This window comes from Panthera pardus, unplaced genomic scaffold, assembly GCF_024362965.1.
Source record: "Panthera pardus isolate Hobbes unplaced genomic scaffold, ASM2436296v1 HiC_scaffold_6, whole genome shotgun sequence".
NCBI lineage: Eukaryota > Metazoa > Chordata > Mammalia > Carnivora > Felidae > Panthera > Panthera pardus.
Genome location: NW_026526991.1, coordinates 19,212,342 through 19,356,520, shown reverse-complemented (window position 1 = coordinate 19,356,520; position 144,179 = coordinate 19,212,342). Strand labels below are relative to the sequence as shown.

The 144,179-nt window shown below is 39.0% G+C and overlaps 1 protein-coding gene across 5 annotated transcripts; it reads right to left on the bottom strand.

Moving 5' to 3' along the window:
- Window positions 1–43,384: 43,384 nt before the first annotated feature.
- On the bottom strand, window positions 43,385–122,101 carry IGF1 (insulin like growth factor 1). Of its 5 annotated transcripts, XM_019446611.2 has the most exons (5): window positions 121,759–122,096; window positions 116,986–117,142; window positions 65,850–66,031; window positions 64,292–64,343; window positions 43,385–50,172 (listed from the first exon to the last, which is right to left on the bottom strand). In XM_019446611.2, exons 1-5 carry the CDS (start codon window positions 121,819–121,821, stop codon window positions 50,147–50,149), a joined length of 480 nt encoding a protein of 159 aa, XP_019302156.1. In that variant the 5' UTR covers window positions 121,822–122,096; the 3' UTR covers window positions 43,385–50,146. The 5 variants fall into 5 exon arrangements, with proteins under 5 accessions (XP_019302156.1, XP_019302157.1, XP_019302158.1 ...); XM_019446612.2 differs by lacking the exon at window positions 64,292–64,343 and having other exon boundaries at window positions 43,574–50,172; window positions 121,759–122,082; XM_019446613.2 differs by lacking the exons at window positions 64,292–64,343; window positions 121,759–122,096 and adding an exon at window positions 119,837–119,953 and having other exon boundaries at window positions 43,574–50,172.
- Window positions 122,102–144,179: the final 22,078 nt, after the last annotated feature.

Genomic DNA, 144,179 nt, shown 5'->3' with positions numbered 1-144,179 from the left:
TTACCTTGTATCATCTCCTGTGCTCACTTCCATCATAACAACTATCAGCTCTTTTGTGCTTAATTATTCACATATGTTGCTGTCTACAACGCTGTGTCCTCCCAGGTGTAGGGTGATGTCATATCTGATTTTGTTCCTCTAGTTTCTAGCCCAGTGTCTGACATGTGACAGATGTATAGTTAACATTTGTTGAATGAACAGAAGTATGAATAAATTAAGTTCATGCCTTTCCAGTAAGGTCTGACTTTGAAGTCAGGGAGTCTGGTAAATTGCCATTTCTTTCTGTTTTCAAGATGATATGCTTGGCTAGGTGAGGCAGTGTTTTGGAAGACAGTGGAAAAAAAAACCAGAACTGAGAACAACTGCCTCCCATAGGTAGGATAACTGAAGTCTATTAAAAATATTACTTCATCAATTTGAACAAATATGTATAGATTGCCAACATAGCTAAAGCACTTGTGCCAGCTACTGAAGAAAATTCAAGGTAACTAGAAATCAAAGAGTTTATAATATATTAATCTTTTGTTCTAATATCCAGTGTATAATGTTATCATAAATTACTTTTTTCCAATAGCATAACTCTCTCCAGAAAAAAGACATGAAATTCTAGCTCTCCTTCTCTGATTTGGTTTTATAGGTGGGTCTGCCGACATTCCTCTCCTCAGTTGTAGGGGGAAGTTTAACTGGCAGTTTATTTGTGTTGCTATTCATCCATCTAGCATATGAGAAGGTCAGGATTAGAGCAGGAAGGGAGGCCTAGAACACCCATGGGATGGCATGTCTGGATTCTTACAGTTCTCTAGGAAAAATCATGGAGAGATATCATTTGTACACCTTCCATTTGTATGGTGTCAATTTACATATGTCAATTATATCACAGTGAAACTGGGAAAAAAGAGTTCAACAATAAGAACTAAAAGACAGTGGCTCTCAGGCTTGGGCAAGCATCAGAATCACCAGGAGGCCTTATTAAGACACAGATTGCTGGGTGCCACCTCCAGGATTCCTCATTCAGTGGTTCTGGGTTAGGATTCCAGCAGTTGTATTTCTGAAAAGGTCCCAGGCAGTGCAGGTGACACTGACACAGTGCAGGCAGGCAGACCAGCTGATCTGAGGTAAGCTCAATACTTACCTTCTACCAAGTCTTGTTCTGCCATTCTCTTTATAACCCATAGGGTGATTCTATTTTTATGGTTTTGTCAGGGTAGTCTTGGCCTGGGGTAAAAGAAAATCAGTTTGAATTATTTTGTAGCCATTTCTTAGTGATCTAGGGCAAGTTTTTTTTTTTTTTTTTTTTTAATGTCAGATGTTTTCCTTTTGCCATTTAGCCTATGTACTTATGAGCTGCCTCTCCTGCCATTTAGTTGGAGATAAAAACAATGATAATATCAATGAAAACAACACATAAGCCTACTGTTAACAAAGACATGTATACATGTTAAGTGTTTTACTTACGCCATTGGCCTTGTGTGAATAACTACCTGAAACGATGAATTTAACATTAGCTCTTGGATTTCGTACTTCTTTCCCTCATCTGCTCTGACTAGGAAAATAATTGTAGCTTCAGTCTAAATGGGGAAATATCAGCCAGGTCTTTCTGTCTTCTAGATAGTTCCTGTAGTCCAGCCAAACTATCTGGCTTTCTGATTAAGCATTTTTTATAAAGAGGAAAAAATGTTTCCCCAAGAATCATTTTTAGTTATTTTCCCCTTTCATGATGAAAGGCTTATCTAAAAGCCCAAACTTCATTCAGGATTCTTCCCCATTCATTGTCATCACCCATCCTTCCCTGACCCCACTCATCCCTCAGACAGCCAGGGATTTAAAAATATGTTGGAAGATTTTAATAGTGTCTGCAGAGGAGAATTATATTCTTCTGTAATGTAGCATTCGGACACTAAGCAGAGAGATAGCACAGTCTGTCTAGCTCATGTAATTAGTTTCATGATACTGTTTTAATTGTGGCACAGCTTAATCATTGGCTGTGCACAGATTATGCCACATAGTTAAAATAATTATGGGGATTTGATAAGATAATACTTTGAATTCATCTGATGCTTCTTTTCCAATGGGCTCCACACTCTAAAATAAGAGAGAACGAAGAAAAATAGTTGATGCCAGCATTTGTCTGCACCTTGTCAGGGCTGGCCAGGGGACGATTATTCATTTCTTCCAGGTTATCTTCCACCTGCCCAAGGTAGCATTTTATCTAGTACTTGAAGATTCTGAAGATAGTGTGAAATGATGCATAACCTGTTTGCCAGCTAATATTTAATACAGTCTATATATCTAGCAACTTACATAAGCTCATGTAGATGCGTTAGTTCTAAATCCAATGTTTTGTTTACATAACTGATGGTTGCTGTCTTCATAAGCAGTTCTTTATTTTCAGAAGCGTGCATCTGATCATAGATCTTTCTTAGAACTACTATACAATTTATATGGCTTATTGAATATTTATTTATTCATTCATTCATTTACAGTAGTATGCCTACTATGTGTCAAATGCTATTCTAAACTCTAACAGTAAACATGTTAAGCAAAATTCCTACCCTCATGACACTGATGTAGGGGACATTCCAGATGTAGGGGAGCTGACAGTAAACAAACAACAAAATAATGACTTCAGATATTATTAGTCTTATAAGTAAAATAAATCAGGATTAGAGAATAGAAAGTTCCTAGAATGGGGCAATTTTACATAAATTAGAAATATCTTTTAAAGAAGATAACATCTGAACAGAGTCCTGAGGATGAGAAGGAATTGAACATGTGAAATTTAGGGAAAAGGGAATTCTCGGCAGAAGGAAGAGAAAGTGTAAGGGGCTGAATCTATTTTGAGCTTAGTGGCTCTGGGAACAGCAGGCAGAGTAGACGGGCTGGAGCAGAATGAGTAAAGGGGAGAAATATTGGGCTGGCACAGAAACAGGGACCAGGTCAGAGGGCTGTGCCCCACAGCTATAAGATTGGACTTTAAGGTGATGGTAGGTCTTAGAGGGTTTATATTACCTGATTTACATTTTTGAAAGATCACTCTGGCTGAGGAGATTAGACTTATGAGCAAGAATTGAGATGGGAAAGACTAAAGAATATAAGACTTTTTTTTAGACATTTGAGTTTGAGATAGGTGTTACACATCCAAGTGAGGAATCTAATATCAATCTGGAGCTCAAGAGGTAGGTCCAAGTGGGAGACATATATGTGGATGTTCTTAGTCTTTATATATGGTATTTATTACTTAAGCTGGATCTAGGGTGAGTGGGGAAATGAGGTGAATCAGCAAAGGAAATATATACATCATTGCCCTATCCTAAATGAGGGTTTTTTTTTTTTTTTTATTTTATCTTTTCTCTTCTTTTTTTTTCCTTTAGTATAGTTGACACACAATGTTATATTAGCTTCAGGTGTGCGACATAGAGATTCAACAAGTGTATACGTTATGTTATGCCTTTTTATGATGCAGGTAATGAATAATAGGAAGTAACAGAATATGACTTTAATGCAATTTATCTGTTTATTTGTGTGTTTAATGGCAAACAGAGCAAAATTTAGATATTCAAATAAATCTTATCCTTCAAAGGAGCCACTTTGTAGGGCAGTCAATTGGCCTAACAATGCTTCCCTTGCTTAGAACTTTCTTGGAATGATTGGGACTCACTTTTTAGATTTGCTTATGCGACATGAGAAAGTCAGCCTAACTTTCTCATAAAACTTTATCTCATTTTTATTTAAAAAGTAGAACTGGATTGAAAATTTTGTAACAAAATTTTGTTGTTGTTGTTGTTTCATAAAACCAAATATTTCACCATAGAGAGATGAGTTGCGTCATGGATGATTTTAAAATGAATTTGTCACTTGCTTTGGAGAGTCTCAGAAGAGCATCTGGATATGTTTTGAGCAATAAAAGAGTGATTGGGATAAGTATCACCTTCCATGTGCTAATTTGAAGAAAATTCCGTTTATTTGTGTTTGAAGCTTCAATTTTAGTCATTCATTCACTTATTCATTCATAAAAAAAATGTGTTATCTGCCACATGCCAGGTGGTTTTCTAAGCAGTGAAAAGGCAGTTATAAGCAATAAAAAGAATAAGACAATGCTAATTTTCAGGACTTCATTTTTGGCCTAAAAGATTAGTATATCTTAGCCTTCAAAAACCTCATTTCTGCAAATCGCTCCATTAATCAATTTCCTGAAACAAAAACACTTACATGAAGGAATAAAATTTAACTTTATCTTTGCCTTCCCCATCTGTTTTCCTCTTCCTGTTATATTTCCAGAAACCTAACTCTCAACCTCTGATTTTTAACTTTAAAATAATCTGTTCCTATAAGATCTCCCTCAGACATGGAACACCCTATTATCTTTCTTTCTCCCCATTTTGTTACTACAGGATGTTGAGAAATTTCTGGGATTCTAATTTATTAATTAGTTCATAGTAAGGTGTAAATTATTTGATGTTGAGTTACTATGGCCGGAATTTTTATTTTAACAGAAAAAGACTTAGATCAAAGTAATACATCTATAATGATGGAAGGTAAAGCATTTGCAAGGAGTAAAATGATGTATTTCTTGGCTGAGAGCCTTCTCCATGTCTCTGAAATCACAGCCTATACAGCTCACTTAAATTGGCAATCATAATCTCTAGGAACAAGAAACTTTCAGTTTCCCCTTGATGCCACTATTTCTTTTTCTTTTTAAGAGATATTCGGTAGCCTCCAGGACTATATAATAATGTCAGCAAGCAATCCTCATAGTTTTGTTAGAGCAATGGACCAAATTTTGCCTTGGCCTTTGTTTAGCTGGAAGGTGCCTACCCACTGAACTGGGGCTCTCCACTACCATTGCTCCTTCAGCCTTGTGCAGCATATTATTACAATCAGCTTCACTTGTTCCTAGTTCTTTCAGCATCTGTAGTGGCAGCTGGCGCATCTCCCACTTCATCAGGAAGTGCATTCAAGGGTATCCGGCTAGAAAGCTCCCCCAGCAAGCATTTCTTCATATTACAAAATGAAGAAGCAAGGTTTCAGTTGGAGGTATTCATATTTGGGGTCAAGTAAGGTAGAGTAAAATCGGGGAGATCTTCTATCATCAAAATGTCTTCAATCATGGGTGAAACCAGTAAAAAAAAAAAACAACATTATTTTTTCTAGCAGACTGGCATTCCTTTGACCCCGGTTTAATCAGAAAAGGGATGAGCAGAATTATGCAATTGGCACGGCCTTTGTTTGTTTTCTAAATTCTCAAAGAGAATTGCTCTCATACCATGGGTTTCCCTCAAGATCTGCAGTTCTGATTACTATGGTTCACTTTTGTGTGGAGTTTTCTGCATTTTGCCTTTGGACACCCATATCTATCTTTATTCCAGCAGTTAGTAGGAAAATTCCATTGTGCCAATTGTGGTTTTGCTTTTTTTTTTCTTTTTCCCCTGAGAAAACAACTTCTGTTGTCCTCCACCTGCCTTTACCTCCTGTATCCTGTACTAATGTGTAATTGCTTGTCAGGGAGGCGGTGATGGTGATCGGCACACGTCACCAAACTGTTGTGGTTCATTAAGGAGAAGAGATGTGGTGGTGGAGGTTTAGTTCACGTGAAAGTAACTGTGGCCCAGACAACTAACTTGTGTATTTTCTCCCGGGGGAAGAGCTTTGGGACAACATCTCTCAAGGTCATTCGTTGTTGTCTTTTAATTTTTTAGTATGCCATGTGTCCAGTACTGAGTATAGAGCCAGAGGTGTTGCTAGCCTTCAACAGTCTTTGGCAGATATTGAGATAGATGTGTCTCTTGGAGAAAGACTAACTGGAGTGTGATATGTTTAAGGAAGCTAACAATTGTCGGGTACTTACTTTGTGCCAGGCGATATGCTAGGAATTTCTGCATGTGTTATGTCCTAAAGTTTCAATTATTTTTGTGCATATTAGTTAGAATATCGATTTTATTTAGTTTTATTTAAGTCTTGTTTTTATTAATTTTGTCTGAAATGTTACCTATGTCATTTTGTACTTGAGGGAAAGTGAATTTGATACTCTAAAAGAGCAGTGGTGGTAGTAAATAATTCAGAATTAGACCTGTTCATGAAGTATATAAATTCAAAATGCACACATACATTTAAATTACAGACTTAGGATCAGTCAACACAACAACCAGGGTAACTCCCAGAATTTGGTACTCTGGTACTTATTGAGACCATTCATCAATATTTCCAGACATCCCCCCTCAGCAATACCCTGTGCCTTATAACATGTTAGTAAGTAATACTCAGAGTCAGACTCTATTTTCCCACATCCTTAAAATTAGATGTGGCCATGTAACTTACTTTGGCCAATGAAATATGAGCGGATTGATGAGTATCACCTTTAAGTAGAAGCATTTAAAGCCAGTGTACAAATTGTCTTTTTATCCTTTAGCCATCATGACCAACAGCATTCCAGAGGGAGAGGCTCTGCCGGCCAAATCCAGAGAGAGGATAACACGAAGCCAAGTTCACTACTGACCCAGTATTACATGAGTGAGAAATAAACTCATTCTAAGACATTGAGATTTGGGTATTGTTTGTTATTGAACCGCAACCTAGATCATTCTACCTAATAATGTAGGCTCCATCCATCCAGAAAGTAGAAACCCCCAAAAGCCCTTCCTAAATGTATCTGCTTTCCTTATATGAGTGGTTTAAGCAGAGGTTTGAACAGACCAGCCCCTTGTGATGACTGGATAATCTAGAAGTTAAGAGGTCTGCGCACTCAGGCTGCCTCCGTTTGAGTAGTAGCCCTGCTATTTTCTACCTGTAAAGACTTGAATGAGTCACTTAATCTCTGAATCTCAATTTCCATATTTGGAAAATTAGGACAATTAAAGTTCCTACCATACAAGGCTATTGTGAAGTGAGGTAAAGTAATATATTAGAAACACTTAGCTTGGAGGATAACCCTTTTAAAGTCTTGGGGAAAAAGGGAAATGGGGAGTTACTAAAAATGGACATGAAGTTTCTGTCAAGCAAGGTAAGTTAGCTCTAGGATCTGCTGTACAGCATTGTATCTAAAGTTAATAATCACATATCACACACTCAAGCATTTGTTGAGAGTGAATCTCACTTTAAGTGTTCCTTCTACAATAATTAAAAATAAACGTTAGCTATCATTCTGTTATCTGGTACCATTTGAGACTGGCTTTATGGATCCTGTCTTCTTACAGGATTTTTTGGGTAACTGATCCTTAAAGTTGCTTCCAGCTCTAAAACTCTATGCTTCCATGAAATACCTTGCTTTCTGGTCTCTAACTTTCCTTAGAGTGGCTTTCGCTATGGTTTGAGTTTTGTGGTACATGAAGGAACAGATGCCAGCAGAGTTTCTTTGGCTTAGCAAGAAATCATCTACCAAAAAATCAATTTATTCTGCTTCAAATTTCTCCTGGTTGTCCACTGCATCATTTCTTAAAGTTGTTCCAGAATTCTACTTGACTTTGTAGTGCTTGATTGTTTCTCATTCTGAAATATATTTTTATTTTTGGCCTTTGACACTGGACAACATAAATTTTCCTTTTAATAGACTTGCTCATGCCTGTAGTAAATAAGACCAGGACTATGTCAAGGAAATTTCCCCAAGAGATTATGGAGGTTTTTGATGGTAAGTGTACTAAGATCTAGAGACTGAAGAGGGGAGAGGAGAAACTCTTCTTGTTAGACACATAGTAACTTTAATATTATACCGAAACATTTCATATGCACATACTTGTAGAATTATTTCTGATTTGCTGTGTGTATTTGCCAGTGCTCTCTTTGGGAAAGAATGCATTGTCCCCTGAAAACGTAGTCATCATTGGCTAAAAATGTTTTGTTAAAATTAAAAAGTTCAGTCTTAAGTATCTCATTAGTGTGGTTGGTATCAGTGACTGTTGCTTTGAAATGCCGATGTGGATTGTGAAGCTGTGAACAGGACTGCACAAGGAAGATGGCATTGTCCAGGATGAAGGAAAAGGGCAGGACCTGTGTCAGATGTGAGCGGGTAATGCCAACGTTATTTGCAGAAAAGATGATGAGGGAGGAGAATGGTTGAGTTCCTGGGACAATAGCCTGAGAGCTCAGGGAAGTGGAAAGAGTAGAGGGCAGGAAAAGTGACCCTGGGGATGGGGGTGGTGAGAAATACTGGGCAGGAAGAGGGAGATCAGAGAGGATGCAGAATAAAGGCAGGGCAGCAGACAAAGCGCCCAGGACCAAAAGCCAGAGAGAATCCCAGTTTGTTTAGTCCAGAGACAGGAAAAAGGACATCCTCTAAAGGGACCTAGGTTAAGGGCTGGAGGGAGAAGATAGATAACAGGAAAGAACCCGGCTTCTCTAGGGACCCAAAGAGCAAAGCCTGTCCCACCATCCCATCCTCCCTTTATTCCTGCCCTAACCTTTCTCATAAGACAATAGCTTGAGTCTAGAAGGTAGAAATGGAACAAACAGTCTGACAGGAGAGAGAACCTGATCCCTGAAGCCAGGAGACTGTCAGGGAAAGCCTGGCAGAAAGGCCACCATACTAATGGAGACTGCAGTCTCAGGCCAGGAAGGGCTCGTCTCATACTTTGAAAGCATTCCTTTATTGAATAAGTGGGTATGTGGAGTGGGAAGCATTGAACTTGAGCAGAGCTTACTAGAAACGTGGCGTTCTATTTCAACTGTAGAAGCTGAGACTGTAAAATTTCCTCACAGGTGGGAAAGTTTTTTGTCTGGAGTTGTTGCCCAACAGATACTGTGTGAGGGAGAGGACCCCAGAAGCTGAGTCAGATGTGAAGTGGGGGTGGAAAGAAAGAGAAGAAGCACCCCGTGTTGGAAAGCAAGTGCATTATGACAATTCCCTCTTTTCTCTCCCCCAGCTCTCAGATTGGGTGAGTAATGGGGAACTCAGATTGGGAAATCATCACAGTCGGGTTACTTTCACATGATGGCATTTTGTAATTTGATGTAACATTTCCACCATCTAGGCTGTATTGGGGGGAGGGAGTCGCTGAAAATCCAAAGCAAATACAGGAGCAGTTTGGAAAACAACCAGTACTAGATGAATTTCCAGAATCCTCTGTCAATTCAATGTCACGAATCCTTAGCTATTCTTCCTTTGCATTGTTTATGGATCCAGGTTGAATCAGATCTAATTTAATCTTAAGGGACTTCAATCGTCCCAGTTTGGGTAACTAGATCCTTGACTTGCATCTTTCCCTCTGAGGGGCCTTCTCAAACATTTTCTGGGGGGATAGCTTTGGGTGCTGTTCCTCGAACTCTGGTTTTCTACATATTAGTTATATCCTTAGGAGAGTACCTTACTTCTCTGAACTTCAGTTTTCTTGTCTATAAAATAGTTCACCACTACTACCATATAAGGAAATTCTGTGAACTGATTACATGATGTATTTGAAAAGTGCCAAGGCATGTGGCATACAGAAGTCCTTCTTCAGTAACTATGCCCCTTCTTCTCTCAGAAGGCCAGACATGTAGCATGTCATCTTTGCCCCAGTAGCCTGGGGGATTTTGCCCCAGAAAAAAGCAAGCCAGCATTGTGTGATGTTCTCAAAGATTGCTCCAAAGACACAAGCTTTGTCCTAATAGCTGAACAGGCATAAGTAATGGACAGTCTCATTGTTGCTTTCAACCCCAGTAGTAGACTTCTTCTTAGAGCTCTGGCTGCCTGAAGCGGTCAGCCACTAACCCCTTCCTCCTCACCAGGAGTACAATGGAGAACTGGGGATAGAATTGGTGAAAATGGGCACCCATACATGTATGTTTTATGTGAGTTATACTTTCCTAGGGTAAACTTAAAGGAAATAGGTTTTAGCAAGACTGGGGATGATATCAAATAGGGGCATTTGCTGAGTGTGGCTTTTCAGGAACCCGCAGATCCTAACAGGGGATCCATTTAGGTACTTCCTCAACCTTTATCCAGGACACCCCAGAGCCCAGTGTGGTGACCTCATGGTTACACTGGCATTGCATTCCTGTCTTAGCCATAGGTTATAAAATAATTTATTGGATGTCACACAAATGTGACCTTAATGATGACTTATCTTTTAGGCCGAGGCCTGGAAGAGACTGAGTACTTCCAGCCTTGCTGTGACCTCCCCATGCCTCCAGTATTTGTGCAGGGTGATGTGATTCAAGTCAGCAGTGTGCATAGTGTGGAACCCCATACCTTTTGGTGTACCTCAAAGCGTTCATACCATCTTCATGCAGGGAGCGACATATACCAGGGTCCCTTGCCAATTGGTTTTCAGGTAAGTTTGGCCAGTGCGAGGTACTGGTGGAAGACTGGAAGGCAGGATGTACCAGAGTATTTCTCCTCCATTTTGCTTCAGATGAGGCCTCCAGCACTAGCTGCTTTTGTTTGCTTGCTTATTTATGCAGTTTCAGCTCTTACTGGTCAATCCCATCCTCTGTGTTCCCAGCTACTGTGGAGTGTTCCCTATCACAGTTCTAAATCTCACCCACTGGCTTCAGTTCCTGGCTGTGGTAATGCCACATCTTCCCTGTGTCCCTTCGACCCTAGATGTAGTGGTGGCTTTCTGTTCTTGCTAATATATTAGTTGCCTAACCATCCTTCCTTGGCTTCTCAGCCACACTCTTCCATCACCTATGTAACCAGTTCCTTGTTTGAACCAGTTCCATTGTTCCTGTTTGAAATGCTTCTGGCAGGTCTGTGTTCCTCACTAGACACTGAACTGCTATACCTCCTTGAGTCAGTGCTATTTTATCATCATGTTGGACCTAAGGCTCTCAGGCGAGGTTTGTAGTCTCCCGGGCCATGCACTGGAATATAGGCAATGTTTCCTTTCAACAGTTAGGTTTCCCTGAACATACTGTGGGTTTCATGTACCCTTTCATGACCCTGTGAGGGAGACAGGGTGTTTGTCGTTTCTTAGTGACCTACTTTCTATAAACACTAGTTAAGCTTTTTGAGATTGTCCTTGTGCTCCTTCCTATTGGTTACATTAATTTCTTTTGAGGTAAATAAACTGCTCTTAATTCAACACCCATTTTCCCTTTTTCTTTGGTTTATGATATACACTCTTTGTTATTTCTCTGGACTTTGCAGCTAGAGATAAACCTTTAAATAAAACAAATAAGCACAAAGGCAAAAGCAAGCCAGGGATGCAGAGCATTGAAGACCACACAGATCCATTAAAATGATCAGCAGCTGCATCTGATTTCCAGGGAGAGCAATGGCCACAGGGCTATCAGCAATGTACCGTGACAGGGGTGTGGGACATCCAGTGGTAGCGGTAGTGGTAGCGGTAGTGGTAGTGGCAATGGTGTCTTCACCAGCCAGGTTCTGTAGCATGATTTTGAATTTGATCCTTGAATGTGTAGCATCTGAGTCTGGTTTTCCGACTTTCCTAGAGATCTGGTGAGCTACTCTATATCGTTTTTTTGGTAAATCATACAAAATTTGTTTCTGATATTTATAAATTAATAATAGATACAGAAATTGGAAACATGCACAGTATTTTCTGATCCATAAAAGCCATACGTTCAGGTGTGCCCAGGTGCCCTCTAATCTTATGTGCTTTCAGATTAGATCCATAATATCTGAGTTCCATATAAATATTTCACTAAAAGTGCCTGTGATAATTAGATGATTAACATGATCTGTCCTTTGAATGCCAGTAGGTCTTTGACCTCAGCTATGCCAATGGTGCCCGTTGGGCTCATTAGCTAAGTGGCCATGGCAGCAGGAACTAACCTACTAGTTTATTTATGTGGAATTCCCTTCACTAAAGATTTCCCAGAATCACCAACTTGCCAGCTCTAGTGACCAACCTTAACCTGAATGACTGATACCATTCCTGTCATTCAAATGGTGGAAGGGTCATCGTATTTGACTTATTTTGTGGAGGGAGAAGTAGTATGTCCTTGCTAAAATACACACTATTTGGATTTACTTCCCTTCTTTCCATGCTTCTGCCAAAGCCATCATCTGCAGATACTCTGAACACCTTGTTCACTATCACAGTATCTCACCCAGTGTTGTTTCTCACAAAGAAACTCATAGTTTAGGAAAGGAAGCCAATGGGCTGGTGCCCATGGAAATTCATAGTCTTATCATAAATTCTGTCTTAGAAGCACCTGGCTTTTTACAGTAGAATGACTGAAAGAAGACTCAGTTGTTATGCCAACATAAAGTCAACATCTTGAAATGTTGGGGTGCCATCTTAGAGGTGAGATCAACTTGTGTTTGATATATACTGTAGGCCCTTGCAGAAAACATGGATCCAAGGACCAAGGTGAAGAAATGTGAGTGCCGCTTCTCACAATTATATTTAATATTATGGTCATTATACTGTGACTCTATGCAACAATTGTATAAAAGCTTTAGTACTTGGAGAAGACATGCGTCCACCAGAAGAAACAACAGAGACTGCCATTCTGCCTTTCCAGGCTCCTTTTACCACTGGACCAGGAAAATATAGGCCATAGTATTGGCTGGGGTGCCTGATGTGAGTGATCCTGGTTATCAAAGTTTTCTGATATACATTCTGCTATACAGTGGGATCAGAGAGGAATATGAATGAAATCCAGGTGAAACTCCCAGGACTTCCCTGTTCAGTCATAAATTAAGGGAAGCTATTTCAATTCTGTCTAAGCAGGAACCACTGAGAGCTCAGATCCTTCAGGAACAAAGTTTTGAGTCACTTCACAGTAGGAACACTGGCCATCTGAAAAGAAAGTAAAGGGATGAATAGTGGAGGGTTGAAATAATAAATATTTGCTATGGTCTCCTTACCAGGGAAATCATAGTTTGAGAGTACACATGAAAAGAATAGGAGACAATCTGCATTTTCAGGAACATAAAGGAAACCCTCCAAAGGTTTTCTTTTGCAACAAGAATAAAAGCCAAAGAAAGCCCATGTGAGATGGGCATCCCTCTTACTTCATTTCATTTCACCCATTGTCTGCCATGTTAAAGCTTACCAGGGAGGTTCATTCTAACCTCAAGGATCTGTACTACCTGTTCCTCCAACCTGGAATGCCCTCCTTCTAGATATCCAAATGGTCTCATTTCTCACTTTATTTGGATCTCTGCTCAAATGCCCCTCATCAGTGAAGCCTTCCTTGGCCACACTATATGAATTGTACTGTCCCATTTTCTCTCTCTACCTCCTTAACCATGCTTTAGTTCCCATTACAGAACTAATGACTATATTGCATATTAGATAATAGGCATATATATGTTTATTATCTGTTCCTCTCCAGTGGAATATAATCTCCATGGGGACAGAGTCATTTTGTTTATTGTTATATCCATAGGGCCTAGAATAGTGGAGGTGTTCAAATATTCATTGAATAAATGATTTAATTAATTAGTTGATTAATTAATGCCATAAATAAAATGTATTACCAGACCATGGAAAGACTTGGGAATCAGATGAGATGTTTGTATCTCTCAAAGTTCAGATAGTTTAATAAGCATAACATAAAAGATGTTTTAGGGAGTTTTTGAAATTTCTCAGAGTCCTTTGCTATCTTCCAAGCTCTTTAGCCATTCAGAATTCTACTAAGGCTTATTCTACTCTGAAAATGCTTTTAAGTTGATCTCTATTCTTCCCAAACCACCTCCAAATTTCCCTTCTGAGCATCCTCAATTCCTTTTTCCAGAAAACTACTGACTTCTGTGTGTGTGTGTGTGTGCATTTTTTTTAACATTTTCTTCTCTAGGTGATATATCTTGATTATTGAGCAGCTGTTTCATAAAGATGGTGGGAAAGGGCCTTATATCTTTGTTATCACCCAGCATCCTGATTAATGTCCCTGTTTGCTTCTGCATATCAGCTTTTGAAGCTATCTGAAGCTTTTGCTTTCATTATCAGAACGTCCACACTGCTACTCAGAGGGTTGGCTTTAGTGAAATATAGTATGGAGTTAACTCTTTACTGGCCCATCAGGGCAGTCAAGGTGGCCTTATTTTTCCATTTGTTCTGTCTACACTATCCTGCTTCTTCAAGATTGGTCCAGAAATGTCTGCCGCTTTTCCATGCCTCATTTCTTTTTCCTTTGAGCTCATTTTACATATATAGTTTCTACCTCACATTGAAGCCCTTGCTTACATACTATTAGGCATTCTATTTCATTGGGGGATTCAAACTCTTTTCTTTCTCTAGGTAGTTACCATTTCCCACTTTCTCATCAGCAACATCTCTCTCAGTAATCATCAATAGTGGAGAATTTGACATGCCCCAATTGCATTCTATTTGAAAGCCTCTGCTGATTTAATTTGTCTCAATTATCTTTCTCAACTTGTAACTTCTGGGATCCTTGACTGTATCTCATGTTTCTATAGTATTTCTCCAAATAGTGGCTTAACATATGGGATAGTGCTGGGCATATTGCAAGTACTCTTTCAACAAAAAGCAATTGATTGATAGATTTCTTGATTGATTACTAATTAAGGGTTTTACTGAAATTTAGGTGAATCATGATACACACACACACACACACACACACACACACACACACACACATTTGAATACCTTTACTTCTATTCCAGACTTTCAGCAAAGCTGTTCTTGGATTGATGACCTGACTATGTATTGTAGATGGGGGTCACACAGCTCCACAGAAAGTCCAGTTTTAATTCTTCAAGCATTAACTCCCATTTCAAGTTTGGCAAAGACCAAGCATCCTGTCACCCTCAGGCCTCTTCTAGCCCAGCCTCTGGGGAAGTGGAAGTGCTACTGGAGACCAAGTTCAACAATGTGGGTAATCCATCCATCTGTCCACCCACCCACCCGCCCACCCACCCATCCTTCCATCCATTATACCTATGCAATAAAACTCCAGTAAAAACTCTGGACACTGAAGCTGGGTTTCCCAAGTTGGCAATAACGTGTCTGTATCGTTGCACATTGATGCTGGGAGGGTAATGTGTCCTGAGGATGACACAAGCTTTGCACTTGGAACCCTCCTAAACTCTACCCTATATAGTTTGTTTTAATCTCTGTAACAAATTATGACTGTGTATATAATAACTCCAGTGAGTTCTGTGAATCTTTCTAGTGAGTGATCAAAACTGAGGTGGTGGGAATCCCTGAACTTGCATTTAGTGTCAGACATGAGTGAAGTCTGAGAGACTGTGCCCTGAGACTTTGCAGTTTGACTAACTCTGGTAATGACACCCTCATATTCCCTTCATTTCTCAGTTTGAAACATGATCAGAATCACAACTTTACATTGTTGTAGTTTGGGAGAGACAGGACTGACCTTTTCTTTTGTTCTGATTTATTTTTCCACCCACTCAGTCTGTGCCAGCTTTATTTCTTCAGCCCTTTCTCAACTTCTGGTTTCCCTCTTCACAATGTCCACTACCTTGTACTCAACCTTGCTCAGCTCCACACTTCCTTTTTCCAGCAAACTACTGACTTCTTTATGTGTGTGCATTTTTTTTTGTTGTTGTTGTTAACATTTTCTTCTCCAAGTGATATATCTTGTGATAGGAACAGCTGCCTCTCAGCTGGTGCAATTCACTATTTGTGTTCTCTAAAAGTTAGACATGACCTTCAGGGACCCAGGGATGACCAATACCCAAACTTCAAATCTCCCTCACTTCCTATCAGATATGGATTTGGTGCCACCAGGATGGGTCGTTAGGTGCTTGGCTTTCCTTTGCATTAAACACTTTTTCTACCCATTCTCAGCCACTTCCTAAAGTTGCTTAGCCAGGTGTTTCATAAACTTGATTATAAGGATCCCCTGGTGGCTCTTGTTAAACTTTTGGATTCTTAGTACATTTCATGGAGATTTTTATTATAGGTCTGAGCCTTGGCTTGAGAGCCTGCATTATCTGAATTTAAATAATAAGTGTACCAGTTATTGTTATGAATACTAACCATATCAATGAGCCTGGACTTCAGCTTCATACCTACTTCTAACTTTCAATTACTATCCTGGGTATTTTCCTTGTCCCTGCTGGTGTTAAGACATAAACCTGAATTTGTTTTGTATGCCCTCTGTGTTGAAGGAGTCATGCCCTAGCCTTGGTCCTGGGGCTGGCAGTCCTCCTACCCCACCTTATTATGGCCAACACTCCTCTCTGGCCCTAAGATCTTTCCTGTGCCTTATCCCAGCGTCTGTAGTCTTGCCACACATGCATGGATGGATATCAAATATGATGACCAACTCCACAAACAACATCACTTAATTCAATAAACATTTACTGACTTGAGTTATGTCCCAGGCACTGTGCTAGGTGCTGGCGAGATGAAAAAGGGAAAATACTCATAGTTTAAAGGGTGTGACAGACACATAAAGAAACAGCCATAATACCTCATGATAAATGCTTTAGCAGAAGCATGTACAAAGTGCTATGGAAACTCAGACGGGGAAGTGATTAATTCCTCCTGGGAAGGGTCAGGAAAAGTCACCGAGAAGAGTTTACATTTGGAAGGTGACTGAAAGTTCTCTCAGAGGTCAGGGTGACGGGAAGGCATTCCAGGGAGAGAGCAAAGCCGAATCAAAGCCAAGGAGAGTGAGAGTGCTCTCTGTGCTCAGGCAACTTGGATTGAGCAGCCTAGTGGACAAAGAGCAGTGTTTTTTCCAAGTGTGGTCCTCACACCATCTGCACCACAACTCCTTGGGGAGCCTGTTGAAAATGCACATTTCAAGATCTCCACCTCACAGTCATTGATTTAGAATCTCAGGGGTTGGGGCTAAGCCATCTTTATTCTTAACAAGGCTCCTAGATGATTCTTAAACCAATTAATGCAGTGATTCTCTACTTCCATATGCTATAATCACTAGGGGAGCTTTAGAAAATTTTAATGCCTGAGTCTCACCTTCAAAGATTCTCATTTGTTGGTCCTTGGGTGTGGCCTGCGTATCAGGGCAAGCTTCCCTTGTGATTCTAATTTGGAGAACCACTCCACCCAAATTGAGAACCATAGGACCACAGCATCAGATTCAAGAAGGTGAAATAGGCACATGGAGAGCTGCTACAAATTATGATGGAGATGTAAGAAGTTCATGAAGGGTCTTCCATGCCAGATTGGGCAGTTTGGTTTTGATTTTATGGGTGATAGAGGTGGCTCCTACAAGCTCACATTTTTCTTTAGGTCTCACTAAACGGTGGTGGTAGAAAACAAGACCAAATCTGGTTTGGATACACTTTGTGTTGGGGGAAGGGATGTTCTCCTGGAAGCTTGTCTACATGAAGTGGCTCAGCTATGCCTTCAGGATGGCTGCACTTTCCCAGTACATGGGCACTGAGTATTCCTGTTAGCTTATTCAGAGATGCATCAGGCACCTATCTTGTGGCCATTGTTGAAAAATCCCTGTTTGTACCCCAGGTGGATTCTGAGCCTCAAGGAGACAAGACAGCAAGGAGATTGGTAGTGGGGGTTACACATTTTAGCCTCCATTAAGCTCAGAGGTTAGAGGTATAAGCTTTACCCAAGTCCCTGAGGTTCATGAGTAGAAAGAAATGTGTGGATTATGGTACATTTAGAACACAGAGGAGTAGTTTTGGGGTGGATCAAATAGTATAGAAGCGGGAGAAAGTATAGGACAACAGCCAGTCACCATCCCAGTCTGAGGTCCTGGGACCTTAGTGGTCACCTTGATCAAGATAGAATGAGATATTTTATGGATACAGATGTTAAGGGAAAGGAAAGGAGATCAGAAGTCCAGTACAGGAACCACCTGAAGGCCCTACCTAGTCATGCAGACCTCGGTGAAATCTCCTCCTCTTCTAGTCTCCTCAAATTTCCCCTTTCTCTCTTCTGTCTTCTCCATCTTTTCTCCTCTTCATTAACCCTCTGCATCCCCATTACCCACAGGGCTCCCAGGAACAACCAGCAAAGCCCACCAGACTCAAGTTTTAAATGAGCCCAGGAGCCACAGCCTTTGTTGAATCTTAGAGCTGAGAAAAATGTGGACAATTTTTGGTCCAACTCATTTAATTTGTAAAAGAAGAAAAGTGACTACCCAGAGAGGAGAAGATCACACAGCTAGTCAGTGGTAGAAGTAAGGCAGATCACTGGGGTTTTATGTAAATTCTACACTTGAAACTAGTATTATACTGTATATTACCCAATTGAAATTGAGATAAAAACCTGAAAAAGAAACAAAACAAAACAAACAAACAAACAAAAGACAGACCCACGTCTTTTGACTTTCTGAGCCTGTGTCTACTATACTAAGCTGTTATCACAATGGTGAATTCTTAGATTTTGCAAGCTTTTAGTGGGAAATTTTATATTCATCATGTGTGGTTCCTACAGCCATTTTATAAGGAGGCTACAACAAGTAGTTTCTCATGTTTGTCAAGTCAACTGAAGAAGAAAACTACTTTGTTTAAAAACACAAGTTTTACCAGAAAGGAAGTACAAATTTACAAAATAGGGAATTTCAGGTTCATATAATTTTAGGTCAAATGATCAGATTTTTTCATATAGTAGATTCTAGAATTGTATCTTGACATCAATATTTAGAGTCCCAGAACCACTACCCTGGGACAGGGAAAGACTTTCATGGTTCTGTGGCTGAGCGCAGGAAAGGACATTATGTGGTTGATTACATTACTTTGGTCCTTTGACTTTTGTCTTGCTTCTTTTTCAAGTCTACTGAGCTTGTCTGCTGCTGCTGTCACAGTAGGATGTGGGAAATGAAATAATTGCTTCTCTACAAAGCAACACAGTGGTGCCTTTAGCTGTGGCCTTTTGGGACCTGGGAAGCCAATGTGGTGTCTGACTCAGTGCCTCATACATAGCAGGCACTCAGGTTATTTGCTGCACTGAGCTGAGATGATATCTGAAGCTTCACTGGATTACTATCAGGGCAACCTTGGACAAGTCATTTCCATTCTCCACACTCACTCTTTGCTCCTACAAAACAGTAGATAAGAACCAGACACTTTCTGATGTTCCTTCTCACTCAGAGATTATATATACATATTGGCATCTCTTTCAAAAATCCCAGAAATTTGGACTAGGAATGACTTTGAAGGTCAATTAGCCCAACCATACCATGTTCAAGGCAGAGCCAGACTATTCAAAGAAGTGAAGATTTGGCAACTTTGTGGTTTGTGTAATAGTGAAAGTCAGCCAAAAAGAACAATTCAGATTAAAAATTATTTGAGGGCCAGAATTACTCTAGTTTGCTCAATATCCACCAAGTCAATGAGAAATAGTTGAGTCACTGCTTTGGTTTTCTTCCTTGTTTTACACTAATGTATAACTTATATATGGTAAAATGCACAAATATTAAATGGACAGCTTGGTGAATTTTTACGTACGTATCCATCCATGCAACTACTTCCCACATCAAAATATAGAACATTTCAACACCATGGGAAAGCTCTTTCATGCCTTTTTCCAGTTGTTATCCTCTCTTAAGGAATTAGAGATCTAATTTCTACCACCACAGTCTGGTTTGGCCTGGTTTTGAACTTTATCTGAATTGAATCACACAGTATATAACCTATTATGTCTGACTTTCACTCAACATTACATCTGAGATTTATCTGTGTTGTTTCACGTGTCAGGAGGTTGTTTTATTTTCACTTGCGTGTATGAACTATATGACTATATCACATTGTATGACAATCATACAACTTAAGGATTTACTAGTGCAGAACATTAGCTACAGCCCAGGAGAAAAAGTCAGAAGATTCTAATCTTAATTTTACCACTAAGCAGCTTTATAAACTTCTCTCTGCTCCCATTTTCCTCATTTGTTAATGAAGAGGTTGGGTTAAAGAATCACTAATAATTTTTCTAATTCTGAGGTTCCACAAATAGTATATGAATCACAGACTCATAAGGAATTTGAAGATAGTTATAATCATATATCTGACTCATATTGAGAACTCGTATCAAAGAACCCATATCAAGAATGTGTAAGGGATGCCTATAAATCAATAAGCAAAAAAGAGACAACCCAACTAAAAACAGGAAATATGCTTACATACTTTGTGTGTGTGTGTGTGTGTGTGTGTGTGTGTGTGTGTGTTACTGTTGTTATGATGGAGGAGAAATTTGTTGAGTGGGAAATTTTGGGGTTCTATGACCATGTAATGAATGTATTCAGACACTCAAAACCATTTGGTCATTTACATGCTATTGAAGCTCATTTTTTAAAAAAAGTATCCTTTTGTACTGTTTTCTGTAAGGGAGGTACCATATTTAAATGAATGCATGAAATGTACATAAAAGGGCTTCATAAACTGTAAAGCTCTCTGAAAATGAAAAGCATTATTATTATTCCAGACATAATATGAATGCAGTTGACATCAACCTCCATTCATCCCAGTTGCAGGTGTAACAACCAACAAGGCTATTTTCCTTTGTTCCTTTGCCATGGCCATGGGAAAGTTTCTGAACCCAATACACAAATAACAGCTGTGATTTTAATTGAGACTTTTGAGTGGATAAGCAAGGTGTACACTGAACACATAGCAACAGATAGACTTTCACTTATGCAGCCACATTATTATTTCCTCAGACTTTGAAAAGGGAAAGTTTTAACAGACCTCTTGGAAGTGACCCTTGTTTTTCCCCCCACCTGTTCGCAGTTACTGTCACAGAATGCGTCATCTCTCTCCCACGCACACAGTGGGAAAACAACTTTGCCATCCAGAGCAAAGAGAGTATTTTGCTGCGTCAGGGATATGAGAGTCTGCATATGGTTCACTATCCATTTCCCAATTAGGCTCCCTCCCTAGGCGCTGGAGTTTCCTGCCTGGAGAGCCTGCCTGGGATCCTTATCATTTCAGCAGAAATAAGTCATCATGAGAGGCCACTGCAAACCAGAATTTTGCCAGAATGCTTGTGGTCTCTGCCTTGCCCTTTTAAAAGATTTTGCAACTCTGGTCTCGCCTTAGAAGGGTGAGAAATTGTCCCAACGATGTAATCAACCCAGATTGGTCAACCAAAGGGAATTTGCTTGTTCGCTCACATTTGCTGCCTGTATCTTCTTGGATGAGGATATCCCCATGGCCCTGCCCCTTGACTAGGGTGACTAACTACTGGGTATTCTCTTTGGCATAGATGTGTTTTGGAATTTGTATTTATTTGCCCATTAATGTTTCCCCTATGATGGACTTAGCAGCTCTATAGTAACACACACACACACACACACACACACACGCACGCACGCACACACTAATAGCTGTAGACTGAAAAACATTTCAGAGTCCAGAAAACCTAGGTTTGAATCTTGGATTTGTCACCACATCTGGATTACCCTCAGTTGCTTCGTCTCTAAAATGGGGATGAAAATACCTTTCTTGTCCTCAGGATTCTTGTGAAGTCAGGAGAGGCAATGCTTGTACCCCTTCCTAGAGAGGTCTGGTCCACAGTAATTGCCTCATAAACAGCGGGTGAAATGATTATTATATAGGTTGTGCAACTGGGACAGATTACCCAGTAGTGCAGGGAGGTGGCCAGCCCAAGTTTTGCAGTAAGTTAATGGCAGACTTAGGACAAAAGCTAAGGAAGGCCCAGAGCTGTTTTCCACTATGGAGCAAATCGGGCCATGTCCATGAATTGCTTCCGCAGATTTTGGGAGGAGGCAAAATGAAACAAAAGAAAATGAAACAAAACACTTCAATGAAGTGAATTATTAAGCTTTGATGATTTCTTAAATTGAGTGGACTATGGTTGGCTGGCATGAAAGGGAGGTTTTTATTTTTATTTTTGTTTTTGAAATACTAGCCTCTCTTTATGTTTCAGCATTTTTTCCCTATTCAGCCAGAAGCATCTATATTGCTTTGAGGAGGGTTAGGATTGTTAGATAAAGAAAGCAAAAAGAAAGAAATTAACAAAATATGTTCATGCAGCCTACTACAGAAGCATAGATTTGAATGCCAAATCAAAGCTTTTGATTTGTAAGATGGAGGTTTTGTAGAGAAAAAAAAAAACCTTGAGAATCCAAAGGAAAGGTCCTTAAGGAAGCAAGCTATAGAATCTATGACATCAAATTAGGTGACAAAGAAAATAAAGAGCCAGATTATTGCACCTCCTCTTTGGGCTAGCAAGTGGTGGTTGTCTGGCTAGAAAAGGGAGAGGAGAAGGGGTAAGATGAGTGTTGGGGTGAGCAGGTCTGACCTGAGGGGGCCACATGTAGGGGAGTTGGTGAGCATTGAGGGACAGGGCATGCCTTGCAGACTATGCTTTCCCATTAAGCGGAGGGTCGTGTTAGCTGTTTCATCCTTTTTTGTTGAGGACCTTCTGTAAACAGCTGCCTGTATGTCATATGTGGGCTATCAGCAGAAGTGAAACCCTACAATGTCTCAAGATTTTGATAAGCTCCATAAGAGCTACCTGTTTGCTAAGCTCCATAAGAGCTACCGATATTTCTCATTTGGTGGCCAATGACACTAACAGATAACACAGCCACAGTTCTCTGAAGATGGGTGGAAATGTAGAGAGTAAGCCCCTAACACTCATCCTGGGTCACCAGCCATCTTCATTACTTAGGTTTAATGTTAATTTTAGAAGTTAACAGAGCATAGTGATTAAGAGTGTGTGCCTAATATCCTGGTTCTCTCCCCTTATTAGTTGGGAATCTTTGAGAAAATTTACCAGACTCTCAACCCATTGGTTTCCTTATCTGCCAGATGTCATAATCACAATGTCTGCTACATAGGTTTGCAGTGGTTAAATGAATTAATACACATGAAGGACCCACCCAGAATAATACCTGATACATAAAAGAGTCCACTAATTATTAGCTCCAGTTGTTCTTAGTATTTCTGTTCAGTCACACCAAGGCAAATGTGTGTGTGTGTGTGTGTGCGTGTGTGTGTGTGGTGTGTCAGAGCTAATAAACTGACAGTTTTTTTGTTTTTTTTTTTTTACCGTAACCGAAAGGGAAGTTACATTTTCAGTGTGTCAACTTTCTAGGGTTACCATTTGATTTTCTATTCATTTGCTTATATGTGCCTTCAAAAACTATTTACTGAGCCCCTTCTTTCTGACTGACAGGTACTGTGCAAGGTGGTGAAGATACAATGACATAAGAGAGACATATTTCCGCCCTCATGTAGTTTGCAACCCCAAATAGTCTTTTCACATAGCTTCTTTCCCTTTATCTGATCTGGGGACACAGGACAATCTCCTGAGCATACTCCATAGTGCTGGCAATCTGGGGTCCTGTAGCAGGCCATAAAATGCATGGTATATGGGTTTAATAATGTCAAGGGAAATTTTCAGTTAATCCCTTGGACTGTGGGTACACTCAGGATTCAAAGGCCAGACCAAAATGGCATGAAGAGAAACAGAGAACTGGTAATTATCTGGTGAATTTGGGTCATGTGGAAAGCCAAACCAAATTACTTTAGCCAAGGAAAAAATTATTTTTTTTTTCTCTTCAGATGAATTGGTAGTTTTGGTAAGATCTTGCAGGGGTCTCCCTTCCCCTCTTTGCTTTATTCCAACAGATATTTCCTAGAAACCAGCAAATTGTGGGAAAGATATGAAGACAAGGACTTTGAGGGAAATGACAGCTGTCCATTATGGGGTGTTATTTTGGGAGCCCTGGTCTTTCCAGTGCATATACGGAAAATTGAAGCAAGGTTCTCAGTCATACTAAGTTGGCAGTGCTATCAAAAGCCAGTCAACTTTTAGGTGCTCTAATTTTGGACTAAATCCGACAACTTCTCTTGATTTGTGAAACAAATGTTTTGAGTTAGCTTTCTTTTAGTTCTAAATTGTATCATGCATTTGTATTTCTAAGGCAAAAGCGAATGCAGGGGATATACTTTAATTTTTATGTTTTGAGTCATTTATTATCCTTTTAATCGATTTCAGTGCATTCCCCATCCAGGAAACGGTAATGGAAATTGCCTACTTCAACATGTAATCTATAAAATCTTGTTAAATAGTGTAATGAGAATTTGTCACTTTGTCACCTAGCTGACCTTTTCCAACCCTGAGACCCAAAGTGAAGTGACACCTTCCCCAATTCCGATGAAATGCCCACATATTTTACTGTGTTCTTACCAAGAAAACCCTTCAGCCAAAATTTCAGCTAGTCCAAGTCAATTTTTAAGCAAAGTGCATAACCAGAAATTGGCACAAACATTTGTGTATCATCCTTTCCATATTCAAAAGCTGTCTGAGACTCATTTGATTAAGCATAAAAATAACTCTGCGAATGTCATTAGAAAGACTGATGAACATTCCATGTCTGGTCCCTTGAATTTGTATTCTGAAGATGCATTATTAAGTCACTGCTAAATAGTTTCTCTTGTAAGAACCTGATCATGCTCTCTAGAGTCTGAAGGAATTATTTTTATATTGAGTTTAGGAGGCTTAATTTTTCTATTTCCATTCAACAGAAAGGAAACAGCTGGTAAATTAGGGAAGGCCGTTACAGTTTATTTGGCTACGTAATCTCCTCTGGCTTCTTTGGTTAATAGAGCATCTTTATTCCAGCCGGGGCCCCCTCCCTGCCAAATCCCCTCATTAAACTGAGTTGTGATTAGAAAAGAATAAATGGCATTTTATTTTATATGTGGCTCCTTCCAAGCTTCATACTCCTCTTTAAGTTTTCCTCTTACACTACTTTTCCTTGGCCTTAAGCATTTCTTATCCCTGGCAGCTCTTCAACAGAGGATGTGCAAAGTTCTTGTCCAGTCTTATAGACTACTACTAAATGTAGCATCTCCTTGTCCCCTCCTTGGACTCAACTGTTATTCATTAATTTATTCATTCCACAAACAATTCTTACACACAAAATGGCCTTATGTACTTTAGACTCAAGCTGTCATCTGTGAGGATAACTTATTGGTGCAGACATGGAAGTCCTCTTTCACTTACTCAGATTCGTTTCTCTATCAGGTGGGGCAGTGGTGTGCTTCTTTCCAGAGTCAGGAAAGACCAAAATATGCCTTGCATGTATTAGAGTGTGTTCCAAATGTGGACAGATGTAGACTTGAAAAAATATCACTTGAGTTTGTCAAGAATGGAGTTTTAGGAGATAGCCTGAAGATGGCGGTATAGGAAGATCCTGAACTCCCCTCCCACAGACACAACAAAAGGACACCTACCTATGTGATGATTCCCTCTGAAAAACCAGCATCCTCACAACAGAGGATAGAAGGGCCATATGGAGATAAGGAGAGGCAGACATGCAGTCTTGCTAAAAACAAAAACAAAAACAAAAAAAAACCGACCTCTGGTGTGATGACCCACAATTGTGAAGGATCTCATAAATATGGAGCTTATCACTGAGGAGCCAAGGGTTTGTGCTCCACACCAAAACATCTGGCTTTGAAACCCAATAGGGCTTATGTTAAGGAGAACCAGAGGGTTGTCAGGAATGAACATTCTACTTTCAAATGAACATTCTACATTCTGAGTTCACATGCAGACTCATTCACCTTGGGACCCAGTGAAAAGCCAGCGGTTTGAAAAACACCTAGACCATGTGACAAAGGGATTAATTTGCTAATGTTAAAGCATCTGTTAGAAGGGCAGGAGCTTGTTAGAACTCTGGGGACTGAGGCACTGGCAGGTGCCATTTTTATATTTTCCCTCTAACTTGCTAGCATCATAGGGCAGGGAAGGGTGTTATTCCCATGGCCCTGCCAAAGCCACATATGTAGACCACACAGGGTATGCCCCTGGAGCACCTAGGTAAGGTGGCCAGAGGGGATTCTCTTTCTGGGCCCCATGGATCTGAAACAATCAGAGGGACAGTTCCTGGTAGGTTACCACTCCAGGGTGCCGCACATACAGCAGACCAAAACATATCCTAGTCTTCCTGTGAAAAAGGCCTATCTACTTGTCTTGGACCTTCAGCCTCAGGGGCAGACTCTAGGCTTACTACACATCTAGAGGCTCTCAAGGAACATAGACCAGAGGATACCATTTTTGTACTTTCTCTTGGCCTCACAGCAGCTCATCAGTACCTCCCAGAAAGGAGCTCATATACTTGTCTGGAGCCCTGATTTTTGCAACGTTGCCAAGGAGATACCCCCAGATCACCTGGTTTGAAAGCCAGCAGGATTTACAATTGCAACCCCACAGGACTGTGTATGTTTACACATTTTTAAAGCTGCTTTCTGATGTTCTAGCTTCCAATCAGCCTAAAACTAGGTGGTGACCGAGATCCCTCCCTCTGGAACATTTGACACATCTCAACAATAGGGTTCTATCAAGAATAAATCAGGCTGCTTGGACAATAACAAAGGCTCAAGAGACAACCAAGAGCTAGGGCAAGGTTAAATAATGTTCATCTTCTATACAAGGCTACTACTTCAAGACTGGGAGAGATGTTTCACCTAATACATAAAAACAAACACTGAGAGTCAAGCAAAATGAGGTAACAGAGGAATATGTTGCACATGCATGATGAAAGAACAAAATAAAACTCCAGAAAAAGCCTTAATAAAACATAGATAAGTAATTTACTTGGTAAAGAGCTCAAATGGACATAAATATGCTCTCTGAACTTGAACTTGAACTTGAATATGCTCACTGAACTTAGACATAAATATGCTCACTGAATGGATGAACACAGAGTTTCAACAAAGAGAAAGTATAAGAAAGTACCAAACAGAAGTCACAGAACTGAAGAATACAATAATTATATAAAAAGCAGCAAGGGAAAAACAACTTGTTAGGTATAAGGGAACCCCCATAAGACTGTCAGCAAATTTCTCAGCAGAAACTTTGCAGGCCAGAAAGGAATGGCATGATATATTCAAAGTGCTGAAAAGAAAATACTTCCAACTAAGAATATTCTACCTGGCAAAGTGATCATTCAGAATTGAAGAAGACATAAAGAGTTTTCCAGCTAAGTAAGAACTAAAGGAGTTCATCACCTACTAAACTGCCTTTAGAAGAAATTATATAGTAAAGTTAATGGATCAATCAATTATAAAGCTAGTATGAAGGTTAAAAGATGAAATTAGAAAAATAACTATAGCTACAATACTTAAGAGATACATAAAATAAAATGTGATATCAAAAACATAAAACATAGAGGGTGGGAAGTAAAAATGTAGAGTTTTAGAATGCATTCAAATTTAATTCACTATCTATCTATCTATATATGCCTTGTGGTAACCATAAAAAAAAACCTATTGTAGATACACAGAAGGTAACGAGAAAGGAATCTAAGCATAACACTATAGAAAAACCACAAGGAAAGAAAGCAAGAGAAAAAGAGAAGAACTACAACACAACTAGAAAATTAACAAAATGGCAGTAAGTACATACCTACAATAATTATTTTAAATATAAATGGATGAAACTCTCCAATCAAAAGACATAGGGACTGAACTGTAAAAAAAAAAAAAAAAAAAAAGAGAGAGATCTATATGTGTACTGTCTACAGGAGATTCACTTCAGATGTAAGGACACACAGAGACTGACAGTGAAGGAATGAAAAAGATATTTCATGCAAGTGGAAACCAAAGGAGGCTGGAATAACTGTAGTTATATCAGACAAAATAGACTTTAAAACAAAGACTGTAATATAAGACAAAGATAGACATTACATAATGATAAAGGGGTCAATCCAACAAGAAGATAAAATTTACAAATTTTTATGCACTCAACATGACAGCACTTAAATATATAAAGCAAATATTAATAGACTTAAAGGGAAAAATTGACAGTGATACAATAATAGTAGGGGACTTTAATACCCAATTTACACCAATGGATAGGTTATTCAGATAGAAAATCAACGTCAGCCCTGAATAACACATTAGACAAGATGGACTTAATAGATATATGCAGAGCATTTTATCCAAAATCAGCAGACTATAACATTCTTCTCAAGTGCACATGGAACATTCTCCAGGATTGAACATGTATTAGGCCACAAAATAAGTCTCAAAAAATTTAAGAAGATTGAAATCATATCACACATTGTTTCCGACTACAATAGTAGGAAACTTACAAGAATAAAATGGAAAAAAACCCACAAATACATGGAGGTTAAACATGTGACTGAATAACCAATGGGTCAATGAAGAAATCAAAGGAGAAATAAAGAGAAATAAAAATACCTTGAGACAATGAAAATGGAAATACAAGATACTAAAATCTGTGGGATGCAGCAAAAGCAGTTCTAAGAGGGAAGTTTATGGTGATACAGGCCTACCTCAAGAAACAAGAAAAATCTCAGATAAACAATTTAACTTTACACATAAAGGAACTAGAAAAAGAGGAAAAGTTAGTAGAAGGAAATAATAAAGAGCAGAAATAAATTTAATGGAGACTAAAGAGATAATAGAAAAGATCAATGAAAGTAAGTTGTTTCTTTGAAAAGATAAACAAAATAGACTAATCTTTAGCTTGACTCATGAAGAAAAAAAAGTGCAAGGATTCAAATAAATAAAATCAGGACTGAAAGAGGAGATGTTACAACTGATACCAAAGAAATACAAAGAATCTATAAACAAGTATATGCTAACACATTAGACAACCTAGAAGAAATGGATAAATTCCTAGAAACGTGGCACAAAAACAGACACATGGACCAATGGAATCGAATAGAAACCCCAGAATTAGACCCACAAATGTATGGCCAACTAATCTTTGACAAAGTAGGAAAGAACATCCAATGGAAAAAAGACAGTCTCTTTAACAAATGGTGCTGGGAGAACTGGACAGCAACATGCAAAAGATTGAAACTAGACCACTTTCTCACACCATTCACAAAAATAAACTCAAAATGGATAAAGGACCTGAATGTGAGACAGGAAACCATCAAAACCTTAGAGGAGAAAGCAGGAAAAGACCTCTCTGACCTCAGCCGTAGCAATCTCTTACTCGACACATCCCCAAAGGCAAGGGAATTAAAAGCAAAAATGAATTACTGGGACCTTATGAAGATAAAAAGCTTCTGCACAGCAAAGGAAACAACCAACAAAACTAAAAGGCGACCAACGGAATGGGAAAAGATATTTGCAAATGACATATCGGACAAAGGGCCAGTGTCCAAAATCTATAAAGAGCTCACCAAACTCCACACCCGAAAAACAAATAACCCAGTGAAGAAATGGGCAGAAAACATGAATAGACACTTCTCTAAAGAAGACATCCAGATGGCCAACAGGCACATGAAAAGATGCTCAACGTCGCTCCTCATCAGGGAAATACAAATCAAAACCACACTCAGATATCACCTCACGCCAGTCAGAGTGGCCAAAATGAACGAATCAGGAGACTATAGATGCTGGCGAGGATGTGGAGAAACAGGAACCCTCTTGCACTGTTGGTGGGAATGCAAATTGGTGCAGCCACTCTGGAAAACAGTGTGGAGGTTCCTCAAAAAATTAAAAATAGACCTACCCTATGACCCAGCAATAGAACTGCTAGGAATTTACCCAAGGGATACAGGAGTACTGATGCATAGGGGCACTTGTACCCCAATGTTTATAACAGCACTCTCAACAATAGCCAAATTATGGAAAGAGCCTAAATGCCCATCAACTGATGAATGGATAAAGAAATTGTGGTTTATATACACAATGGAGTACTACGTGGCAATGAGAAAGAATGAAATATGGCCCTTTGTAGCAACGTGGATGGAACTGGAGAGTGTGATGCTAAGTGAAATAAGCCATACAGAGAAAGACAGATACCATATGGTTTCACTCTTATGTGGATCCTGAGAAACTTAACGGAAATCCATGGGGGAGGGGAAGGAAAAAAAAAAGAGGTTAGAGTGGGAGAGAGCCAAAGCATAAGAGACTCTTAAAAACTGAGAACAAACTGAGGGTTGATGGGGGGTGGGAGGGCGGGGAGGGTGGGTGATGGGTATTGAGGAGGACACCTTTTGGGATGAGCACTGGGTGTTGTATGGAAACCAATTTGACAATAAATTTCATATATTGGGAAAAAAATCCAGTAAAAAGCAAAAAATAAAATAAGATAGATAAATTCCTAGAAACGTATAGTCTTCCAAACTCCTTTTATATGGCCAGAATTATCCTGATGCCAAAAGCAGATAAAATATATCACAAAAACAAATTACAGACCAATATCCCTGATGCATATAGATGCACCACCACTCCCCCCGCTCAACACAACAAAATATTACAAACGAAATTCAGCAATGCATTAAGAGGATCATTCATTATGATAAGTGGGAGTTATTCCAGAGATGTCAGATGGTCCAACATTCACAAATCAATCAATGTGACATACAACATTAATGCAATAAAGGGTAAAAAACCAAATCATCATCTCAATGGATGTAGAAAGTCAGCATCCATTTATGATAAAAACTTTCAGTGAAATGAATATAGAGGAAATGTAACTAAACATAGTAAAGGTCACAAATGACAAGCCCAAAGCTAACATCAAACTCAACCGTGCAAAAACATTCAGCATTTGATCAGGAACAAGACAAAGATGCCCTCTCTCACCAGTTTTATTCAATCACTTTTACTCAAGTAGTAGCTGGAACAATTAGACTCTTAGGAGAAAAAATGAAAGGTATTTAAATTGAAAAGGAAGAAGTAAAACTGTCACTATTTGTAGATGACATGATTTTACATACAGTTGACCCTTCAACAATGCAGCATCTAAGGATGCTGACCCTCTGCACAGTTGAAAATCTGTGTATAACTTTTGACTCCCTCCAAATTTGACTTAATTCCTAATAGTCTAATGTTGACCAGAAGCCTTTCCAATAACATAGTTGATTAGCACATATTTTGTGTATGTATTTTATTACTGTATTCTTACAATAAAATAAGCTACAGAAAATGAACATGTTATTAAGAAAATCATAAGGAAAAGAAAATATATTTATAGTACTGTACTATATTGAGAAAAATCCATGTATAAGTGGATGCACAGAGTTCAAACCCATTTTGCTCAAGGGTCAACTGTATAGAAAATCCTAAAGCTCCACTAAAAACTTTTGAGCTAATAAACAAATTCAGTAAAGTTGCAGGGTACAAAATCAATATACAAAAATCTGTTGTGTTTTTATACGCTAATAACAAACTATCAGAGAAATTAAAACAATTCCATTTATAATTGCAACAAAAAGAATAAAATACCTAGGAATAAATTTAACCAAGGAGGTGAAAAACCTATACACTGAAAACTGACATTGATAAAAGAAATTGAAGAAGACACAAATAAATGAAAAGATATTCCATGCTCATGGATTGGAAAAATTAATAGTTAAAATGTCCATATTATCCAAAGCAACCTACAGATTCAATGCGATCCTTATCAAAATTCCAATGACTTTTTTCACAGAAATATAAAAAACATAAAGTTTGTATGGAACCACAAAAGATCCCAAAAGACAAAGCAATCTTTATAAACAACAAAGCTGGAGGCATCACACTTTCTAATTTCAGACTATATTACAAAACTATAGTAATCAAAACAGTGTGGTGTTGGCATAAAAACAGACATATTTATCAATAGAACAGAACAGAAAGCCCAGAAATAAATGGATACATATATGGTCAATTAATTTATGACAAAGGAAGCAAAAATATTCAATGGGGAAAGGGCAATCCCTTCAATGAACAGTGTTGGAAAAACTAAACAGCCACATGCAAAGCATGAAACTATATCACTATCTTAAATCACACATACAAATTAACTCAAAATGGATTAACAATTTCAATGTAAGGCATGAAACCATAAAACTACAAGAAAACATAGGAGATTAATTCCTTGACATCAGTCTTAGAGATAGTTTTTTGTATTTGACTCCCAAGGCATGGGCAACAAAAGCAAAAAATAAACAAATGGGAGCACACCAAACTATAAAGCTTCTGCACAGTGAAGGAAATCATCAACAAAATCAAAAGGCAGCCTACCGAATGGAAGAAGGTATTTGCAAATCATATGTCCAATAGGGGGCTAATATCCAAAATATATAAAGAGCTTATACAATTCAATAACAAAACAAACCAACAATCTGATTAAGAAATAGGCAGAGGATTAATTAGACAGACACATGAAAAGATGCTCAACATCACTAATCATCAGAGAAATTCCAATCAAAACCACAATGAGATATCACCTCAGATCTCTATTATCAAGAAGAAAAAAATAACAAGTGTTGGCAATGGTGTGGAGAAAAGGAAACCCTTGTGCACTGTTGGTGGCAATGTAAATTGGTACAGCCACTATGGAAAATAGTATGAAATTCCCTCAAAAAAATTAAAAATTGAAATATTATATGATTCAGCAATTCCATTCTGGGGTATTTATCTTAAAAAAATGAAAACACTAATTTGAAAATATATATTCACTCCTACATTCATTGCAGCGTTCTTTAGAATAGACAAGATATGGAGGCAACCTAAGTGCCCATGGATGAATGAATGGATAAAGAAGATGTAATGTATACATAATGGAATACTGTTCAGTCACACAAAAGAATGAAATCCTGCCATTTGTGACAGCATGGATGGACCTTGAGGGTATTATGTTAAGTGAAATATGCAAGACAGAGGAAGAGAAATACTGTATGATTTCACTTATATGTGGAATCTAAAAAAGAAGACACATGAACAAACAAAACTCATAGATACAGTGAACTCATTGGTGATTACCAGAGACGAGGGGGTTAGGGAGTATGCAAAATGGATAAAGGGGATCTATAACCAAGTATATAAAAGGTACACACTTCTACTTATAAAATAAATAAGTCATGGGGATTTCATGTACAGCAGGGTTACTATAGTCAATAGTATTATATATTGCAAAGGTGCTGAAAGTGTATATTTTAAAAATCCTCATCACAAGAAAAAAATTTTTGGTAACTTTACATAATGACAGATGGTAACTAGACTTATTGTGGTGATGATTTTGCAATGTATATAAATATTGAATTAATATGTTGCACACCTCAAACTAATATGTTATATGTCAATTACACTTCAATTTTAAAAATGGACACTTTAGAGTTCCAGTGTCTGAGAGTGCTGAACCAATTCGGGTAGAGCTTGAGGATTCTTATATGCAGCTGGCTTTTGCCCCACTGATGTGCAGGCCTAGAGTAATATCAGTAGTTATGGAACAGGAGGACATACTGGAGAAGCACCAGGAAGGCAGAATGCGAGGGCTTGATGGCTAAGGTGGCTACAGGAATGAAGGAAAGAAGGATCAAAGATAACTCACTTATACCTATTGTTTCTCAGTTCATTCACAAAAACAAAAAGAATACTGCTCATTTAATTAACGGAGAAGCTCTCAGAACAGTTTTTTTTTTCTTTCAGAACAGCATTAACGAAGGAGCACCGAACAGTATTCTTCAAATGATTCTTTGATTTCAGAAAATAAATGCCTGATAGATTGCACACTTTTTGATTAACTGTATGTTTACTGAAAGTTGAATGAAAGGAAAGCTTAATGCTGTACATTTTCTCTGGTATATTTAACCTACAGTCACAAACGATTATATTGGCATATATTCTCAACTTCAAATAGACATTCTCGGCTAATACATTTCTCTACTAAGGTTGTCCTCCTACCTGCCACAAAAAATGTATTTTATACCTTTTGCTCCCACCTCAAACTTTGACCTCCTCCACTCCCCACATTGCCCTCACTTTTTTTTCATTATATGTGTTTCAGTTGTACAGCATTATAATTCAACCTCTGTTTACACTACAAAGTGATAACCCCCAAGTCTAGTTATCACCCATCACCCTGCAGTTGGCCCCCTTTGCCCCTTTGCCCACCCCCAACCCCTTTCCCTCTGATAAGCACTGGTCTGTTCTGTGTATGTATGAGTTTTGTTTGCTTACATGTTTGGTTTTGGTTTTGGTTTTAGATTCCATACCATATGAGTGAAGTCATATGGTATTTTTCTTCTTCTGACTTAACTCATTTAGCATAATACTCTTAAGTTCCATCCGTGTTGTGGTAAATGGAAAGATTTCATTCTTTTTATGGTTACCTTGAATCCTCCTACTTCACAGGGAATGTAGACGTCATCAGACATGCACAACCCATTTCTTTTGCTACCGGATTTATAAACCTACCTGCAGTCGCACTGCTTTCTTCCCTTTTGCTACCCTTCAGGAAGTATCCCTTCTCTTATCAAATAACTTTTTTTTTCTGCAGGGGTCTGGATCTTATCCCTTCTAATCTTTTCAAGGAGTTTGTTCTTCAAGTTGTTCCTTTTCTCTATTTTAATCTTTGATCTTCACCTTTTTTACTGGGTTATTTCTCTTAACATACCTTCTCTAGTATCTTCCATTAAAAATAACTCTGGGGCCCACATTCCCATTGTGTCTCTGACACCTTCTTGATCAAAAGTTCTCTATATCTTTTTCTTCATTTCCTGACCTCTCATTAATTCTTTATTTTTGCCTTAATGTGTTGCTCTCTCTTGTCCAAAAATTAGTCAAGAAAAGCCACCAATATCTGCTATGATGCAAAAGTAACCTGCTAAACATTTTATCACCTTTCAATGTAGTGGAACACTGATAGTCTCCTTGTAACATTTTGTTGACCTCACTCAGTGCACCTCAGTGTTCTGGCTCTCTTTCTATATTTGTGACTGAAGCTTCTCAGAACCCCCTTCCTTTACCCAAACTGAGTAATGTAGTTCTTTGGGGTTTAGTCCTGGGCCCTCCACTCTTCTCCATACTCTCTCCTTAGGTGTTCTTATCCATTTTCTCTTTCTAAATTGTCTTCCTTTTTTCCTCCCTCCTTCCCCCACCTCTCTTCCTATCTCCTTTTTTTCTATCTATCTATCTATCTATCTATCTATCTATCTATCTATCTAACATCTATCTCCATAGAAAATGCACTGTTTTGTTTTCTATTGCATATATTATAGGCTACTTTAGATATAATTATAAATCTTAAAATTTTTTTAATGTTTATTTTTGGGAGAGAGAGGGAGAGAGAGAGAGAGCAGGGGAGGGGCAGAGAGAGAGGGAGACACAGAATCCTAAGCAGTCTCCAGGCTCCAGGGTGTCAGCACAGAGCCCGAAGTGAGGCTTGAACTCATGAACCACAAGATCATGACCTGAGCTGAAGTCAGATGCTTAACTGACTCAGCCACCCAGGTGCCCCTTGATATCATTCTAAATCTTTCTTTGAACACCTAATCATATAGTTTATAGAGATATACCCCATTTTTCAAAACGACATGGTAGTGCTCATTACTGTGAATACATTCACAATTATTTAATCATTACCTCCCACCTCTGTCAACATTGATATTATTTACAGGTTTTTACTTTAATAAATAGTGGTGCATCAGATATCCTTGTGCTTTCCCCGATGCATACACTCGTGAGGACTTCTCTAGGGTAGTAAGTAGAATTGATGGAGGATATGGGCATTTTAAATTTTACTAATTACTGCCCACTCACCCTCCAATGAACTAGAATATACATCCACAAGTAGAATATGAGAATATGTTTTTCCACACTCTTGTCAATACTTGATATCACTAAACCTTAGAACTTTTACCAATATTATGAGTAAAAAATTCCATTTCACTGTGGCTTAGATTTTAATTTTTCTCACAATAAATGGGAGTGAGCACTCTTTTTCATATGACTATCAGCCATTTGTATGTTCACTTCCACAAGTTCTCTGTTCATATCTTTGCCCAATTTTATACTGGGTTATTTTTATTTTTATGTTGATTTATAGGAATTATGTGTAGATTCTGGGCAGTTTCTTCTGTTACGTATGTTCACGCTACTTAATATTCCTAAGCTCACTTTAGTCAATAGGTAATCATGAATACCTAATAGAGTTATTTTGAGGATTAATTGAGATAAGATATTTAAAGCCCTTCATCCAATACCTGGCACATAGAATTCCTCAAGAAATGGTTGCTGCTGCTATTGTTTATATTTTAATTGTTTTTATTTTATATGTTTATAATAAATAATATATTATTATTGTTTATATATCATATTATTATATTTTATTATTGTTTATTATATTTTTTTCATCACAAAATCCTACCACATTTTCCTCAGGCCCCAACTCAAGTTTTCATTCATTTATTCATACATCTCATGAATCTTTATTGAGGACCTTATATGTATCAGAAACTGTTGTAGGTGCTGGAGATACATCACTGAGGTCAACCAACAGTAAGCAAGCCAATACATAAGCATATGTATAATATAGAGCCAGTGGGAAGTGCTATGGGGCAGGGTAAGGGGATCAAAAGGCCAAGACAGGGTATGCTATTTTAGATCGAGGCCAGGGATGGCATCTTTTCTTTTTCAGTGAAAACTGTGTGAAGTAGGAAGATCCATGGGAATACCTGGGAGAAAGAGCAAGTACTTTGTTCATGTATTTGTTTATTTCCCATCTCACTCTTACTGTGATATATGACTATACTATACTATTACTATCATATAATGTTTTTTTTCATGACTATATTCTCAGAATTGTACCTCTCACACATTAGAACTCAATGAATTCCTATGAGATGAAAGCCAAATCCCTGACTTCAGAGAATCTACAATATGGTTGATGGACAAGTGTTACATAGAGGAAAAATAAACTAATGATGGATTAGTAGAGAATTAGATTCCTAATGAATGTACTGCTAATGAGGGGTTCAGGAGTTTAAAAGAGTGAAAAATCCAGGAAAATCCTGGCTTGAAATAGGCTAGAGAGACAGAATTTTAACATGAGCCACATGTTAAATGATGGCTAGCCTTTGGATATTTGGAAAAGAAGGGGGGCACTTTCCAGGTAGGGTGAATGGTTTATGCAAAGGTGGGATACATGTCAAAAGTTTAGTTGTAGTAGATATTGGGAAAATTTAAGATATCAGATTGGACATTTGAGACATCAGTATGTAGTCACTGAGGTTTTTGAGAAGATATGCTAACTAGGATTTTTAGAATTTTATATAAAATAGATTGGAGATGGGAGAGCTTATAGGCAGTCATTGCAACTGTTCAGAAGGCAGTAGGTGTTGCACTATGGTGATGTCTTTGGTGATAGACAGAAAGAGAGATATGAAAGATGTTTGAATAAAGATCTCAGGGGGATTTTGTTTTGGCCTAAATATGCATTGGATGGTCAAATGTGTTGCTAAGGACAACTCCAAGGTTCTTAACGTGATTGACTGAGTGATGGTGCCATAGACAAAAGTTCCAAATGGTAAATTCCTTTCAGGGGTAGGGGCTGAGAGAGGAAAGTGAGTAGAAGTCAAAGTGATGGAAGATATCCAAGTGGAAATTTCCAGTAAGACTTCAGATGACTAAGGGATTTAGAGAATGTAGTCTCTTTCCAAATATTTTTTTTCTTTTTGCCTATATAAAAAGTGTTTACTTTATGTGTTTCCCTGTGGCTCTGTTGATTACATTCTTATGTGTGGTTTGAAGCTCCTCTGCTTCAAACCTGTATTTGTTTTGGGCATGGTTGGAGTAGGGTGCTAATGAGCCCAAGGTCATGGGTTTGATCCCCAGAAGGGCCAGTTAGTTTCATGGAGAGGAAAACTGTGTTCTGTGGTTCACAGACTTCACCTCTAATCCTGTCTACTTGTCTCTAAACTATGTAGCATTGGTCCCAAGGCGGGGGACATGAGAAAGTATGAGTGATTATGTGCAATCCATTAAAACTACTGGAAGAGTGGCTTCACGTGGGTTTATCTGGGTTGCTTCTTCAAGAAATTTTGTTTGCCTTTCTTCAGAGATCATATTTTCAGAGACAACGTCATGACCAAATGCACATGGAACAGTATTGTTTATGGCCACCCACATCTGTTTTACCACATTTATTTACTTCTCAGGTAAAAGGCAGTATGATGATCCAAGAATGTGTTGTTCAGTGCAAGTGTCTTCTTGGAAGTATTTGAATATTATCAGTCTGACTTTGGGAATTGGCTTACTAATATTGTACAAATAAACCCTGGAGAACATGAATGTGCCCAAAAGACTCTCTAAGCAAACCTTTTACTGACATATTTTCCTTATCTTATCAGGCTGCTCTAGCTTGCTGCATACCCTTACTGGGAAATACAAGTCTACACTCAGAATTCTTGCGAAATGATCATACGTGGATGCAGCATAGAATGTGCTGTGTTTAAAAGAGTGACGGTGTTCATAGAACAACCTTTGGACAAACCCACAGAAGGCATCTTCTACATAAGTACAGAGTTGCCAAGATTTGCTGGGATAGCATCTGAAGTCTGTTTTTGTGGATACTGCATTTTCAAAAATCAATCCTAAAGGTTCTCAAATTGCTTTTCCAGTTGACTGATACACCCCTGGGTCCTGCAAGAGCAACCCAAAGAAGATTTGGAATAATGTTACACACATATTGAAAGATTCAAACTAAATCCTCAGTTTAAGAAGCACTTGAAAATAGGTTCACTTTTCTTTCAGGGACTCTTGTGTTTGCCACATCAGGGATATTTCTTTTTGACATTATGGAAAATTTGAAAGGCTGAGTAGTAAGAGACTAGACCATCAAATATTATTTAACAGGTTGCCGAAAATTACAGTGATGACTTAGAAGAATACGGCATGGAACAAATATGACTAAAAGTAAAAGGTAGAATAACTGAAGTTATATGCTGATGAATTCAGGAAAACTGATTAAAAAGTTATTGGTATTTAGGTTGTGCATAATGAAACACAAGGGACTTATTTGCATTGTTTTCTTGAACTTATAGTAAAAGAGTAGTTATTTTGATATTATGTAGGGACAGCCTGAAAATACCATATAAGCTCTTAAAAATCATTATATGGAAAGTTTGTACCTCTGATGGCTGGGCTGGGCCAGGATGAATAAAAAGAAAGGATCAGTGACACAGCAAGAAAATGCTGGGCTCACATTTGTGATGCAAGGATTTTTAGGTTCCAACAGTTCTTTTCACTTGATTTTGCTGTCAGAATCAAATTAAGGAAAAAAGTGGTCACTTGGTCAGTGTCAGAAAAGTTGAGGCCTTGAACCAGAGCGTACATAGGAAAGGGTGTGACAAGCCAATGGAGAGAGTTCTACCTTGGGTATCTTAGGTCTTTAATTACCTCTCTCATGACTAATAAGACAATGGAAGTAGAGCTAATGAAGGAAATCGTACAAAAGTTAGGAATCACACTAAACAAGAGCTGATGAGCAGACCAATGCAGAACTGTGCCAGTGTTTTAATCTAGACATAGAGAAATTGAAAAGATGAAAAGAAAAAATTAATACAAAGTGATGAGTTTCCATAAAGGTTAATTTATTAAATTTAAGAAACTTCTATTTATTCTGAGATTATATCCATGATATTTAAATGCATTCCCTTGTAATTACAGAAAGATTCTTTTTAAATGTCCTTACTGTAGTCAAATATATTTTTCTACCTTATGTCAATTTACACGTTTATTTTTGGAAATTGCACTATTTTGAGAAATCTAGAAGTTTAGGGACTTACATGATAATGTTCAATCCTCAAATACTAATATTAGGTAGACTATTATTATTATTATTATTATTATTATTATTATTAATTTTTACAAAAGAGGAAACCGAGACTCACAGAAGTTGTTTTAATTTGTCCAAAGCAGCCAACTAGAAATGTCAGAACCACAACACAAACCCACATCTGCCTGATTTCGGTGCTCATGCTTCTTACCACCATGTTATCCCTGTGGGTATGAGTTAGGGTCCAGTGAGGGGAGCAGAAACCATTCTAGGTATTGTAAACAGAGGGTATTTAATACAGGTGATGGAAGAAATGAGTATCCAAATAAGAAAGGGGAGTCAACCCAGAGATCAACATCAGGAAGTCACTACCATCGTTGCAGACAGGAGGTGGTGTTCCCATCTGAGAAAAACCATCTGGGTGGGTCTAGGTCCCCTCCTGGCACAGGGTGCTACTCAGGGTGGGAGCAGGAACCATGAAGGACTTGCCATCAGTGCCAAAGATGCTACTTGAAACAGAGAGAGAAAATGGGAAAAACACCCCGGCTTCTTCCTTCCTCCTGCCTTGCTTCTTTTGTCACAGTGCCTCTTATTAGGCAAACCTAGTCAGCAACCAGGGAACACAGGGACTGGGAAATGTTCCTTGTGAAATAGCGAATGAAGGGAATGTTGGGAAATGGGTATGAGCACAAACAGATAAACATTCTAGTGTAAAATATGTACCTTTTACTGTGGCTGTGAGGTCCAGAGATACCAGGAGAAACTTTTCAATATTAACAGTGTAAGAGAATTTATTTGGTATAGGAAGGGGATGGGAATGTTTCCATTTCCAAATGACCTTTAAAGCAGAGAGAGGCAAAAGAAATAAGAAGAGTATTTTGGTCTTAGGGTAACCTTGCCTTTGAGTATTTTAGGTTCTACGAGGGTGGCTGAAGTAGAAGTTCTGGGCCAAATAAAGTGGCAGAGCACAACCCTGGGTATGGTTTCTGCTTCTGATACTGTTGTCTCCTTCCTTCTTTACAGGAAAAATTACTTTCTCCTCACTGTCTCTCAGAGATTTGAGGTGGGAAGGACAGTCCCATAGTTGTGGGGTGGAATGATAGATTCAACCATAGTACTTATATAGAGACTTGCCATGAATAGAGATGATGACCACCCCACACCCCACTCCCCATTTCCATTTGGAGAGAGACTGTTACTACTGTTCCCTGAGAAAGAGGTGGGGAGCTAAGTAGGAGCCACTGAGTTAAATAAACAAAGTAGAGCTAGGAAATTATAGGACAGTTACTCCATTTTTAACTTTCCTTGTAGTAGTCATTAAAAAGAGAAACCTCCTTTCTGGGCCACATTTCCTACCTTGCTTGAAATCCAAGGTCGAATTTTACTTCGGATGTGCTGCTGCAATTGTCTCAAATCCAATTTACATCTGTTTCTGTTTTTACTGATTGCTTTATTCTTTTCAAAATCATCTCATCCCATCACAGGGTGAAGGAAAGAACATTCAGAAACCAGATGTTATATTAACCATAACCATTATCCTTTATTGGATCCCAGAGAGATTTAATCTCTATCCATAAACAGGTGAGGAAGACACCAGCTTTCAGCTCAGCATTTATACTTTAAAGACGCCTCACTGAGAAGAGGGCAAACCCAGGGAGGATCCTAATTGGTATGTATAGCCCAGTGGTTCAGTTCTGTCAAACCCAAAGCTCCCCTTTATGGAACAAATATTTTATGATATACCCTTTAATGCCCCAAAGAGAAATTCATAGATAATGCTGACATATACAACTTCAACAAAAAACAAAATGTTGCCTGAACCATAATATAAAGGAGAACTAAAATGAAAATAGTTTATAATAGAATAACATGCATTACAAGATAGAAATGCTCAGGCACAACTCTATTAGAACACATAATGAAGTGGTCAGATGTTTACACTTATGTGGAGAATCATGAATGTGACAGCTGCAAGCAGACTGATCCGTTCAGAGAATGGAGAGATTCAAATAGCACAATTAGCATTGTCATCAATGATGTTTTTTTTTTTTTTTCTAAAATAGTGGCAACACTGGGTAAAGTTCCAAATGAAATAAAGTACCACCTTCCTCTTAATTTACATGGTAATTACATTCCTGGAAAAAAATCAGCTTATATTAAAGTTATGGAAGAATACTCTGAGCTTATGAATAAATTGGAGTTACAGTCTAGGCTTACGTGATTACAAATAGGTTTGTCATCTATGTGAAATGTCTGGAGTCCTAACCCCTGTCCAGCTAAATGCCAATAATGCCTTCCTCAATCATCATGACTGACAACCCCAAATGTCCTTACATGTTTCCAAAATGCCATTTGGGGCTAGCATTATACCCACTGGGAAGCCCTAGAGCGGTATAATTAAGGCCCTTTTGAAGGGCAGGGATATAAGAACATGTGTCTCATGAAACTCACCCCTTGAATCCACATTTGTCTACGAAGCCCCAATTCAACCATGTCCCTGGAGACCACACTGGCTGTGATAAGCTGTCAAGAGAACAATAGGCATATTGTTGCCAAAGTTCTTGGCGAGATTCTTCATCATCAGCTTCTAGTTTTACTTATGTGGGAATGGTTCATTTCTGGACTGTATAAGGACCCAAGTCATACCTCCTCATTGAGAAATCCCGAGATTGGCTTACCATGGGATGTTACAATCACTATATGAAGGACTATCAGGAAGTGACACTGCAGTGTGAATGAGCAGAGAAATGGCGACAGGTAGGGTTGAAGGCCCAGTTAGATACATTGGTTATTGAGCAAAAATGCTTACTTATGTTCAGAATATAATATTCATAAATTATCACTCAAAGGTGCAATTAACTATATTTTTTCCTATAGCATGTAAAACCAAACTTTAACAAGAATGTATCTGTCAGTATATGGAACTGACCTTGGGTCTGGATTGAGGCATGAATGGCAAAATAGTAAAAACGCAGGTTTTGATGTCCCCAGTTCCAGATTCAAGCCCACCCTGCCTGTGACCTTCAGTAAGTTAAATAATGTCTTTGAGTTTCCATTTCTTCATCTGTAAAATAGGGTTCATAACAGTGCCTGACTCAGAATTTTTATAAGGACTAATGAGATAATAGAGGTAAACCACTTGGCATAGTGACTGACCCATAGTAAGTGCTCAGCAAATATTAATATTATTAATCAACAATATTACCACTCTTACAGATCTTACAGGAAAGCAAAAATGTCATTTTAAAAAAGCAGCTGCAATTTTACTCAGACGACCTTGAAGGAAGACAAAATTCCTCTTAGGGACAGAATTGCTCTTTTGTTTAGGAAAAATCACCTTTGGGGCATATTCAGTAATAAAAAGTGAGCAGGCCCTCCTCCCACTCCCACCAAGGGTGAAGCTGTGACAGGGAAGATTGCTCTGCATGAGAATGAAATAGAATGTCCTTGAAAGTTCTTTCTAAGGGAAAGTTTGAAGGATTGGATAGGAAGTAATTCCAGGGAGAGTTTGCTGAGGAGAGGAAGGGGTCTTACTAAAATGACAAGAGACACTTGAGCAGCCAGAGATTCCTTAATGGATTTTAGTGACAGTGATGTTTGACATTGGCAGCAGATTTCTGCCCCATGCTTAATTGCCTCCCACTTCATCATCCCCAGAGCCTTCAGTGAAAGGCGGTACCCACATTAGCCTAGTGTGAAGGAAGGGAGAAAAGTATTGTCTAGGGGGGAAGGTGGAGAGAAACAATGCGGTTAGAAGCTCATGGCCACTGGAAGCAAGATGCTGAGCACAAATAGGACAAGGAGGCCTGGAAAATGTCAGTGTCAAAGGAGAGCCGCAGAAACTCTGAGGGAGTCACAGAGTAACGGTGAGCTGCACGTGGGAAAATAATAAACTGGTATGGCTAGGAGTTTCTTAAAATAAGTACGAGACTCCTGAGCCTTTTAGACATTTAGGTAACTTTCCAAATAGTTCATGGGAGGTTTAAGAAAAGGCAAATAGAATGAAATGCTTTCATATAACAAGAGGGAAATTACTGATCTTTCCACTTTGTGCTTCCACAAATACTGCTATGAGTTTGATATTCAGTAAAGAGTTAGAAAAATTTATTGAAATAAAAACCCAATGCTGAGAGACCACATTCTGATGGAACCACACAATATTGGGAGTGTATTGAATGCTACTTGTAGATGTGTCCTACATGATAGAAAATCTTTTCCCAGACCATTTGTGTCATGGATTATAACTCACTGTTGGGTTACAGTGAGTGGGGTCAGTTACTTAAACCTGCTTTATTGTTAATGCATATATTGTACAATTCATACATCTTTTACATAGTTTGTACAAGTTCTTTGAAACATTTATTGTTAAATATACTCTGTAAATTCTATAAGATATCTCCATCCTGGTATATGATTAGTTTTATTTTTCTGGGTAAATTTTTTTGTTTATTTATTGCAGTGATTTAATTAATAAAAATGCTACATAACAATAGAATTCTTAAGGAATGACACATTACACCAACATTGTCCAAAAGAACTAATTAATCAAACATGATTCATTTTAATGTAATTACTAAAGAAAGATATATCATTTTATTATGACGCTCTAGCCATACATTTTTCCAAATATGGTTACTTAACAGTAAATGTAAGATAACGATTCAGTTAGTTACAGTTTTAGAAGTCATTAGGATTGATATCCTCTGCCATAAGTGAATAATGATTTCAAATGCAATCAGAATTAATTTAATAAAAAAATGCCTTTGAACTAAGACAGATATAATGAATGACCAATCATTATTTTCTTGTTCCAAAGTAGCAGGGAAAAATTCAGTGTCTGTAAGTGTCTTTATCACACCTGGTTTGTAGGTGTGAAAAAACAAACAAACGTATGAATCAAAGCACATGATATAATCCCAGTTCTCATAGTTCATTAACTCTCTTAGTAACAAGAGATCTGACATGGTACTTGGGGCCTTTATGTAAACTGAATACAAGCTGCATGGTGTTTGAAAGTTTTTAATATTTGAATAGACATTTTAATGATACACAGACACAGATAAGAGATGTGAGTAGACAGTTTGAGGTTGCAGACTCCCTCCTGCAGTGTGTTTAGCAGCAGGTACAAGATAAATATCCAAACAAAATCAGAATAAGAGATTCACAAAAGTGACTTTGCACTGGGTAGGTAAAGGGGGCCAGTGGGTGGCTTGGAAGGGATTTTGAGTTTTGTTTTTATTTTTCCTACTTTTACATCAGTGTAGTTTGGGTAAAAAAAAATGAATATAATGTTTACTTTTAGGCTACAGTAGGCCTGGGCAATTAAAAGAAAGGGCAGATTCTAAGTCTTATGAAAGGTCATTTTGAAGGTGACAGGTGATTCAGCAAGGACTAAGTAGGAGAAACTATCTCCATCTTAAATCACATTTCAATTGGGCAGTAACATTTGGACTTTGTGTTCTCCATTTTCAAATGAAAAAAATTTTTTTTCCCTTCAAAGACCTTATCAATGACAGCTGAAGAATGGGGAGAAAGAAGGACCATGTTTAAGATCAATGTGTAACCATAAATTAAGAGGGAACATGAGGAGTATTTATTTTTAAAGAGGTCCCTTTAATTCCAGGGTTTCAGCCTGGTCACCCCTTTATAAAATTTTGAGGCAGATACTAAATGAATGACTGGGAGGAATAGAAACAGTTTCAAAAACTCCCTGGGCCTCTGTCTTATCTATGAGAGGTTTCCCCAAAAAAGTATTGTTCCAGATAGGACTTGGTTATTTCAGTTGGTATCTTTATCCTGTACCATATGCACTTAAAGCTTCAGACAGTCTTCTCATATCCTTTTTTTTAAATAGAAATCACACACACAAAAATACCTATGTATCAGTTTCTAATACCTAATAGGAAAGTCTTTTAGAATATTAAAATAGCAATAAGCAAATATGTACTATAAGATTAAACACTAGCATTGAAAACAAACAAACCAAAAACAAAGAATCAACTAAATTTTCTTCTTGTTTTTGCCCCCTCATATTCTGAACTTCATGATCATTGCAGGCAAGGGGCATAAAGAATTCTTGTATTAAAAAATCAGATTTATCTTTTGAAAATATTGTTGGGAAAGCACAGGTGATTTGAGTGGGAATGTTCTTTCTTATGAAAAGAGCCAAACAGGATCTGTCTCTAATAAATTAGTATACTCTTTTAAGATTAAAAATAGCAAAAACATTTTAAATAGTCTGATTATAGTTTCAACAAGTCAAACATACACTTCTATCTAGCCTATAGTTTTAAAGAGTCTATGTGGGTTTAACTTATCATCCCTCATTCCAATACAAAAAAAGAAAAGAAGAACCAAGTCATTTTTGAACATTAAGATATTCATAAAGACTGTATAAAGTAAAAAACAAAACAAAACAAAAAAACCCAAAACAAAAAAATCTTCACAGATTGTTAGCCATCTCTTTCAACGATTTCTCATAAATTCTTCTCTTTCCTTATCAGTAGATAACCCCCATCTCATAAGGAAATACTTTCCAACACTTCCCAATGAGATCAGTGATTGCTTTTTATGAGAGCTACTGCTCTTTGAGATGTTTAGATGAAGGGAGAATATCTTCTATAAACCAGTAAATGCCAAAGAATGACTTAAGGGGGATATGGCAGAAGCTATTTTTAGCAGATTTAATCTATGCCTTTTTTCTCTTTGTTTTTATTTTCTCCACTTGCTGAATATCCGTTTTTAGAGCAGAGAGCACAAAAATCAATAAGTAACTTTATCATCTTTTGTTCTGCCAGTTGCCTGTAAGGTCCTCCCCGCCCTCCATTTATACTCTATGCTCTTGATTAAGGTATTTAGATTGGATAATATATTGCTAATTTTTCTGAGTTTGAGAGCCGGCAGAATAATGGAGGCTTCTAACTTCAGAAAAATGCCATCTTCTGCCTCCACACCCCCAAACTCACAATTTGGTGAACAGTACGCTACTTGTGAGTGATAAAAAGTTGAAAGGTGGTGGTGACTAGACCTAATGCTATTTTATTAAGCCATCTATCTATAGAATTGTTGTTTTCATACTTTAAAAAAATATGTCTATGCTTTCTTTTTTTTCTTTTTTTTCTCTTTTTTTTTTTTTTTTTTTTAGTCAAGTACTTTCTTAAAGAAACAATAGCACCACATTGGCATAGCTGGCCAAACAATAAATGGGAAAGCAAAATGTGCTACATCTTCCATTCAAGCAGTCTCCCAAGTGCATAAACTAGTAACAGAAACCCTGGAGCCACAGTGCATGAGATGGTTTCATCTACATAAACATTGACATTCCAAGGAGGGGATGGATTCTCAAGGGAGGCCAGGCTTTTTTTTTTTTTTTTTTTTTTCAATAAGATTTTCCAAGGAAGTGATTTCTTCTGAGTATTCCATTGGACCCTTAGGATGAGCGTGTGTGTGTGTGTGTGTGTGTGTGTGTGTGTATACATACATGCACATGCATGTGTGTATGGAGGAGTGGGTATTGCAAATTTTTCTCTATCTCTAGAAGAGTAGATTCTGATGTAAAGATACATTAACTTTTTCAGTGGAGCCTCCTCATCTTAAAGTCTTCAAAAGATACTGTTCTATTATTTGGGGAATTGGGAACAGAGATTTGATGTAGGTAATTCAGTATTGTCAGTTAAACTAGAACTAAGTCTGTTATTACCAATATTGACAGCTTTTTCATAAACATTTTGAAATTGCCTCATTTGAGAAATCAAAAGCAAAGCTTATAAAAGTTTTGACTTGTGAAATTTCAGGTGCTCCTTTCTATCAATCCTGTGTCATTCTGCTGTAGAGTATGGCATCAACTGACTTTTGAAGTTTTACATTGATTTGTCTTCTAGTTTTATTTCATTTTAAAATAAGATAGTTGAGTTAGTATAATTAGTTAATTTTTAATTCATTGATTTATGGTATAAAGGAGAGGATTATATGTTGGAAAAATTAAGAAAGATAATATGACTTTGCACATTTAAGCTTTCTTCACTGGGGTATTTTTGGCTGTGAATAGAATTATTAAGTGAATCAAATAAGTCATAGACACTCTTAGAATTACCATATTCAACTGTGTCTGGAAACTCATAGGTCTGCAGAGGATTACAGGTAAAGTTTTGCTGGGAAACAGTAATTTTAGAAGGTATACATAAAGAACACGAAATAAAAACCAGAAGTGCCATTTTGGGAAGAGGGGTCAAGCACCTAATTCCATCGAACACATCTGTCTGGAAAATAGATGAAGGGCAAAAATGAGTTACAGTTTCTTTTACATTTGTCTGTAGTGATCAGAACATTGCTCAGCATGACAGAGGTGCTCAATTCAAATAATGCTGAGGGTCTGAGGGTTTAAACACTTTTTGGCTGAGCAGAGATACCTGCTCTATAGGCCTTCTTTTGGGTATGTCTGAAGATCCAGGAAGTCAGACTTTTTCTGGTCTCTCAACCCTGAGGTGAACCAGTGGGATGAAAACTAAAGCTGTTATTTTTGTTTTCTATGTACACTTTCTAAGAATAAAAAGGATACAATTTGCATGAAGTAATCAAGCCTGGTTGCTTTTCACCAAAAAGTTTGAAGGCAGATAAAAAGATCTAAATGATGGATGATTCATTGTTCTAATAAGAAAATCTTGATAAGTAGATGGGAAACATTTTCTAGGCCACCATGGGCCTGTCCTCTCTGTTGGATTTTCTTGATATCAATTTTCAGTTGAATGGATAAGATGCACCCACAGCGCGTCAGGGGTCACTTCTGTAAGCAGACATGAAGGAAAATTTCTAGTTTTGAAGGAAAATTTTGCCTCTCAACTAGCAACTCTAGTCAAGTATATTTTAACATAAATTAAAAAAATATATATATATAAGTAAATACAGCTAAGGAGAAGCACAAATTTATTAAAGTAATTTTGTGATTTTTAAAAATTAGATATTATTTAAATATTTGAAATCTTAAATATTTGAAACCATTTTTTTAGATTGCCCAAAGAGAAAGAATAACTATATTGTTCAAAATGAATAAAGTTATCATTTATAATATCGCAAAAAGTATTACCACATTACTAGTAACTGCCCGGAAGAGTCAGATGGAGTAGTTGCTGTTTCACTGGTGGAAATCTTTTTTTTTTTTCGTTTCCTTTCTCTCTTTTCATTTTGTATTCATAAATCCAAACGCAGAATTCAGATCAAATGTAAGTCAGACATTTCTAAGTTATTTTGAAAAGTGTTTTAAAGGAGATGGAGCTGTTAGCTTTTAACAACTAGATAGTTGGATAGTTCATTGGATAGCTTCACTGACAAGAATTAGCATGTCAGGAGCATTTGGCTAATCAATTTTCTAGCTATATTGCAGATGGGCTGTTTATAGAATTCCTGGCATCCCAGCAACTCAAGGGCTCTGACCGTGTGCCCTCATAGCAACCCAGGAGAAAATCTGGAGCGTTATCTTTTTAATCCTCATACCACCCCTGTGAGGTAGGTAGATGGCATATTGCCCCCATTTTGTAGATGAGGAAACTGAGGCACAGAGAGGTGAAGTGACTTGCCCAAAGTCACACAGCGGTGAGTCCAAGACAGAGTGGGCAGATGTTTGTTTCTTCTGTGAGAAATAGAAACCAGGACGTTAAATTCCTAGCCTTCTGCTTTTTCCACTCCTCTCTAGACTCACCAATCAAATTTGCATCAGCGGACTTTGTGTCTTAAGTTTCTCTTGGAAGGCATAATTGCAGGAATTTTGCCTTCTTTCCCAAATGGATGGATTTTTAGTACCCTTCCCCTTTGTGTCATTTTTGGCTCCAGGCTTCTTTTGTTTTGCTTTCACCTTTTACCGTTTTGGCCAGACTCTTTCATATAACAAACTACAAAATAGCACCATTGTACTAAAAAACAGAGTTTTACATACTGTTTGTGATACATCTTGTATTCTTGATATGCTAAATTTACATAGTGCTCTATATGGAAAAAATAAAAAGAGAGAAATTACTAATCAGGTTGCACACTAACTCATCATTTGAAAGAAGTGTTGAGAGTTTGAGACTTTCTATGCTTAAAACATATGCCTAAAAATGATTGGCCTCAAAACTGCAACTACTTGCATTTTTTTAGCAGGATGTGGAAAAATAAAGCTTTGTGTCTAAAATAAATGCATCCAACTTATATTTGGTACAAATGCCACAGATGGAATCTTTTGGGTTAAAATCTTTTGGGTGTGCTACTGGACTGCTTGTTACTGCTCTTGAGGAGGCCAAATTTGGCAAATATAAAGATGATGAGGTGGGAGAGGGGGTGAAGATAGACAAACAAGATTATCAGACACTGTAAAACAAACGGCCTGTGTTGCGTAGAAAGAAGTGCAAATAAAAAAAAAATTAATAAACCACTTAGACAAGGCTGCTGAATGAATGGCTCCAGCAGCCAAGACTCAGAGACAAATTTAGTGCGACTGGATCTATACGACGCCCATGCATTTGTGGCTCTTGAGAGGCAGGGACTAAGAAATATATATATATATTTCTTTTTTTCTCTATAGAACATTATTGTTAAAGGATCAACAGCAATCTACCAACTCCAGGACCATTTTTGCAAGGTGCAAAGCTTTTAACAATCACTCTTAAAGACAATGTTGGAATGTTTACTTGCGTATTTCATTGGGGGGAAATGCCCATCTTTTGAAATGTCATCAAACTTATTTTTTGGTAGGTCTTCTGGTGTTTATCAGGTAACTCATACAGAGCAAAGGATCCTGCCGGTGGCATGTCATTCTTCACAATTCAGGACGGTCTTCCTACATTCTGTAGTTCTTGTTTCCTGCACTCCCTCTACTTGCGTTCTTCAAATGTACTTCCTAAAAATAAAGGAGAAAAAGTGACATTAACTTGAAGTTTTATGTACCCTACCCATCTATTTGTAACATGGGGTTTCAACCTTTCCTATTTTATGCCTCATCAGTCAATCTCATAGAGAGCTTGGGTCTGTTTTTTTTTCCTAAGAAAGAAGTGGATAGGCCTTTAGTTTTTACTTTAGTCGAACCTCACTCAGGCTACTTTTATGTGCCCTTGGTGTCATGAGGACCACAAATTGCTTTATAAACACACAGAAATATGTTTCTATTCAACTGCCGCCATCACAGATTCGTTGACAGGTAGGAGATTCTGAAAAATTGAGAATTCTGGCCTGTGGCATCTTTCCCCGGTGAAAGAAAAATAAAAAAAAAAAAAAATTTAAAAAGGAACACATTCTGGGATCATCCTCTATTGTTTTATTGCATTTTGTTCTATTTTAATTATTGTAAAAAGGAGACATTTCTTTTTCATTTTTATTTTTTTCTTCTTTGGACAGAGGGAAAGTTTTAGAAGTAGAAGATTGGGAGGTTTTATAATTGATTTAGAATCTATCAAATCACAGACATACTGAGCTGGGTTCAAATCTTGGCTCTTCCATGTTTAGTTATGTGTGAACTTGTGCAAATGGCAGTCTTTTGTGTCTCAATTTCATCTATAAACTGGCATAATAATAGTTCCTACCTGTCGGATTAAGAATTAAAGAATTAGGGGGGTGGGAGGGAGGGGAGGGTGGGTGATGGGCATTGAGGAGGGCACCTGTTGGGATGAGCACTGGGTATTGTATGGAAACAAATTTGACAATAAATTTCATATTAAAAAAAGAATTAAAGAATTAGTATTAGTATATAAGTAGACTTATAATAGTTCTGGCACATGGTAAGCACCATGTAAGTATTAGCTATCATTATTATTATTATTATTATTATTATTATTATTTACTCATTATTACTATTTTTTCATCTTCATTGGAAAGTCACCTTCCTGGACTAAAAACCCTGGTTCCTTGCTTTGGTGCTACCATTCACTTATTAGCAAACAATGCTGTTATCCAAGGAATATTGAGTTTTGCTTAAAATAGATGCCCTAGAGAGACATGTTTGTCTGTTCACTGTTATATCCGTATGTCCAAAACATGCTTGGAATATTGCAGTTGCTCAATAAATAGCTAGAGAATTAATTAAATGGATGACCATAATGGACCCTGTAATAATGTGAAGAACGAAGTCATTATGCTTTTCCTATGGTTATTATTTTATCCATGAATATATTTAAATAGGAAAGTTTATTTAGACAAATAAGATGTGAATTAAATCCAGGAAGAAATGGCATTTGCATGCATAAACATAAGGTGCTTCTCCTCTTGGTTTCACCTCTAGCCAGGAGGACCTTAGAGGAGAACATAATGAATAGTTATTGGTACAAAGTGAGGTCGAGAATCCGCAGTATCCCTTTTCCCCAGAACATGCTTTCATCATGACCCAAAACAAGAGTGCTTATTATGATGTCTGGAATCTCCAAATTCTTCCTCCTGGCTAAGGTAACAACCGCTCAATCCAATCATTCTTAGGAACTTAGAGGTCATTGTAAGGACCTTGGAGATTGCTCAGACCTGAGACCTGCAGAGTGTGAGAAGCTGGAACAAAATTAACTACAGTCTCTGGAAATAATATCTATTGGCTAAGGCCCATAGAGATTGGTAATTTTTTTTAAACATATTTTCCAGCTCTACCTGGAACATTAGAGTTATCACCAAGTCCTTCAAAAAAACTAGTTAGCACTTTGTAAATTGGTGGTCAATATCCTGTACTGACTGAATAGAAGGAAGATAGCGTCATTGTATAAATATGTTTATTAAAATAACTAGCTCAGTGGCCATCGAAAAAAGCTTGTGGGAGGAAGTTTGGCATTTGTACAGGATAGCTTGAAATGCCATCTGTTTAAAATCCTGGCACTTTCCCCCAAATATCATACAACTTTACCAAGTCCATTTAATGTTCATATGTTGCTGTACAAAACATCTACTGTTAAGCTACCAGTAAGTTTGTATTTCTAATCTTACATGTTATTCTGCTTGCTTAGGAATTCTCCCGACAAATGGAAGAAAGACAAATGGGGCTACAGAGGAGGATCACTACTGTCCCAAACTCCTTGAAACATTTCCGTTCAATACTCAGTGGACCCTGCTGATGGTAGGTGGCTCCCAAAATGGCGATTATTAAGGATACCACTTCTCTACCAAACTGCTAGCCAAGTAACAGGTCTAGAAATATACTAATTTGAGTTTGCCTTTTTTCTGTTTAACAGGCATACCAGCTTGGAAAAGAAGGTTTTTAAGAATCTGGATAATGCCCACATAGGAAAATGCTCAAGAATGAAATAGTAACAAATTAAAAGAAAGCTAAAGGAGGTGCTTAATCTCCAATCTTTCTCTCAAACCAAATTAATCCCAGATTTACAGAATAAAAAAATTCAGGTATCTTCTATATTTCCCTCTTCAGATTCATGAAGGCCACAGCAAAAAGGATTGAGTTTAGATTGGTCAATCATATAGATCTTATCCTTTTCCCCAACAGAGAGATTCTTTTTCTTTTCTCTCAAAGTGGAGGTGTAAAGTGTCAGTCTGAGCACAGAGATACTCTGGCCTATTTCTTCTGGGTCTGTTTCGGCATTGCAGCAAAACCATGAGCAGAAACTCACTTGAGTAGAGCAGACATTGCTCCAAGTAGCATGGTTCCCATGCACAAACGCGTAAGGTGGAGGCCATTCAAAACCAGCTGGGATGTTGTCTGGTTTGCATTTGGCTCTCTTCCCAGGTTCTCACATGTGACTTCTTTGTTGCAGACAATGATGGTGACAAAACAAAAGCACTCAGGGATTTGGTCTCAGTCGCATCTGTTGCTTTGCTCATTGTCTTAATGTAATTATGCCGGCCACCCTTGACAATGGGCAGCAAGTGGAGGCATGTTAGAAGCAGCCGGAGCTGGCACCCACTTTCAGTGCACTTCTTGAGGGTTATGAAACTGTCCCACATTCAGCCAAGCAAAAACTTTTCACTTCAACAGCTTGTCCAAGACAAACAAACCAGCTGAAACTGTTTCTAGTATGCAACTAGACAGATTTTTGAAAGGAAAACAGTAGTGAGTAAATACTGTTTCCTATTGACACCAGGGAAGGTAAGATTATTTAAAAAAAAAAAAAAAAGTTGGTTCTCTAGCTCACTCAGGTTGGTTGAGGAAATTTATCACTCTGAAGGAAACCAACTCATCAGGGAATATGTTTCAAGGTCCTAATATGCAATATACATTATAACACATTATGTACCACGCACAGATATTTAGGAAGCAGAAAAATGCCCTGAAATGTTGCATGACATTCACATTCTCCCATTGTCTTTTGGCTCTTATCCTAGCTCCTAACTTTATAAAGGAAAACAATCCACAAACTTTTTGATGAAAAAGATCACTGAGAGCTAATAGCAATGGCAGTAACAGTAACCTTGATTAATATTTGCAGACACGTTATACTTTACACAGTGATCTCTAGTAAGGTGATATTATTTGCTTCAGTCCATTTATAATCTGAGGCTTGCTAACATTTGGTGACTTGCTTGAGGTCACATAAGAACAAATTGATAGACCTAGGACTAATAATAAAACAATTTATTATTTAAATAAGATAATTTTATCACTTAGGGGCTGGGCACTATATTATGTATGTTAATTGCATATATTTTTCTTAATTCTTCTAGTTCTCTTGGGGATGGACACTATGTCTTGCCCATTTTACCTTGAAGGAATCTGAATCTTAGAAAACTTGCCTAATTTTTTATAAGGAAGATGTGACCATGGTTGGGATTTGTACCAGTTCCCTCTGATTCTGGAGCTCATCAGTTAGCCACTCTACCATATTGCTTCCCCAGAAGATAAAACAATATTGGGTGTTTCAAAATCCAAATCTCTTTCCAATGACAATAACTGACAATGTTATGAGCTGCCCATGATCCCAGATGGTGGTAGATTCTTGTTTAAAGGGTAAGGCAAGACTCTAAACTCAGGAGTAGGGTGCCCTCCCTGACCACAAGTGTGAGTTGGGCCCCATGTCTATTATTATTGATAGAAATCTAGTAGCACAATATTCAATTAGTAAGAGTGAACCCTGTGGATATTATAAGCCCTTTTTTTGCTGCCTATCTTTATGAGATTTTGCCTGAGAAACAGTATCTAAAAGAAGGATGATAATAGTCTCTTTAAATTTCAGAAAGGAAGTAGTGATGTTTTCAATAGACTGTTTCCATCTCAACTACTCCAAACAAGTAAGTATTGTATGACATAAAGTCTAAGAAAAGCCTGGCGCCCCATAAAAAAATGCTGGGAAGTTATTGTCCAGCATGGAATATCAGCAGCTATTGTATAGCATAAAGTCATAATTCAGCATTGACCTTCTGTTAAAAAGGGCAAAATGAGGAAAAGAGATCATATAATTGGAAAGATCACCCACATATCAGCTCTTTACCTGTTGAAAAAAACATGTTATAGCTATTTTGCTGGTTTGGCCTGGAGACACATGAAATTGTGGAGAGTGGTTTAAATATTTCAGTATCAACTTTGATATCTCTTTACTTCAGGGAATCACAAGTTCAAATTCCATGAGAGTTGGGTCAGCCTTTCATCTCTGGGAGCCAAGAGAGTAAGTGTCATGCAATCTACTCAGCGCTTTGGGGTGTGACTTTTAAAACCAAAGGACAAAGGTGCACATTCTGAGAGGCTGGTAGGATGGTTGCCTCTTTAGCAAAGTGAAAGGTATATAGACTGGACACAATGTCAGTCTGTTCAGACTCTTATTTTTTTTGGAAGTTACCTCACCCTACTTTTTCTGTGGTTATGATGGTAATGGCCATTTTTCCAATATTACCCTTTCCTCTAGCCATGGGGAATGGCCCAGAGCTGGCACCTCACCCAATGCCAAGACTGAGTTTGGTGGGGATAGAAGGTTACCCATTCCTGAGAAACACGAGATTCCTTTGTTGGCAAACTTTCGGTTCAAGGACTCCCTAGTGACTTTTCTGAACTTTTCCTTAGCCTGTATGGCAGTATAGGACACTTTCACCCAATGTTCTCTCTCCCTCCCCTTCTCCTTCACTTGGGGTCAGACTTGCATTGTGTTCTGAGGGCTTGCCCAGGCTTCCTCGTTCCTCCCCTATTTCCTTTCACACTGGTATTTTTCCTAATGAAATCCTACTCTTTTAGCCTAGTCTCATCTTGGTTTCCCCAAAGACCTAGGCTCACATACCTGGTATAGATCCCATCTCCCCACGTAGGAATTAAGGGACCTTTGACAATCACTACATTGCTCTCTCCTTCTCAGTTTCCTCTTCTGTAAAACGAAAGAGTGGGGTAAGGGCACCCACCTCATAATGTTGTTATGAGTGCATGTGTTTACCCTTACACATTTACCTGGCATAGTTGTGTGCGAGAAAGCCTACTATTTCAAGGGCCCTTGATTTTGATCTATTCTGTGAACTCATTTATTAGCAACATCAGTCTGCTCAGGCTTCTTTGCTATCAGGGTTTACTCTGCCTCTATCTTTGTTGGAGTATTGATGTGCTACAGAGTAATGTATGTGTTTGTTTCCCCACTGAAAAGTAAGCTCCTTGAGCACAAGTAGCGTGTCTCCTTCATCTCCCTACCCTCCCCATAGACATGGTGCTTTGAGCAAACATAGCAAACCAGGAAATTCTTGCTAAATTGTTTAAATTTTTCTGAAGAAGTAGTGCAATGGAGTTCAGGCCAATAGCAACCCTTGCATGGCGTCCTACTTTTACTGTCCTCTTCACAGGGACAAACAGCACAGAGCCCCTCCTGTCTTGCAACTCACAATTAGTAGGTTGTGGCACAAGAAATATCAATGGAAAAATGCAGAAAAGAGAGGGTGGTACATGGTTAACACAATGGAGTCCATTTTGAGTATAGATTCTGGTCTGGCCACTTGTTAGAGCAAGACTTTGGCGAGACTTTTAGCCTTACTCAGCCCAGGTTTTTACATCTATACAATGGGGGATAATTTTAGTATTTACCCTACAGGCTAATGGTGAAGATTAACTGAAATAATTCACTATAAACCTTACCACAGGGCTTGTGCTTAATAAATACCAGGTGTTCTCACTGCCCACCCCCCATTTTTATAGTTATTGTTGTCAAAAAGCATCCCATGGCAGGGTGCTGTCCTTTCCCTGGCTGGAGAAAGGGAATCTACTTATTGGGTGCTCAGAGCTCCCTTGAGTGCTGGGATAGCAGATGTATACCTCTTTTTTTTTAGTGACTGGTGCATCCCTAGGAATCCCCGGGATTTAGGGAATTTATATTTGTCCCATAATTATTCACAGATTATCCTGATTTAGCAACTTTCTTACTCTTCAAAAGATACCACCTGACTCCATTTAAATATTTCTGTCTGTGATGTAAGAAATCACTACCAAAATTGTTTAAAAGCCTGGGAAAGAAAGAAAAGGCAAAAAAAGGCACCGAAGGGTATTTTCCCTCATTGGCAAGAGGTATTTACGTTGCCTTTAATAGTCTTGAAGGATGTTGTAAAACACTTCAGGGTTCAGTCTGCTTAGACTGTTGATTTTATGGGCAGCTTGTTTAGTTAGCTGTTTGTGTTTGTGTTACATTTTTAAATTAAAAAAAAAAAAAAGATTAAGCACACTATCTTTCCCAGAAGGAGTTGATTTTGGAATTGCTGAAAGGTTCAAATGTTGTGGTATTTTAAAAAGTGAAACACCAGATTCTAGCAATTTCACTGATATGTGCTAAAGATTCAGCACATTTTTACCTAAAAACTGGATTTGATTATTTTTTTCTCTCAAGCCTCCAAAATGCCATTGTTTCATCTGACATACAACTTATGCAGGGGTACTTACAGTGGTGTGTGCAGTGATTTATCTTACAATGTTCTAAGGCCCAGGGTTGTACCTTTCAGTGTCATTTCAACACCATAGTGAAGAGTTCACAGAATCGGTAGGAAAGGGTGTTGTCCTCCTCTACTCATTCTTTGTGTGTGTGACACATCTGGGCAGAACACTCAAATGTTGTGTTCTAAATTTTCCTCCTCACTGAGTTGAGAGAAATTTTGGAAGTTTGGAAGGCTTGTCTGAACTTTTAGGATGAACAAAATAACACTATGACAAGTTAAAGTGATTTGCATCTGTTTGAGGTTGATGGGAGCCTTTCAGCATATAAAAGTAAACACACATGGTGCCAGACGGAGCTTTTCCAGGACAAAAACATGGCACAAGAACAATTCATGAGTGTATAGTTTTTAGAAATCAGAATTGCTTCATTGTGCCATCATCACTTTTACCTCCATCCTAATATTCGTTTGAAGAAGGAAGCATGTCATTATTTACACAAGGACAAGCCAGAGCATCCACTAGTGGCCTAAGTCAACCAATACTGACAAAGTAACAGTATGATGCTATATATTTACTGATTCATTTATACTTTTCTTATTTTCTAGTCCTGCAATGCCTCATGAAACTACTCAAGCATGCCACACTCACACCATGACATGAATATTGCATACCCTCCAAGTCTACAACAGTCCAACTGATTAGAAATTCTTGTCCAACCCTCAACCTGCCATGGTCTTGAACCTAATCATTTGAAATTTTTGTTTTGCCATAACTGTGATCTATGGCTAAGAAAAGAGCACATCATATTTTCACAGATGGCAGAGATGGCTGGTCTTTGATTGCTTGACCTCCTGGAGCTGGCCAGACAGAGAGCCCCATGCAAGCATTTATATATTTTACACAGAATTATATTAAAACTTTTGACATATGAATCCCATCTTGGAAGCCTGGGCCTCTTGGTCAGTTTGGGTTTGATGGAAAATCTCTTGGTCCCTCATTGGGAACTTAGGTATTATTTTACCAGACAGAGGAGTTGCCATCATGTGCAGCCTTTCATAGGTCTTACTCTTAACATCCTACCTTCTTACAGAAATTCTGATCCTACCAGTTAGAGGAGCCAAGGAGGATGGTAGAAACGATTGCCACCTTCTTTCCAGACTGACAGTGACACATGCCTACTCAAATAAATGTATGTTCCTTTATTTGATCCAATGGGAACAAATGTGTATGCCCAAGTGAATTGAGGAGGTTAGACTTTTATGGTTACAGAAGGGGAACATGGTAGAAAAAGGCAGTTAATAGTTTTTGCCAATACCCCCAATCTCTAATAGAAATAGGGGAAGAGAATGCTGGAACGAAGACAGGCTGGATGCAATGACTTTTGTGCTAAGTCAAGAATTAGGCCTGAAAATTTCTATAGTTGCAAATTGGTTCTGTATGAAAGTTTCTGTTTTCTGATTTATAGAGTCACTCTCTTTCTCTATAGATCAGATTGGAAGTAGTTGAAATCCTTCGACCCTTAGGTACAACAGAAAGAAAACCAACTTCTTTCTGCCCCCTCAGTAATGTTTCCTTTATTTCCTGAATAATATTTAACTTAGTACTAAACCTGGGCCTTTGAGAAGACAAAGGGATAATGTGATTTCTCCTGAACGATGATTAGTTTTCCATAAGAATGTGCCTTCAGTGAAAGAAAAGCAAGGAAACTGCATTTATCTATACTTTTGGAAAGTGATTCACCCTAAATTCCTAGTGATTGAAACAATACTAGAACACAAAACTATACAAACACACACACACACACACGCACGCACGCACGCACGCACGCACGCACATGGAGAAGGTAGAGAAAAGAATCCCTTTCTTCTCAAAGCTATTTTCTGTAGTTAATTACAGATTGTAAATTACCAGCAAGGGCATTTAAAATTAAAATTAGTTGGTTGTACCAATAAGCATTCTTATTTCTATCAAACTTCTATCAAACTTCCACTTTTTCAAAAGAGTTAGTTTCCTGACCAAAGGTCTTAAAACTGTAACCACATTAGTTAATAAAATAAAGCTAGGAATTTTCCAAAATGTTTTCTAGCTTTTGTTACTTATCTAGCAGTAGCCCATCAGATCTGTAATTGAGCTTCTAGTATATGGTGAGAACTTTCCTGGCTGCTCTCAAGAAGGATCAGATATGGACTCACAGGCCCATTGTCCCACATCACACATAATTTCCCTGCTGTTCTCAATTTCTATTTCTCTCTTTTTGAGTTTAAATATAAGTCTGTCTTTCTAAGCAATCTCTTTTGGTTGGTGGATACAAGTGAGGTAGCACTAAAGGCATAACAGAGCCCCATTAAAGATGAACCCCAATGTCAGGGAAAGGTGCTCAAATTTCAGTTAATACCCTGAGGATGGAGAAGCTGATTTTGACCTGGAAGTTTGGTAGCCATTGAGTAACATTTCCTAACCTCACCCGCTCCTTTAAAAATGGATTTGTCTTGCTTATTAGGTCAGTAAATACTGTCACTGATTTTCAAAGAAATCTGGTAGCTGGGCCTTCATTCATTTTGATGAGCATACAACCTGAGGAATTCTTCACTGAAAGAAAAGCCAAGAAACTCTGTTTACCTATAATTTTGGAAAATGATTTACCCCAAATTCCTAACCTCATAAAAGGGCATTCTGCTGCTGCTTCACCTAAAACAGTTTATCTTCTTATTGCTACCAAAGGCTTCCACTTTAACTTCAAACTATCAACTTTGCCCTTGGATTAAAAGTCAACTCCATGTTACCTAGTAAATAGTGCAAAAGCCCTATTCCTTTCACATAGACAAGTAAAAAGAATAGACTTCATCTTTCCCCATGGATGTTAATATACTTAAGAAACTGCAAAATGTATTACTTAAGAAAACATTATTTCTTGGTGGTGGTTGGTGGGAGGGAGGTGGTCAAGGGGTGACGGGAGGGAGAAGGGTCTCTTTGAGGACTCTTTTTTTTTTTTTGCTTCTTTTTCCACCCTTACATCCTAACAGCACGCACATTCGAAGCTGTATGAGCTTTTGTTTGTTTTCAAGAGATGTTTGAAAGAAGATCAAATGCCTGTGAAAGGCACTGGATCGGCAGCCCTAGAAACTGAAATGTCCCGGAAGCTGTGTGAGCCCGGAAATATCCCACGTTTCTATTTACTTTGGCAATTTTACTTAAAACTAGTAAGAGCTGGAGTTCATGCTACAATTAAATTTTCCTCAGGCACCATGAAATGAAAACACATATTACATTTGATTTTAACTGGTTGAGAAAAATGGTGGTTTTTTGAAAGTTCATTCTGTGACCTTGAAGTAAAAGTTAGCAGTTCCTCACATGGGAGAGCTGAGCTTCCATTTAAGTTGGAATTATTCATAGCACTGGTGTTCTCTGGGTTGGAAGGGCTCTTAGATCACTGAGTTCCCTTCTATCATCTGCTTGAAACCCTACAATTCAGAAGTGCTGAAAATTCACCAGAAAGTGCTGGCAAAGTTGGCCTCGAAGGTTTTGGTGATACAAGACTCACTTCCACATGAAGAGATCTGTTTCTTTTTCAGATGGCTCGAATTTTCAGAACTAGGTAAAATAATATCAACTAAAACTCTAATAGTGATTACTATGTGCCAGGTACCATTTTAAGCAATATAAAAGTTTGTGCACACACATTCACATACATAATCTCGATAAATTCTCACAACTGTAGGAGACAGATTCAATCAGCACCATCATTTGACAGATGAGTAAAATAAGGCACAGGTAAATGACATGATTTGCCCAAAGCCACACCACCAGTAAGTGAGAATCAGGATTTGAACCCAGGCAGTGTTCTTAGCCAGGTATTCTTAACTACTATGTTTTATTGCCTCTTCAGTCCTTATAACTCTCCTTCATGCCTAGTACAGAGGATGGCACATTGTAGGTGCTCAATAAAAATATTTTTCAACAAATTTATTTCAGGATCATGATTCCTTATATCTTCCCATTTGTTTTACACACAGTCAATTTGCCCTAAGAGAAACAGTAGAATTTTAAATGATGATCAATACTCTGCCTACTTCAAGAAAGCAGCAAGGAGAGAGATAGGTACATAACATTCACTATAAAGTACTACTCAGACAGTTGCCACCTTTAGCAGTAGGTCCATGAATGATTTCAATTTAAGCTATAGAGGGAAGTTCTAAACAGGCAAGACTTGGGTCAGTGCAACTCCTTTGCTCTCCTTTTTTTTACTGTGTCCTTGCCCTGCTATCCTATGCCAGGACAAGAGGAGTCATTTCATCTCAGCAATGCTACTCATTTTTATGGTCTTTCTCTTCCAGTATTAAGCTGCATATAACAATTATTTGTCTATCTATTTCATCCATCCATCCATCTAGCATTATATGCCATGTATCACTAGGTGCTTAGTATTGATACTAGAAAGGAGGAGATGGAAAGACTATAATAGATGCTTCCTGTTTACCTCGTTCATATTATTCAGAAATCATATGTTAGGAATTCAAGATGACTGCTTTAGAGTTGATAAAACCCATTCTAAGAAGAAGTGTATTATAAGCCATAGTGTGAGAGTTAAGCATTCTTTAACTAGAAAGTTCTATTCCTTTTTTTTCTTTTAAAGTCTTTGCCTTACTTCTTTTGAATGAAGTTTATCATAGAGGATAATTAATAGCTTATCCAAAGCCTTGAGTCATAATTGACATTTACTCAGTCAACAGTGAAATAGGGAAGAGAAAATCTCTAAGGAACATTTCCATAGGACACAAATCATTAATTCTTCTGAGGAACTTGAAGAGCCATCTGTGTTTGCAGGCTACTCTCAGGTGGTAGTCACAGTAAATATTGGCTTATGCCTGAGACTGGTTCCAAAGCATGGATGTCTTAGCAGAAGAACTCAGCATCTCCTGAATAAGGTGGCTGGCTAGATGGGCTTAGGCACCAGCCTAGCTTTTGTCATTTCAGATCAGCCAGCCTTTTGTAACCACAGCAGAAGTGGCTTGGCTCCCATTTGGGGCTTTGACATGCTTCTGACTGGACATTTTCCTCCTGGGCTAAGTCTTGGGCATGGCCTTATATGTTTTGTTATGTTATGTTATGTTATGTTATGTTATGTTATGTTATGTTATGTTATATTTATTATATAATCCTGGGTTTTCACTGGACCATAGAGGAAGAATGATCCTGAAGTAGAAATACAGCAGGGACATGAAGGACCAGGCAGAAAGTTTCCTTTATACCATGACATCTTCAAAGTAGGTTACTTGGATGAAATGCTTCACTTCTTGGTTTAGTCATCTTCTTACCCAAAGTCTCATTATTTGCTTGACTGACCACTTTTCTCTTATACCCTCTCTCAGCATTTATAATTCACAATTTGGATGATCTGGAGACTTTTTGCTTTATATCTATTAAGACTCTAACCCTACTAATTAAATCAGAGACGCTGAAGGAGAAGATTTACAAGACCTAAATTCTGTGATTCTACTTAGCTCTTTTTACCCTCAGGGAAATCCAACCCCTTGCTCTCATTCATGTTCTTCCTTCTGGTGGAAAAATATTGAATTAATGGAAGATTTCATCTGCCTATTTATGCCCCATATTTTCCTTTTGGAATTCTTTCTTAGTCCATGTTGATTATGTGCTCTTCTCTGCTGGCCAGAAGGAGGGCAGCTTAGAACTCAAGTACGTCTTTACCCTTTTGTGGATCTCTGTATCCTTGTCTTTAAAATGAAAGGATTGGGGTGCCTGGGTGGCTCAGTCGGTTAAGCGTCCGACTTCGGCTCAGGTCATGATCTCACGGTCTGTGAGTTCAAGCCCCACGTCAGGCTCTGTGCTGACACCTCAGAGCCTGGAGCCTGCTTCAGATTCTGTGTCTCCCTCTCTCTGACCCTCCCCATTCATGCTCTGTCTCTCTCTGTCTCAAAAATAAATAAACATTAAAAAAAAAAAATTAAAAAAAAATAAAATAAAATGAAAGGATTGAACCAACGAACTTCAGCTCTAAAGTAACACGGTCCTAGGGTTTCCATGGAACAGAAACTCATAGGATTTCATATATGAAAACCTAGATTTGTGCGTGTGTTTGTGTGTGTATGTGCGTGTGTGTGACAGAGACAGATAGACATACACACAGGTTTATAGGAGATAGAATCAGAAGGCAGTGATCAGACATTAGGAATCTGTTCTGGGCTGAATTGTGTCTCTCCTCAGCCATTCATATGTTAAAGTCCTGACTCCCAGTACCTAGAGTCCTGACTCCCAATACCAAAACTGTTTCCTATTTGGAGATACGGTATTTACAGAGGTAATTTAGTTAAAATGAGGTCAACACCTTCACCTGGACTTTCAGCTTCCAGAAATGTGTGAAAATATCTGTTGCTTAAGCCACCCAGTCTGTGGCGATTGTTATGGCAGCCCAAGCAGACCAATACATCTTTTGTATCTGATTCCAAAGTGCAAAAAAAGAAAAGGTTCAATGACTCCTCTTGCAGGTTACCCCACAGGCCTCATAGGCCTTTAAGCAAATACTGGATGCCCTTTGGCCTCAACCTGGACTTGACTAAGAAATGCAGCCTCCAATGACACTGCAGGAAAGAAAATCTGGGAACTTCTATGACACAATTCAGTCTTGCTGAGAATTTTGGGCTAATATTTAACTCTGGACATATATTGACATGGGCAATTTTTCTATAATAGCTTCACACAAGATTTTAAAATACATGTAAAAGCCTCGAATTTTGTCTTAATTCTTTAACTCTCATTTGTTTTTTGGGGGAGGGGAATGTAGTGTCTTATTTGCCTTTTTTATAATTTTTGTTCTTTTTTCATTCTTGCCACTGTCTTTCTTTGGACTTCCTTGAGCATTACGTTTTTCTTTTCCATTGTCTCCATGTTTGTTATCCACATTCTACAACAGGTTACTTCTCTTCCTTCCATCACATTCATTATCTAGCTCCACCAGGCCTACTGTTCTTCATTCCTCTATAGCACTTCCCACTTTTCTTTATTGCTGTCTGCTTCTCTCTCATCGTCCTTGCCTCTGTCTGCTTAGTCCTTCTCTCCTCCATTTTCCTTTTTTGCCTCTGTGTTCAGTTTCTAGCTCCAGTCTCCCTTCTCTGCTCTTTCTTCTTTCCTTTCATCTGCTGACTTGCTTCCGTCCCCACCTTCTGCTCCCCTCCTGGGTGTTTCTTTGGCCCACCTTTCCTTCTCCTCTGAGACTTCGTTTTCTTGGTGGTAGATGGGGGATGATACTGTAAACATCACAAAAATAATTGCATTGAGAACAGGTGGTTCCCTTGGTGTCCCAGAAGACAGAGCCTTTGAGTCAGCCCAGAATGCCCGGGATCCATGTGGTACAGGAGACAGCATTGGTGCTGGAGGGATGTCTAGGCCTCAGTCACAAGAACCAAGCTTCTAGAACTTTGGGACTGATCTCTAATCCCCACCCCCTCCCCAACTAGAAATTGAGAGGAACTGAGCCACCTAGGAAGAGAAAGATTTAACCTGTCTTTGTCCCCGCAAGCACACTTCTCAGCCACATTCTCCTGAGTTACTTCTGTGGTGCTTCCTCCCTGACTCACCCATTGGCTACTGTGTTCTCTCTGCACCAGACTGTGCCCAGTCCCTTTCCATCATTCAAGCTGGCTCCCTGGGGTCACATCTCTGCTAAGCTCCCTGGTCCTCCTCCAGGCTCAGCTGCAGTTTAGGACCAGGAAGCAGTAAATGTGTCATTGTGAACTTCTTGGTTTCTCTTCTTATGCTTTCTGCACAATGCTAGTTTGGCCTCCAAAGAGTAAAACCACAGTTTTTTTTGTTTGGGTTTTCGGTTTTTGGTTTTTTAAATAGTGCCCCCAAGGAGACCCTAATGAGAGCTTTTCTTTCCTTACTCACCCATCCTCACCTTATTTTTTTCTCCTTCACCTACCGCCTGCTCTTTAGTTCTCATTCTTTCTACTTAGTTACTAGAATTTAATCACTTCGACTCATTTCTTCACCCATTCAACAAAATTTATCAAGTGGCTAATGTGTATTAGATGATTTATGTTGCTTTGGATGGCATAAATAGTACCTCTGAGGTTTGTTTGAAGTCTAGTTCATAGAAAAAGACATCTACAGATTTTGATCATTAGAAATTTCTAGGTGTTCTGAGAACCAAACAGAAATTTCTGTTTTTAATATATTTTTCTTTAATCAGGTTTGCCATTGAATGTGAGTTTCAAATACTTCCCATTTTAGCACATTTTTTTTCTTTGCACCTTTGCAGAATACCAGGACTTGAAAAGTTATGTGCTTTGGTATTAATTTTAATTATGACAGACGCTAACACTTGTCCAACAGTTACTTTGTGCAGAACGTGAAAAGAATTGCATGTGTATTTATTAATTCTTAAAACGACCTGGTGCAGTAGGTATTGTATCAGTTTTACCGATGAAACTAATGCTTGGATAGGTTATGTTACTTGGCCACGGGCTCTCAGCTGGTGACTGGTGAAGCTAGGACTTCAGTTTTATCTGATACCAAAGCTCACATTCAGTGACTGTTCTCCATTGTCTTCCAGTATCAGACTGTCCAGAGCGGTGAAAAGGAGACTTTGCAATATGGAGTGACCAAAGGGATGGACATCTGAGGTGAGAATGGTGGTTTTTGGACATGGAAGCCAGGAGACTATGGGACATAGTTTCTGTTTGGTCTACCCACAGGCATAAGATACCTCAGTCTCTTGAGGATGTTGGATCCCTCCCCACCAGCTGGCTTACCTTCTGAGCCTTGGGCATGTCAGTGTGGCGCTGAGCACGGACTGAGCGGGCAGACTTGGCAGGCTTGAGGGGTGCACAGTACATCTCTAGCCGCCTCAGATCACAGCTCCGGAAGCAGCACTCATCCACGATGCCTGTCTGAGGTGCCCTCCGACTGCTGGAGCCATACCCCGTGGGCTTGTCTGTACAAATCAAACAGAGGGGCCTGGCTTTAGAGGGGAATCAGCTATCTTCACAGTTCCACGCAGCCCCTAGAGCCTCTCCTCTCCCCACACCTGGTCAACCTACACACCTCAACCTCTTCCTGAAGCTTCCCCAACAATTCCTGATCCCACAGATTCTTCTGGATCACAGTGTGTCTCTAGACTCTGCATTACACTCCTTAGCACTAACTCATGCACCATGCAGTTTATTTTTGTTAATTCTCAAGTTCTCAGAAGCCTGTAGTCAAGGATCTTATTTATGCCCAAACCCAGTCTTTCCTTATATATTCCCTTAGTTTGGAGGCTGCTAGGAATATTAATTAAAGGAAGATCATGTTTCAAGTTTTCTTCATCTTTTTAGCAAATTTGCATAGTTTTTATGCACAGGATGGCTCAAGTGTTTACTCTTTTGCTTAACTGCTTCCATTGTAACATCAAATTGAGTTTCAAAGGGCTCCTCATTTTACTGACGTTGCTTAAGGTCATTCATGGAGTAAGGGATGGAGCCAGGGCTCAAACTCAGATCTATTCCCTGCAAAGTTCAAGTTCCTCAGACAGCCCAGGAGATCTGTTGAGTAGCTATGGACAAGACACTTAAGCCTCCTGGGGCCCAGTTTACCCACTTGTAAAGTAGGTTTAATACATTCCTTATAAGGTTCTATAAGGATTACATGAAAAAATGCACTAAAGGTGCTTAGAACACCCCCTGACATATAGCAGGTCCTAAATAAATATTGGTTCACCTTCTCTGAGTATCCTTTTCCAGGATCTTATATGGTCTCTGAAGAAACAGCTTTTGTATTAACTGCATCCAGAAGCCTTGGAACTTGGAATTGGTAGCAATATTAATGTTATAGGGCTTCCTCTCCTTTCACCCTAGAGAGACCAGAGCAATCAATTCTGTTTTCTTATAGAATAACTACTACACTGAGACAGAATGAACTAAGTGTCCATCTTTCATGTGATTCTAATTGCCCAGAGGGCATATGATGAATCAAATTTCTTTTGATATTTACAAATCAATTAGACCTCTTTACTTGGCAAGTAGGTTTTGGTTTAGTTTATTTTGTTTTGTTTTGATTTGGACACACTTTTCCTGGCTCTACAACTAAAAGAGAGGGCAAAACAAGCTTACAGGAACTTAAAATGTACCTGAATTCTTTGTAAACTGTTTGTCACAGTAGAACTTCTGTTAAATCAAATATTGCTTATATACCAATAGATAAAACAGACAAAAGTGAAACTGCTCTGGCTTGGGCAAAGGCAGGGGGACAGGATCTTGGCTTTCTCTCCTCCCAAGGGAGGTAGGGGGCCTGGGTCTTCTGCACTGATATCCAGGCTTCATGGAAGAAAATTTGTGAACCACTGATCCAGAAGAATCCAACTCATCAATCTGGCATTTATTTGATCTTTATTCCTGACAGAGAAGATAATGTTATATTTTAAATAAAAAGTCTTAGGTTTGTATCATAATGACACCATTCTTCAGAATGGAGTTTTGAAAGTCAAAATCCTCATGTATATTTTGAACTCCCTCGTTAGGGAAGATCAGACCCATGGTAATGGCCTGCTACCAAACTAGTCTGGCTGCCTTGCTGCTTGAAGGGCCAACCATTCATGGCATCCTCTACAAACCCAAATGTTTTCCTGATGTTTGGCACAGGAGCCTGGGGATGCTTCCTCCCTGTAAGGCAGGTTTATTGTCATACTTAGGGCAGCTGGGGGGTAGTAACTCAGTGAGGGTTCATTTGTGGTCTCTTTGGGTGGGGTCTGCTTTCTTGCTTAGGGGCAAACCCTGTGGGCGCCTCATGGTTGAGAGGTTTGGGAGGGACCAGTCAGCTGGCCCCACATGAGGCCTCAGCAGTGCTTTCACTTGCCATTGGAGGATCTACCAGTGCAGAAGACTTGTTCTTCTCGCCAGCCGGGCCCTGGCAAGCTGAGACTCGACCAGTCCCTTGGGCAACGTAGACAATATTTTTTGTTTTTTGTTTTTTGTTTTGTTTTTATAATATTTTCCTGGGACTATAAATTAGAGGAAAGACACAAATGAGCTTACATGGTTCTTTGTAATCCACAAAGGACTTCTACATACTTCTTGCTAAGTGGTTATTTCAAGAGATTGAAGGGGTCAGCCAGTTGAGAGTAGCTGATACACTTTGGTTTTTCTCTTAGGGTGAAGGAGAAAGTGACTCAGCCTACCTTGAGGTATCCCTGTTGTCCATCACGGGTAATGATTGCTCTTTGTCAAAAGTATACATTTCTTAATGAGACATAATTGGGATTCGTTTGTTGTGTCGTATAGTATAGTAATCTGATGCTTGGAGGTAGGGTGGTAAGGGTGATTCCAAAAACCTTCAAACTTGGCTAATTCAGAAACAACTGATTTCAAAATTCATCCTTGTGGGTTGAATATGGAGAGGGATAGGCTTTGCAATGCCTGGACCTCTTTAGCATTTCCATTTCATGCATCTCTAATATAATGTTCCATCTAGAGGAAGACACCAACCTTAATCTTGGGAAGGCAGAAAACACTGTATGTATTGCATACTCCCTTCTTGGAGATTCCAATAGCCATGAAACTCACCACAGGTCTATTTCCTCTTATGAAATAGAAAGTAATCATCAACATAGCAAAAATAATAACACATACTGGGCATGTGCTTTGTCACCTCTCTTAGCTGATCTCAGAGTTTGACATGGCTCAGTTCTATAAAATAGCTGTGCTTCTAGGTCAATGAATTTAGGAACAGAAATTTAGGACTTTTCTGTAATGCTCCATAAAGAAAATTGACCTTATGTCCATATTTGTTTGGCTTTTTTTTTTTAAATGTTGTTGAAATGGTGGTATAAAAACTTGGATTTTTACCATAAATGTAACTACTGGTTGTCTTTAGCTACCATAATTCTAGAGAGATGATTTTCTTTGACTATTCATAATATTACAATGGACTAACTATACTTCATTTGGAATATATGAATATAATAAGTGTTTAGTTATGACCTTTTGAAGTTTAATTCATCCCTTGAAGTATGCTATAGGCTTGATTTCTGGTTCTATATCAAGATGTGTAACAAAAAAAATCATTTCTCACTAATTGAGAGGCCATAGTTGAGGGTCAAAGTTTTGTCCTTTATCTTTCAAATACCTCATATTACTTCTTTTTCTTTTTTAATTGAAGTATCATTGACATACACTATTATATTAGTTCCAGGTATACAACATAGTGATTCAACATTATACATTATGAAATGATCATCATGATAAATCTAGCTATCATCTGTCACCATACAAAGTTTTACAATATTATTAACTATTACCTCTGTTGCACATTGCATCCCCGTTTCTCATTTGTTTTATAACTGGAAGTTTGTACCTTTTAATCCCCTTCCCTTATGTTGCCCATCCCTCACCCTCTCCCCTCTGGCAAGTACCAGATTGTTTTCTGTATCTGTGAGTCAGTTTCTATTTTGATTTGTTTGTTCATTTGTTTTTTTAGATTCCACATATAAGTGAAATCGTATGTTATCTGTCTTTCTCAATCTAACTTGTTTCACTTAGTGTGATACTTCTAGGTCCATTCGTGTTGTTACAAAGGGCAAAATTCCAGTTTTTTTATGGTTGAGTCATATTCCATTGTATATACTATATACTACATCTTGTGTATTCATTCCTCTATTGATGGACACTTAGGTTGCTTCCATATCTTGCCCATTGTAAATAATGTTGCAGTGAACATAGAGGGGCATAAATCTTTTCAAATTAGCATTTCATTCTTTTAAGATAAATACCCAGAAGTGGAATTGCTGGATTATATGAAAATTAAATTTTTAATTTTTTAAGAAACCTCCATACAGTTTTCCATAGTGGCTGTACCATTTTGCATTCCCACTACAAGTATACTCATATTGCTTTTTTTCTAACACCAAAGTAAAAGGGTGCCTGGGTGGCTCAGTCGGTTGAGTGTCCAACTCTTGACTTTGGCTCATGTCATGATCCCAGGGTCTTGGGCTTGGATCCCAAGCCCCGTGTTGGGTTCCACGCTGAGCATGCAGCCTGGTTAAGATTCTCTCTCTCTCTCCCCCTCTGCCCCTTGCCCCCATTTGTGCTCTTTTTCTAAAAAACAAACAAAACAAAAAATAATGATATTTGTTGGTATGGTTAAAACTAGAAATCTGAAACTATGTGGTTTACTAGAAAGGCAGTAAAATAATTTGCTCCAGTATAAATTTTGAGAAAAATAGGGATTTTTAAATGACATCTAAATTACAGCTATTGTCGTTATGATTAATTTTTAAATGAGATGGAATGAATTGTTCTATCCTTACCTTTAAAAACTCATTAGTAGGGTGCTTGGGTGGCTCAGTTGGTTAAGCATCCTACTCTTGATTTTGGCTGAGGCCATGATCTCATGGTTTCATGAGTTTGTGCTCTAGCTCAGGCTCTGTGCTGACCCTGCAGAGCCTGTTTGGGATTCTCTCTCTTTCTCTCTGCCCCTTCAAGCTCATGCTCTGTCTCTCTCAAAATAAATAAACTTTAAAAAAATAAAAGCTCCTCGTTAGTAACTATGTAATTCTACTCCAGTGGGCAGAGTCAAAATTGGTAGGTGAATAGGAAACAATATTGCCTTAGTATAAGAAAAAAAACTAACAATTTGTGTTCAAAAGTATTAAAAATGGGACAAACTTCTTTTAAAGGTAATGACCTTCCCATTTCTAGAAACAGTTAAGTAAAGGCTGTCTGAACACCTACCAGAGATCCTAGGAGCATACTCCTGTATTGTACACAACATATGACTGCCATGGTCCTATTTCAAAGATTCTCTAACAAGTAAAGAAATGTAGGAGAAAACCCTTCTAGGCAAAATATTCAATATGGTTGGAAGCTACTTACATTATCTTCAAAAAAGAGGTTCAAATATTTTTTAACTTAGAAAGCAAAAATATTTTTTCTATTTATCACTTAAGTTCCCCAAGAGTCTTAAAATATTTTTCTCCCTTGAAACTGCCACAAAACAAATAGAATAGAAAAAGGATAGACATTTCTACAACTAGTATAGTCCCAGAGTTCTGTGGTACTGGTCACTTCATTAAGAAATGACCATCTACTCACTCAACCATTAGCATGAAGAAACAACGCATGTATAAAATTTCACAGAAGTTTTCTTGCTGACAGAATCTTGACATTGAAATTTTATATATTTATTTTATCAGTAGTTTTTCTCCAAAGCATGCACATCAAATATTGCTTAGCAGACAAGCTGGCCACCACCTAACCTAGGCTTTGACTGCTCTATGTGTAGACAAAATGCATAGTCACAGTGCACTGCTGTATCTTGAAAGTTGGCCAACAGACAGAATTCCAATGGTTAAGCAGCTGGCTTCTATAATAATAGCACTTCCCTTTAAATAATGCATGGTCAGTGGAGTAATTCAATAATCTTCAGGGCAAACTTGCTAGTTACAAGGGTTTTGGGCAGAATTGTGGCATCATCAAAACCACACCAATTAGCTGAGTCTCACATTTTGTCATGGATGCAAGCAACTTGCTTCCCTCCATCTCTGAAGAAGGTATAATTCTGAGATTTAACTGGGGTCATCACTTCTAGAACAAAGAGCTCTAATTGTTCATTACTAGTAAAAATGGTACTACCTTTACTGTTACTATATATGCTTGTGTTTCTTATAGGTTTCTCAGAATACAGTTGGGATGCTGTACCCAATTTTAATTTCCTTTGAAACATCCCCTCTTCTTGAGAAAGCTTTACTTTAATTATTTCAACCCTATCAGTGGCAAGAGGAGACACTAATTTGAAGAATATGTATTTATTTTTCCTTAATTATTTTTAAATGTTTATTTACTTATTTTGAAAGAGACAGAGAGAGAGTGAAAGAGAGAGAGAGAGAATCCCAAGCAGGTTCCATACTCAGTGCAGAGCCTAACACAGGGCTCAATCCCACAAACCATGAGATTATGACCTGAGCTGAAATCAAGAGTCAGACACTTAACGGACTGAGCCACCCAAGAGCCCCAAGAATCAGTATTTAAATAATGAAAAATGCAAACATTTTGCAAATAAAGAAATATCCAGTTCTGAAAAAACACCTTGCTATCTTTTGGGTTCTGAGGAATAAAACTATTCTTTAGAAATTGCTAATAGGAGTAGGTTCTAAAGTCAATCATATTTTGAAAGCAGAAAAAAATAAGTAAGACAATTCAAGCTGGCTATTCCTAAAAAATTCATGATTATGTGTTTGATAGAAAACACAGATGGGGTTATTAAGTAATAATAAACTACTTTCCATTTAACTTTGATTAACTGAAGATTGATCACAAAATTAAATACTATACTGAGAATCTACAGAAGCCAAAAAATTAGGTTTCTTACACCAGCTATTTATCCAAAACCTCCAGGCATGTTGACAATTTAGAGTAACTCAGAATGGTTAGTTTCTTAAGGCAACATTTCCCCATGGGTCATCTTGTCTCATAAAAAAAAAATCATTCAGTTGACATAATTTTGCATGGTATACTGTAGGAAAGTTGAGTAAAATATAAGTAATCTTAAAGTTGTCTCTATTTTAGCATTTTAATTGCTATTTTCATTTGTGGAAAAGTGAGAATCACTTCTCAATCCTTCCTACACATTTTATGGGTTTATATGGAAAACTGGACTCCTTTTGTGAATTCCTAATGTAAGGAAAATTGTAATAAGACTGTTTATTCAAACCCAACATGTAATACACTGATGGGTGAATTCATAGGATTTGCATTTAACTCAAGGCCTTTTGATGAGTCATTATTTTACCTTTTAAACAAATTATGTAGAAATCACACTTGAATGAAAACAGTTATTGAGATATATGTCCCATTGTGCTTAGTAAAGATATGGAAAGAAGCTTTCATGACTGTAGGCCAGGCACATCATTATGCACTTAGAATAACATGGTATATACATACACATGTATCAGGGAGTCAAGTGACTTACCATCATATCAAAGCTACTATAAAACACTTTGAAATTAAGATAGTTTTTGAATAATTTTTTCTAAAATATATACCTATTGCTTGCCTTATATGTTGCTAGTGGACTCTATACATTTCTGCTTCCCTGTAGAAGGATCTTTCCAAGTAGGATTGACCTTTGGCATCTGTAAAAGTGAATGCTGAGAAAATGTCCTCTTGTCTATGAACTACATGTCATGAACTTTTCTGGAAAACCTATCACATTTTGGTATTGATTTCACTCTGGCTTATGTTAATTTTTAATTGCTGGTGTTTGCTGGTCCCAATACTTCTCAGTTGGACGAGGTCATCTTTTCTAGGAATCTTGGCTCTATTTGACCCACCTCTACCCCCACCACTCAGCACCTCTTTCTCAGGTACTAAATCCCCACAACCCCAAAAGATCAAAGTATTCTCATTACCCAATCAAGTGAATGTGTGTCTGTGGGTCTGAAAGGAATGAAACAGAGATCTATGGGGCTTCCCCTTTCTTTAAACCCTCCTTTCTTTTGGAAGCCTCAACTCAAGGACAGGTGTAAAAATAATGCGATTTAATTCGCCTCCATCTCTAAGATCAGGATGCTAAAGCACAAGGCCCAGTGACAAGAAAACTAGAGACTCAGAGAAGAAACATTACCGTTTTAGGACTCTGGATAAATGGTCCAACAGAGTGGGAAGCAACATGATGTATTGCTTTAGTCTGATACAATGCCCTGGAGGATGAGCGTCTTGCCAGGACAGCACAATTTACTAGCTTAGGTCTGATTCCAGGGCTTGGAGGAGATAGATGTAGCCAACAAAATTATACTTTGGCAAGAGAAATGCTTTGCTGGACAGAAATGTTGTCCTAAGGGAATGGTTTGGTTTATCAACGTCTAAGGTAAAAGATAATCAAATGCCAAGAGGTCATTTTTATGTTTGAATTACTTCAGTTGGGCCTGCTATATACGTTAGCTACCATTTTCTAGTTATGTAGTTTCAATTATTTAGAACATATTATGGGATTAGAGTATTATCTGCCAGTGACATCAGTCATACCAATGAAGGAGATAATATGTGCACTGGCTAAAAGCACAGGTTTTGGAGTCAGACAGACCTGGATTCTGCCACTTATTCTACTGTTTACCTTGGGCAAGGCACCAAAATCTTCCAAGACTCAAAGGTTGTATGAAATGGACATATGTAAAAGAGAACACATCAGTCCCAGGACTGATGGGAAGATCAAGCAATAATGTACGTAAAGTATTTTACACAATGTCTGGTACACAGTAAAGCCTAAATAAATGTTAGCTATAATAGTAATTATTATTATGGAGTGGAGTTGAGTTGGATAACATAGCTAGCTGGGCAGGTATCCTCTTCCTCTCTTCCTCTTAAAAATGCATCTTTTCCAAAGTTTGGTTGAAAAAGATCCTTTCTAGATAAAGGAGGACTGTTCTCCATTAAAATAAATGAATCACTGTTCTTTTTAAAGGATATTCAAACTACATGCTGTATAGCCTGTTCTAAATAATTTTAATCTGGAATAGACACCCTCAGAATGGATCCTCATATCAAGTCAAACAAAGCAAAGTCATATGGGCTTTATCTTGACCTTTTGTTACCTTGTATTTCTCCCCAACAGTTTTTCACTGTTAGCATCCACGTCCATCTGCTTATTTCAAAAACAGTGTTGCAAGGCATGAGATGGGTATGGGCAAAATAGATGATCAGAAGTGGTTTCCCAATCACTTTCAACCAGCCTATGTATCTTTCTCTCTTTACTTTGCTTCATGCCTCATCTCTTTCTTTTCTCTTCTTCCTCTATTTCTTCTCCCCTGCTATTGACAGCCACTGACGTTTTTACCACTGATGAATTTTAGCACAAAAGTTGATGCTATGCAGACTTCACGGGAATTAGTGTTTAGTTCTCTCCCTGGAATGACTGAAAGTGGGGCTCCCTGTCCTGCCAACCACACTTTGGGAATAAGCAGTCAGCAAGTATACAGTGTCACCAGGCCCACTTAATCACTACTCCATCTTGGACCCATGCCTGAATGAGATGAAAACAGACAAGAGAAAGAATACGGAGGGACATTGAGGAATTGCATATATGGACTTCAGTTATCTCATTTTTTTTTTGAGAAAGGCATGACGGAAATTGTAAGATGAGTCTGGCTCCAACCTGGAGATTACAGCCATGCTACCAACATTATCTCCTACACTTGCATTGTTATTGTTCATTTACTCTTTCAGATGTGAGAAGAGAGGCCTTGTAGGCAAAACATAAGGCACTGGTGAATAGAGGGTAACGCCTCTCTCTCGGGTGCCACAGAAAGATGAATCAGCCAAAAGGGTATTAAAACACATTCTCTTTATTTTTAGTTTCACTCTAAAGTCTATCATTTCTCTTTTCTTTGCAACTTGGCACCTGCCTTGCGTTCTCAGGGGCCCTGTTCCCTGTCAGTCTCCTCACTCAGGCCTCTGTGTTTTGCTCAGGGTGCATCTGGAGATTTTCCCAGGGGTGGGTGTGACACGGTCAGGATGGCAGGTGAAGGGGGTGACAGCTGCCAGGGCAGTCTGGCGTGTCTGAAGGAGAGTGTTGGGAGGTGGAGGCCCCGTAAGGAGAGGCACTGGGCCTGCATCAGGGAGTGAGCTGTTGGAAGGCAGCCTCCACAGCAGCAGAGACAGCCCTTGGCATCACTGCAGAGAAGAAACAGCCAGAGTCAGCGACAGACTGAACACAGAGAAGAGGAGGGAGAGAAAAGGTGGTTAGGGCGTTACATGATATAAATAACTACACGGAGCTCACTTCAGTGCCAGTTGGGTTGTGTGTGATGTCCCTTTCATGCCGGTGTTGTGAACAGTGTTGTTCCTGAACTGAAAGGTCCTGGGAAGTGTTTCTGTAGCACCTAGAACCATGCCATATGCAGAGAGGGAATAAAAAGAAGGCAATGTGGTATATTGAAAACAACATTGGATTTTTGCCTCAGATCCTTTGTGCAAACTCACAAGTCACCCGAACTCTCTGAGATTTAGTTTTCTCACATCGACAAAACAAAGTACTGATAGTATCAAGCGCTCCTTCTAACAGTATGACTCAGGATTATCTGGATGGTTATGCTATCCACTTTTTAATCAATAATGTGTATATGGCATATCAGTGCTTCTCCCTAATAATAGGAAAATATATAGTGAAGAGAAGTTTGATGAGAGAACAAGGAGTTTCCTCTTTGTCAGGTTTAATTTTAGATGAAAATAAGATTTATAGGCCGAATTTAAGGAAAGCAGGGATCAGTGTTGAATTTGATGGAGGCAAATAGGGAATGTCCAACGTGGAGGTGGGTTTGAGTAAGAAGAGGGGACAAGACCATCTATGGGGATTGCAGAAGCCGGTTCAAGGAAGATACAGGTGTGAATTAGAAACAGGATAAGAAAGAGAGTCATTTATTGGAGCTATTGAAACAGTAGAAAGAACCAAACTATATTCTGAAAATCAAGGTCCTGAAGGCTTTGAGGAATAAGTGAGCCATGGCCTTCACTTATGTGGGCACTTGGAAATGAGGATTAGCGTGAAATCCTGGGCACCACCTTTGATCATTACCCCTCACGAAGCTGCATCTTCAAAAGATGAGTAAGTGACAAGCCCTAGGAAGGTTGCTAATGTTGTGGACTAAAGTGCTAAACATTGTAACCCTTGCTGTGGCTGACTTTTATTTCACTGGTTTCCTTGGTGTCTATGAATAGTATATGAATCCTATATGATATTCAGTTCCTTCCAGGGGGACAGATACATGGTTTCCCTGGAAAATCCTAGCTACAACTACATGTTGTCTCATCTCTGGTAAAGTGAACGGACTTCCAGACAGGTCATCATCTCTACTTTTGGTACCCAAGATCTGCCCAGAGCAAAATTACAAGATGACCATTGTAACATGTCTTTTCAAATATCACTCCCTTTTGTAGTAAAATAAACTAATGTTAAGGTTATTAAAGTTTAAAAATCTGTACAAGGAGTTCTCAAGAAAGTCATAGTATTTATCAAAATACCAAGCAGGTATGCAGACTGAGGCTGAATAATTTATTTAGAGTGATTATATTATTTCAGGAACTTTCAGCTAAAATCTGGACTCATGAGACCATCCTTTGTTTCTTTTTTTTTTCTATTAAATTTCTATTAAACTGCTATATTTTCTCTCTCTTTTCTCTTAATTGATTGCTTGAACATGACCAAGAGACTTTAAGTGCTTTCCTCAAATTATTGTATTTTATAATTTCATATATCTTTGGACATGATAGCAAACTTGAGGTCAACTAAAGAGGTTTCTTAGTAATCTGGCAATCACTAAACTGTTAGCTTTTAGCCACCCACTCATCCCAACCTCCTTCCCCCAAGTATTTTTTTTTTCTGAGTTGAAGAAGTAAATTATGAATAAGAAGAGAGAGAGAGGTGTGGTTAAGTTGTAGCTTATCTCCAAGATAAAAACTTTTCTTAATTGTATTTCATCTAAGACTGTTACCATGCCTACCTCTTCAAAACTTATTAATGCTATTTAACAAATATTATCAATGAAGAAAATTCTCTGATTCTCTTATTTATTTTACTAAATTCAGCAAAGAAAAGTACTCTCATCTTGTGATATTGAGAAATCACCAAAGAGAAACCAAACTCTTTTATTTTTACTTTTTTCTCACAGAGTTAAACATGCTGTGAATAACTACATCGCTCTGCTCTGGGACCCCACTCTGAAGCAATGGCCTCTTGGCCTTCTGGCCAGTCACTCACTTCCATGAATTTACTTTCTGAGAACTAAAGACAGTTGCCCCGGAAGTCATTTTTCAGTTTATCACAAAACCTTTGTCCATGGTTGGGGAATTAGTTAGCCTCATTAGGAACAAGGGACATGAGGGCTAATATAGCTGGGGAGGCTCCTTTGTGCAGGAACTCTGGGCCAGGATAACTGCTTGTGGGACATTTTATTTCCCACAACACTTGCTTTCTGTCTGCTCTCTTTGGCTCAGATCTGGGTCTGGGAAGGTTGCATGGAGGCATTGCTTATGTCAATAATTTGGCATAATTAGCTCTGTCCTAACTCAAGCAGGAAGTGAGGGCCCAAGTTCAGAGGCTAAAAGATCTCTTCTGATGCATAGTCTTTTAGCAGGGTAGCCTCCATTCTCCCTTCCCAGCATTCCAGCAAGTACCTTTTTCCTTGCAGCACTACACCAAGCCCCTCACATCTGTGGGAAAGGAGAATATCAAATCCTTTGACCACTTGATAAGTGTGGTCTCTATAATCCCCACCATGTCGATTAGATGCATATTTGTATAAAAACTGCATGTATAAACCTTTAGGATGATGAGAAGAAATGATCCTCAAGGTTTTATAGCAACTTTTGTATACTTGGGATGAGAGGAGAGAAGCAAAGCTTTTTTTTTTTTTTTTTTTTTTTTTTTAAATTTTTTTTTTTTCAACGTTTTTTATTTATTTTTGGGACAGAGAGAGACATAGCATGAACGGGGGAGGGGCGGAGAGAGAGGGAGACACAGAATCGGAAACAGGCTCCAGGCTCCGAGCCGTCAGCCCAGAGCCTGACGCGGGGCTCGAACTCACGGACCGCGAGATCATGACCTGGCTGAAGTCGGACGCTTAACCGACTGCGCCACCCAGGCGCCCCGAAGCAAAGCTTTTTGACTGAGTAGTAGGGGTTGTGATAAGAGAACCGTGAGTGCAAGTCACTGTTGATGACTTTTAAAGAAAAGAGTGATAGGTAAAGGTGGGGTGTTGGTTTAGAAACATTTTAATTACTTCTAAAGCCTTGCTAACATTTATTCTTATTCTCAAACAACTTCTTGTCTTCTACCTCTTCTCCTCCTTTGCTTTTGGTTCAAGATGATACTCTGGTAAAGGTCACTTGTGAAGTCCTGATCTTCACATATCTTCTCCCTGAACCAGTGCTCCCACGGTCCACTGAGACCTGCCCTTGGCAGGCATTTCTTGCAGTCAGACCATGAATCGTCATAAATTCCTTGCATTCTTCACAACATCTGTGCCTTCTTTTGCCACATCTTTTTTCCTGGTACTCAACAAGCCACAAATTACCCTGGACTTCTCTTTCCAGGCTGTTGATGTCTTAACACTCTCCTTTCAAACCAAATTCCTCTCTTGTCCTTGGCTGTGGCTCTTGGCTTCCCAGACTTCTCACCTCCTTCATCTGGGTTAGTCATCTGTGGTATCACCAGCAGTGTCTCTTTCTTCTAGCCTTCTATCTGGCCTAAAATTATGCATTTCTTCAAATGTCAGAGTTACTATGCAGACCATGCTACTTTGTTTGATGCTTGGGTAAACTCCCTGCCATGATTTAAACACTGTAGTGCAGACAACCTCCTCACACAGCAAGAACACTTGACAAGACTCAAACCTAGAAATGATCATGAGCTAGTAAGAGAGAAGGAGCTATAATAAGACCCAAAGATATAACCAAATGAGGTTGGAAACTTTTCCATTAAACCCAAGTTTCTCTTGAGATTGAAAGGCAGCATTTAATTCTTTTGTTCATTTTATATTTAAACTTATTTCTTTGACATTTAGAACAATGGGGACTTTTGCAATAAAACATTACCCATAGCTTCCCTTTGTTGAGTACTTTCTATTAAACTACTATAGTAAATATTACTTTTTATGTCTTTTTCCCATTTATGTCCTAGAGCAACTACTACATGGAATAGACATTATTACTATACCCACTTTACATCTGAGGAAATGGAGGTTTAACAAGGTTAAGTAACTTGACCCAAATCATATGGCTAGATTCTTAAAGGCATGTAATGCTAACATCCATGAAGGATATGGGTGAGGCTGTCTATGTCAGCCAACCCCAAGGCTTGAGCACATGCAGTAGACAGTTTTATACTTGGTATTCCAGGAGTATCAGAAGGAATGCCATCCATGGCTTTTGCCCTTGAGAGAGAAGTCTGTGTAATCCTGCAGTTTGGGGCACAGCTGGGTATGGGATACTCACATCTCACCCAGTACACTGTGATTCTTTCCAGTTGAGGAAGGGGCAGCAGCCAGACTATCCTGTTTCCAATTCTCTTGAATTGCCAAAGTTATAACAACTTTAGCAGAAATTGAAATAAAGAAATTTTACCCATAATCTTGGTATCTCAACAAATAACATTATCTTCATTTAAAATTTTTTTTCTAGCTTTCAAAAAAATTTTTTTCTAGGTCTCACCCAGATGCACACATCATTTTGACATAGCTACAGTCACAGCCTAAATTTAATGCAGTATCGTGTTTTCTTCACTTAACATTATATTGCAAGCATTTTCCATATTGTTACATGATCTTCAGAATTATAATGTTAAAGCAGAAGAATGTTTTATTGAGTAGATTTTTCATCATTTATTTCTTTAACCATTTTCCTGTTACTAGACATTTAGGCTATATCCAGTTTTATCATTATTTTAACTAATGTAGCAGTGTTTTCATGCACATAACTTCCTACTCCTTGAGATAATTTATAAGAATAAATCCTCAGGAATGGAATTATTGAGTCAGAAGATATTGTCAGACAATCCAATTTTCATGAAAGCCCACAACTTTGCATAAAGACCAGAAGGGAAGACCAAAGGATCAAAACAGAGAATTATATCCAGCTATTGTCTCAGGATTAGTAAAGACACCAGCCAAGGTGGAGCACAAACAGGAATCTTACCTGCATCCCATGAATTAGAATAAAAGAACCATTTCTGTTTTCAGTTACTAGTACAGTTTCCTCTGAAGGAAACATGGGGTGTAACCAAGACTTGGGCTTGGCATCCAAAGGTTTGTTAAGTAGAAGTAAAACCAGGGAAAATGAAATTGATGACAAGACACACTGGTTCTCAATCTTCAAAACCACCAAGTATCTATGAGGTTTCTTCTCTCGGGTGGGGAGACAGCACCACACCCCACTGTATGGAGTGGAGGGATTTGTATTGTAAAGACAAAAGTCTCTCCTCCTGTTCTCCTTCTGAGTGCAAGGTCTCTGTGGAATACCAGACTCTTGCCCAATCTACTTTTAGGGAGTAATATCCCTGACCATTGGCCTCCCCATCCAACCCAAAAGAGGAGTTTCTTTCAGGCCCTTGTGAAATTTCTTGTCTGAAGACTTCATTCCCTCTAACCTCTCTGAAGGTATAAAATGATTATTTATGCATCATAACTGGCACTTAACTATCTATTGGCCTTTATTTTCTGTTTTATGAGGACTGGCCCATTTTTGAAACTTGATTTGAAGCATCTTAAGAGCAGAAACTGTGTTTCATATTTCTGTGTCTAGAAGCACAGCACTGGGCACTAATCAGGGACTTCATAAATGTTTATTCATTAGTGAACTGGCAAGTCAGATGGACAAACAGTACACGCAGAGATGCAATATGAAGATATTTTTACCTTGGTAAGAAGAAATCCAACATCAGGGCTAGTCTCTGTGTCTCTGTTTATTTTAACAAATATAGCAGTGTCTTTATTCACGTAACTTTCTACTCCTTGAAATCATGTATAAGAATAAGTTATATTAATAAGGGGGATGATAATGGTATGTACCTCTATCAGATTGTGATGACTGAAGGCACCAGGAAAGCTTGGAACAGTGAGTGGCACAGAGTAACCCTTAGCATTACTACTCATGGATTAATTGTGAGGCTATGCAGTGAAGTCAGAGCACCAGAGCCAGTTTGCCTAAATTCAGATGCTGACTCCACCATTTCTAACTGTGGGCATGGGTAAGTTACTGAACATCCCAGTTCTCATCCAAAAAGGGGGATGCAGAATGTACCCACCTCAAAGGGTATTTGATGAGTGCGTGAGTAAACATTTACCAAATGTTAGTTATAATTATTCAGCAAAAAGTCAATTAATGGCCATTATGTGCTTGAGCTCAGGGTTTAGAGTACTGATAAGGACAGAAGAGACACAGTCCATGCCTGTGCCATTCTCCCCACCCCTGCTTCCCATGAGCCTGCAGTTCATAATATTGGTTCAGCATTATTGATTTGTATAGCTAACTCGAGGGGTAACTGCATAGAGTGCTTGGCAGTTCACAAATCACATTCACACACATTCTGTCCTTCAGCCACTTCAACAACCCTATGAGGCAGATGGAATTGTCCCCATTTTCTGGATGAGAAAACTGAAAGTTTAAGTGATTTATGAATCTGAAATTTCCTTTGATTTCCAATGGTAGGTCTTCTCCAGCAACAATTTGTCTCCACTAACCTCCATGCAAGGATGAATTTCAGATTTATAAATCTGTGGGGGTTCCTGAAGCAGTCAGTGTGCACAACATGACCAACATAACAGTATCTCCTAGAGGGTTGGTTAAAACAACATCACTAGGCCCCATCCTCAGAGTTTCTGTTTCAGTAGGTCTGAGGCAGTGCCTGAGAATGTGTATTTCCAAGAAGCTCTCAGGTGATGCCCATGCCAATGCCTATATATGATGCAGACTTCCAATGGGTATATATAATATATGACTTAGTAGAACACTAGCAAGCAGGAAAGGGCCAATGAGGACAGGAGTTCTGAGAAAGACCTCTTACGCTTTAAAAACTCCTGAAATGCTTGATATCTCTTTTGATAATTGCCTAATAAAGGTATCCATATGTTAGTCTGGTAGCAGGACCAGTTTTATTGCAAAAAGGAAAAAAAATCATAACCCTCAAAAGTAAGAAACTAAACTGAAACAAAAAACACATGTTGACCTTTTCCCCTTCCCTGCAATTTTTATTTGCACAGTCTGTGTCATTCTGACTTCCAGCTAGCACCTGAAGACAAGCCAGGTCGCAGGGAAGGAAATTAGAGCCTTAACAAATTCCCCGACCACATGGAAAGCTAGAAACACAGGGACGTCCTCTGATATTGAAAGCCACCTTTTCTAAGTACCAGGTTCAATTTATTTTTAGGCTTTCAAAATTGTCAGGTGGGTATTCAAGCCAATCTGCTCAATTGTAAAACTTACTTCAGAAGACAGACTTCCCAAGGACCCAAATCTACTTTTTCTATGCCTTCACCCTTTATAACCTCCCAGGGTAATGCAGCGAAGCCAAAAAGATGGGGTGGGTTTTTGGCACACCTTCAGGACCACATCATCAAAACATCCTTTCATGGTTCATTCAAAACTCATGGCAAAGGAGAGTGAAAGGGAAATACGCCACTGATGATTGCCTATAGAACCAAGGTGGTTATATAAACCAGAGGACATTCAGTTTTGCAAAAAAAGAAAAATCTTAATTTGTTATTTGTCAGTCAGGCTACACATAATCATCAAATTTCTCAAGCAAGTGTCAGGATCAATCCTGCTGAGGAAACAGGGTTAATTAATCTAACTACCTTCATACAGAAGTGTCAGGAAGAGGGCAAATGCTGCTCTATTTCTTTTCCAAGCCCTTCTCATGAGAGTGTGTGTGAGGCTCTCATAGCTCTAAATCAAACGGTACCCTGCAGGCAGGAAATCCATATTGGGAGCATGGAGAGGAAAGCAGGAGCCACTGCTGGCTTGGCAGTTATAACCCTCCTCCAGGTCCCTGTTTCCATTTCCCTTTTAAAGAAGAAGTTGGGTTTTTAATAATTCCCTTTCTAGTCACTTCCTTCTCATTGCCTCGCTAGGTCATTTCAGTGCACGCTTTCTTCACAGATCTATTTCTGGAAAAGATCAGAGGGAAAATGATCTCATTCACTAATTGGGAAGCCAACCAGGTATCCCCAGGGTTGGCTGGTACTTCTTTGTTGGGGGGTCTCCTCACCCTCCCTGGATGTTTCTCAGGCAGCAGCCACCACAGGACCCTCTGAAGAGGTGACTAAAGGCATAGGGAAACTTATTAGCATCCTTGTGTACTGAGCACTCCGCCAAAGCTGAAGGAGTTTGGGAGGTGGTGGAACACCCAGTCTCAAAAAACTCACAGGCTAACCAAAAATATGAACCAAGAGGTCAGTGTGATTTGAGAGCGGAAACTTAGACTTTTAACACTGAACACGTCCTTAGAAATCTAGACCATGCACACATTTTTGTAGGAGGCCTGTGACCCCTCGGCATCATGTGTAATAATGTATATTTGTGGATTTTCCTGGAAAGAGGCTATTCAAGACACTCAAAAGACTCTCAAAAGGCTTCATGATCTAAGGAAACAAGAGAAGCACAGTCCCAGGCTCATGGAGAAGCTCATCTTGTTACCAAATCTTTCAGAAACATCCAAGGTTGACCTGCACACTGGGTGATTATGATTTGGAATCATATCCCAAATGCCAAACCCTACATCAAAAGACAGCGAAGGATCCAGGACATCTCCTCAGCCTGGCATTCATCAAAGAATATTCTTTCACAGAGTCCATGCAAAGAGCTTAGGGAACAGCTGTAAACATCCATTTGGGAGAGTCCTAACGTTCATCAACCTATTCAAGATTGTGAGAAACTCTACAGTGAAGAAATCTATGTGATGCTATTGAAGTCCATTCTCTCCACACTTAAGGGACCACTGGACCCTTGTTTTCCAGGTATGTCTATTAACTTCTTGTGGAACTAAGACACCTATATCCTGAAATTCCTTTCTTTTATCTATTCTTTTGATTAAAGAACATGAAAGAGTCCTTTGGAACTATAAATAATTAACTAGGGAAAGTACCTTATCAGCCATTAACATCCCAGCAAAAGTTAGTTCTGGGTCTGGGAGAAGAGACCATGAACAAGGTTGGATTGCTAGAGGGAATGGGTTCAGAAGAGCAAAACCCTGTGAGACTGTAAGGTCTTCAGAGTCCCCCTCCCTGCCTGGGGAGGTCTCTCCTAAGATAGCCACCACTCTGATGTCTATTGTCCCATTGTTTTCTTTCAGAACATTTATCGAGATTTGACAAAGTAGTGTTTATTTATTGGTTGACGAATGTTTTGTCTCCCTCCTCCATTTTTCTTAGAATGTGAGATCCATAAAGGGAAGAACCTTTTATGTCCTGTTCACTTCTATATGCCCTATACCCACCACAGGCCTGCAAAGAGTAGGTACTTTATAAATCCATTTTGTGTGCATTGTATGTACATGTTGCTGAATGGATGAAGAAATTATGATTTAGCCATCAATGTATGCATAGTGCTTACCATGAGTGCTTGAAAAGATGTTTGTTGAATAGATGACTGGAAAGGGGTTACTACATTGTTTTTCATGCTCAAACCATGCTTATGGGTATTGGAAGAAAATTGAGACTCCTTCCTCAATGAAATAATAGACTAGAATGTTTTCTCAGATTGCACTAAATCAGGAAAAGGTCTTCAAATATTAGAAGGTAAGGTTAGAATTTAAAGTGACCTGGGGCACCTGGGTGGCTCAGTTGGATAAGTGTCTGACTCTTCATTTCGGCTCAGGTCATGATCTCACGGTTCATGAGACCTAGCCCCACATTGGGCTCTGTGCTGACAGCATGCAGCTTGGTTGACATTCTCTTTTCCCCCTCTTTCTGTCCCTCCCTTGCTCCCTCTCTCTCTCAAAATAAATAAAATAAACTAGAAAAAAATAATTTAAAGTGACCTTTAACAATGTAGAATGGGGGAGGTCATTAAAAGCAGGAAGATGTTTAAATGGACAAAAATGGGCTCCAACTGGCAGAGACAAGTACTATAGCAAAATAGCTGTGGGCCCCAAGTCAGCAGGAGAGTACTACAACAAAATTGTAATATGAGGCAGGCGTATGTTGAGAATTATGAAATGAAAGCCTAGAGAGTAATCCTTCTACAAAACTTGGCATTGCTGAGGTTTTAATTAGAGTGGGAACTCAGATTTCATCCTCCTATTTTAAGACTCATTTGGAGAAGCTGGAAAGAATCCAGCTAGGAGTAAAAACAAAAAAAGATTAACTGGGTGGAAAATGGAGTTAATATTTACCACCCCCCCCAAAAAAAGGGCTAATAGATGACTTAATTACCACTCCCAGGTGTAAGAAGGGTTATTATTACACACAATATTCTTCCTCATCTCCACTGAGGACTAGACAAGGGTAAACAAACTAGTGCTATACTGAAAGTGTTTCCACTTAAATACCAGGAAGAATTTCTTGATTGTGAGGGGGAAACATGCTGATCTGGGGCGCTGTGGGAAGCTGCCCTCGAGATCTTTAAATGTAGGATGACAACCATCTGCCTTGGAAGGCTTAGATAGAGACAGGGGACTGGACCCAAGGACCTCTTGGATTTCCTTCCATCTTTGATTTTGTGTTCAGAATCACAGCCGCTAAGCACCCTCATTTGACAGTAGTCCTCCATTCCCGTCATAAGACAGACCCTGCACTGTCAAAATCCAAATGGCTTCCCCTGGGAGGAGCTCGACTGTTCTCTTCTGAATGGGAAGGAAACTGATAGTGTTGCTTCAGCTGCTTCCCCTCTCCAGCCCCCACAGAGAAAGGCCAGTTCTTGTCCTGATGGGCCTCCCCAAATACTGGAATGGGCCTGCTCTCCATCTTGTGTGGGATTAGAAAATGTGGATCCAGTTGGAGACAGCTGATACCTCCAAGAACCCAGGAACATCAGAGCTGCAAGGCATTTCAGAGCTAATTCAGACCAATCTCTTTGCTGCTCAAGTGAGGACACTGAGATCTTTTCTTTTTTTAATTTTTTAAAAATGTTTATTTATTTTTGAGAGAGACAGAGACAGAATGCGAGTGGGTTGGGGCAGAGAGAGAGGGAGGCAAAGAATCTGAAGCAGGCTTCAGGCTCCGAGCTGTCAGCACAGAGCCTGACACGGGGCTCGAACTCACGAGCTGTGAGATCATGACCTGAGCCAAAGTAGGACACTCAACCAACTGACTGAACCACCCAGGTGCCCCAGAACACTGAGATCTTGAAAGATTAAATGACTCCCTTCAGGTCACATAGCCAATTCTTTCTGCATGGGACTAACATCCACACCCTCTGGCTCCTTATTTTACCCTGTCTCCTCACTGCCTGTGTATGTACTTTAATTGGAAAGAACATTTTTAATCAGGTAATATGTTTAAAAGCAAAGCTTTGGTAGCTGAACTGTAGCTGAAAAAATGAGCAAAGATGGGGCGCCTGGGTGGCGCAGTCGGTTAAGCGTCCGACTTCAGCCAGGTCACGATCTCGCGGTCCGTGAGTTCGAGCCCCGCGTCAGGCTCTGGGCTGATGGCTCGGAGCCTGGAGCCTGTTTCCGATTCTGTGTCTCCCTCTCTCTCTGCCCTCCCCCGTTCATGCTCTGTCTCTCTCTGTCCCAAAAATAAATAAAAAATGTTAAAAAAAAAAAATGAGCAAAGAAGAACAGAAATTCTACTAGTGGGTTATGGATACCTGGCATCACTATTCAGCATGAGTGGACAAGGATAACTCTCCTGGACTCTCTAGAAGGTCAATTTCCCCATATATAAGTGAGGAATTTGGACCAGGAACATTTTAAGGCCTATTCCAACTGCAATGTTATGATGCTGTAATTTTAAATTTTACTTAAAAAATAACAATGAATAAAAACTCAGTTTCTGGTCTGAAGAAATGGTTTTTTGGGGAGATCATATGTGATGTAATTGGATGATGCTCAGTTCTTGTGAGACTCCAAAATGGTAATTCTATTTCTTCCTTTTTATTTTAATTTTTTTAATGTTTATTTATTCTTGAGACAGAGACAGAGCATGAACAGGGGAGGGGCAGAGAGAGAGGGAGACACAGAATCTGAAACAGGCTCCAGGCTCTGAGCTGTCAGCACAGAGCCCAACGCAGGGCTCAAACCCATGAACTGTGACATAATGACCAGAGCCAAAGTCGGACGCCCAACCGACTGAGCCACCCAGGTGCCCCTCTTCCTTTTTATTTAAGAAAATAACTTAATATTTAAATATTGGAGTGACAGTGATCACACTTTGGCTACCATGTTTACAAAGAAACTTCCAAACCTGTTTCTTTGGGCTGCCATCTCTCTGAGCTTTGAACCAGCACCAATAATGAGCCGTGGGAATTGTCTTGACTATGGCTATGAATCAGTATCTCTAAAACCAAAGTCAACATCTATGTCATTGACCAAGTTCAAATATTCCTCTGGACTTGTCCAGGTCTGCACCATCATCCTCTTGCTTATCTAGACTCAAAGTTTTAGAGTCACCTTTGTTTACTTGTTATTCCTTTCCCCCTTTATCCAGGCAAGCAATGTATTGCATCAAGTTTCTTTCTTCTTCTTCTTCCCCCTCCACCTCCTCATCCTTCTCTTCTTCCTCCTTCATTCTTTCTTCTTCTTCTTCTTCTTCTTCTTCTTCTTCTTCTTCTTCTTCTTCTTCAAGTTTATTTATTTGTTGAGAGAGAGGGGGGCTGTGGAAGGGCAGGGAGAGAGGGAGAGAGAGAATGCCAAGCAGGCTCCACACCCGCAGCATGGAGCCTGATGAAGGGCTCAAACTCAAACAGTGGGATCATAACCTGAGCTGAAACCAAGAGTTGGATGCTTAACTAACTGAGCCACCCAGGTACCCCTCAAGTCTTTTTTATCATAGCTCTCAGGGCTCCCACAAAATTTCAGGCACTCACGACTTTCCTGTCTCCATGTTTTCCTATCCTTGATTCATCTTTTAGATGAACTATGGAAGAAGCAGCAGGTGACAGAGTATGACAGTTTCAAGAGTGACAATAGGAGTAGAAAATAGTGGAGAAGAAAACTTTGGAATGAACTAAAGAGAAGCATGGTGCCCCAAATATTCAGAGCTTTGGAGAAGTGCATGGACTTCCCATGAAATGTGGAAAGGGGTTCTAAGCCATTTTATGTAGATAGTGGATAAAAGTGTGACCCTAGCATACCAGAAAACCTGGGGGCATCTGATTTATACATACACTATCTCATTTAATTCTTACAACAATCCTATGAGATGGACACCATTATTATCCTTATCTTACAGTTGAAAATACTAATCCTTAGAAAAGTCTATTAATATCTCAAGATCACCCACCTATTAAGTGGCCAAGCCATGATTTAAACTCCTGTCTGCCCAAGCACCAAATAGTTCTATTACAATACTTTTCAATTTGAATGGCAAGTTCCTGCCTTGATAGAAAACAATAGGAGGAGCTTAGTGCATCTTGGAGCATCTTCTAAGAGGAAAATAAATCTCCGTATACCTCTTAACCCATTTACTTGATATAGCAGAGTGGACAGTGCCAAAGAGGTATGTATTCCTTACCCTTTTCCAGGGTGACTTTCCACAATAGTTTGCTTGACCTGATAAACAGTGAAGTCAAAATGAATACTCTTTGTATTCTAAAAATCCCACTACTCCCTTCATCATTTTAAGCTCCTTTCTGATCTCTGCTAATTCTAATTGTCATCTCTTCCAGTGCTGAGAACTTTATTAATTGCTTTTGTCTTGTTTGACACCATGCAACAAAGACAGAAAGGAAAGGACAACTAAGGATAAAGGCATTCTCTTGAGCAGCCATTCATTGCTCTAACACATCTGGCTAATGGATAGGGTGTGAAATTGTTTAAGAAATACCACCACTGGGAGCTTTGTTAATGTTTTCACACCCAACTTGGTCTAAAGCCTGGAACAGAGAATGCAGAGTCTTATATGTGGAGAGAATGATGATAATAATAAATGTGAGCAATAATAAATGTCTACTGTGTACCAGGCACTGTGCTATGCACACCAGTCATCTCACATCATCCTATAGGAACCTAAGTGGGAGGTATTATTCCCATGTTTAATAGCATGGGAAAAGGTTCAGAGGTCACACAGCTGATTAAGTGATGCTGCCAGAATTGGCATCTGGATCTGGCCGACACAAGATCAAACTTTGATTTTGTAGTGCATAGGTGAACACCTAAGTGATATGACTTAAGGAGCTCTGTGGGTGGTCCTTTTGGCATGAATTCCTTCTCATTGCCCAATACCCACTCTCCCTCTTTCCATGGTACTGGAAACATTCATTTTCAGCTGAGTATATTCCCCAGCCTCCCTTGAAACTAAGTGTGACCATTTACTTAAATTCTAGACAATGGGATATAAGTTACAGTGTCACAAGACAGCTTCTGGATACTTCCTAAAAAGACAACCAGTATGTATCCTTTGCTTTTAAAAATATTCCTGCTGGCAAGAATGTTGTTCTAAGATGCTCCATCAGCTATCTTGGGCCATGTAGAGGAGGGCCACAGTGTAAACATAGTGACACAGAAAATTAGAAGTAGCCTGGATACCTGAGCTACTCTGTTCAGCTGATAGTTCAGCAGCCCTGAACTATGTATCTTGGGACTTCTATGTGGGAGAGAAACAAACTTCCATGTTGGTTAAGCCAGTGTAGCCCTGGAACTCTGTTATTTGCGCAGAATCTTAATGATAACCACTTCTTGAAAGAGCAAAGTTTGCTGAAGGTCACACTGGCTTGTTATTGGTGCCTCTAATGACCCTATTATGGCTTTGTCTCATTGGATTAGGAGATATTTATACAGAGCTTATGGGAAGGAAGGTAACAGATCACTCAGGGTTTATGAATGGAGTAGGAGGAGGCATAAAATAGGCAAGCTTGAGATTCTTATAATTCTGTTGCAGGCCTTGCTAGGTGGGGGTGGGGGGGGGTCGGAATGAAAGGGGCAGAGCAGAGTTAGGGCCTCCCTTGCTCTTGACTATATGGAAGAGGCCCAATTTATATTTTATGTACTTAACAGTTTAGTTCAGGACTGTTCTTTTCTAGGAAATTCACCCAAATCTGTGATTACACAGAGCAAAAGTTCAGGTTACATCAGCATTGGGTTAACGGTGATGATGACACCTTTGTATCAGCAATACTAGACTGAAACAGGAGAGTGAGGCTCAGATAAGTAAAGCATTCTCCTAATACTGCCTTAACTTCACAGGGGAAGTGGGGAACACCCTCTATGAGCAGTTGTACATTGATTTATTCATTCATAAATTCATTCAACAAACTTATACACTGTCTACTATGTGTTAAGCATACTTTCTATGGATTAAATATTAAGAGAACATTAAGGAAATTTAAACCTATGGTGACAAAATAATTTCTAATGTAGATACCCTTCCTGTAGAACTAAGATAGAATTCCATTTAAAAACAAGTCACTTTAAAAAGCAAACAAAACTTTTTGTTACCTGCCATTTTTAAGATGCACTATCTTAAGTGTTATAGAGTATGACAGATAGTTGGGCAAGGCAAAGCCCTAGCTTTCAAGGAGTTTATGACCCAGCAGGGGATGAGATAACCCATAAATAACCATAATACAAAGCAGAATTGGCTAAGTGCCTTAGCAGGTACAAGGTACAAGGAAGGTTCAGAGAAAGCCCTGCTGAGTCACTGAGGGGTGACTTCCATCCATGAGAGATGACCATCTCGTGAATTGGTATAACACCCCATTGCTAAGATTTTCTGTTTGCAGAAGAGGGGCACAATAAGGTTGAGGAGGATTTCAGCAGAGTCCTTTTGTCAGGATGTTGAAGAAGAGATTGCTTTCTGAGCAGAGGGATTTTGAGTTTGAAGGTTTTTTGCAGCCCTATAATTCTACAGTCCCTCTGTCTCCATTCTTGACAGAAACTCTTACTCTCTGGACTACCAAGGGTTTCTAAGTCTTGACATATTTCTGAGTCTTGTCACTATGGTAGAAGTGAATTACAAACATGGATAAGCACAGAGACCTACGAGGGATTACACCTCATGGGTTCTCCTTTACCTCTCCAGTAGATGTAGGGTAGAGAGAGGGGTAAGGGAGAGAGAGAGCAAAAGGAAGTGCTCAACCACATTAAATGTGAAGTCACAAGACGAAGTCTTAAAAAAGCATTCAGTAAAGTGATAAGTTGTTCTGAACTGAGAAAATCCATCCAGAGTGTATCTGTTTTACAAGTGTGGATTTTCACATAGTATTTTCTCTAAAGAGGAAGCACTCTTTTCCAGGGCTCTTATATTATTTCCCTATCACTCTTTCCCTCACTAAATTTCATGCTTTTCTTGCCCAGTTCACTCATTTGCTGCTTAAAGCTAAAAATCTCCTTATTTTTATACAACTCTCATAGAAATTGCTCCATTACAGAGTAAGAGAGCAACACAAAGAGCTAAGTGAACTATTTTGGCTGTGACAGGAACCGTGTTTGCCTTTTGGCACTGCTTTCTGACTTTCTTTGTGAAGTCTCTCTTGCTCTGATGGCCCCAGCAGCTTTCTGCATGAACAGAAACACAGACACCAGGCAATGCTTCACTTGGAGACAAATGGACTCCCAATAGCTCTGGGACTAAATTAGACCTGATAAAACACTGCTTTTCTGGAATTCTCAATCTCTTTTCACTGCCCCCCCCCCCATTTAAAAGCCAGAGTTTTCAACCATCTCATTTAGAGATTATGATTTTTCCTTTGTGTTGGCAAATACAGATAAAGGACACACTGGCTCTTCTTTCGAATTCTTTTGGTGCGCTTAAACAAGTTCTCTGCTATTTTTGATTTTATTTTCTCAAGATCTACATGCTGTTTATCAGTATTTTATCCTTATATCTAGGCATCTAATTTTGATTCATTCCTGTCATTCTAATAAGACTCCAGTAACACCTTGGGTAGGTTTTCAGAAGAGTTTTGGATCATTTCTCCTAAACTTCTATTAATTATGGGATTTGGGATATAGGGATACAGAATCTCAGAGGTTCAACCTTGAATGAAGTTTCAGATGATCTTGTTATTGCAGGTTAGTCTGTGATAGTGTCAGAGGAGAACAAGGAAGAGGATTTTGGAAAACCAGAAAGGCTACTGGTGAGAAAAATAGCAATGTCAAAATATGCATTCTAATGTCATATCAAGTGAGTCAGTTTCATATCTAATTTGATATGATTTTATTAATGATTCTCCACATTAGGTCTGTCTTGTATATTCCCAGAATTCTTCTAGGTAAACAATTTGGCTCCTTGATTGGCATTAAACTCATCAATGAAGTTGTATCAAAACCTGTGACTTCCATAGATTTTATCAAGGACCAGAGACCATTGCTCTCCCTTGCACAGAGCACTTGAATATTTCCTGAACAAATAATTTGAGACATATCCAGTGTTTCTTATCATTTTCTACTTTGTTTGCTTACACAGATAGGGTAAAAAATTTCCAGGAAGCTGGCACTTCTCGAAGCTTGAGACCAAGGTACCAATACGTAGGCCCATGGACATTTTATGGTTTCCTTTTCTTAACGCCTCAGGAACTGTGGGCCTTCCCAGGACAAGAGACTCCAGACTCCAGTGTACCTGGAATATCCCAATATTTGCAGGAAAACAGAGGGGGAACAATGAGTCTGACTCCTGATGGAAGCAAACTAGTCACACAATTTAAGCTGGCTCCTTTGATTGTCTGGGATAAGAAGATGAAAGATCCAGAGCCCAAACTGAAGCTAACAGTGAGGCTTCCTTGACACAAGGAATCTAAACCAGTGCCTGTAACAGTGGGTGTGCAACAATGCCTGCTATAGAAAGCAACAATAAGAAGAAAAGCTAAGAAGAAAATAGGAGATTTAAACATAGTCCAACAGTTGGGAAGAAAAGAAGGGTTGGGGAATGTACTGTATAGTTCTCCTCCTAGACAACTGCAGGTCATAACGGCCTCACCACTCCTTGTTTACCTTTAGCACTGGCCATCCATACTTTTCTAGCTAAATTCTAAGTGCTTAAGGCAAGAACCCTGTCAGTTTGGTTCAGCACTAAATCCCCAACACCTGCCACAGAGCCTGGCATATAATAGATGCTCAGCAAATAACTGTGCACTTATCCATCACCTTTCAGCACTCAACTTTGCCGATCTATAACGCTCAATCTGTGTAGCGTTGGTCTTGACAATTAGATAATTGTAGGCAATTCCACATGCTCGTCTGACATCCTTTCAAAGGCATCACACTGTGCTTACTTGTTGTTATTGACTCCCTGAGCTTGGAGGTAATGAATGACAAACATTAAAAGGATACTTTTTAAAAAAGATAAGACATTCTCTTCCTATCGGATAGCCTCACCTATGGGAGAAAGAAATCTTCCATGCCGTTAAAAAGTTGGGTGAAAGAGGGAGAGCTTGGACTGGAATCTGCCCGAGGAACCTGGCCCTCAGTGATATCTAAGCAGCAAAGCAATTTGAGGATATGGGCCGTAAAAGGAAAACAGCACCTGCCTTGCTGAGCAGTCTAGTCTGGAAATTGCTGGGTTAGCAACACGTCGCACCGTGTGAAAACTTGTGACTTCAATGTGAAAAAGAGAGGTTTTAATTAAATTGGGTGTTTTGAGTCTCCCGCAGGGAGTTGGGATTTGGGGGTTGAGAAGCTGAGAACTTTATTAGGATAAAGGGAACCTTCTCAGAAATTCTGGAACCCCACAGCCTTTTGTGAGATACTTCATCCACGTGTGGCCATGCTTTAGCCTTTAAAAGCACTGTTGGAATTAGCATTCTTTTGCAGCCAAGCAGGGCCAACCCTGGAATGGTATTTTTGGTTTGTGGCCTGGGATTGTCCACATTGTGCTTTTCCAAATGGTTTTTGATGGGCTGTAGGATTTCAGGAGTGGAAGAGTTCTCTGTAGGGCTCATGATTTCTTAGTTTTGCTGCTGTTGTTGTTGTTGTTGTTGTTGTTGTTGTTGTTGTTTTGAATTTGGAAAGATGATCTTAACGAGGTATGTGGGATTAGGGGACATATCTCCACGCTTCATCCAGTGGACTGTGATATTCATTTCAGGCTATGTTAATTGAGCACTTTCCACATGTAAAGTACTATCTCAGGGTCTAAGGATATAAAGGGGAATATGATGACAATTCTGGCCTGAAGGAGTTTGTAAATGAGCACATACTTAACTGTAATATAAGTAAGATGATAAAAATTACTGTAGATACAAATAAAGGGGAACCTCAAGTAGGGAAAGACAGATTCTTACTGATAGAGTGGAAGAGGTCTCATTAAAGAAGGAATATATGAACTTGCCCTTAGAGGCTAGCCAGTATTTTCATAGCTACGGAAGAGGGGATGGAAGAAAAAGCAAAGAATAAAGTCATGCTATGAGCAGTATGCTGAAAGTCTACCAGGTACAATGGGTGCTGTGGTCAGCTGCCTGAATTAAAACCATGGTTTTGTCCCACTTAGAAGCTATGTGCCTTTATACACATTATATCTTTCTCTGTGCCTCACGTTAAAGTGAGGATACTGATAGTACATACTTTATAGCTTTTTGTATCAGTGCTTTAAACAGTACCATGCATATAATAAGTGCTGGGAAAGTGCTAGTTATTATTATTCTTCAATACAAATGTTTCTCCAGCCTATCTCTTTTGGGCTTATTTTGCACTACTCTCCATGAGCATACTACCCCAACAACTGGCTGGATAGCTTATGCACCAGCAAAGATGCCCTATATTTTGGCATTTATATGCTTTTCCATTAAGTTGTTTTCTCTGCTCAGAATTTCTCCATCTTTCAAAATCCTATATATTCAAAGCCTATCTTAAGCACCAGACGTGACTTCTAAACAAACGTGAATATACTTATTTCACTTCACAGGCATTGTGGAAAATTTTTGGAAGCTCCCTTTCTGAAACTTCCCATTAACCAAGGCTACTACTGACATTCTGGAGTGATTCATGAGGTCTTCGGAATGTCAGGGTTTTCCCTAGAGGGGAGTGCATGTACCAGGGGGAAGAACAGATTCAACTCTGTTGTTCCTAGATTTCCCTGAAAGAAGACAGCAACACGGAGGGAACAAGATAAAGCTAGTCACTTGAACATAGTAATGTTTCACTTAACTCAGTCTGAAGGCCATTGCTACTTTTGTGAATAAGACAAGACTCAGAACTCTTCATGAAGCTCCCAAGAATATTCTGGACCAACCAGCGTATTTAAGAATGGAGAAGGGTCTCATCTCCTCATTTTTGAAAACTATTTCATAGATTGAGCTATAGGAATGATCCAAGGGGATGAGGATAGAAGATTTCCCCATCAAAGAGTCAACAGAGTCAGTGGCCAGCACTGGAGGTAGAGTCAGGCTGTTGGACTGAGAGGTCCCTTTCAGAAAGGGAGCTTCCAAAAATTTGGGAGGTGGAATCCCAAATACTTGATTGGTAATGCAAGGCCAAGTGGAAAGAAGCCTTTCCTATTTTCTGTTGACCTATCAGTCTGGGAACAAATGGATAAACCCAGTTTCATGTTTCCACATCCTACTGTGTCAGAGCCCTCCATAATGCAGTGCTCAGCAGAGAAGTTCAGGACTGAACATGCAAGACCTACAGCTTCTTTCCATTCATCTCTCCCATGCCTGAAGATTCTTGGCTGAGAGTGTGGGGGAAGGGAATGAAAAAAAGGGAGGACATGGCCTGAGCCACCCACTGTGCCATTCCCGAGTTTTGATTAAAGAAGAAAATATTGGCTCTGACATTCTCCATTTGCAAGATCCAAATGTATTTTGACTTTTTAAAAGAACCACGGGCTCAGGTTTCACGGCAATGATCCTGCTCAGAACTTCTGACTCAAAACCTAAAGCAGCTCGACTTCTCAGTAGTTGAATGCACAGCAAATGCAGTTAGTAAAGTGACATTGCAATGGCTGTGAGTTGCACAACAGCATGATGTCAGCCTTCTGATGAGAGCTGGGCTGTTGAGCAATGCCACTTGGAAGAGAGAGGTCACACGCAGAAACCTGTCCAACAGTTCTAAGAATTTTATATCTTTAAAAATATTCAATATATTTCTTTATGTGTTGGGGCCCAGCCCTTCCAAATCCCTGATTAGTGTTTTTCCAGAAATCTCCCTTGAATCTTGGGTCAGGCAGTGAATTTCCAGTTGACAAGCTAAGTTCATTTTAAAATATCCTACAGTGAAACCAGAATAGGGCATTTAAAGTGGGGACAAATTTCCCAGAAAGGCCCCTGCTCACTGCATCTGCCCTCTCCTCCCAATTACCCCACCTATAGCCTCTTTCTTAATGCTGAGTCTGGGGCAGCTGAGATCAAGAGTCTCCATGAAGCAAGGTAGGTTAGACTCAGGTAAGATTTTTCATTCCCTCATCCCAGTGGGCAGGAGACATACATTCCATTGTATTCCATCATGCCTGGTACGGCAGCACCCTACTGCTCCCTCTGCAAATCCTCGTCCCAGGATGAACCTAGCAGACGGCTTGGATGGGAAGCTGCCACTTTTCTCCCTGGCCCTGGGAAGAGATGAGTCATGAACATGAGCAAAGGAGAAGGAGTTGGCTAACCAGATCTAAAGAGTTGGGATCCCTCTGGATATTGCTCCCTCTAGAATGAAAGAAAAATGGCTGCATGTCTGACAAGTGCTTAGTAGCAAGAGCCTATGGGATATGGCCCTTCCTCTATAGCTCTTTTACTCTGGTCCCTTAGGTCATTGTGCTAATATTTGTTTGCTAAGGATCCACAATTTGGTACAGAATTTGCTTCATGAAAAGGCAAACATTTGTAATAGGGCATGAAGACCATCTTAGGAGCCTCTGAGGAGAGTTTTACCTCTTTTGAATTTCTAACACAGATATTCAATTTATTCCATTTTTTTTTTCAATTTAAAAAGCAGTGTGCATGTGTGTGTGTGTGTATGTGTGTGTATTCTAATCTAGAAGGTAAGGAGAGATACTGAGGAGGTGATGAAATATGAATAAATGTACTTCAAAGACTAAAATCTGGATTCTGAACACAAGTGTCTTCATTTAGGGAAAATCAGAGAAAATACCTCAGGGAGGAAAAGGTATCAAATCTAATTGTTAGCATGTAATAATATTTTGTCAGTTTTTCCCTCATTTCTGTTCAACTACAGACTTTCAGCTAGAACTAATCTTCTAATCAAAAGGGAACAAATCTATTTATAATTGACATAAATGATAGTCCTATTTATAGTTCTCTTTGGTGTTCCATGTTTCTCTGTGGGAGATTTTCCCTGAAACAAAAGCCTACTTTTTCAAACAACTGTGTTCCAGGGACAGCCTTGATCATTTCTGTTGCCCGAGAGATATATTTAATTAACCTCTTATCCCTACTCATGGGATAGTGGAATATGGGAAGCACTGACCAATAATATAGCTACTCCTACTTTGCCCTTGTAATGCCAACAAAAAAACGCACGCGACCCAAAAAGAGATGGCTGTCCTCAACCTCTGGAGGAAGATGACTGAATGTCATCTTGGCTAACCCAATTGTAACTTAGAATGTACTCTGACCTAGCAGTCCATCAATTCAAACAACACCTCATTCAGTTTATCTCTAGAAACCTGTAGCTGGCCTTGATTCCCTGAAAACTTTGTGATGCCTCCATGGGTATTATCTCACCTAAAACTCACAAAAACCCCTTTCTGGAGTCAGAACAGGGCTGACTGTACCCCTTTTAGAAACAAGATAATTACCTAAAGGCACCCAACTTATAACTAGCAAAGCCAAGTCTCCTCAGGTGTTCAAGTCTCCTTATTTTATAATCAGAGCCTCTTTTGACACCTAACGTTGACCCTTTGGTATACATACGTACATACATACATACATATTATTCAAATATACCTGGACACTCACAGTTGAATTTCTGTTTAATTTGGGAAAATATCTGTTTTGAGGAATACTTGTGGTGAAAGAGAAGGAGCCAATGATGCCCATGTTCTCTGTGTCAGATCCTGTTTGGACTGGGAGATACAGAAAATCAGATGGGAGGAGAGCCTCTGACTCCAGGTAAGATTTGGATACATCACTGAACTTGAGTTGGAAAGATTGGTCTGGCAACTTCACAAAGGGAGGGAGTTTTTCATGAACTTTCCATCAGCTCAAAGTCAAAGCAGCTTGTTCACCCAGTATTTCTTGCCTCTTTCAAGCAACAGAGCACATCCATACCTCTACCTAGTTAAGGATCCAGGCAGACAGAAGGTACATGAAAGTGACAAAGTCCACCTTCCTTTTAAACAACCATGGAAAACTTTACAAAACTGAATGTAGAGAGAGGAGAATGAAAATTCTCAGTGTTCATTTGGAAATTTAGTAAACATGTTTGACATCTGCCATGTCTAGCAGGAATAAAAAAAAGAATGCCATTTTTATATTTTATTATTTATTTTAATGCTGTCAGTTTACTTTGATGATAATTCCTACACATGGGTAAGGGTTACATTCTCAACCAGATTGAAGGTAACTTGAGGCAGGCTTTTATGTCATACCTTGAGAATATGGTTAGTTGTCCCTACTTGCTTTCTTGTTTTAGCTTTCTCTTGATTTCTAGCACTATCCTGGGTGCATATTTGTCCATAAAACATTGCTGAATTGAATTACACTTTAGAAGAGTGACTTTCTTCTTTTTAGTTCATATTTTACAACTGATCATTCTGATTCAAAATCCATGAAGTTGGATCCATTTCTGGAACCACTGAATTCTGACTCCATAAGCTTGCAACTTATTGATGGCCCTTCTCCCAGGGCAAACAGGAATGAGAGTGCATTTCTGGGCACTCAGTAACTCTGGAAATGGACACTTTTGAATGCAGTGTGCAGAGTTCTTTCTGTTTCATTTTTTTCTGGGGTATTTGTGCTCTACCTGGCGCTGGCTCAGCTCACTGTTTCAGCTGGGCCCCCAGGAATAGACTGACTCCTGTAATTCTGACAAAGTTGAGCTTACTAAAGGGTTTGCTGACACTCCTTGTGAGACATGCAATAAGGATTTAATCTGAAGATCACAGCCAGCTTCCAACAAAAAGGATCATGTTCTGTTTACCTAAATTCCCTCAGTAGTTTCCTTTAGATACAGCATTTCTCACTCCCTACTTGAAAATGCTTAAAAGTCCATGGAGGCCTTCCGACTCAGCCATGTCTGCATTTCAAATGAGTTACTACCTTCTTATGGGCACACACAACTAATATAGGCCTGGAAGGCCAAAGAAAAATGGATAGCTTAATTAATTCCATGCAGACATTGACTATGTTGTATACAAGGGAGTATGTGGGATTTTACAGCAGATTAATAAAACAGCTCTCACCTTCAAGGAACTTACAGCCAACCAGATGGTATAAAGCACAAACACTCACCAAAAAACACAATATAGAATAGATGATAAGAGTTGTAAGAGTAATATTATTGCTATTCAAAGGGAAGAGAGTTGACATCTAGTAGAAGATTTTTCAGAGGAGGTGACATGTGAAAAAACGGAGGAAAATAATATATGTAGTAGGAAATCATCTAGGTTAGATGTTGGAATATGTAGGGAGCATTTGTAAACTCAAATGCCTACAAAAGCCAAGAAAATCATGTAAAGGAGTGAGTGGGCCACAGTAATGCAATAGAGAATGGTGAAGACTTTGGTGCCAATGTAGAAGTCAGAGTTATTTATATTGACAGATAATTCAAAGTTTTGTAAAAACACTGCATTTGCCAAACAAAATACTCCTGAAGGTTGGATACAATTTACAGACTGCCAGTTTGTGAGCTATGCTGTAGGGAAATGTTAGGAAATACAGTTGAAAAGTTAGGTAGAGGTCTTATATAAAATGCCTTACTGTCAAGTTGGGGAGTTTGGATTCAATTTACTTAGCCATGGATGGTCACTGAAGTTGTTTAGAAAAGGGATAAAGTGATTAGAACTGTGCTTTAGAAAGATTAATTTCATGGGTGGGATGGCTGGTGTCAAGCAATATTGGACACAGAATGATCATTGAGGAGGCTGTTGCAATAGTTTTGGTGAGTGATGAGGAGGACCTAAATAGTGATGGGAATGGAAGGAAGGACACATGTGTAATCTTCCAGTGAATTGGTAACAGCTGTTCTGGATCTTGGTGCAAAACAAACTACAATGCTACAACTCACTTTGTCTGAAGAGTTGGGTCTGATGGTCTCCATTGTCCTAAACACTGAGTGATTGCGTAACTCATCCATTGCATTGGCTGGGAACCTGGTCTTTCCTGCTTTACAAGGTCACTGGCCAAAAACTCCACTTACTCTTGAAGAAATATCCCTTTGATGATCTCTAAATTATTGAATGTTGAATTTTTCATATTTGGGTTCTCCCTTCACCAGGAGGACTTGATTGTCTTTTAAATTTTACCTGAACTATACCTTTTCTATGTTTGAGAAGAACTATGAAGTGCCTTAAATAAAAATTTTGTGCCTTATTCATATGAATCAGCAGTGGCTGGCCTAATGCATGGGTGATGGTACAAAGGCAATAAGTGAATGTTGTGTTGAATAAAAAAGAAAGTTGTGTTAAGAAATCTTGCATATCTGGGGTAGGAAAGGCATTTGTCCATGTATGCTAAGGCCAGGTTGGTATATAGATGAATAAAGCAAGCTTGTAAGGCCCTGTGGTGAGCTGGAGGGATACATATCCCACCTAAAAAGCTCTAGCCAATAGCTGCTACTCAGGAATGCTGGCCAGCAATGCTAGATCACCTAACTTTTCAAGAGGAGCTTTTAATCTTTGTTTTTATTTTAAATCTCTTGGTGTTTATAATTCCAAAACTTAGAAAGTATATTGGCTGGAGAAAACAAAACAGTTTTGAGCTAGATTCAGGTGGGATTGGAATAGGGCACCATTTGTGACATCTGCTCTAAAGTAACTCCATGAGGGTAGTAGGTATGCTTTACATTCCTTTCAATCATTAGTGTTTTGCTAACCAGAAGGCACTCAATGGATGGTGTAGACTGGAATAAGACAGGGGAGAGATATTTCTATCTGACCCAAGCTTGGGGTTTAAGATTGATATTTAATGGGTCCTCATGCACCAGTGTGAAACCTCTTTCAAGGCATAGTTTCATCCTCCCTTGGGTATTGCTTAACACAGAGCAGATACTTAGTCAATGCTATAATTAAATTGGTTAGTACATAATTTTACTTCTATACATTTTACTGAAGCTCTGAATAAAAGTAATGAAAGAAGAATGCTAATAAAGAAACAATAATAGCTTTATATCCAGTTGGATTTCTTAAAGGATTTTAGAGATTTCCATGAAACAATAGTAAATATTAGTTTTGGAAAAGGTCTTAGTATCTTATCAACATTCTTTCAATGGGTATAGTGCTAAGGAGTAAGGGTTATTGCATTAAAATGCTGTGGATTAAGTCTGAACAAATAAAATATATAATTGTTAGCTAAGTCCAATACCACCAATCCTAGAATTGAACGCAATCAAGAGGTGACAGTTATTTAAAGTTTAAGGAAAACGAATATGAAAAAAAAATGTGAAAACTATGTCTATGACTTATTCCCTCCTCCCCCCCCCCGCCGGCTCCCCCCCAGAAAACTGTGAAAAGAGATCACGGTGATCCCATTTCAGTAGTGGAATGTCATGGTTCATCTTAATAGTATTGTTCCAATAGAAACAGGTTTTGAGACTCATGGGACTATTCACCAAATTTACCAAGTTATTTAGTGATAAACCTATGAGTAAATCCAAGATTCCCTAACTCCCTAATTCAAAGCTCTCCCCCATTTTTCTAGTGTCATTCAAGGAAAATAAGTTATAAACTGGTCTTCTATCACTTTTACCTGCCCTGCTGTGGGATAAGATCTTTCTGAAGAAACATGTCCTTTAGATATCTAGACCTTCATTAAAGTTCAGGCTGGGGAGCTTGCCGAGTTCCAGAATGGATCTAGTGAAGGCTTTCAACTGGGGAGCCAACTGCCTCTTTGAAAAGCAGTTTTAAAGTTTACCCTTCATCTTCCAATAGGAGATAGAAAGCCACTTTTCTTAGCTCAAAACCATTTCTTTTAAATCTTGATAACAAATCTAATGGATCTGATCAACCCAGAGTCATAAGAAATAATATTAGAACCTGGCTGAGCATGACAAAGGAAGCAATTTGATATGAGTAAAACACACATTTGTCCACTCAATGCAATTAGAAATATTTTTTTTTAAGGACTCTTGCTTGGCTGTTCTTATAAAATGTAACTATTGAAAAAGAAGCTGGCAAGATCTTAAGGACTGGATCTCAGTTCCTGGCCCCAGTGATGGGTTTGGAAATTGCAGCCACAGCAATTAGGAGTTCCAATTTCCAGTTCACAGAAGGTCAGGCCTTGGGGTTATCCTTGGAGCAGTTCTATACTTCCCCTGAGGAAAGGCTCCATTGACCTAAGGAATCAGGGACTTAATACTGTTCAATCAGTATATACATTGTTAATGATCACAAGCATGTTTGGCCCCAACAACATTTTTCAAAACTTCAGTGGAAGTTCAGCCCTGACTAGTTGGTGTTCTCTTTCTTCAGAGATGAGTCACTAATCAACATGTACCTGTTATTTCCTGTGATTCCCTAGACCAGGGCCCTTTGAATCCTAACGTGCATGCAAATCTCCTGGGTATCTGGTTACAAGTGCAGATTTTGTTTTAATTAGTCTGGAGTAGGGCCCCTGATTCTGCACTTCAAACAAGCTATCAGGTTGCGTTGAGTAAGTAGCAAGGTTCTGTATCTGTCTTCATACGCTAAGCTATATTTTTACTATGTGACATGTGTGCCCCTTAGAACATTTGTTAGTCAAACCAAATTTTCCTATCGTAAACAAGAGACTACTTGCCACAAATCACTTTCCATGGTCTTCAATAACATCTGGTTTCTTCTAAGAGATAGACTTCTCTGTTTTTTATTATTGCTTTTGTGTTTTTTTGTGGGGTGGGATTTGAAATCATATATATTGAAAGAAATCAGTTACCTGCTGAATGACTTTAAGACAGTAAGTGATCAATGCCTACTTCAGAATCAGCCAGAAGTCCTTCCATGTCTTTAGCTTATGCAGGCCAGTGTTTCCGTGCATTGTTACTGAACCCTTGTCTGGCTTCTCTGGTAAGGGAGATTTCCACAATTGCATGCAAAGCACTAGTAATCTACAGAATGCCAGCCGGATTTGTGGCACTAATACCTTTTATAAGTCTTAAGATTCAAATGACTCAGGGCTCACAGACTATCTTAAGGTAAGTCTGAAGTGATGCTTATTGTGTGAGTATGTCATTGATCTCCTCAGAATCTGTCCCCAAATATCTATTCCATAGTGGGAGGCAAGAATCAGCAGAAAAGAAGGAATCTTTGGAAAGCCAAAAACTATCTCTATACCAAATTGAGAGAGTGGAATTATAAGGTGAATGCAATTAACTGGCAGTCACGTCTATGCCGAAAACATAATCATCCCTTTAATAAGGAACATTTGCCGTGCTTGACAAACTCACAGTGAAACGGTTAGATCCATAGGAAGGAACATGCTGAAAATGGTTTCAATATGATCCTGTTTTTTCACTCAATAACCATTGATTGAGGGTGTCCAGCCAAAAACAATGAGAAAATGAGCCAACAATAGTCTTGCCCTTTGACCATATTAGATATAGTTGCAGCTGAAATTTGTTATATGTTTCAGTAATAACAAAGCATCCATATGGAACAAATATTTGGCAGTATGGCAGCTGATGAAACCAGGAAAAATTAGACAAATTATCAATCGCTCGCTCCCAAATTACCCCAAAAAGAAATTAGATCCATTTTCAGTAGCTTTGCTTTCAAATTTCTTCATTCCATGAGTCACCACAACCTTCTGCCAAACTAAATATGTCTATGAACGGCTGGAAACTTTAATGGAAAGAAACATAAAACTCAAAATACGTAGGAAAATTTAAGCTTCTTCATGGAAGACCTTCATGGAAGACTAGCAAGTCAGGAATGTGGAGACAGAAATAATGTATTGACAGTGCCTTTTGTTTTGGGTAGCTTCTGAGTTAACATGCAATACAAATGCATAAACTAGGCAACCAACTGACATGACTTTAAATTAAAAGTATCTCTAAAAAGAAATGAGCTCGTCACTTTTTTTCTTTTAGGCCTCCAATTCATCAAACTACTAGGGTCTATGAAGATCCATAGTCCTGTAGTCAGGTTGATCAGATTTGAGATAAAGAGACTTGATGATGTTATCCAAAGGGTGGTAATAGTTGGAAAAAATGTTTTCTTGTTGGTTAAGGGCTCAGATTTTCAACGTTTATTTATTTTGGGACAGAGAGAGACAGAGCATGAACGGGGGAGGGGCAGAGAGAGAGGGAGACACAGAATCGGAAACAGGCTCCAGGCTCTGAGCCATCAGCCCAGAGCCTGACGCGGGGCTCGAACTCACGGACCGCGAGATCGCGACCTGGCTGAAGTCGGACGCCCAACCGACTGCGCCACCCAGGCGCCCCAAGGGCTCAGATTTTCAAATACTATTCTAATGCATTACAACAGAAGAATGACATAGCAGTTCTGAGTTGTTAATGCTACCTTCATGTGGGTTTCTCAAGGTTAAGTTCAAAGTATCTTCCTGTGTAAAAAAACCCCTAGACTGAGCAAGGTGACTGAATTGCAGTCCCAGCCTTCCCACCAGTGTACTTTGTGACCTGATGCACATTGTTTTCTTCTGGACCTCATTTCATCTGGGAAGTGAGTGCACTGGACCAGATTGCTCTCTACAGTTCTTTCTAGCTCTCTGATTCTTCAATTATACTTTGGCAAATAAAAACTGCTTGTAGAGTTCTCTGAGGGCTGGTACTCCAGCTGTTTTACCCACCTTGGGGGCTTATTTGCCAGGGATTTACCTTTTGTTACCTGCCTGCCCGTGGCTACCATCGCTCCTTTTAGTATGGATACCTCAGATGAAATAGAGAGGAACTAAATAGAGGTCTGTTTTCAAAGCCATTTCCACAGGTAGAATCTTTTTGTGAAGGCTCCTATTGTAGACCTCGAAAACTCTGTTGACTAGAATTAGCCTACTGTTGAGCAAGGAGAAATTTTTACTGGGGCAATAGTGAATGGGTCCTAAGAGATGATACCTCAAATAGAGTTTTAATTCTATATCTTAAATCTCAGATCCTTAATGGTGGCAGCAGCAGATGGGGGTATATTCTGGGGACTGGTAGAGGGAAATAGTTGTTGGAATGACTTTGTTAACATCAAGTCAAGCAAGGAGTTTTAAGTGCCCAATATTGGATGGTGTGGAGGACAGGAAAAAAAGTAAAACTTTGTTTTTCTAAAAGAGCTCAAAATAGAACGAAAATTCACAGCAGTGGTAACCAGTACTTGATTGTGAGGTTCAAAAGTGTCTTTGCTAAGTCAAATATTATGTATCTGAGAGCTGTTGGATTTGAAGCCTCTGGGATAGAAGAAACACGTGCCAGTTGGTCACTGGACTGCATGGTGATAAAACTCACAATTCTGATTTCATCAAAGCCATGCTCGAACAAAAAAATTCAATTCCCCTAAGTCAGGCTATGATAAGGAAGCTGTTACAATGGGCAACCTGAGAGTGCAAAGATACTTTTCTGATTAGCGAGTACATTCCCTCTGCTGAACACCGCATTTTGAGGCTAAGCAGAATTAACCAATAGCTGACTTGGGAGAATGGAAATCTCTTGCCTACATGTGATACCTCAGTGCCTACAAAACCACCTTGTGGAGACAGACTTTTTAAGCAAGCTTAGTGTGGTAAAGTGATAGGCTCTGTCTCTTTCCTGTTCCCTGCAATGAGGACATAACAGTAATACTGGGTGAGCATTCTGAAAATACATTAATTAACTCTTGGGTGGTCTAAATGTAAAGTGATATAGAAGTGAACAGAAGATACCAACATACTTTTCTTTCTAATTAATAAGGTTGAGGTGATACACTGCCAAATTAACTTGTCTAGATTATAATTATTGCAGAACAATTGAACTAATGGGTCAATGTCATTAATAATTGAAGTTGAACCACTAAACTAATTTGTGGTGGTGATTAGAGGGACAAGGCAAAGCATTTAATTCAATCAATTATAGCAACATGTTTGGATGACCCCTTAGGTTTTCCAAACCCTTCTATAGTTGAGCCTCAAAAGAACTCTGAGGTATAATATTTTAATTCCCACTTTACTAATGAGGAATGTAAGACGCAAGGATATTAACTAACTGCTCCAAAGGGGAGAAATGCTGTTAAGTAGGGGAGCTGGGTGAGGCCCAAATGTGGAACTTCTGATTTCCAGTGTTTTCTCTTTCTGTTTTCTGCTGGGGCTGTTTCTTGGCAATAAAATGCCTCTGATGATATTCAGATAGGAAAGACACAAGAAGGGAAGAGAAAAATCATGGCCACCATATCTGAACCAGGCCTGTTCAACTGTGGGACATTGACAGCTTATTTGTTATATGACTAAGAAGGGAATGGCCATAAATATTGAGGTCAAAGATAACTAGCTTATCTAGTTATCTTTTGCTCCAGGTGGTCATAATCATACTTCGAAGCACAAAGTTTTGCTTTACACCATTTCTGCCTTCCTTTGCTGCGTTACTAAAATAAATGAATTCCACAGCTATAAGACAAGAAGGAGCACCTACAAATACCTTCTAGATAGTCTATAGGAAGAGCTTTTTATTTTCAGGGAAAGACTTTTGAAACCACAATGAGTCTTCTCATTGTTACTCTGGGTAATGGAACATAGACTTCTGATTAACCAGTGACTGACGATTACTTTCTATGTTAGTTTCACTAATGGCTTTCTCATCTCTCGAACTGCTTCTCTTCTGGAAACCTCTAGTCCAGTAGTGCTCAACTAGGGGTGATTCCACACTACCCCTCACCCCCGGCCCGCCGCCGGAGACATCTGGCAATGTCTGGAGATATTTTGATTGTCACGACTGGGAGGAAGGACACTGGCATCCAGAAGGTAGGAGCCATGTGTGGTGCTAAACATTCACAATGCACAGAACAGCCCTCCTCCTCCAACAAAAAAAAAATATCTGGCTCAAAATGTCAATAGTGCTTAGGTTGAGAAATTCTCTTGCCAATGGCACTGCTCACGGAGGCAAGTGGGGAGTATGAGAATGAAGTAGGATTTAAAAACAGTCCACTTGGTCTCACAAAGGAGCTGGGGCAGGGGGCAGCGAGAAAGGAGGCCAAAATCTACAGTGTCCTCAAATCAGTTTAATCCAGAATTCTAACTCTTGGTGCTCCTTTCCCCAGTTTCATAGATTATCAGGAGTTGGCTGCTTGTGGGTTGGCTCAGTGTGGACTTTCTTAATCACTTGCTTCTGATGAAAGACCATTTCACCAGGGTAAATGGCACAGAGGTAGTACCATCTTCCCAGCAATATTCACAGAATTGAGTCTATGACTAACAAAATTTCAAAGTTTAAAAAGACCCCTTCAACAGCCTTTTTAGTACCTCATAAAGACCACAGATGAAAGAAGAAAGTCTGAAGAGATTCATAGAGTATTTGCTTGGAAGTCTGCAAAAAAATCAGGTGTAAATTTCTTTTGGCCTAGGGCCGTCAGAGAAATCTCCAGAAAAAAAAGCTGATCCAACAACTCGTCAGACTGTTTCAGATTTTCCAGGAGCACAGCTTTGCTAAGTCATTCCAAGGCAGTTCTACCCAAGTTGACATTGGAGAGAGTGACCAAAGAGTCAGAATAATATAATATACAATAATAGTCTAAATTATGACCTTAAGTGGAGTGGAATGCCCAAAGCATCTGCAGGTTTTGTGTAATGTATAAGAAACAGGCAGGGAATTATTTTAGTTTGTGAAAATTTCTACAGCAAGGGAACAAAAGTGTTAACTTTCAGGTGAGTTTGTTGGAATGAGAGCCACAAAGATCTACGTTCATTTGGGTGAGCTTGATTGGAGGCCCCTCCTGGCCATTTTAATTTACCAGGTAATTTTGATATAGGCATGGTTCATTGTTTCTAAAGGCCAAACACTGCATTAGAATCAGAAAACAGAATCAACAGTATCTTTTTCTATTTCTGTCACTAATTAACAGTGTGACCTTGGACACATCACTTCTCTCTGAGTTTAAATCTCTTTTTTAAATATTTATTCATTCTTGAGAGAGAGGAGAGAGAGAGAGAGAGAGAGAGAGAGAGAGAGAGAGAGAGAAAATCCAAGGCAGGCTCCAGGCTCTGAGCTGTCAGCACAGAGACTGATGTGGGGCTGGAACTCATGAACTACAAGATCATGACCTGAGCCAAAGTCAGACACTCAACTGATTAAGCCACCCAGGCACCCCTCTCTGAATTTCATTCTTGATGTTTGACTATTTTTCAAGGCTTTCCAAGCTTGTAGCAGTCTTTAATTTTACTTCCTTTGAACAATCAGGTAGTTTTTTTTTTTTTTTTTTTTTAAATTTTTTTTTTTTTTTTAACATTTATTCATTTTTGAGACAGAGAGAGACAGAGCATGAACGGGGGAAGGTCAGAGAGAGAGGGAGACACAGAATCCGAAACAGGCTCCAGGCTCTGAGCTGTCAGCACAGAGCCCGACGCGGGGCTTGAACTCACAGACCGCGAGATCATGACCTGAGCCGAAGTCGGATGTTCAACCGACCGAGCCACCCAGGCGCCCCCAATCAGGTAGTTTTAAGAGGGAGATATTAGAGAGATGTATGCTTAATCAATAATCAGTTTTTTGCATGTCTTCCCAGGGGTGTCCCCATGCCCCCCCTTTTTTTTTGGCATGGAAACCATTATCCTGTAGTATGCCTGAGCATTAAATGCAAAAGGTTTTAATTTAAAAGACTGTGTGGTCTCTACTGGTTGCGCAATTTCTCTTTGTATCCGTACCGCTGCTGATCAAATATTGCAAAGCCATTAATTACCTTAGGACAAATGCAGAGGGCCACATGCAAAAGTTCTGGCCAACTGCATAAAGCAATATGCCAGATATAAAGTAAGTGAAGGGTTTTTCTTGGTATTTAAGGTTCAGTGAAAAAGTAAGAGGGGCAGCTATGCCAAGAATGAAAAGCCAGAGCTTGCCAAGTGCTTCTTTAAGTGGCTTTAGCCAATGTGAGACTAAACAATGCATTAAATAGGCATACAACTTACTACGGTTCAGGAATTGCACGTCAAATAACAGCTCTTTGCTGTTTTAAACATGATCTCACATGTAGATAAAGACAAACAAAATGCTGTGTTGTCATCTTCTTAGTCTAACAGCTAATAAGGCCTGAGGATTTGAACTTTCCAGGCAACCAAAAGCAATTCTTTGTGATGTAAGAGCTTGCTGATGTTTCACAGAGAGGTGTAGGATGGAACTTTGCCAGAGCAGCAGCTCAGTGCAAAAACGATTTTTTGCCACCATGGTTGTCAAAGACGTCTGGCTGCATAAAAGAGCAAAGGCTTTGTAGTCCATTATTGAGAACAATGAAAAATGTACTTGAGAGAGATCTTGTGCCTGTTTTCAGTGTGTCGGATTCTTTGTTACAGGCTGTGAAATGGGAAGGAAGGTAGCTAGAGGGATAGTCATCTCTTAACAGAGGCCCTGAGGAATGCTGGCATGGAACATGATGTCTGGACAAGGTATATGGAGGCCCAAGGAATTTGAAGAATGCCAAAACTCTCTTCTGGATCTAAAATGCCTAACCTACCAGCCATTTAAGATACGAGACATCCAAAACCAATGGTCTTCAAAAAGCTGGTTGAGTGATACCTGCACAGGTGGAAGCCTTTCATCCAAACCCAAACCTGCTCTCATAACTCCTTCCATGGCCAAATTGGAGAAGCCTCTTCCTGCCTGGCACACTATCTGGATTATGGAACCTTGTGACCACCTCTCCTTTACCACATCTCTCTCATAATCCCCAGAGAAAGATTTCTGGTCCAAATAAACAGCCCTTGTTCAACCAGTCTTTGAGAAAAAGCAACAGAACTAACAGCTGCAAGAAATGAGGCACCTGAAGTTTGCTGGAAGAGAATGAAGAGAACTTGAAGTTGGCCAGAGGAGATGTCCCCCCCCCCCCACGCAGATCATACTACATATCCTGGTGCTCACAGGTGAGCTGCAGTGTTCTGTCTGAATGGGGTCCAGTCTCTGAAGGCTCTTGAACAGCAGTAGCCTCCAATCAAAGATTTTGTTGTGCACCCTGAGGAAATTCTACTAGTATTTCCTAATTTTTCCTACAAGAGAAACTGTAGGATTATCACATGAATATCTCCCTCATGCCTCCTTCCAAAGAAGTTTTCAGAATCAATTCGGTTACCCAGGGGTTTCTGCTCCTTATCTCTCGGAAGAGGACTGGGATTTTTGGAAGCATCTCCCTATGCTATCACACGTTGGGCCTCTAAACAATGTAAATGGCCAAATGAATATGCTTCTTGGAGACAAGAGACCTTAGCTTTGGTTCTGGATCCAGCCAGTGAGGTAAGTCACAAAGTCTCAGTGTCTTATGTTTCTCATTTATTCAGTGAAGCCATAATTCTTGCATTCCAGGGGTAAAACCAAACAAAGTGAGAAAACTCATGCAACTGAATTTTGAAAAAGTAAATGTACTATTCAAACACAAGACATTCTTCTTGTTACTGATACTGCTATATACCAATTATTACTAATAACAGGTGTTATCAGTTGTCCCTAAGGAGAGAAAATGAGTGTATAACTTATTGGGCGTGCAGATTCCTCAACCTTTGCAATAGACTCTGCAACAGATCCCAGAAAAGAATAAATAAATATAATTGCTAACATATGGATGTGCTTACTATGTGCCAGGCAGTATTCTAAGTCAATATGTTCTAATACATTAACTCATTTAATCCTAACACTACTTCTATGAGGTAGGCCCCCATTTTACAGATGAGGAAATTGAGGAACAGATGTTAAGTAGCTTGATCAGGGCCACACACCAAGTAAATTAGAATTCAAACTCTAAATTTTTGTCAATAGAGACCAGGATCTTAGTCTCGAACCCTTCACTTTTTTGCTTCCCATAATTCTCCATCAGGAAGATAAACCCAAAGAACATTAAAAATGTCAGAAAAATGCAAATTAGTTTCTTATTTTGCATAGATACTATCACTTTTTAAGTGGTCCTTTGGTTGCATAGACTGGTCCTCTTGGGCATATTTAGAGTAGTAGCAAGCACTTCAGGTCAATGTAAAAACTCTTTGCTTTTCTTTAAGAATACCTGTGACTTATTAGTTTAGTGGTGCTAATGAGGCCAGGGCCATAGGTCAAACCCCACATGTGCCAATTAATTTCAAAGCTTTTCTCTTTGAAAAGCTTTTCCACAGCCAGTGACTGTACCCTTAACTTTGACCAGCTGTCATACAAATGCATGACTGGCAGTCCAAGGGGTACCAAAACAAGGAATACAAATGGTGTAGCCCAAACCCAGCCCCACTCAAAGCAATGCTAATAGTATGTATCTTTGAATGCCCCAAACTATACACTTCCTTCTTTAGTTGGAAAGACAGTATCAATAGGCTGGCAAAAGGTGGCTGGTCAAGGTTTAGAAGCCTATAGATTCTTATTGTCCCCTCAAATGTAATCAAGTGCAACTTAAAACTGACCTACTCACTTGTTCTCACATTCAAGAGAGTAAGAATATGTGAAGATGAGACCTGTGAGCTAGTCCTTCCTTGCAAAGAAAGATGGCTATCTGCTTTCATGAGGTGTGTGCTCCTTTGGCCAGATGACCCTCATGTATTTGGTCATGTCTGAGCTTTTATTCCATCCCTGAGGGGTTGAAGCTCACCTTAAAACAAAACAAAACAAAACAAAACAAAACAAAACAAAACAAAGAAGCTGGCTACTCTTTCATTAAGTAGGTGGAATCGCCTATCTTTAGGAGCAAACAGAAACTCTGTAGAGAAGATAAAGGACACTAAATGTTCTTTGGCCACTACTTAAATCCAAGGTTCTCCTTTCTTGAATAGCACCCAATCCTTGATAATTACAATCTGGACTATGAGTCCATTAAAGTTAGAAGAAGTCATTTGCTTTAACAAAATCCCCTTGTTTTATAGACAAGGACATTTTGACCCAGGAAGTTTAAATGCCTGCCAAAGTCATACAGCTAATGAATGACAGGTCTGGGAGCAGTTTTCTGAGCACTATATTTCAAATGAAAGAAGCCTGAGTTAATAATAATACCTAGATCTAGGAAGGTTGTTGCAATCAATAACAATGAAATTCATTGCAAAGTTTCACTTAAAGCAGTATGTTTTAATACATGAAGAATGCCTTTAGTTTATTCAGACCCGTTCTTAATAACTATGCATTGGAAGTATGTTTTACAAAAGCCATAAATCTGGAATAGCTGAAAGGGTATCCAACTTTTTTTTCTAATTGATTTACTTCTCCTTTTTCCCAGACCGCCGAGGTAAAGCATATACAGTTTATTTAAGGGACTGTTTATAGACTCTTAAAACTAAAAAGGACCCCCAAAACTTGCTTTCTTTTGGTTGCTCTTAATTGAAACCATCCAAGATAGTTGGTTGTCTGTCAATTTTTTAAGTATCTCCAAAGAGAGAAATTCCACGAGCCCCTAAAGTACATGTTAAAATGGTTAATCACCATGACTGTCAAAAAATTATATCTATGGCAAGCTTAACTTCTATTTCAGTTGAAGCTCTTTTCCTCTTGCTATGTTTCATGCAAAATGAGGTTATAACAAGCCCTCCTCTATGAGGGCTCCATCAATCTGGCAAGATAATAGCTAGCTCTTTCCCAACGTGCCACTTCATTATGCTACCATTTTCCTCATAGGACGGTGAGAGCACAAGACTGGCTGATACCTTCTCTTACTATGATACATAGGGAAGAATTAGTAATTAGCTGTTCATTGGAACTTTCATTTCATAAAATGTCTGGGGAAGCTGCATTAATTATAGAGGAACTGTTCCACTTATGCTGGGAAAATATTCACAAAACAGATAATCTAGAAGGATGCTTCCACTGTGCTGTAGTGGAACTTGTGCTTGTAGACAAAGATGAGCTCATTCACACACTGGGTCAGTCAATACAAAGTCAACATTAAAAACTTTTTTTATATTCAGAACTGTTCTTTTCTAATAGGTTGAGAAAATTCCCCTTGTTAAACATTCGGGCCAAGCAAAAAGATAAATATGGAGGCAATTTTCTTTTAGATGTTTGAATTTCAAACTAAGATCAGAAACTGCCTTCCACTATTAAAAAATAACAAGAACAACAAAACTATACTTTCAAAATGGATTTGACACAGCTTAAAATAAAAAGCACAGCCACAGTAAAACTTTGAAAATAAGGATAAAAACAATGATAAGAGTCAATTGACAGGGGATAGAGGTGGGGAAGACTGATTTCCTCTAAAAAGTATCTCAAAGACTGTAAATGCTTAAAGCTGACTTCTACACACACTAAATCTCAGCGGACAAAAAGGAAACTCAATAAAATTTGTTGACAACAGTTAATGCCTGTTAGAATAATTGGCTTAGACACAAACCAGACCATCAGTGTAGCTTGGGGATGACCAAAATGCAGTCTCTAAGACATTGTTAGTATACACTGTATTCAGTTGAATAAAAGAAAAATAGTTTTATCCAATAGCTAGATATATAGGAGGTATAAATTGTCCAAAGTACTTGACAAACCTAATTCTTTAAGGTTCTGAAGACTGAGATCCCAAATAAGTAATTCCATTCCATTCAATTGGATTCAATTAAATTCAATTCAAGCTTGTCAGTTCAATAATCAAATACGAGCCTTTACTATATCAGCCAGGCATAGGGCTAGATACTAGGATTCAATGGTAAATAAATATAGTCTTTGGCATCAAGAAGCCCATTGAGAGGGTAGATCATGGCTAGGTGATTTCAAATGGGACAAAATCTTCAGGAAAAGCATAAAGGACTATAATCTATCCTTCTATGATTGTGTTTCTCATATGACATTTGATAATAGTTACATGCAGTTTTGAAACATCCTGATCAGACTATGAGTTTCTTGAAAGCCAAGTCAGTCTCTCATTCATTTCTAGGCATCTTATTCATGCCTAGTACAGTATCTCACATATAGCACATGCTCCATCAATGTTTTGAATTAAAGCTAACTTCTCTTTGGCAAAAGAGATTGTCCAGTTGACTAGAAAGTTAACAAGAATACTTTTGTTCATGAGGTTCTGTGTCAGACAAAAAATTTATGTAAGTCATAGAATTCTATTAGGCAGAATTTATGAAACATAGAGTCTCAATGGCAATGCTGACAATAATCACAATTTATGAAACCACTTTCTATCCAAAGTTATACTTCAAACATATAGAGTGCCTATATATAAACTTTCCCTTTCAAGTTATTAAAATGGAGTTTAAAAACATCTGCTAAAATTTGATCATTGTAGTAACAATAAAAGAACCTTTTCAGTGGCTTGAAATTGGTTTCCATCTTAGTTGTCCCATACTCTTAACTGTCTGTGTGCACATGTATCAGTATTATATGATTATGTGGGACCAAATCACTATTTCTGTTCCCATTTTTCATCATCTAATTCAAACATCATAGGCACAGAATGATCCAGTTTCCATGCACTGTGCATGGAAATCCTGCAGCACATCATGTCAAACAAGACAATTCAGCTTGGCACATAACAGAAGACAATTGTGGGCTTGGCAATCACCTGGATCCTTGGATCAAAGGAAATTTTGCAAATGGATTATCAAGGGGGAAAATCTCTTGAGCATAATAAGTGGAATTACTTATTCATTTTTTATATGTGGATCAGTAGCAGCAAAATAAAGAGTAATGACAATCCACCATTGGGTGATGTTGATGTAACACATTTGCCTTTCACTGGATATTTCAAAGGTAAAACAGGTCTGCTATTTTAAAATTACCCACCCAATGAACTCATTCATCTGCACTACAACAGAGAACCAGATAGAATTGCTTTGTTGGGAGAAAAATACCTGAATTCACTCTATTGAAGCATTAGCTGGAAACAGAGAGGGGGAATTTAGTCATTCAAGTATAGAAAGCACTTCTCATTCTCTGTTAGTAGTTGTTTAAAGACTGTTTGTTGCCAAATCTGTGATGAGTACCCATCAGTCCTCCACCAGCCTCTCCTTTCCCATCTCCCCGACTCATCACAGACTGCTATATTCAGGACCCTTCCCCTAGTCTCTCTCTCTCTCTCTCTCTCTCTCTCTCTCTCTCTGTCACACACACACACACACACACACACACACACACACACACGCACACGCCACCTTCCCCAGGAAGAAGATGAGAGAGACTTGAAGTCTGTGAGTCATCAGACGAGCTATTCAAAGCTTAGTGGGCAACTGAGGTAAGCTGTCTACACTCGAGTGATAATGAACCTCTAAGAATGATTCATGCTCACTGAGGACCTGAACAACAGTTTCCTGGAACTCTCTAAAATTCCAAACAATTATATAGAATGAGCAATTGGCTTTAAATCTTTCACTGTCCTATAATGTACAATTTGATAGGTACCTCTGAGGTAGATTCTTTAAGTGGTCAGTTCCCCCAGGCAACATTGAGTTATATTTGTGTTTATTATTTGGAAACATTGAGTTGGCTGTCTATTTTTTATTGACTGTCAACATTTTAATCACCTGAGATCTACTTATGGGATAAGTAACCCCACACTTGTCAGAAACCCTTTTCCAGATGGAGAGTCCCAGAGAAAAGCTAAGTCAAAGGAAGGCAATAACCAAAAAAATCAAGGTCAATTTGCATAGAGGACAAATTAATATGGCATTTGAGTTTGCATTTAGAGACTGTCTGTGTATTTGCAAATGTGCCTTTGAGTGAAGTTCACCTTCTGTTCCTGGTGATTTCATATTGCGTGGAGACATCTGGGATGTGCCCCCTTAATTCTTTCTCCAAGTTCCCCTTACTATTTTACTCCAAATTACCTAGCACTTGTTTCCATATGTTTATATGTGCACCCACAGATCTTGAGACAAAAAAACCCCGCAATCCTCTAGGCTCCATCTTGTCCCATCCTTTCACTGAAAGGAAAGGAATAGTGAGGGTAGAGCACAATAGATTTGGGAAAGCTCTCAGCAGGAAGTAGTTAAAAGACAAACTGCTAAGGAGGAAAATTCCATCCTAAATCTGCAAAACCTGCCACAGCCCCGTTGAAACACTAGGCTTACTTTAAGGTGAAGAATCTCAGAGGCTGAGGACGGCTGCCAGCCACGGGCAGTCATTCAGTTATTCACACACTCCCTGCGGTTGTAAATCCACAGAGCAGTGAGAGGGAGGGCTACTTACTGAAATAAAAACCCCTGTCTCCACACACGAACTGAAGAGCGTCCACCAACTCAGCCCCACAGAGCGTCTCTGGTCCAGCTGTGGCAGAGCTGGTGAAGGTGAGCAAGCACAGGCCCAGATAGAAGAGATGAGAGGGGGACATGATGTGCATCTTTACCTGCCAAAAACACAGAAGAATGGTCATGTTTCCTCCCTGGTCCTTGCAAGGGCAGTGTGGGTGAGGCAAAGGTACATTGCCCCCCTGCCCCTCCCCTCACACACACATTCTGTTACTGCCATTAGTCAGAACTACCCTGCACAAAAGTGCATCAGAGTGCATGGCAGACCATAGGGTGGTGTGGACGGATCATGTCTTGGCATCAAACAACCTGTGTTTAATCCCCTTGCCACTGTGGACTTTTTTCGAACCCCTTCTTTACAGATTCCTATTACAATTCAATGAGATAAAACATCTAGAAACATTTACTATGTAAATGAAAAATGCTATTATTGCAGTAGAATCCCACACCACTCAGAGATCCTGGTAAACCTTCTGAATTTTCAAAGGTTAAACTATGCTCAGTCCAGATTTGGGGCCAAATACGTTTTATTAATTTAAATTCTCTAAAGATTGGCCATTCAAAGATGACATATGCAGTCGTTATGGACCAGAATATGAAGTTAACTAGAACATCATTCCCCAGCTACTTATTAAAAAGAATTTACTGTGGATAAAAGAGGACTTGTGAAAATACTGTATGTCGTTATAGGGTGGTTTTTTTTTTTTTTAATTTTTCACTTAATGAGAGAGAGAAAGAGAGAAACAGAGACAGAGAGAAGCACAAAGAGAGAAACTTTTTACCTAGGGAATATCAGTAGTTAACACAACCACAAGTGGAAGTGAAAATATGAACAGAAACTGGAGAAATACGAGGATTTAGGAATGAAATTGGCTCATGCTAAGTAGACCCTTCACCTTCTGTATTCTAATGCCTTCTGTGTCAAGTGCACTATCAAATCAACGTATGTGTAGATATTGCCTTTCAAGAACAGGGCATTAAGCTCAAAACCTGCAAAAGACTTCCTTTTTTTTTTTTTTTTTTTTTTTTTTGTCACAGGAATTGTGACTTCATGTCTCGGAGGGACTTATGTGTCACTGTATCCATTTTACAGCAAAATATACCAAGGGACCCCTGGTTGACTTATTTAGCCAATAATAGAAGCCAAATGGCAGCCTTGCCTAAAGCAAGATTTCTGTGGCTCAAGGCTCCATCCACTCTCAGAGTAGTAGTGATCACTAACTTTCCCACATTGCTACTTGTGGCACAAAGATGTGGTTTCTTCCAGGAAGACTCCCAAGGCAAGTAGCTTCATCTCTTTCAGATGCATTTACTTTCAGTGGCCTTGGATGAGTCACTGACAGGATGTAAGCGAGGGACCCTGTCAAAAGGGTCATGGAGTTACGCTGGAAGTGATCATTATAAAAAGAGGCTTTTCTGAACCTCACAGTAGAGGCCGGTCCATTCAACCCCATCCCTTTTGGAGAAACAGACTCCATCATTTGTCCTCCTTGCCCTCCTAACTCTCAACTTAATGGCTCTCTACATCAGTGGCAGACTTTACTCCATCATTCTAATTAAGATTTCCATTTTTGTGGCCAGACCTTCAGCTCAGAAATTGGGAAAAAACCTTAAACCCCTGACTCTTGTTAACACAACGTAAATATTTAGTTAATGCTTGTAAAATAGTTTAAGATGAAAAGTGCCCTCTGTTTGCAGATCATCATAAATAATGACCGTAAAATATAAGAGAAGGTAAACACCCAACCGAACATCTCTTCCATTTTCTCAGGAGGATCTCTGCCTGGAAGCCCTCTGCCACCACATAGCCAAAGCCACCAGGACTGCTGGGCACAGGTCATCAGCCAATCTGCATTGGTCTTAGTTATAAAATAATTGGTGGGGGCTTTCCCCTTCAATACTTCCAGTGGAAATCTCAACAATTCCAACCCAACTGGACTTCACTGCGTTTTTCAAAAGAGCAAACTCCAAACTGATCTTACAGAACATACCCCACACTCTGGCAATGGGCCATTTTTAGAATGTATGCTAGTCTACCTGTCTCACTTCTCCATCTCTCCCTTCTTTGTTGAGTTTATAGTAATGCCGAGGGCCAAGCACCTGCAACTATAGATGCCTTGAAGTTCTTTAGTTTTCGTGAAATCCAGGGAAAGAGGTAGCCTTAGTGAATTGAGAACTTCGGGAGATGTCAAAACTGTATTTTCCATAGTTATTTCTGGTATGACACATATAACCCCAACAATACCTATAGATCACTAACATTTAAGAATTTGAGATTGATTTTATATAGATTTTTCTTTTTCCTTTTCTTTTTTGCTGAGTTATATTGTTAGATAAATATCAGCACTTTTATCTCTAGGACAGGATAGAACCTCTACTGCATTTTCCTTTAGTTCAGAGAACAGTCCAGTACACCCACAGAGAACCAGAGAATTTTATCACATCATGTTCCCCTAAAAGAAAACAATAACAAACTCGCTTAGGAGTTAAAAGTTTGAAACAAGTGGCCCCATATGTTCATCCTTTTCTTGGTCTTTTATTTTGCCAAACACAAAAGAAACAGAGAAAGGAAAGATACAGAGAGAAAGGAAAGAAGAACCAGAAAGAGAAGGAGAGAAAAAAAGGGGAAAAACATCAGAACATTGTTTCTCAAAAATCATTCACATTTTAAAAATTTAAAAGACCTTTCTTTTTATCTTAAATAAATGGAATATCAATTGATTCCAGATGTCTGGGCTACAACGAAAATGCCCAGCAAAATTTCAGGGCAATAGTCATAAGAAAATACTCACTGTAGGTGTAACCATTTTTGTTTGTTCCAGATCTTTTACAGCAGGTCAGGGTGGGTATTATGAGGCTGATGTGAATAGAAAACAGGACTTAAAAACATGTGCTGCTTTGTGGGTGGGGCTTGTGAAAGCATCTAGTTACATTTGGACACCCAGGCAGGTATGCTATTAGCCTGGGTAAACTGCCTTTTGTCCATTCAAACAATGAACAAATTGCACAGCTGGGATTTGAGTCAATCTTTTCCTCCCAATCAAGGCACCAATTTCCATTGTGTGCCTATTGTAGCCACCCTGAACAGTGACCCAAGCTCCAGTCTTCTGCCTTACTCTCTTCCCTCTGACTCAAACACTTGCAAATATCTTGAGACTCAGTACAATCAAGTTGTGAATGCTGCCTCTAGGCAGGACACCTTTACTTACTGAATTATGTTTGAAGGATCACACGGCTTCCTCAAACCACTTACTGCTCCAGGAATGGGGGGAAAGCAATAACTTATTGCTAGCTTTACTTCTGAAAAGTTCATCTGGAGACAGTTTTCTAAACTTGTAATTAATGCAGAATAACACTCAACAACCTCTTTTATGAATATCTAAGTAGGGAGACAAAAACCCTAGCTGTAAGATCGCCTGATCTATCTATCTATCTATCTATCTATCTATCTATCTATCTATCCACACATATATATACACACACATATATATGGATATATATACACACACATATATATGGATATATATACACATACATATATATATATGCACACACACATACATGCATATACATATAGAGAGACTTCATTTCTTTTAAAAGCAAAGTACCCATCATGTGGCTTTGTATCTTGAGGGTAGCAGAATCAGGTGCCTGACAAAGCTGTATCCCTAACTCCTAAGCCACTTACTTGACTAAGAAAAGTCCTAGTGGTGGAGTATTTGAAAGCAGCGAATGAATGCTGTACTAAGTGCAGCGACGTTTTATGAATTGAGCTCTTAGGCAATTGCATCGAGAAGCCAGTGACAGCGGCTTAAAAGTGCTTGCAAATTGGAAAAACACAAGTCTTGAAGGACATAATTTTGCTGAGAATGGAAACTTGAACTAGGGCCAGTGATTGGAAACGAGAAGTTGGCATTAACAACAGCAGCCAAATTTACCTAAAGAGACTTTACAACACCGAGTATAAAATCAGAGTGTTACAACATGAAACCCTAAGTCCAAACTTCGCCCATGATAGTCCTCTTCAAAAGAGAAAACTTAGACATGCAGTTGCTAGAAAGTTTTCCCTCTCCGTATATACAGTATGCATTTGTTTAAATTATACGAATATGCGAGGTCAGCAAGAATTGTCAAGGAGTTCTTTTTCGGAAGAGCAAATTAAACTTCACTCTAACTTTGACTCTCTGGGCATAAGTGCAGAGAGTTCTGGGACCTTAGCTCCAAAGATCATATTTAAAAGCTTTAATATCATCTAAAAGATAACTCTTCGTATGTGCCTTGTAATAAAAAGTCCAGTCCTGACAAGTTACACACACACACACACACACACACACACACGAACATGGTCTTAAAAATAAAACATCTGCACCTGCAAAAAAAATCCAAAAGTTCATATCCATGCTCTACAGTCTTTAACCATAGACAGGATTTAAAGGAATCTTCTATAAGGACACCACTGAAGCCCTGCAGAAGTGGAGGATTTAGCACAAGTACCTTGCAATAGTTTCTACTCATACAGATATCTGTGCAAAGGCATCCATCTCCCGGAGCTATTTTTTCAGATCCCACAGAAATGCATATTCAGCAATTTATAAATAACTCCCAGTTCCGAAACAATGAAAATTCTAAAGTGAATAACATTTCTAGGCAGAAGCAAACAGTACACAATTTAAAGAAAATTCCCCAATGACTTTAAAGAGTAAGAAATATTTACCTTCAAGAAATCACAAAAGCAGCACTTAAATAATTGGGTTGGAAGACTGCTGATTTTTCCCATTGCTTCTGAAGTGCAAAGTCTGGAAATGAATTGCTTAGCAGGAATAATGAGGCAAAAAGAAATCCAGAGAGATGGGAGATGTTGAGAGCAATGTCACATTTCAATTTTGAGGACTTTATTCCATTGCGCAGGCTCTATCTGCTCTGAATTTAGCAGTGACAGTGAGATTTAGCAAACAGAAGAGGGATTTAGAGAAAATCCTCACATTTATCTACAAAACACAGACACTGTAGACAGGAAACAGCTGGGGGAACATTTGCCTTCTCTCTCTCTCCCTCTTCTGGCAAAGTTATCGAGTAAGGACTTTTTTGGGCATGGTGACAAATAACATCATACCTTTGCATTTTAAAACTAGAGCACAGAAGCATTTTTTTCCCTTAAAAGAATGTGTGTTAGTGACAGGGTTAGCAGACATTAAAATACTGATGCTGCCATAGAAAATAAGGATCTGTTCTCTGATTAACTTTCTGCTGGGCAGGGAGACACATCTGCTAATACACCTTACCAGTATTAAAGGAACATACGATGGAGGATGGGCAAACGTTTTTATATTCTAGAGCAAATGCAAAATTAAAAGACAGAAATGAAGAAAAAAACCAGCTCGAGCAAACCCTATAATTTTAACCCTGAAATGACCAGGGTAAACTAGGTTGGAAGATAGCACTGGGGTGACCCCTTGTCCTAGTTGCCAAGCAAGGGGAATGATCTCATTTCCTAGAACCTAGAAAAGGGGCAGGCAGCATTGCAATTGGCTCCCTTTAGGACACTGTCTCATGCTTTTTGCCCACAACAGGGCAAAGACTTTGCTGAGCTGTAAAGCCAATTGAAAAAATAAAATTTTTTTCTTCCTTTCTCCGCTAGGCTTCCTATCAACCCCCCAGGGGAAAGGCACCTGAGGGGCAAACTATTTTTCCATTGTTCGTGTTTTTCTGCATAACTTGAACCTGTGTGTGTATGTGTGTGTGTGTGTGTGTGTGTGTGTGTGTGTGTGTGTGAGTGTGTGTGTGTGTGTGTGTGTTTTCTTTCTCCAATGTTTGTGTATTCTAAATAACACCAGCTGGCTAGCAATACCCTCTCAAGGGTTATGATGTCATTTAAATCCCTCAACTGGATGAGTGGCCGGCAACATGGTCCAAGCCAGCTGTTTTGCTATTTATAATGTATACTTGCCTTTGCCATTGAGAATCAAGTTCTGATCTTTTGTCAATACAGTTTGTACCAATTGCTCTTTGGTTTTGTGAGATAGTAGATAAGAAAGTAGATTATGAAATAAGGTTGCAAAAGCCCAGATCAGACATAACACTTTCCCTAGATGTCTATCCAGGGATGGTTTCCCGGGTTGGTGGAAATAACCTGGACCTTGTGTTTCTCTCTCGTGATTCTCAGGGGCCTCGATGGCTCTGACGCAACAACTAAAACAGAGGTCTGCTCCAAACCCTAGTCTGGACCTTTATGGTGTCCTGTGGCCAGAAATTTGTTTGCAGAGGTGAGTGTCCTCAAAGGAAAACCTGGTTGGTTTTGCAAGGGGGTTGGGTTTGGTCAAGTCTTCTGTGTAGTTAATAACTCGTGGCAATGTTTACCTTCCAGAAAGAAAAACTGGAAATCTGGAGTCATGCTGTTTGGATGGTGCATTATATTCAGCATCATTTAGTGAGTGTCTACTATGTGCCCAGCTGCATGCATTGCAGTCAAGGCCCCCACGGGGCTTTCAGCTGAGTGGCAGAGCCAGAGAGGAAAATGTCACTGTCATGTGGCGGGTATGTGCTCTTGTAAAAATACAAACAGTACACACCGAAAGGGAGTAAAAAATTCTCTAGAAAGATGGGGAAGTGAAACTCTTTGGAAATCCAGAATGAGGGATGTGTCACGAGAGGGTTTGGGGTACAACGTTGGGAAGTTTCAGTGGATTTGATGTGACCTGAAGAGTGTATACAAATACACATCAGCGGGAGGTGGCCTGGTAGGCAACTGCAGGTGTGTGGGCAATTCCTGTCCTAAAGAATAACTCAGATCTTCCTTTAATGAGCTCCTCTCTGTGCACTTAATTTATGACATGATTTACCAAAAATCCTTTCTGCAGCCTTTGTGGATCATGCCCTTTGTGAAAAACAAAGCCCACCCTTTCGTGGACATTGATGATATAGATTGTATTGAGCCAAACAGCTGTACCTATTTCCCAGGTAGAAAGAACTGCATTTTCCAAGCGTGCAGTCAGGTCTTGGCTGGAGTCTCGGTGCTGAGTGCCTTGCTCCACCACTGGACACCTTCACAGGTGAAGGCCAGGACGTTCCAACTGCAGTGTTAGCACATTTTAATCTTTCCAAGATGTCCTAGAGGCTCACTGCATTTCTCCAAGGCCGTAACCCAGTCTGATGTACTCTCTCGGCATATGCATTGTGCACAGATCACCTTATCCCCAACCATTTCGTGTGAAAGGCTGTTTGGGACACAGGACACATATTGTTCCGTCAGACGCTGTGCTCCTGCGATATCGACACACTGACTCACAGTCTCTTGGTTTTATAACCCCAATTACCCTTAAAGGATAATTGGGTTTTAATTTATGTCCCAGTTTTTATGTCACAATCAAAGAAAACTGAAATTTCAGTGAGTCGTAATTATCATCAGCTGTGCTGTGGAAACATTCCGATGTGAGCTCTCAGTTTCCAATAGGGAAAGCAATTTCCTGAAGTGATTATTGTATACTTCGATGTGGAGAATGGTCTGTATTTCTGGGTAGGGTGAGCCAGCAATGGAGCGGGGCAATAATTCCTAGAGAAATGGAATTTCTTTGCTAATTCCACGAGTCAATATGAAAGCGAAAGGGCAATAAATGTGCCACATGATTACCTTTTAATAACTGAGGGCTGTACCTGTTTAGGAAAAAAAGAAATGAAATGTATCTATTACCAGACAGTCCAAGGTGGTAGTAAATCTGATCCTAGGAAAAGTTCAGATCATGAAGTCCCATGGGGAGAGAAACATACGGGGTCATTCTAAAATTACTGAATGATTATGTAGTCTCCTGTCTGGAACAATCTGACAGTTAGGTATGGGAACCGTGTGCCACCAAAATAGCTAACTGCAAGGATGTGCTCATCATGAGAACATCCACTCCTGGAAATTCAGAGATTCACAGTTTCACCTTTTGCATGTGTAATGCCTATGGGATATAAATAACTCTCCCCTAGAGCCGGCTTCTTGAGTAGCATATTTGCATAAAGCTGCAGCCTCAGAAGACTTCTGACACCTCTCTTTAAACAAACAAACAAAAAAGTTGTTCATCTCCTTAAAGAGCAGGCTGATGGAAATTCACACAATGCAGTGGGCAAGGCCCAGTCTTCACTCTTTTTTCTCAAAACATGTTCCCAGCGTTCCCCGGGTCAACTGCAGAGGAACTCACCCAAAAGGCAATTTCGTATCCATGTACAATAGGGCATATTTACAATTTATTTCATTAATGGCTTTGCTGGCTCCCAAGAAATGCTCAGGATGGATATTTAGAGGGAAGGGGACTTTGGGATCAGAGAAACAGTGAGGTGTAAGGTTCTAGGGCCACCTACCAGGCAAAGAACATAGGGAACTCTTGGATGTATGTCTTAGACCATGATTTATTGGGACGGTTAGTCTGGAAGCCTATTCTGCAATGTTTGAAATCAAACGTTTGTCAGTTCAGAATGTAAAACTCAGAGAAGAAGGCTGGACCTCAAAAATACAACATGCTGCTGAACGAGGGCACCAATGTCAGCTCCGAAAGATCTGCTCAGAAGGAGCTCTGTTATTCTTTAGGACGATCTTTAGCTCAAATGAACTGCTTTAAATCCTTAGAGGAGCATTTTCCCCACAGCTAGGGAAAACAGTAATAGCGAGAAGAGATCTTCTCACTAAATAAATCAGTGCTTTCTTTTCAACATCAAACTTGGATCCCATTTCCTCTAAAATGTCAAAAGGGCAAATGCTGAAAACAGTCAGAAGCAAAACTGTTGTGGTTTGGGGAGCAAAAGAATTCTTCGTAATGGCAGACAAGGAGTCACTGCATGGGGCGGGGATGTCTTGGTGCAGTGAGAGAACCCGAGGGCGCCACAATTGCCCCAAGTTAAATAGAAAGTGGGGAAAGGAGATACCAATTCCAAACTTCAGCGGAAGTACCCACATACGCACTTTCTTTTGGAATCGAAAAATGTGCGCGCCGCCTAGTGGCCTGCAGGGAAAGTGCCAGGGCAATCTTCGTGGTTAATGTGTGGAATTTGGGAGGAGTGGGGCGTTTTGAAAAGCTCCGGATTCAAATAGACTTTAAGCTGCACTAATCTTTAATCTTTTCATCTTTTTGAAATAAATAAGCTGGGTCTTTGATTCGCTGTAGTTTTAAAAAGGGGAAGAGAGCTAAGGGGAGAGAAAGATGATAAACTTAGCGAGGGCACACATGTCTTTCCCGTGACTGCAGTCCCAATGCTGAGCTCCTGGTATGGGTTCAAAACATTTTGTTGATTTAATGAAAGTCCGGAAAATAAGTGATGATAAAGGTAAACTATTTCACGTGAAAACTTTAATAAATTCTCTTGCAGGTGAATAAGAAAAATGAAGGGGGGGGGCATCGATGGATAGAAAAGTGACTTACTTGTTTAATGAAACAAATTTAGGTGCTTGTAAGTGGATCTCAAATCCACTCTTCCTGCTGCTCTATGCTCATCACCGTTCAAAATAAGGGCTTTTACACTGATGGTCAAAGACAGGGCATTAAAGAGTCACGCAAGTGTGGGTGTAGTTTTATTGTCAATTCTTTCTACCCTAAGTTTACCAGGGAGAAAATCTCAGTTTGGTACCAGCCTGCCTTCACTGCCTCTCTAACATTTCCTAATCTTCCTGTCTGATTACAACAAACAAACAAACAAACAAACAAACATGGACCTTAAGCCCAAAGGCTTTGCGTGCAGCGGTTTTATCCAGAATTTAAAAGTACTATTTTGTTTTCATGGAGTTTATTTTTAAGGATAACTTCTTTTTAAGGCAATTGATGCTGTTTTTGAAATAGATATTTTAAATCTCAGATTCTTTCAGAATCTAACTTAGCATCTAACTTTTAAAAAATCAATTTAAGAAAAAAAATTAAGTAAGTAGATAATATAGGTGGCTAACAGTTATGACCAAAAAACAAATATGTAATTGATATTTGAATATCTGATGTTTGAAAATCACTGCGGTAGACTCTGCCATGTGTTGGGGAAAAAAAGTTCATAGCCACAATGAAAAGGTATGGAACAAAGACCCTGCATGTAAAAAATGCTACCATATAAATGTATTGATTACGTTTCTTAATAATTTAAATACCCTTTAAACTCACACTCATTTTTATTCCAGTCTTTCATAGAGCTTAGAGATGTTGAAAAAGGAGTGAATAGCATTTGAGTTAGGTCTTGAGGCATGAGTTCACGTCCAAGATGAAAAAAAAAAAAAAAAAATCAGTAAAGGCTATTCTGGGCAGAAGGAACAGCTTGGACAAAGTTATATAGGAATGAAGAGGTTCCCATTGTTGGGGGGATGTGGGGGGATGAGGCTGTAGCTATGCTCTCAGACTTCTGCACTGTGGAAACCCTTTTGTCTTCTTTCACCATCAGTAGTCCTTGCTTGGCTACAAGACTGGAAAATAGTCTTAATTCTCTCATGATACAAAGATTTGTACGTAGCTGAATCTGTGATTACCTCTGGGAATAGCATTGTGCCTCAAGGTAAATATGCAAGAACAAACCTGGGTTACATTATAACATAGGTCAATTTGAGCAGTGCTAGGTGAGAAAGACTGAGGTATCTATTGGTCACCCAATGGTCTTGCCAGAGCTTCCATTTTGAAAGATTAAATTGTGTGTATACTTTGGTAAGTAGGTTTTAATGGAAAAATGAAATAATTATACTTGATAAAGATTTTGCACAATAAGTCAGAAAGGTCTTATTTCTGGTGAGACCTGAATTTGCTATAAAAACCGGTTCATGAGAGCATCCCACTCTTTATGTGGGTCAATCAGGGAAGTTTTGTTGTTCTCTTTGAGAGCATGGGGTGAAAGGAGGCTATGGACACCTTACAGGCAGGGATTCAGATATGCCTATAACACACTTTGCTATTTTTCACAACACCTGCTATAGGCCTCAGCTTCTTCCAGAACTCAACATAAATATTTAAACCCAGTTGTATTGATCAGAGTTCTCCAGAGAAACAGAACCAATAGGATCTCTCTCTCTCTCTCTCAATGTATTTTAAGGAATTGGTACATATGAATGTGAAGGCTTAGCAAGTCTAAAATCTGCAGGATAGGCCAGCAGGTTGGAGACTCAGGGAAGAGTTGCAGTTTGAATCCAAAGGTGGTCTGCTGGTAGAATTCCCTCTTCTTCCGTGGAGGCCTTCACCTAATTGGATGAGGCCTACCCACTTTATGGAGGGTAATCTGCTTTTACTCAAAGTATACTGATTTAAATATTAATATCATCTAAAAATTACCTTCACAGGGGCGCCTGGGTGACTCAGTCAGTTGAGTGTCCAACTCTCAGTTTCGGCTCAGGTCATGATCTCACAGCTGGTGGGTTCGAGCCCTGCATTTGGCTCTGCACTGACAGTGTGGAGCTTGCTTGGGATTCTCTTTTCTTCTCTCTCTGCCCTTCCTTCACATTCTCTGTCTCTCTCAAAATACATAAATAAACTTAAAAATAATAAAAGTTCAAAAATAAAAAATTAACTTCACAAAACATCTAGAATGTGACCAAATATATGGCTACTGTGGCTTAGCCAAGCTGACATATATATTAATATCACACCACTGGTTCTCCAAAGGTACATTCACTAGTCCTCCCTCACTAAAATTGAACAATAATAATTGTCTTTTCCTGGCAGAAAAGAAAACTCAAGTTAATGGATTATATTTCCCAATTCTAAGTTTTCTTCCTATACATTTTTCTTAAACCTTTGGCTCCTGCACTCACTGTTCCCTGATTATTGGTAAAAGGAAGTCACAGGGCACTTGCCTTGTCCATGTCATTATATTTTATGAAGATACTTCTCACTGGTGACAAAAAACAATAACAGTTTTTTTTCCCTACCACTAATGGGAACAAATATACATAACACACATACACACACACTCACACAACTCTAACGTATGCACACAATAACACTCAAACATCAGTGCTTAGTTTCTCTAGATAATAAGTGTATTCATTCTCTTATTTTAAAAATAGCTGTTTCGATCACTGGAGAGAAGTTTCAGGCCTATGGTGGTGTTTGGGTAGGATGATGTCTTGCCTTTTTTGCAAAACGGGAGAGAAATTTCCCACATGCTTCTGCCTCCAGAGACTGACTCCATGCCTGGCTTTTTGGGGCTGATGCTCTTTTCAGATTCAGGAAGACAAGTGGTATTTTAACTTTCTTCTTAATACTTTCCTGCATTTTCCAATTATTATTATTATTGTTATTTTATATTCAGCAGGTATTACTTTTATAGTCAATAAAAGTCTCAAAAATTTTATTGAAAATGTCATCTGTCCTTAGTATTGACTGAATAGGAGCATATATGCATTTGTGTTTGAGAAGATGTGTATCTAGTAACTCGGTTTACCTCTGCAAATATTTTGGACTTCTGTGATTACTATCTTGGTCTTGGCTTACTTATGTGATGTGGATACACATTCACTCATCAAACCTCACCCTCATTCTTCCACCTTCCTTTATAATGTCTGAAAAGCTCAGCCCCTTCCTCTCAATTTGCCCAGCATTGTTTTAGATTGGATTAATGAATTCCTGGATTATTGCATGGGCTCCTAACAAGTCTTCCCTCATGTCATTCTAGCCAATTCTGGTTTCTAAAATCATCCTCCTCAAATGCCATGTTCATGTGTTTCACATTGCCTCAGAGTCCCTTGGCCACATCTAAGTCTTTCTCCTCCCATTCAAAACACCCCCTTTCCCAGTAGCCTCCTCTCTTGATAATGCTCATCATGGCTTCTTCATAACCTGTTGTTGTCCACTAGCATATCCCTAGTCCCAGCATAGTGCTTGCTTTTTAATAGGCTCTCAGTATATATTTGTTAATTAACAATGACAATAACTACTGGTATTATTAAGTATATATTATATTCAGTTCTTTATTTCATATTACTTTAATTGTATCACTTAATTCTCACATATCCCAATGAAATACTCTATTACCATTTTCATGTCAAAGTGCCTGGCACACTTCTTAGAACATAATCAGATTCTCAAAAGTATTTGTTGGATGAATGAAGAGAAAATTGAGCTAGGAGAACATAATGATTTGCCTAATGTCCCATGGTTGGTAAATTACAGAGCCAGGATCAAATTCAGGCTAGTCTACTATATAACATGACATGATTTATACATCTTTAGTAGATGGATGATCCTTTCAGTATTTTGTTGTATAATCCCTCCATCCCCCATTGTACAATATTCTACTTTCCTTGCTGCTCAGTAAAGGGCTAATTAATTCTAAACATGAATTTAGAATAATTGTAATAGTAATTTCTAAAATAGCCAGCCTGAAGAGCTCAGAGATGAGCTCTTAGGGTGGAGTCTGGTTACAGCCAGGTTTGGAGCATATTAAGAGAAACTAACAAAGAAAGATTATGCTTACTTCCAGCCTGAGCTGCTGCCTCAGAAGCATAGAGAAGAAAACAAGTCCCCACAGAATTTTCACTACACTATGTTGTGTCTAATAAAACAAAACAAGTAACCAAATAAATAGACAATTACTCTCAAGAAGCAAAAGGGACAAGAGCCCAAGCCAAAAGCTCAGGCAGAGCTTGCCTCAGACAGGAGGCTTATACTCTCCTGATTACAGTAAGAACAGAGTGTAGATTTTCTGGGATGTACATGTGGGCAGCTGCAGTAAAGCAACTCACACCGCCAAACATCTATCTACTGAATTCTACTCTGCTTTATATGAACTTGTTCCAATGAGACATTAAGATCTTAACATTTCCTATTTGATGGTAATTTATGCTCAACTTCTTAGACTCTTAGACATTAGGGCAAACTCAATTTTTGGTGTCTGTACTTCTTAAGGTTGGGAAACAGCTACAGGTTGTCCTGGGATGGATAACATAGCAAATCCCTCTCAACCTGCCTTAGAACCAGTACAGGTTGAGGGTTCTCAGAAAGCTATTACTTTTCCTGTCTGGCAATTCCCAAATGGACCTCAGGATAGATTAGGAACAGTTCCTAATTTTTTGCTGACTTTTCTGCGATTCAAGGTAGGTTGCTTTGACCAGACTGTATGTTCACTAACTAGTATTTTGGCCTTTGATTCCCAGTTACTCTTTGTGTTCGTTTCCATACCCCTTTCTTTCCATTCTTTTACTGGCTAATGAATACTAGCTGAACTAGTTCCCTTTAATCAACTGCTCTCTGGCTTTCCTTTTCTGATTCTTCACAAAGAAGATGGTGACTTCAGATTTGGATCTTGCTGGGGTTAGATCACTGCCAATCCAACTGGCAGGCTCCTTCCCTGCTTGGGTTCCCATCAAGGTAGCAATCCCATATCCTGGAGTAGCTAGCTTCTCTGCAAGGTGCCAAGGTTGTTAAACTCCACTACTTTGGAAAGCAAGAGACATCCAGAGGCATTTGTAGCATTTGCAGTGTTTGAAGAGAGGCTGGGGCTGCTAAGTGAGGGCATCTGTTTTTCCCAAGCGGCTATCTAGGTCAAGTTTTCCAACATCTGAACTTTTTCTACCCACTCATTTGTGGATTTTTCAGATAAAGCATGTGTTGTGAAACAACAGACAATATGCCAGTGTTGTATCCATGGATAGCCTCAGTGGGGCAAGGGACTCTTGTGATCCAAACCTAACCAACTCTTAAGACCCAAACACAAAATAGACAAGGCATAAAACCCAAAGTTCCTGGGGAATGAAGGGAATTTTTTTCAGTGGGAGAGAAGAACCAAGAACAAATGCTAAGTGTAGTCAGGAATAACCAGACAATAGCAATTGTCAGCATTTAGCATCAGTGATGATAAATTTGCATTTTTGCAGGTTATAAATAACAATTCCACAGGATCTTCATTGAGCTCTTTTGAAAAATTTTACCGGCAATCATGTCCTGAACATGCCAAACCCAGGGCTGTGTTATCCTACACAAGAGGGATTTTCTTTGTGAAAGGTAAGACATTTCTGAAACATATGACTAGAAGATCCAATTCATCATTTAGGGCATACCAGCTATTCACACTGAAGCTGGGGTCATCCCAAACTGGAGAAAACTTCATTCTCCTGAAACTACTAAATTATGCTGCCTGGAGAATACATTTACATAGCTCAGTGCTAAGTAATTTGGTTAAGTCCAGAAAATGGGCAGGAAATGCCAGGGCTGGGCTGACATGGGTGCCCTGAATTACAGCATCACTTTGAATGAGACTATTATTTACTTTTTAAAGTAAATATCATGTGACAAAATCAGCCTTATACAAACCAGCTGAAGTGTGTGATGTAACCATGTTAACACGTTTTTATAGTCCTGGAAGAACGCAATAGGATTGGGTCTATCAGTAATCATGTAAAGAAGCTGAGTATACATTCCAGATGTTCATTATGTCCCAATCATCTGCTGGGAGCAGAGTGGAGGCTTTCTCCTTGCCCAGGAAGTCTGATTTTAGTAACTGAGACAGAGAAACACTTGAAATATGATACGTGTGGAATTATAATGCTAAATCCCATAGTTCCAGTTAAGTAAGTGTACGTGTGCAAAACAAAACAAACACGTAAAAAGCAGTGGGAAGAAAGAGAAAAAGAAAAGAAAGAGCAAGCAAAGGCAATACTGAAGGACCTTTCCATCTGAGATCTTTCTTTTTCACTTTAGTCTCATGGTCCCATGCTCATTTCTACTGTCAAACGGACTTTTGCCGGAAATTTCTAGGGACAAGAAATGCAAATGCAGATAGAGATCACCTTGACTGTATCACTGAGTATCCAAACTTTGTAAAATCAGACCTTTCAGTGTCCTGCACTGTCAGAACAAGAGGCTTCTATTTGTTGTGTTGCTTACATTTCAGAATGTCCTCCAAAAGGAGACATTCTAAGCAACCTCTAAAGAGTCATCTTAAGAAGAATTTAGACTTGGGACACATGGGCGGCTCAGTCTGTTAAGCATCCAGCTCTTGATTTTGGCTCAGGTTATGATCTCGTGGTTTGTGAGTTCAAGCCCCGCGTTGGGCTTTGTGCTGACAGCAAGGAACCAGCATGGGATTCTCTTTCTCCCTCTCTCTCTGCCCCTCCTCAGCTTCTGCATTTTCTCTTAAAATTAATAAATAAACATTAAAAAATAAAAGAAGTATTTAGATTCTTTGTAGATATCTGCTTCACAATGTTCTCTGTCCTGGAGGGTAATGTATTGAATCACACCAGCTTTTTATTTTGAAGTTATATAAATCAGTACAACTTCCAAGCCCTATACAAATAAGCTTAAACGTACCTTTGCAAACAAAAGTACCTCTTGTTCCATAACTCATCTGTCCATCGGACCAAATTAGACTGCTTACTATACTCTAGACATGTGTTGCCCCATTTGTACCTTCGGCTCCTACTAAAGTCATTTTCATCGTTACCTCAACCTCAGCACATTTGGCTTGAAAATTCTGGCATGTTTTCCACCCATCCTTCCTTAATCCTCCTGCCATTTCTTCCACACCCTCCTCACCCCTGCACTGGCTAGAAGTGATGATTCATCCCTGTAAACTCCCATATCACTTGTTCATGTCCTTCTCCTCTTGTATGCATTTGTATAGGCATACAGACACTTATTTGCATATATATTCCTTCATTCATAAGATCGTCAGTGAGCATAATAGGCAACATGGTAAGAAGTAGAAATACAATCTATATTCTTCTAGCTGCATTCCTCTATCCAGTACCTGGGTTAATTGATTGTGTCACTGACCCACTTTGAAAAAAGGCCTCCTAGAAACACAAAGGGAAAGTGTGCTGTGGGCACTAACTGTGGGCTTTAACTAAACAACATGAACCCAAAGTAACTTTTTTTTTTAAATGCAGGTAGAAAATAGGTTAGACTCAAGAGATGGTGAATAATTTAAATTTGAAATAAGATTAAAAATGTAAGAATCTAGAAGTAGTTCTTTGAAAGAAATTACCTGTTATGATAATCATGGTTAAAGGACCAATAATAAAAACTAAAATCTCAAGTTGCTTAAACTTTTTAGCTGGCAGAATAAGCTTAATACTAAGAGTTGAATCAAAGTTTCCTCATTTAAAGTTGTAGTTTGAATAAATTGAAACAAATATTCAAATGTTCTTGAAAAATGAGCAAGCAAATGGATTAACAGTTAACTTATCCAAATGGCACAGATAAAGATTTGACTGTGTTTTACTGTATTTGCCATGGGCTGGATAAAGTTTTGTCATGCATTCCTGGTGATGTTACTTGGACACAGTAAGTCTTCCAAAGACACCTCTGTAGTCTGAAGTCTCCACAGAGCATACAACTCTCCAGTGTAGATATTTGTATCCCAGTTGGTACCTTCCTAACCATTACCCCCAGTCCAAATCCCCAAGCTCTAAGACCAGGGAGCTCAAAATCAACCATTCTGAACCACATTCTCTTTTTGTGTTGGCATCATGCTTGTGAGTTCTGCCGCATGAGGTCAGTTTCTGATTCTAGAGAGGGAGCAGTTATGGTTCTAATTGAATGCAGTGAGCATTCATGGAACTTCTACTACGTGTCCCACTCCATTAGTTGGCACCAGAAGGACACAGAGAAATACATGACATGATCTATGACTTGGAGGAGCTAGCTCTTTTGATTTAAGAGACACTAAACACACAAAAAAATTAGAGATGATATAACCATGAAGTATTAAATTGAATATGTGATGATGAATTCCTAGATTATGTGATTATTGGTATGTATTTATTGCTATGGTCAACAGAGAGGGGAGAATGGGCCCTTGACCTTGGCTAGCAATCATGCTTCATTTCCTTTATCTGTTCACTCACCTCCTCTTATAGATGGTGGTTTTCATTTTCTCTCATTTCTCAAATTCTCTACCACCTCTACCACCATCCTCACTCTTAGTTGAAGACCTTACTTCCTGTTTCATCAAAAAGATAGAAGCATCAAAAGAGACTTCCTACAACCTCCTCCTATAGTATTCTTTTGTCCACCCATTTTTTTGTAGCCACATACTGTGGCTTTCCCACTAGCAGATGTACATGCCCATGCTCCTAGTTGAGACTAATCACCTTTGCCTTCCCTCTTGCCTGTTCAAGGACCTCACTCTAGAAATTCTTCCCTTCTCTCCTGTATTCTCACTTAGTCCTCCCTCCTGCATCATTCTCACTAGCACATAAATATGCTTGCCCTTCTCACATCTTGATTCTACCTTCCCATCCAGCTGCCAGCTCATCTCTCTCTCTCATTTTACCTTTCTGTTGTTGGGCTTTTCCCTACTGAATTAAAAATGTGTATATTGTTATAGGGAGTAGGGGAAATCACAGTGTTATCAGTGGTAAGAATTCCTAAAGATCTGATTCCAACTGAATAGAAATAATCTTTTCTTTAGGAAAAAAAAAAAACACTTCTTAAAAGTAGGTAGAGTAAAAAGAAAATTGGAATAAAAGGAAGGGCTTTGTATTTCAGTGTGACTTCATAGCCAATATCCTAGCAAGTGGGTCAGTTCCTTCATGCAGCTACGATTTCTTGGAATACATAAACATTTAGAACACAAATCATTGGTGTATTAGATACTGCTTCTTATGTTACTGAATTATAATTATGATAATTTTAGTTTATTGGCAGAAAATAATTTAATCTCGGGCACCTGGGTGGCTCAGTTGGTGGAGTGTCCAACTTCGGCTCAGGTCATGATCTCGCGGTCTGTGAGTTCGAGCCCTGCATCAGGCTCTGTGCTGACAGCTCAGAGCCTGGAGCCTGCTTCCGATTCTGTGTCTCCCTCTCTCTCTGCCCCTTCCCTGCTCAAGCTCTGTCTCTCTCTCTCTCTGTGAAAAATAAATAAACATTAAAAAAAAAAAGAAAATAATTTTATCTAGTTCACAGAACTGAACCAAAATTGTGTTAGATGTAGGTGGAAAGCTATTTGAGAAAACTCATAGAAAATCAGAAGCTGCAATAGACAAAGCTTAATTGGTAAATTGCCAAGAAAGTTTCTAAAACAGACAATCTGTAGACATCTAGAAGAAGCACATGAACCACTCATTAGTACATATGGACTCTCAGCCTCAAAGACAGGAAAGCCAACATCATCTTTTCATCTTACTACTGAGTATGTGAAAACTTAGATGGCAAATACAGAAAACCATAACAACCTTCCCTCTTCATGACTAAACCTTATTACTTGACATCATAGAAGAAACTATAGAAATGCAAAGCCAACACTTAAAATAAATACTATGCATATCCTTGTGGAGGGGTGGAGGAGGAGTGATAGCAAGGAAAAGCACATATTTGCTATCAGTGCTTAATGTACCATGTTTCAAGACAAGAATCAGAAGTACAGTATTGAGAGACTCATGGTATTTTAGTATTGGAAGGGACCTTAGAAACCACAAGTCCACCTGACTATTCATTTGATATCTTACTGAAATGGAGAATGGGAGATCTGATGAGGGATAATGTACAGAATTATGAGGTACAGTGATCTCAACTAGGCAACAGAACAAGAAAGAAGAAATGTATCTTTGCTATATATGTTCACTAATATGGCACTTTGTGGAAGAGGTAGGTGAATAAATAGAATGGCCTCTTCGACACATTGATGGGCACTTGCCTGGGAAAAAGATTTCTTCTAGATTTATGTGCCTCAGAAAAGAGAAGCAACACTAAAAGAAAGGAAGTTTAGACATAGATTTTTGGGTGGATAGGCCAAGCTTCAAGATGGTCTAGGTTGGGACATAGAAGCATTGTGTTGGAAAGAGTAAATAACCCCAAATTAAGTGTCACAGAACTTGAGACAAGACCCGGATTTAAATCCCAGAAGTATTGCCAAATAGTTCTATGACCTTGGATATTTACTCATTCTCTCTGAGCTTTTCTATCTATAATCCCAGGTTGAAGCAGACTGGGACTTAAATCCCAGCAGCATCATTAATTGCTGCTATGATTTTGGGCTAGTTATTTATTCTCTGGAAAACTACTTACCTATAAAATTAGGATATGGATACATACTTCACGGATTGAGCACACAAAAAGTGCTAGTAAAGTAGATGTTGTTAGTGTGAGAATGTTTATATACATTGAGTATAAACCACTAACATAAAGTTTTCCAATTTGGAACCTATTTTGTGCTATCTGTATACAGAGTTTCCTGATGGCCTCTCTTTAGTAGAAAAATTGGGTCAAGGTCAAGGTGACCTGTTTCAAACCAATTTGGATGTTCTCAAATTTATTTAAGCCTTGATAGATAAGCTAGCTAATATGAATGATTGCAATGTCCATAGGAAATATCACCTACTAGAAAATTTACTATCCCTGTCATTAATCCACAGTGGACACCTAATAGCTACCCAAAAGAATTTCAGATTCTGAAATTTCATTCAAACTGAAAATAGTCACATTGATCTCTCTGTCATATTTGTTAGCTTTAATTTAGAAAGACATTACATTAAATATTAGTGTTTATCTTATTTTGATGATTTGTTTATTTTTGATGATTTGATGATTAGTATTTATCTTATTTTGATGATTTGAGTAGCAACTGTAATTTTTGTTCTGCCATGTTAACTCTCTAGACAATTAGCTGAGGTGAAGTGGAGGAACGTACATAAAAATGGATCAGAGGAGGCAAGATGTAAAGGCCCAAATCCCTTCCCTCCATATACTTAAGGAAAACAGCCTCACTTAGAAGTACAAACAGTCCCTGGAAAGGTTCCAGTTTATGCAGAGGTTACTAGGAATTGCTTTGGGGTTCCTTAAAAGGCTAACAGAGCTTCTCGTGCTTTTTAGCAAGACCATGTTGCTTTCCAACACTTCCCACCTCATTACTGAAAACTGCTTCAGAGACCAGTCACAGAAAGGAGACTACAACCAGAGCTGGTTACTAACTTCCCTCTAAAAGACTACGTAGACTAATCCCATCAGGTTTTTGATCCTTGTTTACATTTCAGGTCACATCTCATAATGAATATTCTTTATCCTGCTCTACACGTTCCTTAATCTGACTTAGTCTTCTGTATTCCTTCCCCAAACTCTTCAACTATGCTCTTTGGAACTCATGACATGTCAGCAGCAAAATCCCCCATTTCTTCATCTTTTGCTTCCCCTTTTTACTCTAACTGAAACCCATCTGTTTCTGGAGGACAGCAATTTTTTCTAGTCTTCTCTTGAAACTTTTATTTTTTCATGTTATATTTCATAAACAGCAAGGTCTGGAAATGATGGATAGATATCCTTTTTATTCCCCATGACAATTTTCTGATTTTGCTCTTTCTTTCTCAAGTTACTCTACTTCCAGCTCCTGGGGAGCACAAGCTATCAGAATATGCCACCTTCTATCCCACCTTATTGCTATTACCCATTGTCTTCCTAGTCATTCCCTTTCATTCATTGAAGATTTGTTGTCTGGATCATTGTCTTTCCTTCCATCATTGTTCTTGTAACCATTCTTGAGGACTATAGCATCCATATGAACAATCCATCTGATAATGTGGTCTTTGAACTCCTTGGCTTCCTTGCATCCAATCATCTGTTCCTCCACTCTGTCTCAGCTATCACCCACCTTCCACATGCACACACTATACCCTAGAGATTTCTATTTCAATTACTACTCTCTTGGGTATATCAATTGGTAGAGCATCAGATGTTTAATCCGAGGGTTCAGGGTTCAAGTTTATGTTTGGGGGTTTGTGGCTTTTGCCACTTACTTAGGTGACCAAGTATTATTCCTCAAAATTCCAATGCAAAAGCATGCTTTCACTTTAAATTGAATTCAATCCATTTTCCATTGTTTTCAGAATATGTTAGATAAACATGTTCTCAGGGAAGAAAAAAAAGAATCATCTCCAAAATCCCTATTCCAAGTATACCTACCACTGCCTGCATACCATCTTCTATCTTTCCAGTTTACTTCTTTCAGTGCTCTTCCTCTAACCATTCTTAACCCCACTGGGATATCCAATCCTTTGATTCTACCATATTTCCCTGTCTTATTCCCTCATGCCCTTGCTTCCTTCTCTACCAATTTAGGTTCTATGACCTGGCACTTTAATCCATCCCTATGTATATATACCTTGTCCATCCCTCCTCCCACCACATTTGTCAGGCAAAAACCCCAACTCTAAATCTCTGTTGATTCCCTAGCTGCACCTTATCAGTTGAATGTGGCTAACGAAAACACATAATCAGGCTGAGCAGCCTCACATTAGATTTTTTTCCCCTCAAACATCAAATCAACCTACAGTACAGTAGGTTGTACTGCTTGAAAATCTAAGACCTTTCCAGAAGTAATGTGAAGAATATTGATGAAGGGGACAAAACTACAAACAAGAACACTGAGTAGGATTCAGATGAAAGAATCCGAAAAGAGATGGTGGGCCATGAACTAGAGAAATAGTCACAGGAATGTTGGTTGGAGAATATTTTCCAAAAACATTTAGGAAGCAGAATTTGCAAGATTTGGTGAGTGAAACTTGACTTGGGAAATTAGATAATCAGTTTGGCTCATATCATGAACCATCAGGTAGAAGCTAGAGATAATGGACAAATGAAGTCATTCTAGATTTAAGATTTTACCCAGAATATTTCATTGGATGATTGGAGGGGCCTTCATAGGAAGGTTATTGTTCATAGGAAGTTGTTCATTTCTGTTGTTCATAGGTTGTTGTTCATTTCTTTACACTTCACCTTTCAACAAACTTCCTACCTAAGACTTCTCAAAAATAGTCTTTGTAGTTTCTCTCCATTCCTGTTTGTGAGGCTTCCATTCTACTATCCTTTGTTATTTATAACTTCCTGTTTGAAGGGATGAAGACAAGATATTGATCCCTAATAGTTAAAAAAAAATTATGCATTTAAAAAGGAAAACCAATTCAAAGAAAACTGAGTAAGAACTTCAAAGTAGGGCATATGCTAATTTCAGTTTGGGAATTTTAATTTTCCTATTAAGTGATAGGGTCAATAGGCAATTGATTATAATTGTTAAAGATGTAGACCTGGGAATTGTATCTATTGTTTTTACCCACTTAGAATTCATTATTCCTTCTGTTAACAACATCCTGATATTTTCTGGGAAGTTACCCCTGTCCCTCTCAGCAGCTTACCACTCTCCACTCCCTTATCTTCCTATGCTTATCTTCCTTTGTTTGTTTCTTTTATTTGTTTATTGACTATATCTCCCTCTGTAATATAAGCTCCATGAGCCTAGGGGCTTTGACTCTGTTGGTCACTGTTGCATTCCTAGAACAAAGAACTGGGCACATAGTAAGTGCTCAATGTATGCTAAATAAACACCAGTTTTTTTGAGGTTGACCTCACTCCTGCCTCCAGAAATGGTGATATGACTCAGGATTAACAAGTAATCATATTACTTTGTTGGAGACAATGATTGGTTTAAGATGGGCACATAAACCAATATGGCCCTGGAACTGAAAGCATGTATTTTTGGAGCTTTAAGGGACCACATAGAGGGACGTGGACTAGAAGCAAAACCAAGTTGGATGGAAGCAGAGTTAAGAGAGAAAGAGAATGAGGCCAAATCCTCATAACATTATTTAAGATCCTGGGGCAAGACAAACATGTTACATGAACCAATAAATTCTATCTTTTGTTTAACATTGTTCAACATCACTTAAGTTGAATTGCATTTTCTGCCATTTATAACCTAGACTCCTGACTAATGCTGGTTGTAATTGAAGTATTGTAAATAGATTACACCACATGGGCAGGACAGATAGTGAGATAATAGAGCACCAGGAAAAACCGTATTTATGGATGAATGGCAGAAGGAGACTAAAAAGAATAGCTTAAAATATAAAAGAAGAATCAGTACTATCTAGCTCACAGAAATTAAGTGAAGAAGGAATCTTGGAAAGGAAGAGGAAAGGTTAGAAGTATTAAACTCAGAGTCACCTAGAAGGCTTGCTGAAACACAGATTGCTGGGCCCCACCCCAGCATTTCTAATTCAGTAAGTCTTGAGTGGGGCCCAAGAGTTTAAATCTCTCAAGAGTTCCCAGGTGATGTATGTATGTATGTATGTATGTATTGATTGATTGATTTATTGCTTGCTGGTCTGGGGACCACCTTTGAGAACCACTGCTATGGAGATTTTGAAGAAGGTTGAAATGTGAAAAGAGTTTATTCGACTTGAAAATATGGAAAAGGAGAACAGTACATGTGTTTGTGGTGGGTGGATGAAGATGCAGGGAGTTTGGAGTGATGGGGAGGTGGAGTAAAGGCAGTGAGGATAGGCAATTATTTCAAGGCATAAAATTATCAAAGAAATTAGAGAGGGAGCGAGTTTGAGGGAATGACCCAAAAAGCACCTCTTAATTAAAGTTGGGAAAGATTGGGCATGTTTATTTGCTAAAAACAAAGGTCTGTAGTGAAGCCTTGGGAAAATGAAGATACAAGAGGTATAGGAGGTGAGCCCTAGAATAATGAGTTGGAGGAGACCAGAGAAATAGGTGAGGTCCTTGAGTCCTCTCAGTAATTGAGAGCAGAAGATGGAGCAGATATGGAGAGATTTGTGGATGGAGGAGCCCATGTTTGGATTGCCCAGTTTTTCCCCTTAAAATAGGAAAAAGTTTCATGTGCTTAGATTAAGGCAAAAGGTAGAAGCTCAGGGGGGGTTAAAGAGAAAGGAGAAAGTTTAAAATAGCTGCTGAGAAAAATGGGGGAAAGTTGACTGTGGGCAAGCATCAGGTCATATTCAGAGCAACCAGGGCTCAGCTGTGGTTGGAGTCCATGATTTTAGAATGGAGCTACTTCTTCCCAGCAAAGCTTGGCAGCCTGGTTTAGGAGCAGAGAAGGCAGACTGTGGCATTTGTCCAGAATAGGGGTGACTTTCCTTCTTGTTCTTTTAAGAACAATAATACCTCCATTAATTAGTGCTCTGGGAATAAAGTTCTTTACTATTAAAACAGGCAGTCTGAAAAACAAAAACATGTCCATAAATCACGAAAGCAGAACACTTGTAGCTGTATGACAGAATTGCTTGCTTACTACACAGTTTCTTTTTGTACTGGACCAGACCCTAGTCTCGATCACCATGTGAAATCTCTGAAGAATATCTTCTGTCCTAGGTCCCTTTGCCCTACTTCAAAGGTCTGACATCTCCTGTTCTCTTCAATCCCATCCATCTACAAACCTGGGGAGGATTTGATAATCAGTCTTGTTGCTGCTGATAACAGATTTTTGGAATCCCTCACTCGTGTGTTTCTTTAGTCAAGATTATGCATTTTCAATGCTTTTCCTCTGACTGTGGAATAATATTGGACTTCCTTTTCTTAGAAGCAATTTAAGTGTCAACCTAAAGGAGGAGGAATACAGGCAATGGAGGTACGTCTGATCTGTAGTGCTTCATATTGTATCCAGGGGCCAGCTAAGTGCCTGAAACATAGAGAATACTCAAGAAGTATCTATTGAACAAATGAACAAATGAATAAAAAAACAATAAAACAGATAGTGAGTTGGAGTGGGGATGGAATTGAAATGGGGATGGGATCAGACATTGTTTGTGGAGGTGCAAATTATCACAAATTTTGTGGAGGGTACTTTTAAATTGTGTTTCCTCAGAAGTAAGCTCTGAGACAAAGATTTGAGAGCAAGTAGTTTACTTAGTAGGCGATCCCATGTAGCACGGGTAAAGGCGAGGGAAGGGAAGGAAGCCAATAAAAGGGTACGTTAATGAGAGGGCTATCATTGTGGATAGCTGAGGCTCAGTTCCACTACAGACCTCAGTATAGAGATGTTCCCTGCCAATGGGTGAAGAAAGTGGGGGCATTTATTTGTCATTGACTGAGGACTTCTCTTTGGTATGTTCAGTTCCCAGCTTTTCTGGCCTACCCAAGAGCACTCAAAACACACTTTGACAGCCAGGGAAATCCCTCAGACAAAGCCGTGCAGGTGCTTGTAGTAGGAAGCCATTAGTGACTAAGGAAAGGGTATGGTGGGGGCATAGGAAGCAAAGGGCCTGTATGGCACTATATTTCAAAAATTTAAATGCTCATACCCTTCCATGCAATAATTCCAATTCTATAAATTTGTGCACTTGATAAATGCATACAACTGCACAAATACATACACATATACACACAATATTCACTGCCTAATTATTTGTAGTAGCAAAATTTTGGACACAGTTTCAATGTCTATCAATGTAAGAGACTGATTAAACAAATTATTGCCAACCATATATTGGAATCCTATGTGGCTGCTAAATAAATAAGAAGGTTCTATCTGTGCGGATACAGAAAGATCATCAATGTGTATTATTAGTATAGAAAAGCAAGATTAATAATGGCCTGAGTAATATGCTACCATATGTGTAAAAATGTGTGTATATATGTGTGTATATGTGTGTGTGTGTGTATATATATATATGTGTGTGTGTGTGTGTGTGTGTGTGTGTTTATATATATATATATATATATATATATATATATATATATATATAAAATATCACTGGAAGGATGTAGAAGAAACTGCACACAGTAATTGCCCTAACATGGAAATTGGAAGAATGAGAGACAAGATAGACAGGGTGAAAGAGAAAAACATTATTTTTACTATAGTATGTTGTATTGTGTAATTTTTTTAATATGCTCAAGTAGGACCTATTTTAAGAAATTAAAATGTTAAGTGAATTGGGGTAGTTGTGTATGTATGTGTGTATGTGTAGATTGTAGTTAATGAAACAAAATAGAAACTTTTTTTCCTACTTCCATTCCCACCTTCTAATCTTAAGGGAATTGAATATGAAAGGATTCCAGCAATTTTCTTGAACTCTTAGATGTCCTAATGCTGAGATTATTCTGCTCCCAGCCAATCATGAGAATGACCTCCTCTATACTTCTTCTGCTGTTGCACTGTTCTCAGGTCTCTGCTTTCCTGTGAACCAAAGAAATGACGGCTGATAACGTTTTAAGGTAAACACAAACAACAAATAAGTTCTGGCACAAGCTGGACTAGATATTCTTGATAAGACATTGCCAGCAGAAATGTTCTCATCCTTGAGGAAAGTCCCTCGAGTGGTCCTGACACTCTGGGGCAGGGAAATCACTCCTTAAGGGTGCCCAGAATGTCTCAACACTTGGCTGGGCAGTGGCATGTCACAGAAGTGGCTAATACAGATCTTCATTTTGAGGAACTGGTGCTTTCTCTGAAGTGCTGGCGCTG

Excerpts from the sequence above, each read along its gene's own strand:
- IGF1 (XM_019446609.2), bottom strand. The coding sequence starts at position 121,821 with ATGGGAAAAATCAGCAGTCTTCCAACCCAATTATTTAAGTGCTGCTTT. Across the intron at positions 66,032-116,985 it reads AGACAGGGGTTTTTATTTCA|ACAAGCCCACGGGGTATGGC; the intron begins GTAAGTAGCCCT and ends TGATTTGTACAG. Across the intron at positions 64,344-65,849 it reads ACATGCCCAAGGCTCAGAAG|TATCATCCCCCATCTACCAC; the intron begins GTAAGCCAGCTG and ends TGATGTTTACAG.